The 138,918-nt window shown below is 50.1% G+C and overlaps 6 protein-coding genes across 33 annotated transcripts; 4 read left to right on the top strand and 2 right to left on the bottom strand.

The window, feature by feature from the left end:
- The first annotated feature begins 10,203 nt into the window (after positions 1-10,203).
- On the top strand, positions 10,204-12,555 carry NKX2-6 (NK2 homeobox 6). Its single transcript, XM_055820417.1, is given in 2 exon segments — positions 10,204-10,354; positions 11,963-12,555. Coding segments are annotated over 2 exon segments (744 nt in total).
- A 4,662-nt stretch (positions 12,556-17,217) lies between these two features.
- Positions 17,218-19,938, top strand: NKX3-1 (NK3 homeobox 1). The gene is made up of 2 exons (XM_027782253.2): positions 17,218-17,554; positions 19,494-19,938. Exons 1-2 carry the CDS (start codon positions 17,218-17,220, stop codon positions 19,892-19,894), a joined length of 738 nt encoding a protein of 245 aa, XP_027638054.1. The 3' UTR covers positions 19,895-19,938.
- Positions 19,939-32,732: 12,794 nt separating this feature from the next.
- SLC25A37 (solute carrier family 25 member 37) lies at positions 32,733-46,187 on the bottom strand. 4 transcript variants are annotated; one of them, XM_055820264.1, is made up of 5 exons: positions 45,975-46,175; positions 44,528-44,805; positions 38,736-38,964; positions 37,263-37,319; positions 32,733-36,123 (listed from the first exon to the last, which is right to left on the bottom strand). In XM_055820264.1, exons 2-5 carry the CDS (start codon positions 44,528-44,530, stop codon positions 35,603-35,605), a joined length of 810 nt encoding a protein of 269 aa, XP_055676239.1. In that variant the 5' UTR covers positions 44,531-44,805; positions 45,975-46,175; the 3' UTR covers positions 32,733-35,602. The 4 variants fall into 4 exon arrangements, with proteins under 4 accessions (XP_055676239.1, XP_055676237.1, XP_055676238.1 ...); XM_055820262.1 differs by lacking the exon at positions 44,528-44,805 and having other exon boundaries at positions 45,975-46,187; XM_055820263.1 differs by lacking the exons at positions 44,528-44,805; positions 45,975-46,175 and adding an exon at positions 40,863-41,652.
- A 9,795-nt stretch (positions 46,188-55,982) lies between these two features.
- Positions 55,983-65,217, top strand: ENTPD4 (ectonucleoside triphosphate diphosphohydrolase 4). Of its 10 annotated transcripts, XR_008750034.1 has the most exons (14): positions 55,988-56,084; positions 57,208-57,259; positions 57,594-57,791; positions 58,238-58,443; positions 58,972-59,122; positions 59,210-59,313; positions 59,957-60,016; positions 60,237-60,391; positions 61,907-62,073; positions 62,303-62,627; positions 63,381-63,466; positions 63,691-63,852; positions 64,114-64,451; positions 64,711-65,217. XR_008750034.1 is itself a non-coding variant. In XM_055820071.1 (13 exons), exons 2-13 carry the CDS (start codon positions 57,271-57,273, stop codon positions 64,337-64,339), a joined length of 1,749 nt encoding a protein of 582 aa, XP_055676046.1. In that variant the 5' UTR covers positions 55,983-56,052; positions 57,208-57,270; the 3' UTR covers positions 64,340-65,217. The 10 variants fall into 10 exon arrangements, 9 of the variants coding, with proteins under 9 accessions (XP_055676046.1, XP_027638081.1, XP_055676047.1 ...); XM_055820071.1 differs by having other exon boundaries at positions 55,983-56,052; positions 57,208-57,325; positions 57,594-57,645; positions 64,114-65,217; XM_027782280.2 differs by having other exon boundaries at positions 60,237-60,367; positions 64,114-65,217.
- Positions 65,218-69,177: 3,960 nt separating this feature from the next.
- Positions 69,178-131,935, top strand: LOXL2 (lysyl oxidase like 2). 15 transcript variants are annotated; one of them, XM_027782263.2, is made up of 17 exons: positions 70,039-70,141; positions 71,033-71,149; positions 76,670-76,786; positions 85,551-85,678; positions 86,913-87,352; positions 89,773-89,948; positions 104,376-104,587; positions 110,938-111,160; positions 113,093-113,276; positions 117,357-117,508; positions 118,231-118,398; positions 121,301-121,466; positions 121,696-121,939; positions 124,907-125,022; positions 125,511-125,647; positions 126,522-126,633; positions 128,174-131,935. In XM_027782263.2, exons 5-17 carry the CDS (start codon positions 86,992-86,994, stop codon positions 128,251-128,253), a joined length of 2,331 nt encoding a protein of 776 aa, XP_027638064.2. In that variant the 5' UTR covers positions 70,039-70,141; positions 71,033-71,149; positions 76,670-76,786; positions 85,551-85,678; positions 86,913-86,991; the 3' UTR covers positions 128,254-131,935. The 15 variants fall into 15 exon arrangements, 11 of the variants coding, with proteins under 11 accessions (XP_055676038.1, XP_027638071.2, XP_055676040.1 ...); XR_008750032.1 differs by lacking the exons at positions 70,039-70,141; positions 71,033-71,149 and having other exon boundaries at positions 73,711-76,786; positions 128,174-128,373; positions 129,135-129,239; positions 130,445-131,935; XM_055820063.1 differs by lacking the exons at positions 70,039-70,141; positions 71,033-71,149 and adding an exon at positions 69,178-69,315.
- Positions 130,381-138,625, bottom strand: R3HCC1 (R3H domain and coiled-coil containing 1). Of its 2 annotated transcripts, XM_055820066.1 has the most exons (8): positions 138,608-138,625; positions 137,879-138,007; positions 136,675-136,812; positions 135,167-136,388; positions 134,720-134,892; positions 133,399-133,469; positions 132,539-132,634; positions 130,381-130,603 (listed from the first exon to the last, which is right to left on the bottom strand). In XM_055820066.1, the coding sequence occupies exons 2-8, from the start codon at positions 137,971-137,973 to the stop codon at positions 130,455-130,457; spliced, it is 1,944 nt and encodes a 647-aa protein (XP_055676041.1). In that variant the 5' UTR covers positions 137,974-138,007; positions 138,608-138,625; the 3' UTR covers positions 130,381-130,454. The 2 variants fall into 2 exon arrangements, with proteins under 2 accessions (XP_055676041.1, XP_055676042.1); XM_055820067.1 differs by lacking the exons at positions 130,381-130,603; positions 138,608-138,625 and adding an exon at positions 131,610-131,733 and having other exon boundaries at positions 137,879-138,057.
- Between the last annotated feature and the right edge of the window lie 293 nt (positions 138,626-138,918).

The raw sequence follows: 138,918 nt of genomic DNA, 5'->3' as shown, positions 1-138,918 counted from the left end.
TAATCTGAGCAATAAGAGGAGAATACAGATCTTTTCTGGGGTTAATCATTCCTCCATCACCTTTGCTCACTCCAGTGCTGCCACGCACGAGTTTCCATCAGCATCTCTCCTCGCCCTGCCCCAACAACCTCCCCCACCGCCGGCCGTGTCCCAGCTCCTGCCCCGTGGCCGCGGATCCTTCCTGCCCAAGGGAAACCTTTCCTTCCTTTGGGCAAAGCCACCGGCCTCAGGAAGAAGGATGGAGGAGGCTGAGAGTCCCGACAGCTCACGGCGAAGTGCGTGACGGGCTAGGTGGAGCTGCCACCGGTGAGTCAAGGGACTCCCAACGACGCACGAGCGTTTTCCTCCTCGTCACTCGCCCGGGTGCTGGCGGGGACGGAGCCCCGAGCCCCGCTGACACGGTTAAAACTTTGATTGATGGAGCTGGAGAGGGCAGATGTTTTATCGCTGCATCAGAGGAAAGGGCTCCGGGCAGATCCACCCACGGGGCCCCCGGGGAGATGCACCAGCCCCGGAGCTGGATTCCCAGGTCAGGGACCAAACTTCCCTTAAGGATGGGGAGTGGTAGGTTCTGGCCGAAAAAATGAGATTACCAGAAGGACAATATTGGTTTTTCCTCTGGTGTGGAAAGGCGTTCTGCTCTGCTCCCAGCATTGTGCAGCTTTATTCTTCCTAGGGGTGTATTTGGAGTTCACTGACGCTTGCCCCATCGTTAGTCACTAATCAGAATCAAGTACGAGGGACCTTTTGCTTGAAGCGTTGGGGGAAGATTGGCATCCAGAGGAATTTTCCAGAAGTAGCCAGGATTTTCCCAGCATCCCCAGTTGGGGCTGTCTGGGACACTTTGGCAAAGCCCTGGGTTCAGCTCACAGGTGCTCAGCAAGGCTGGAGAAGCAGATCAGCATCAGCTGAGACAATCCAGCCCCAGACATCAGCCCTTCTCCAGCTCAGCGGGCCACAGCCACCACCCACATCCCATTTACATGCAACCGAGTTGTCAGGAGCATCTGGTGGCAATCTCTCCCCAGTTTCACATCCAAACACTGCCAAAAAAGTCACATTAGTGTCACAGAAATCCCGCATGTGCTGGTGCCCGGCTCAGCTTTACCATCTCCTACTCGATTTTGCAGCAGCTAAGGGTTTCATCTGCCACCAAAACAGCAAATAACCCTCTGCTCGGATAGTCATGCTGCTAGAAAAAGCTCATTGTTTGCCATAGAAAGAGCAAAACCTGAATTTCCAGCAATTTGCTGGACATCGACCGAAAGGCCAGCGGGAGCAGCACGCATCCTGCTGTGTGGCCGGGCTCTGGCAAGAGGCACGTTAGTTTTTTCAGCATCCCCTGATATTCAGCTGATGGGCACGATACAAATGAATGAATAATACAGTGGTTTTTGTAAATTATATGTGTGCTCAGAGAGGTCTGATGTGCTCTGACTGCTTGTCACGCAGGCGGCAGTTCCTTACCGAGGTTGTAAATGTTTTAATACGGTAATAAGTTTCTCGCATGCCATGTTCATCGCCATTAAATGCCTTAAAAGAAGTGAGCCAGCTGTCCCAGCTTACTGCACCTTCAGCACCCCAACTCTCAGCTGAGATCGGAGCTCCCAAAAATCCTGTTCACCCCTGGGATACGTCTGACTGTGCCAAACTAAGGATGGATTTGATTGAAGCAACGACGGGAAAGAAAACATGGGGATGCTTTCTTCTGGCGTGGCATTTTGGGCTCCCAGCTCAGCTGCAATTTGATTTTAAGACAATTATTGATGAAATCTCGACAAGTTTGGGATCTGGGCATCGTGGCAAAGGGTAAAGCTGAAGCTCGGTGTCAATCCCTACGGAACTCCACCCCGGCTGCCCTGCTGGGAACGGGGCGAAAGCTGCGTCAGCCCTCGCACAGCATCACTCCGGAGGATTTCTCATGCAGCTCCGGGGCTGTCAGGAAGCGATTAAGAAAGCAAAGGAAATAAAAGCAAGTCAAAGAGTTTTGATCCCGCTCACCCTCTTCCCCCCACAGCGCTGACGCTGGAGAGTGGGATTATTCAGGGTCCCCTTTGAAGCCGTGCTTGCGTCAAAGGACGGCACCTGAAAACGGGGAATCGTCTCTATTCCAGCCTGGATTCAAGGCAGAGGGGAGCAGGGGCTGATCTGGGGCAGAGCCTCATCTCTGCAAACTCGAGTGGTTTGTTCAGTCACTGGCACCAGTACCACTACGGGGATTGCACTGGGCAGCAAGAAAATCAGAGCTGTTCTACACTCCTGCCCCCAGGCTGGGCTTAGACCACTTCATGGCTAAGCCAGCCGAGCACATCGCGACCCACGTCCCCATCCCCACCCCGTTCACCTCCAGTGTCACAAAAAGACACGTTTCAGAGCAAACAAGCAACCCAAAGGCTGATTTCTCCAAACCCACCCCAAAAAACCAGGGGTATTATTTGCTTTTCCTCCCTGCTCCCCTGCTCCCGGGAGGCTCCGATGTGTTTTCAGCTGGTTCGGCCACCCCCGGAGCCAGCGCGCAGCCTGACGTCACCCCCACGCTGCACCTCCAGCTCCCATTTATGCTGGCAGCGCTCTAAAGATAGATCCGAGCAAAGATTATCAGCCCGAGCAGTATTAATAGGAGGCAGCTGCTCTTTAAAGACGCTTTTAAATAATCTAAAGAAACTTTGTCGTATTTTTAAAAGCCTTTTAAGTGAGCCAGGCTACCCCTCCTCTTCTCTTGCACACCCCCGCCCCAGCCCACGTGCACCCACGCCCTGGCAATGTGTCAGCCCATTTTGTCACCCGGCTGGCTCAAAAGCAGCTCTGCCATCCGACATGGGCCAGGGGACACCGCTCTGCCCCCTCTTCAGCCCAAAGGGAGGGTGGTGGCAGGATTGTGGAGCTGGGAAGGGGTGCACAGCCCCCCCGGCTGCCACGCCGGGCTGGCTTAGAGCAGCCACCTCTCCAAAAAAGCCATGGGCAGAGCCGGTCTTAAGAAAAACACGGCGAGCTGCCTAAATTGGTGCTGAGCAGAGGAAATACATCCCCTTGGGTTGGCGGGGTTGTACCTGGGGTCTTCCCCACACTGACATCCCCACGCACCCCCTGGTTCGGCAGTGGGACCGCGCACGTGGCACGGCCACGAGCCTTGGGACAGCCTGGTGAGACGGGACGGTGTCCCGCTGCCGTGTCTGCCGCCTGTTTTAATGGCACGAAGGGAAATAACACAAGATCTGGGTCTTTCCTCCAGCCAGCGCCGGCTCCCGGGCCGTGCTTCAGCCAACTAAATGGCTCCCGAGTGCAAAAAACAGCCCGAGAAAACAGTGAAAGGCAAAAATAAATATTGTGAAACTCACGGCTGTAGAAACCAGCTGCAGCTGCCGGTGGCCACATCTGGCCGCCGTGGCATGGCAGAGGCAGGACCCGCTCGGAGGTCCGGGCGAGCGGGCAGAGGCAGCATCTCCCCCACCTGTCCCCATTTCTGGGGGTAGGAGGAGGATGCTGTGCTGCCCTGGGTACCCCCTGGCAGGAGTGCGGACCCCGCAGCATCACCGGTCCTCTGCTCGGTAACCTCATCTCCCTGTTAACTGAATAATGGAGTGAAACTTTAGCTCTGCTGCTCTCGGCCTGGAAATAAAACCCTCCGGCACAGTGCAGGCTCCTGCTAGACACCGCTCGGGGCTGTCTGCACCGAAAGACGAGCGGGTACCCCCGTAAATCCCACCTTTATATAAATTCAGTGGGTGGCGGTACGACACCTAGGGCAAAAGGGTGGGGGTCTGGGCTGGAGCTGCAGGGGCGATGCTCGTGCCCGAGGGCAGCAGATGCCTGTGGTTGTTAAAAATAGATGCTGGTGGCACACTGCTACTTTTAAAGGCCAAATCAGGGTAAAATCTATTGCTGCACCGTGAGAAATAGATGAGGGCAAATCCCATTGGAGTGGAATAAACGTTACTCCCCGTGCAAATAGAGGCAGGGAGGCTGGGAGGGAGCAAGCGCCGGGGATTTGTGCAAGAAGAGGAGCATGGGCATGGGCACAACCTGCCCGCATCTCGGTGCATCAGTCTGCAAAGGGGGGCACGGCCCACGATCGGGACCAGGCTCTCAGGAGATGCCAATGCTCCAGGAGTTTCTAACCCTCAACACTTGGTTTTTAAGAAGGCTCTTCCTTTTGGCAGCCCTTTAGTTGAAAGCGGAAAATTACACAGCTCACCCTTGGGGCTGATGGCTGTATCATTAATCATGCCCTTTTTTTTTTTCTTTCTTTTTTTTAAAAAAAAAAAGAAAAATAAATGCCAAAGAGGACACCACAGATGCGAGCACCAAATGGGCTGCTCGGGTTGACCTCCAATTGCTTCGATACGTATTTCACTCCGGCTCAGGAAGTTGCTCACAGCCAGTTTATATATTTTAAGGGTGGGTAGATTGACAAATAGGAAATCTATGACATGTAATAGCTGATAACGCATGATGCATTTCCCTCTGCCCTGTGAATTATTTGAGGCTGCATTTTATTTAAATATTATCATGCCTAGGATTTCAGCGTGGGGTGTCCACAGATGACATCAGAGAGAAAAAATTAAGCAATTCTCCTTATTTTAGGAGCTTATTTGTCTTGATATTTTAAGTTATGTTTTTGGCCCGCTATGCAAGCGATCTTTCTTCAATCAAAATAAATGCCTCCCATTAAAAAAAAAAAAAAAAAAAAGGCGAAACAAAACAAAACACAAACCCAACAGATGTGGCAAGCCCCACTGTTGTTCCAAAGCAGAAAGCAAACCCAAGCACGTTTGCCAGGCCCCGTCCGCCCACTTACTGAGCCTGTGAAAACCAATAATAAAGAACATTTGCACAGTGCTTGGTCTTTGCAAACCGCGGGGCAGCTTGCAACGGGGACATACGGGGAGCATGAGGCGCAGGGGGAACCCCCTGGGTTTTAAGTGAGGAAGTTGAGGTTTGGTGAAATTGGGGAAGCCGGGGGGTAACCAAGCTCAGCTTTGCCCCGACCCCGCACACCTTGTCAGAACACCTCTCCCGCACGGCTCGGAGGGCCAAGGAGGATTTAATCCCTGTCCTCGCACCACTGGAAGGCAGCTTTTGGGATGCTGCTTTGCACACTGAGCATCGAAGAAGCACAGCCCAAATTCCCCCTTCCCCACAGGGCATTCACCTCCAGGCACACCATACATGTCCCACCACGTCTCACCTCTATTTTCCTTGCCAGAGCCAGATATTTATTTTTCTTTCTTTGCCACCATGCTCACAAGCCCCTTCAGCCCCCTGCTCCTGAGGGGCTACGTAAGCCGTCAGCCCCCTCCTGACCACCCCAGCCTCAGCCCCCGGTGAAGCATGAAGCGGCAGGATGCAGCTGCGGGAAGCCCGAGGATGCGTTTGGGATGCTCCAACCCTAACAGGGCTGCTGGTGGGAGAGATGAGAACCCCGGCTCCTGCTGGGAGTCACTGGAGGAGGCTGGAAGGGACCAGCATGGACCTCCTGCCCTACCCTTATGGCTCAGCAAGCTGCAGGGGGATACACTTTTTTGTTTTCTCCCCATCTCTGTGAGGTTTTTTTATTATTTTTTTTCCAGCAGCTCTGCTCCCTGTCCAAGGCGCTCAGCCACAGCTCTTGTGCCATCTGCCGACCGAAGCCTGCTGGCTCCGTGGCCCCACCACACCACAGCACCCACCACCCACTCGGCCTGGCTGCACCCATCCTCTCCCCTCTGGCAGCCCCCAGGTGCCTCCCTCCCTCCCCTCGCTCCCACTACCACCTCCTGCCCAGCCCTGACTTGAAAGTCATCCCCAGGAATCTGGCTACATCCTAGAAAGTCCAAAAATGGGAAAATTCTGCTCCTTGGTCATCCCTGCTATGGCCAGGCAGGTGGCCCCAAAAGCGGGGAAGGATGGGGACAGGCTGCACCCCTGCCGCTTTCAGACCTGGTTTTGCAGGGAAAGAAGGTAGAAGCAGCCAAATTTTGGCTGAAACATCCAGGTATAGAATTATAGAATCATTCAGATTAGAAAACACCTTGAAGATCATCAAGTACACCCATGAATCTAACACCGTCACGTCCAAGCGCTGGGAAGGGGCAGCCCAGCAGCTACCAGCTCCCCATGGGGACACCAGGGTGGCCCCCGCCATCACCCCAGCACAGCCCTGCGTGTGATGCTGCGACACACACAAATGCAGAAATTCATCTGCCCGCTGCAAAGCAGAGGATCGCACCCTTCATCACCGAAATGCACCGGGGAAGGAGCAGGTAGCCCCGATGGTTTGATGCAGGATGTTCCTTACAGCTGCCTCGTTAGAAAAAGCGACAGACAAATATGAGAACATCATTCTGTGAGTTCAGATTTCCTCCATCTGCCAGCACTGGGGGACACTGAATTATTCATGACATTTCACCAAAATAATCCAACTTAAAAATAACTCCTCTGCTTAAAAGACGGTGAGAGCACTTCTAACACCCACCGATATTTTTACCTCCTGTGCATGAAGCAGCAAACCCCCAAGCCCAAGCAATTGCTGCCAGTACCCACCGCTGCCCCACTCCTCTTTAATAGTGTGGGTGAAGGAGCATAGGGGATGGGGTGGGGGGTGGGGGTGAGGGGATTTCCCCCCCTTTCAGTGCTCAGCTTTGGAGTTTAGAGAAGGAAAACTGCACATCTCCAGTGTCCAAGCAGAGGGCACTGCTGTCTAATGGTTGGAGCCAGGGCTCTGCTACAAGGGTTTGGTTTATGTCAATCCCAAAGTCCTTCTGGCACAGAAAACCTCACCCACTAGCAGATATTGCTGTAGCATCTGCTGAGAAACCTTCTCTCCATTTCCTTCCCCTGATTTCAACAGGTTCCCCAAACCCCAGAAATTAAAGATTAAAAAATGGTGATAAAACCCGGCCCAACAGAGTAGCCAGGAATGAAGCAGAGCGCTGGGAAGGCACTGGCTTGTCTCAAAAAGGGTACGAGAGCTGGCTAAAATAGAGAAAAAAAAGAAGGAAAAAAAAAAAAAAAAAAGAGGTAAGAGGGCAGAGATGACAACCTGCCCCAGGTTTGGTGGTTCAGCCTTGTGCCCACACTGCATCATGTCACGACACCCTTCCACCCTGCTCGCGCTGCCCTCACCCACCGCCTGCCTCTGCCAGCACAGTGGGGACGTGGCCATCGTCCCGGAGTCAGGCAGAAAGTGAGTTCTCCATGACAAAACTGACTTTGAAACTTTAGCAAGTTATCCCATGGATTCTGAAAAGCAGCACGCTTTTCTGCTTTCCCCACCACCACCAATGTTTATTAGAAAGCCTTGGAGAGGGTATCTGCTTTCCCTCACCCGCCTGCAGCTCGCACTCTGCCATCACTTCCATTTTCTCTGCTTTTTGTTTTCTTTCACTGATGAAAAAGGACTGGAAGGAGTTGGGGAAAAGAAGAAGATGTATAAAACCCTTTTAAGTTTAGTTTCAGCTGCATCAAAGCATTCACAAACTCCTTAGAGACGTTTATACATGTGCTCTGTGCTTGCAACCCCTCCGTGCATCCACCTCATTATTCCCATTATATTCCCATTAGTCAGTATTCCCATTATTCCCTCACTCTGAGCATTTTAAAAACAAAACCTTCTGGCAGGGCAGGTGTGCCTGGGAGGGCTGGCTACCCCATCACACTCCTGGCAGGCAGAGTCAGGTTTCCCGAGTTTCGGATGCTCATCCGACATCACATCGGGATCCTGATGCATCCCAGCGATAGCTGCCAGAAATCAGATACTTCGGGAGCCACAGTCGCACTGCTGCCATAGAAATCCTTCCATTTAAACACCCAACGGTGGCTAGAAGCAGCTTTCTCCTGATTTCATCTAACCTAGTTAAAAAGAGGAGTAATGTCACTGGGGAGCTGTAATCAAATTAACTTGCCAGTCAAAAAAGAAGCCGATGATTTATGATAGATCCTCTTAGTCTTCTTCCCAGAAATCCCCCTGTGGCTTCTCACTGCCAAAACGCAGCGGCCGAGAGCCACGGTCCATCCCCAGCACCGCAGGAAGAGCCCGAGCCGTGATGTCCGCAGCATCAGGAAAGCTCCCGGGCACGGGGCAGGGAGCAGGGCTGGGGCTGGCCAGGCTCAGCAGCAGGTTTTGGCAGGGGAGCACCTGCAGGGATGATTTACGAGCCTCATCCAAGCCTCTGGATGCTCCAGAGCCCGCCGCTGCTCTGCAAGCAAGGGAGGGTTGGATGTGACCTGTGGGGGCACACGGAGCGGGATGGGGAGCAGCCAGCACAGCCCCAGGACCAGCACGGGGCACTAATCCTGCCCCGCTGCCTGTTCCCTGCATGAAGCTCCATTTTCCTTCACTCCCCCCTGATTCAACCCACCCAGTGGGGTCTCTCGGCGGGTCCTGAGCGCCAAACTCCAGTCTCTCCATTAATGTCAGCCACACCGAGTCATTAGGGGCGGATAAAACTACTTACCCCAATTCCTTCCTGCTCGTCTCAATCCCAGCCAAGCATTTTACCTTGGCGCCGGCTGCCTCCTGCCATCAACAAGCCAAGGTGTAATGTTACTGTCTGTTTTGCTCTCGCCTTTTGGCGTTTCGAGTCCCAAACAAACCATTTAGACATGGCAATGAATCCAGTCAGGGACTGGGAAGGGGTTTGGGGAAGGGGGCACAGCCCTGGACGTGGAGAAGGGGTTTGCAGGAGCTGCTTTTGCCCACTGGGACCAGGGCAAAGGGGGCACACGGCTGCGGTGGGAGCCAGCACGGGCAGGAGAGTCCAGCCCAAGGTGCCTGAGCTGATTTAAGTGAGCTGCAGTGTCGGTTCTGTACAGGATTAGAAATTCTGGGGTGTGAGAATCAAGTGCAATAACCCCCAAAAAGTCAAAACAAAGAAAAAAAAAAAGAAAAGAAAAAGTACCTCCAGGTATTTTTTTCAGCGGGCAAAAGTCACACTGAAAAATCCACATCCCTGCCAAGCGTAACAAAAGCAGGATTAGGCCCGCAGCGAGGCACAGCACCACTGGAAGCCACCTCGGGGGACAGCGAGCACTCACCCGGAGGGCAGCCGAAAGAAGCCGCTTGGGCAGTGCCAGAGTTTTACCCCGGCCAAGGGGATGGAGCAGATGCTGGAGGGTGGCATCGCCGCACCCCGCAAAACCCTCCGGGGAAGGCGAGCTCGGTGTTACCCGCAGTGTGTTTGGCCCTAATTCTTACGTTACACCAGGGAGTAAGGCAGGGTGGGCAGGGACATCGCACGGGCAGGATGCACAGAGCTAAAACCCCAGGCTGCAGGAGCGAACACCAGCACGGTGCACGGCTGAGGACCATCCCGCGGGGCTGCGAGCACTTTGCTCCCCACGCCACCATATTTATTTTCCCTCCCGCTCCAGCCCCTCGCTTCCTCGCCTGCATTTGGGTAGTTTATTTATTCAGCCTCCCCTAACAGGCTGGTTTGGCTATTTCGGTGGTGCGAGAGATACCGACCCAACCCGGACAAAAACTAGCTCTGCTCTGTCAGGGCTATCAGCAAACACCAGCCCCTGAGGCCAGCCAGGAATTTTAATTGAAATAGCCGGTCACCAGGCTCAGATAAGGCCCAGCATCACCCCACAGCCACTGGGGCTCCCCCTGCCCCATGGGACCACCAGCACCCGACCTTGCTCCCCCAACTCACGGGGGGGCCCCGACCTTGCACTGCAGCTCAGCGCCTACCAGCCACTGGGACAGACTGGGAGGGAACTGGGGTCCAGAGCTGCTGTCAGTGGGCAGCCCACCTTGGCGGGGGCTCTCGCAGCATCCCTCCCCCGGCCGCAAGGAGCTAGGTGGTCTGCACCCCTTATCAGCCCTTATCTCCCAAAGCCGCTCGCTAATGTGACCTTAATGGAGCCAAAATCGACTCGATTTGTTTTATTGCAGCTCAGCCCCAATGCCCCCCCACACACACTTCCCCTTGTTTTGGAAATACAGAGGGGAAGGGGTCTGGCTCCTTCCCCGGCAGCTGAAAGGGGGGCAGCGTATGGGGAGCCGTGCCCAGGCCTGAGCATCCCGGGAGAGTCCTCCCGGCCCCCCCCCAGCCCCCGGGACCCCCCCAGGCCGGCCCGGCGGGGGCCGGGGGTGGTGCCTGGCCCGGCAGCAGGAGGGTCAGAGGCGGGGAGCGGGTCCCGCAGCGCACAGCCCCTCTGCGGGCACGGCGGCTCCGACGGACCCCCCCACCGCCCCCCGCCCCTTCCCAGGCCTGGAAGATGCTGCCCACCCCCTTCTCGGTGAAGGACATCCTCAACCTGGAGCGGCCGGAGGCTACCGGGGGGGGTCCCCGCCGCCCCCGGGCCCCGGGCTGCCCGCAGCCCCGGCGGGGAGGACGAGCCGCCGCGTAAGTGACTGGCGGGGCCGTGGGCGCGCTGGGGGGGCTGGGGGAGGGGGGGGGGGGGGGCACGGAATCGCTTTCGTTCCCCCGGGGTGGAAAACCGAGGGCAGCCCCCCCCCACCCGTTGCATCCTCGCACCCTCCAGCCACGATCCCGCCGGAGCCGACGGTCCCCGCCGCGGGACGTGGCAACACCCCCGACACCCCACCCCCCCCACCCCCCTCGGATATTTTCTTTTTTTCTATTTTTTCCCCAGTGTTTGAGGGTTTTGGGGTTGTTTGAGGCATTTTCCGGGCAGCCCGACAGCCCCGGTGCATCCCACCCGCCGCCCTCGGAGGAACGAAACGGCTCCGGGAGGTGAAGGGGGTGGGGGGTGGCGGGTTGGATGTAGTTGGGTTTTTTCTGCCGAACGGCACAAATCGCCCCCTTTTTCGATGACACGAACCCCCGTGTCGATGCTCCGCAAATTGTCCCCGCTGGGGACAAGGACCGGCCCGACCGGCCCCGAGGCGCCGGCTGCGGCAGCGGGGATGCTCCGGGGCAGCCGCCCGGGGGGTCAGACCGAGCCCCCCTCTCCCCGCCGCCAAAATCCCACCAAGTTTCCTTTGCTCGTGTTTCCCTAAAGCCCGGCGGCTGCAGAGCAGCGAAACGGGGGAAAACAGTAGGACCACAGCTTGAGCACTGGGTGGCACTGGGATGCAGAGCTAGAAAGGGCGAGAGGAGCCCGGGCAGGGCGCTCTATCGGCTTCACACCTGCAGATGGACCCCCCCAGCACCCCATTTCCCGCAGCATCCCCTCAAATCTCCCGAGCCCCTGCAGACGGACCCCCCCAGCACCCCATTTCCCCGCAGCATCCCCTCAAAACTCCTGAGCCCCCGCGGCGGCTGCCAGGGTACCCGAGTGCATCCCACCAGCCGGGGAGCAACCGCCAGGCAAGACCCCAGCCCAGATCGCCTGCAATGCAAACCCCCAGCAAATTTAAAAAAAAAAATACATATAAAAAAAAACAAAACCCAAAGCCACTACTTTGCATCTTCTCTCAGATCTAATAATTTAATAATTTTTCCTCCTTCATTCCCAGCCCCTTCGTTTTCCTGGATTTTCTTAAATTCAGAGCGCTGCAGGATTCTTTCCTGGGGTGCTGGGGGTAAGTGCTACCAGTCTCACTGCCCTCGCTCCCAGCCCCCCCGAGCAGGGCAGCGGGGAAGGGGATTTGGGTTCTGGAGTACTCGATCTCACAGCACATCCCGCTTTCCTTGGGCCCCTCTGAGCTGGGGCTGCCACGGTGGTGGCACCCACAGCAGCACAGGCATCGTTAGGAGGGACCGCAAGGAGGCGTGATCCAAAATTCACATAACAGTCTAATTCCATCAGAAAAAAGAAAAAAAAAAGGGGTGTGTGTGTGATTTTCTTGAATTCCCATTAAACATCCCAGGAAAGTTCATATTAAAAGGGGAATTTCCTTGCATTTCCATTAAACATCCCAGGGAAGTTCACAGTAAATTTATCTGCTATCAACCCTACTTCATCTTCTTCCCAAAGGGCCCCATTCCCAATTCGATTCCTCCTTCGGAAACACGCTCTCCCTGGGAACACAATCAGACTTGGGTCTCACTTTGGGTTTTTCTGGCTGCAGGAAAACGTTTGCTCGCCCACCCCTCCGAGGCAGACAAGAAGAAAGCCGACCCCTGCCACCATCCCAAGCAGCGACAGCGCAGAAAACCCCGAGTTTTGTTCTCCCAGGCTCAGGTGTTTGAACTGGAGCAACGATTTAAGCAGCAGAAATACCTCTCGGCTCCGGAAAGGGAACACCTCGCCAGAGTGCTCAAGCTCACCTCCACGCAGGTGAAAATCTGGTTCCAGAACCGCAGGTACAAGTGCAAGAGGCAAAAACAGGACAAATCCCTGGAGCTGGCTGCCCACCCGCTGCCCCCCCGGAGGGTGGCGGTGCCCGTGCTGGTCAGGGACGGCAAACCCTGTCTGGGGGGCTCCCAGCCTCATCCAGCCCCATACAGCATCACCGCCAGCCCTTACTCCTATAGCTCCTACTACACTGCCTATAGCAGCAGCCCCTATGGTGTTAGCTATGGGGGGGGCTATGCTGGGGTGCCCCCCAGTGCCACCCCAGGCAGCCACACTGTCAACGGGAGCTTGGGCATGGCCAGCGCTGCTCAGCACCAGCCTCCCTGCTTGCAAGCTGCCGTGCCAGCGGGAATCAGGGCTTGGTAGGTGGAGGTGAGGGTCGCCTGGAAAGCACTGAGGAAAGCCCCCCTCCCCCCCCCCAACTCCAAACCCAGCCTTAGTTGGGATGGGAGCTGAATCCAAAGGGTTTCTGGCCCCCCCCCAGAGAGTGGGACAACTCCATCCCATGCAGTCACATCTCTGCAGGAGAGAGGGGGATGCTGCCGCTCCAGCGCTGTGACTTTGGGGACCCAGTGACTGAGGGCATTTATTTATTTAAACACAAACGCTTTGGAGTCTGGCCCTTCCCGCTCCCACAGAGGATTTGCTCCTCCGGGATGCCAGCACACAGCCAGCAAGAGGGTGCAAACGCTGGTTTTCTTCCAAAGGACAACTGGAAAACAGGGTCTGTGCACGTCACTGTGCGTTCACTTTTTAACAAACAGTATTTAATGCTTTGAGTCCCTCTAATCTTTTGAGATACCTTTCTGATTTATATTTCTTAATAACTCCCAGTGCAGGTGTTCATTTCTGTCTATTATTATTATTATTATTTGCAAATAAAAAACAAATTGGTGAAATTGTGTGTTTTCACTCTCTCACCATTCCTCAACTTTAGCATTTTGACTTTTCCCATCCATAATTTACATCTGAGCATGAAAACCTGATCCAAAGAAGAAAAAAAATAAAACAAAAAAACCCCCACACCACCAGAATAAACCCAAACCAAAATAAACCACCACCACCAAAACCAAAATCAAACTTAATATTAATAAACCCAGAAAGATAATCATCTTGTGGTCCAGGCTTGGGGAGCTCCCAAGGTTTAACTCCCTCCCTAAGTCTTGGTGAGTGTTTTCAGCTCCCTGCTTCTATTCCCTTACTGGTAAAATGGGTTTGCAGGTACATGGTGGGGCAGCTCGCAGGATCTCAGTGGGCTGGTGCCATCTGAGTTATTCCAGCACCACTGGTGCTGGACCAAGAGGTGCAAGATCCCCAAATCAGGATCCAGTAGCATCATGTGCCTTGTGGGATCAGAGGACTTGTATGTTTATACATGCATCTCTGTATATATATTTAAGAAATGCAGGAGAGTCGGATGTCATTGCAGTGTCCCAGTGCAGATCAAAGGGGAGCACAGCCACATCCCACATCCGCACCCTCGCACTTCCAGAATAAACCCAGTGAGAGTTTGTTAGACCAGCACAACCGTCAGGCCGCCCGTGGCCAACCAGTGCAGGCTTTACTTGCATCGGGGAGAGGAGAGAAAACACCCAAAGGTCAACGCCTGATGCAAAATATTGGTTTCACAGAGATGTCTCCACTCCAGGGCCAAGATATTCCCGGGACAGAGCCAGGCAGCAACCTGCACACAACTCCCACTGCACGGGACAGGCGAAAACCCCCGTCCCCGCTCCTTTCCCAACAGCTTCTTATCCTCCCAGCGTTCGGCAAAAACAGGCTTGCAGGAGGCAAGTCAGCTTTTATCTCTAATCCTACTCAGCCCCATCACTCCAACGCTCACTCACTTCCCAAACGGGACATCTCTGCCATCCAAATCAAACCAGAAAAACCCTCTCGGCAAGATAGCCTGCCCGCCATCCCACCGCGCCGAGACCCTGGAAAAGGCTGGGTGAGGCGACAGCCGCGCTGGGCACTGCCCCTTCTCCTCCCCTTCATCCATCCACACTCACTGGGGGCTATCTCCCTACATCAGCTGGGGCTCAGGTCTCTATCCCAGTTTTGGGGCAGCCAGGGGATTCAACAGGGTCCTGGCACTGGGGAAAGCCCCGGCAGACCGCAGCATCCCACGTGCATGGGCTCTCCTGCAAGTCTTCACACCACAGAGTTTTTTCTTTTGAGGTTCAGCAGTCAAAGGAGGCAAATCACACAAAACTCCCCCCACATAAACACAGAAATCGAAGAAGGTAACTGCTACCCTCCCCAGCTCAAAAAAAAAGCCTGAAAATGGGAATCATGGATGCTGAAGGCATCATCTATGCCCCTCCAAAACATACAGAAAGCCCGGTCCCTGTAGGGTCAGGGTATCCCTAAATCCTTGGTGTTTGCCAGATCCCCTCTGTCACCTGCCTCTCCGCAGTACATGTCAGAGATTTTGCTTTAAACTTCCCGTTTCCAGCCCAAATCAGAAATTCCACGCTGCAAGAACCAGCTTTTCCAAGCACCCAGACACACAAACCAGCCCACAAAACCTTCCCCTGCACCAAAACTCCTGTCCTGGGCCAAATTATTCCCCACTCATCAGTACAAGTTATTTTGGCTGAACGAGCCAGGGATGCTGGCACTGGCAACCAAGGACCAAGAGATTTGGCCACAAAAAAACCCAGCCATGTGACGAGGCCACCCATAACCAACCGACGGACGGAGGGGTCGAACAGACGGATGGCACCAGGGGATGTCACTAGCCACTGCGGTAAAGCTGTGGCTGCAAAGCAGAGGTGTAACAACCTGGCTCTTTTTGCAGGAAAATATTTTATTGAAGTTAAATGATCCCCCTGGAAGGAAGGGAGCTGCCCAGCTTCTGGGAAAAGAAGTCCCTCTGCTGGGTCTTGCCTCGATGTCCTTGTGCTAGAGCCCGGAATAGTGAAGGATGCACAATGGGCTGCATCCCTGGGTGTGGGGGCACCGACAGCAGCAAGGGCAGCCTAAAATCAGCAGGGGGAGGGTCTCTGCAGCGGGAAAATTGGCCGCCAACCCCAGCACAGAGGGAGCAGCATCACTTCCCGACCCCAGCGAGCATCCCCGTATGGCACAGCACCCACCCACACGGCGGTGTACCCTCAGGCCGGCCCAGGAGACCCACGGGTGCCCCTGGGGGGTCCCCTCCATCCCCAGCACCCTCGAGCAGCATGGTGGGATCTGGTTTAAGCGCTGGAGCGGGTGGGCAGGGAGCAGTGGGCAGCCCACCCACCCACCGTGGCCACCTCCCAGCTCCTAATTTGCTCTCCAGAAGGCAGGCCGGGGGGTTAGAGGGCCAGCGGCGGGGGCACGGCTGCAATAATACTACTCTTGGGCTCCAGCTGCTTCATAAATCTTTTCCCAATTCCCTTTCTCGGGCTATAGGAGGATAATGAGGCTGAATTATGGAAGCTACTGCCGTTTTCCAAGCATACAGCGAATATAGGGGGGCATTTTCCAAGGCAGGAGCATCAGCAGGTTAAAGAATGAGACAAAGGGGCAGGTTAAAAGCAGGTTTGGGGCACATCAACCACCCTCCTAGAAAATCAACAAAGTCCTCAGGGGATTTCAATTAAATGTTTCTCTTTTAAAGGTTAAAAACAATTTTGGCTGAAGAAGAGGGGCTGGATTTGGGTGAAGGCTTTAGGAATAGAAGGGGGGATCTGGGCTACGTTATTCCAACAGCAAAAGAAGTTTGCAGGCAACAGGGCTACAGGGGGTCATTGTGTATATATATTTTTATATATGTGGATATATACACACTCATCACTCGGAGGGTGCCTGCAGTTCCCAGGGATGCTGCCTGCCTGAGGAGCCAAATCCTGCTCCAACAGGGGCTTCCCCACCAGATTGCTTCGCCTTACGATGGGGCAACGTGATTTTTTAATCACATGCTGCCCACATCTGGGGGGGAGGGGGGTCACAGCTGTTTGTGTGGCGAGCAGGGAGTTGTTTTTCAAACAGAAACTCGAGAAGAACAGCTACAAATAAAGTAGATGCCCCAGAAAAAAAATAATCTGTCGTAACAGAGAGCTCGACTTGTGGTTTTTCCTGGAATGGGGGAGGTTTTGCTCTTTGGGGTGTTTTTGAAAGTAGGATTTTGCAGGACGGTGTATAAAGGTACTAAGGCTTCTTAAATAAATGCTGTCCCATTCCACAGCTGGGCAAGGAATTGGTCTGAGGTTTAGGCTTAAGTTTTCATGTGAACCCTCTGCCCTTTTCTGTGCAAGCATTTGCCTCTGGAGCCGCTCTCCCTGCCTGTTGTATCTTAACTGATTTTAAAGCCCTTGCTACAGCAGCTTTGCAAAGCTGATGAAAATGTCTTTGACCATTTCCCCCCTGTTTTTCAACAAACTGAAAGTGCATCAGTGTGGAAGGGTTTTGAAGAAAACCCTCAAAGTAAAAATAAAAAACAACCACCAACCAACACCCTTCTATTTTCTTCACCTTTTTTTTTTTTTTTTTTTCTCCCTGAAAACCACATTTTTCCCAAAAAGCTGTAGGGATTACCCTGGGACATAAATCATTTCTATAATTAGGAGCAAGCAGAGCACCGGCTGCTGGGGCTGGGTGGCAGAATCCATCCTGCTGGATGCAGAAGATGTCCCCTTGCAGAGCATCATCCAAGGTGGCGATGCTGGTCCCCCCTCCTCTCGCCAAACCCCCCATCCTGGAAGTATTTTGATCGCTAAAAGGGTGAACTCACTTAGGCATCCTCCTCTTCATCATAAAAGCTTGGGGGTGATTTGCCAGCAAGGGAGCAACAGCGGGGGCAGTGGAGGAGGCTGGGTTTGGCTGTGACCCCATGGATCCGTGGGGAAGGGTGTCCTGAGCAAGAGGGAGAAGCAAACAGCCAGAAAACCCGCTCGGGAGCCAAGACACAACCGAAGGGCGTAGACTCCTGCCAGGGATCTCCAATCAGGCCTGGGAGGCTTGGCTGCCTGCCGCATAAATGCGGAGCGGGGAGGGTGGGAAGCCAGTGTGCGTCTGGGCAGGGAGAGGAGGAGGAGGATGAGTGCTGGTGTGCTCCCTGCAAGGAGGCAGAGAGCACCCAGCAGCACCCCAGCAGGGATGAACCTGACCCCCACAGCAGCCCAGCAGCCCATGGCCATCTCCTCCAGGCGCCGTCCATCCTTCCTCATCCAAGACATCCTCTGGGATGGGGCAGAGCGGGGAGCGTGGCCGGAGCGAGGCAAGAGCAGAGGGTTTGGCAGCCCGGAGGACGGGGAGCCAGGGGCAGCCACGGCAGAGGGGAGAGAGGCCGGTTCAGCCCTGGGGGCTGCCCCAGGGAGCCCTCGTTCCCCAGCAGCACCCCAAGCCCGAGGGACACCCCACGAGCCGGACGCAGGTAAGGGGGTGGAAGCCCCAGGCTGAGCCTTCTGGCCAGGCAATGGATCAGCCGTGTCTATGCTTGGGGCAGCCAAGGGGCAGGATCCAGCCCCAGCTGCTGCGAGCATTTAAACACGGGGAGTAGCCGCTCTAGTAGTGGGAGAGTAAGAGCAATAGTAACTACCTGCAAACCCTTGGCCAGGTGCTTCAGATAACTCAAAAGATTGAATCTGCCTAAAAATGCTGCTTTAAAAAAGTCCCCAGTAGATGCATTTCTGTGATATCTTGGGAAATAAAGTTCCCTTTTCATGCAGGTGGTCCACAGCAAAGGCACCCTGGGGTACTGGCTGCCAGCTCAGAGGGGCAGCCCATGCCCATCCTTCCCACAGCCATCAGAGCGGCGATGCCACTGAGCTCCTCGGTGCCTCCGGTCCGGGGATATTTTGAAAGCCCTCGTGTTGAATTTGTGCCGTTTGCAGCAGGGCTCAGTTTTCCCGCATACCCAGCCCCGATTCGAGGATGCGCTCCTGCCTGTACCACTGCACATCGTGGGGTTTATGGATAACGATCCCACGCCTCTTGCTGCCTTTCTAGCACGCAATTGCAAAATTCATTGTGGGCGGTCACGTCGCGCTGCAGAAGCCACACACCGAAAATCACGCTCAGAAGCAAATTTTGGTGACCGGTGTCTCTTGTGTTGTAGCATCACGAGCATGGCCAGGGCTGTGGGAGGGAGCTTGGCCCTTCCTTGCCCCAGCAGCCCTGGGCTGAGCTGCAACAGCCAAAAAAGCAATTTCAAATCCTCTAGCGACTGAGCCTTGCTAGCTAAGGCAGCCCTTGCCAGGGGAATTTTGGCTTTACATTTCAAGTCTATTAAAAGAAGTTTCTACATAAAAGCAAGTTCAGAAACAGCCACCAGGCTGATTATTACAAAAAAAAAAAAAATCATTAAAAGCTGTAGCAAATCTCCCAGAAAGCGGCAGCATACATCAGCACAGCTCCAGGGATTTCAGTGGGACAACCATGATTTACACAAGCTGGGAATTAAGCCGGTTGTTTCTATCTTGAGCATTATGTTTACATGTTAAGAAAATATACTAAGAAATTACTAAAGCGGGAAAGGGGTTGGGGCGGGGGGGGAACGACGACGACACCAAACCAACAGCTTATTTCCATCCCAGGCTGGGCAATACACAAAAAAGAACTAACCGCATAAATAAATGGACTCAAAAAGTTGTAACAGCTCTAGGGGACACGTCCCAGGGAGCCCAGCACCCTTCTGGGTCGCGGCTCAGGTGACCCATCGGTGCCACAAGAAATAAGTTGGAGGCAAACACCACGGAGCTGTGATCCAAGGCCAGCTCTGCAGTTATATATGTCAAGCCAGGCCTGAAGGTTTAAAAATCTGCCCCAAAATTTCTTGGCATTGCCAAGAGAAAAGGGAGGGATTTATTTTCAGCGCTTTCTAACTGCAGGCTGCTTTAAGCCGCGCTGATCTCCTGTCTCAGAGCTACCCTCTGTAGCTTGAGGACAGCAACTTGTTTTGTTTGGGGATCAGGATTTTCCCATAGGCACAAGAAGTGCCTAACAGCATGAATCCTGCAATAAAAAAAAAAAATCTCCAGAGCTGTTGATGCCACGCTGTACACAACAACAGCCCCTTGGGGTTTTAGGCAGACCTCCACCAGCATTGCAAAATATCCCTTTCTATATTATTTATTTTATTTCCTAGTCTTATTTTAGTTCCTTAAGAGTACATTTGTACTGAACGCATGCCTATAGAGTTAAGAAAGTGTGATTAGGAAGAAAAAACTCCCTTATATGACTTTAAGAGAGTGTTCACACCAATAATTGAAAATATTTCCAAGATAATACGAGTATCTTGCTCTCTGGAAGGGAAAAAGCAAAAAATTCGGGCAATTTCCAAGTGGGTAATTCTCAGCTCTTTCCTCCTGCAGATGCCACGTACCTGTCAGACTGTGCCCCCCCGCTGCAGCCCCTGCCCATCGCCCCGTGCCCCCCCCGGCAGCCCAGGCGCTCACGGGCAGCGTTCTCCCACACCCAAGTCATCGAACTGGAACGCAAATTCAGCCACCAAAAATACCTGTCGGCCCCCGAGCGAGCCCACCTGGCCAAAAACCTGCAGCTCACCGAGACCCAGGTGAAAATCTGGTTCCAGAACAGGAGGTATAAAACCAAAAGGAAACAAATCGGCTCGGAAAGCAGCAAACTGGACACGCGGCTGGCGGGGCAGAAAGCGGCCGCGCTGCCCGGAGCATCCCTGCTCGCGCTGCAGGGTGGCTGGCAGTACCTGCCTTGCCTCTACTACGTGAACGGCTGGAGTCCCTCCTGGTGGTAACCGCTTTTTTTTTTTAGGTAGAAAACATCCTTTTCTCTTCATTTTTTTTTTTTAAATACTCCATCACTCTTTCTAGCACTAATTCTAGGAGAGGGAGACCCCATGCACAGGAACGATCAGCATCGCAAGCCTCTCTTGCTGCTAACAGTTAAAAAAAAAAAGCCAAAAAAAAGACCCTCAAAAGCCCAAGATTTTAAAAGTATATAATTCAGCATGCCTGACAACACCACTCAGGGTTCAATGTGCAGCTGTAAAATATTACAGGTTCTTGGAGGGGCAGAAAGGGATGGTCCAGCCCTGGAGACAGCGATCACCCCTCTTTGCCCCTCCTAAATCTCCTGCACCCCCCAAAGCCTTTGCCCCTTGCTGCGATCAAGCGGGCAGAAAGCAAAGCACCGATCCTGGGCTGGTGCTGATACAGCCCCAGCTCAGCTATCTGGACCACCAGCTGTTCTATGATCTAAAACCCAGGGTTAACAAAGAAAAAAATACCAAAAAAAATTTTTAAAAAGTGCATTTCTGCCATTGCTACCATAGTTGCTAGTGGTCCCGGAGAGAACTTAGAGCCCCCCCAAGATTTCTGCGTGCTGTCAGGCAGCACCGCAGCCTCCACCCAGGGCAACACACGTGTTTTGGGGGGAGAATTAATCCTTTTTCTGACAAACCTTTTTGATAACCTGAAGTGCCAGCTGGCCACAGAGCTGCAGCCGGGGACCGGGCTTGCCGGGACAGAGCCGTGCCAGTTACCCCCACCCAAACCCGTCCCTCTGCCTTCGCAGCCCAGATGCCAACCGCCGCTGCCAGCGCCTCGCCAGCCCCGAGAAGCCAAACCAGAAAACCTCGGGAACACGGACAATAGCGCAATGACAGATGAGTTTTGCATATCCGGGTGTAGACGCTGTTTGAACATTCCCATATAAGCTCTTTTCAACAGCAACAGCTCCAAGAGTTCAGCGCTCCCGGCAGCTCCCGAAGCACCAAACTCGCTGGTTTTAGGTGAAATCAGCCCAATTCCCAGCCCCGAGGCATCAAGAGGATGGTGTCTTTATAAGTGATTTTTTAGTGAGACGGCTATTTGCACTAGCAGAGCAGCAATGATTATTTTTCTTTTAACTAATCGTACTTAAAACTTTAGATGCCACTCAGTCCATGGGAGAAAAATCTAGAAATAAATGAGATTTCCAAGAGAGGAAACACATTAACTGCTTTTTTTCAGCTAGCATAGCTCTGCTGGAACAAACTGAATCTTCTGAAACAAAAATACAGGGAGGTTTCTTCCCTGTGAACCTCAAGAAACATTCCCATGGTGCCTGCTTTTTCCGAAAAAGAATTAAAAATCACAGTGGTCCAACTCCCGCCCTGCAGCAGGGAAATACAGACAATTAAATAACGTATAGAAACTGCTTAAATCTGTCCTTCTTGACAAGATTATTTGGAAACTGATCTTTTTGCCTGGTAGATCCAGGTCTTGCAAGCTCCCAGAGGAGAAGAGAGAAGTTGCTGGGGGTCCGCAGGGGGGGTGTTACAATGTTGGGGAAGGGAGGATGGGGAGAGAAGGTGCAGGCTGAAGCCCTTTGCAGTAGATACTCATTTGCTCTTGCTATCAAAGCTGGGAGGATGACCAGTTGCTTTCCGATTGTCTGAAAGTAACCCCTAATATCTTGAGATAACATTTTTCTTCCAGCTCCTGCTCCCAGATGCTGTGTATCCCCCGGCCCATTCCCTCGCGGCGGTGCTCAGCCGAGGCCATCCCCCCTCTCTGTTGCAATGTGTTGCAAACTCACTCCCGCTCCTTATCCGCTGCACGCTTTGCTTATCCGCTGCTTGGAACAACTGAAAAAAACCCAAAAAACCAGCAACAAAAAAAGCCCTTATGGCCTCAAAGCCAAGCCCCCGCCAGGCACACATCCCTCCCCATTGCATCTGCAGGGGGAGGAGGTCCAGCTGCAATCCCGTGGGCTCACCCACACCCGGACCCTCGGGATGCTCCTTAAATCAATGCAGAGATGCTGAATCAGCACTAAACTCACCGAATTAGCAGCTCTGACCATCCTGGAGCTGCCCCTCAGCAGGGATCACAGCGCATCCTTTGCACAGGCAGTGGAAGAGCGGCAGGGATGGGCGTGTGGGTGGGGAAAATTAGATATGAGCTGAACTTCTTGGACGTTTCTTTGGGAAAGTGTTCATGTCATAGCTACTGATTTTCTTCCCTGCTAATGGTTTACAACCAGTAAAATATCCTTCTTGTTGCTTCAACACCCAACTGCTTATACTTAACTTTGCTGGTATAAAGCAAGTTCAGTGCAAATAGTTGTTATTTTTGTACATTTTTTTATATATATATACTATTTTACCTGATGTGCATTGGCCTTTGGAATAAAGAGTGCAGAGTCTTTATTAAAAACAAGCTGCCTCTGTGGGTTTTTTGCCCTGGGTTTGGATTTTCTTTTAATCCCTGTTCCTGCCACGAAATGACCGGGGCTGTGCCACCAGCACCAGCTGCTCACACCACCAGCACCTGCAGAAGCTGCACTCAAGCGAGGTTTTGTGCAATGAGCTGCCACGAGCCCTAGCTCACACCGTTTGGCAGGTGGTAAATCATCACCCATCGCGATTTCTAGGTGCTCAGCACCAAATGCCGCTCCATCACCCATCCAGCCAGGCACAGAGTACGACTGAGTAACCTCTAATCCCACTGACTGTCCCAAGAGCATGAAACAGGTGACTATTTCCCAAAAGTAAGAGCTTATATAGTGAAACACTTTATCACCCCCAAATTTCCCGTAATCCCCTGATTTAAGCGCCATCCCAGTGGCCTCCAGAGTTTTGCACCACAAGCACAGCTTTTATGTCTGCCCCTGCAGACGGTCCTGCAACGACACCAGCGCGATCAGGAGCAGCGTGGGGCTCCGTAGGGCCGTAGGAAGGAGGATTCATCCCAGTGTGAATGTTTCTCCCTTGTACAGAGGTGGAGAGGGACTGACCTTGGGTCCCAGCCTGCCCGTGCACACACTCCCTCCCCTCTGCTGTTGGCAGCGGCAGCTTTTCCCAAACAGAAAGCGGGCGGCAATAGCTGCCATCACTCCCAGCTTCGGTTTGTATTCTAGATGCTTTAAAAAAGAAACAACAACAAACCAAAAAAAAAAAAAAAACCAACCAAAAACAAACCAAAGCAGGCATCAAGATGGCAAAATGAGATCTCAGGGGAGCTCCTATTGCCTCAGGAGGCTGGTGCTGGATCCTCAGCAGCTAAATCCTCAGGCAGCCACGGCTTTCCAGGCTCTGCTGCCTTCACCCAGCGGCGTGGTGGAAGGGAACAACAGCTCCCGTCCGTGGGTGACCGTTCATCACGAGCAGTGACAAGCAGCAGTCCCTGCAGCCAGGGCTGGAAATCACATCTCCTCCCCCTGCACTCATCCTGCCAGCAGCCTGGTCCTGCTCCCAGCTTCTGCCTTGGTCCTAACCCAGAGCACAAAGCTGTCGCTCGCCAAAGTTTGCAGTGACATGGGCACAGCGCAGCTTTTTTGCAGCGGGGGCACCTGTCAAAGCAAGTTCTGGTCTGACCCCAGTGCTGGCTGGAGGCAGGGATGCAGGCAGGGATGCAGGCAGCATCTCCAGCCCCTTCCCAACCTCTGCTGCGGAGAAACATCTTGGCTGACTCACCCCAGCCCTCCCTCTCCTCCTTCCCAACCCTTTTCTCTGCAACCCCCAAGTAGTTTCTTTATGGTCGGAAGATAGACTTCCAGTGGGGTTTTCCTTTTTTTTTTTTTATTTCCCCAAACACAAAGAACGAGGACAAATAAAAGGGCTGTACCATTTGGATAACCAAATCATCCGAGAGTGTTAAAGCATTAATCACAACAAGGGAAACGACACGGCAGGCTTTCCCAGTGATAAATACCCCTTTGATTAATACAGGGGGGGAAAAAAAAAAAAAAACCACACCACCCTAACTATGGAAAGTGGAGTTTTAATCAGCCTTAATGAAGCAGAACTCCTGTTTGTACGCAACTAGAAACAGAAAGCATCATTTAATGTCTGTCAATTAGTGTCACGCTCTGCCGCTAACATATCCATCAAGATTAAACAGTGTCTAATGCTGACATAACATTTACACTTGTTTGTGCCAAATCATTTATTTAAAGCTAGAGAATAAAAAAGAAAAAAAAAGAAAAAAGAAAAAAGAAAAAAGGCTGCCTTTGGATAATGTGACTGTTGACTAACATTTGCATGCAATAAACCACATACTTGGCAAGGACTGGCAGGACTGGAGCCAAGAAAAATCTTCAACTTGACCTACACAACATTTGCAAACCAGAGCAGTGGGAACAAGCTCACTACAAGAAACTAAATAGGGGATAGAAAGATGCGAGGATGCCCAAAGTGCCAAGCTGCCTCAGACCAGTGTTCCCCGAGTTTCGGTACCAGTTTTGGAACCAGTTATTACAAAGGTGCTTTGGAGTGAGGCACAGAAACTTTTCAGCAAAGAGCACTAGGATGCGCAGCTGCTTCCCAAGGAGAGAGGCAAGCTAAGCCATAAAGCAGAGGGATTTAGAGCTCTTAAAACCCTTGAGGATTTTCAATATTTATTATTCTTGTTGTGGATGCTCTTGTCATCCATAAAAATACTTCATCTCTCTGTAATCCAGCTAGAGCCCCTGCGGCAAGGCCGTCACAAGGCAGGGAGTCCCACAGCCCATTTCGAGGTGCTGGACCCAAAACGGAGGAAGACCTGGTGCTTTCTCCAGCCTTGAGCATCCCGGCAGCAGCAACGCCAGAGCAGGATCAGGGAAGCACAAGAGAAGCCGAGTGGTGCAATCATCAAGGCAGGTCTTCACCGTGATGGAGAGCCAACAGAGAAGGAAAAGGAAAGGGGGGGGAGAGAAAAAAAAAAAGAAAAAAAAAAAAAGTACTTTGGAGATGTGGCAAAACGCAGCTTTGCAGATTGGCGTTCCCATGGGAAACTCCTTTGCTGCCTCTCACAAAAATCCGAGGTGCATTCCTCCTCTTTCTTCTGTTATGGTCTGGGCACCATTTATTAAGAACAGCCAAAGGCAGAGAGAAATCCACAACGAATAGCCCTGGAAGTGCTTCCAAAGCAGTCTGCCCGCGGAAATTTATGGCAGCCCGCTTACAGAAGGGAAAGTCAAGAGATAAGACAAGTATTTTTACAGGAAAAGGAGCTCGGCGCGAAGCATGCATGGGTGGATTTTGTGCTGAAACGCTCCTGTCTTGGAAGACAAAAGGAAACGGGCAAAGAAAAAGGCTTTTGGAGTCGGGTATGGGGTGTCTGAGCAGACGCACTCGGGGTTGTTGCTTATCCCCCAGCCCCAAAGAGGAAAGGGGGGGGGGTAAGAGGGGCACCACACGTGTCACCTGTGACACAGCCTTGCCATGGACCCCCCGGGGATGGGGGAGGGGGGGGGAAATCACAGCAGGGAGCTGCAGCATCTGGGCTCCGGGGAGACGCCTGGCCCTCTGCTCTGAGAGCTGGCAGGGAGAGCAAGGACATAAGGGAGGCTCCCACCGTGGCATGACATTCCCACTGGATAGTGCTGGAGCTGGGGGAGGGGATCTCCGCAGAGTCAGTGGGGGAGGGTGCTCACAGCACTGTAGCCGTTTGTTTTGCCCAATTGCGTTTGCACTTCAGGCTTTTTCCAGCACGAGGGTTTGGGTTTGCAAGAGATATCAGCCCTGCATGGTCTCCCCAGCTCTTCTTCCCATCCAGATCCTTCTGTGGCAACCGGATTTCCAGAAAAGCAAGTTTCTTGCAGGCTGGAGGAGGCATAACCTTGGAGCAAGGCCAGTGTCCCCTCGGCCCTGCACATCCCCATCGAGCCCTGGCTGCCCAGCCCGAGACATTCCCAGCTTTTGAGACCGAGTTTCCAGCATCGTTTGATTTTACATCCTCAGTGGCTGTTTGCACCACCTGAGCCTGGCGAGGCTGGACCGGGGCTCGCAGCAGTGACAGCGCAGAGGAGAAAGGGACCCCATCCCCAAGAGTTACCGGGAAGGGATAAAAGCCGGGATATCAGCTCTTTGGCAAAGCCTCCCGTGGTATTTTTCCACCGGCTGGTGAATTTCCCAGCCCAGGCAGCACAACGGGGTCCTGCTCGTGCTGGAAAGCCGAGGGATTATTAGCACAAGTCTCTCTGCAAACAGAGCTTGGGTGGGGGCACCCAGGGCTCCTCACCGCTCCCCTGAGAATCAGCGGCTGAGTTAACTGGGAAAACGCACTGGCCGAGCTCTAACGAAGCAATTATTCATTTGGAGCCACTTTCTCATGGGGGCTGGCAGCACCCGGGCTTCTCGGGTGGAGATCTGCAAGATTTACACAGGACGGAGTAACACCCAGAGTAACTTCCTCCGCAGAAGGATGGCTAAATGCTTTGCAAACATCATCCCAACGGCTGCGCTGCTCAGCCGGGGCGAAGCTCCCTCCCCGGCACGGGGCTGTCAAAGGACCGAGCAGCCCAGGGGTTGCAGCAAATACCAGATGTTCCCCTCAAACACATCCAGATGTTCCCCCCGCCCCCCAGCTGGGTCTGAATGAAGTAGAGCGTGGGCTCCCTTTATACTAGCTAGATAATATTAATCCTTTTTCTAGACTCCGAGCGCTGCGCCGGCCGGGAATCCTGCCAGTGTCTATGGGATGTGTTTGCTGCTAGGTATAGTCACGTACGAGGCAGGGCGATGCAGATTGCTCAGCTCCCAGGCAAGTTGCCGTGATGAAAGAGAGTTTTCCCCAAATACCACTGGTTTAGTCTGGATATCCATGTTGCTCCCCAGCAAGTAGCTACCTGCATCAGCTCTTCCCCCTGGAACTGTACTTCTCCATGGCAGGTTTTATCCATCAGCCCTTTAAAATGAGAGGGAACGGAGATAACCTGCGAGTTGGCACCAATCCTGCACTGCTCCTGCAGCAGCTCCCCAGGAAGCCCCAAGCTTCCATATAAAACCGCCAGGGGGGCTCAGTTCCCTGCTCCCCAGAAATGTGATGTGTTTGATGATGTGAGCATGAAGAGGTGCCGAATCCAGAAGGATTTCCCACCTCCGATCAGGAGCCAGCCCCCCAGCCTCGAGGAGACGGTGATGGTCGCCACTAAAGCCAGCAGCAAAACTTCCCAGACCCAGCACTGCACCCCAAAGCCACAGCCTTGTCCATGGCAGCATGGAAACATTGGGATTTTTCCACGCTGATAGGAAAGTGGAGAATTTTAGGGCAAAAATCCAGAAGCCGCTCCTGGGGAGCTTTGCTAGAGCCGACTCAACAGGAGGCAGCCCCATGCCTGGGCACCAGGCAGCAAGCCAAGCACCAGGGCAGCATCTAACCCAGGGTCTGGAGCTCACAGGCTTCAGAAGAGGGGCCAAGGGACTGATTTTATTTGTGGCACCAAGACCTACTCCATTCTCACCCAGATTTTTGCAGCCACCAAGAGAGAAGGGCACCCTTTGCTCTCCGCACCTTTCCCCCAGGTCCCCCCATTCCCAGCCCCAGCAACCTCAGGGGGTTATTTAGCAAATGACCAATATTTCACCCCTCCCTGCCAGGCAGCTTTTTTCTACGTGTCAGTGGCACATCAAACCCTCCTCATCCTCTGTTTGCACTGGTGAGAGGAGGAATTACTGCAATATTTATCTACCACTCTCTTTCACCAGGAGACCGCTCATCTCCTTCGCAAAGCAGCCCTGGAGGCACCGATCACCGCACGCTTCTCATCCCGCTTGCTAAAAACATCGTAAGGGACAAAGCTTTAAAGCAAATAAAATAATAGAAAATTTTAAATGAAGGTGATAAATGTACTTGGAGGGTTCAACCCATCAGTGGTTGCACCTGAGCTGTGCTGGCTGTTGCAGACGTGCATCTCGGAGCAGTTTTTGGAAGGTCCTGTTTCCTCCGGGCAATAACAAGCAGGCTTTGCTGTGCAAATGATAGCAGGTGGAAAAAGAAAACCGGGGGAAAGCCTGGTTTCCTTCCTCCTCCTCCTCCTCCTCCTCCCCCCAAAACTGCTTCTATCAGTGCCTCTGTGCTGGCAGCAAAGCAGGCGGGAAGCGAAGGTGAGGATGCTGTGCTGGGATAAATACTGCATAGTGGGGGTAGGGACCAGCTTCGACCCAAAAGCAAAAGGCTCATGACCCAAAACTGGCAATATTTGGGGCTGGAATTACGTTCCCCTCCTCCCCAGCCACCCGCAACCAGGGCTTGGCCCCGCTGCAATGCTCCATGACAGATTTACACCTGCAGAGCCCGGCGGAAAACACTTGCCTGTTCTACAAACGGAACCCTTGTCTTTTAAAAGGAATTAAATCTTGTGGATAAATACAAGTGGTTTTATTCTCTTTGTGGACAATTGTGGCAGAATAAGATAGCAGGTTAAGGTGTGGCCGGAAAACCTTTCACTCCATGGGCTGCATCTTGTCACCCAAGGTAAACACGCAGCTTAATGAAATTTCAAGAGGGAAAAAGTGAGATATTTGTCTTTATGTTCATTACCCTTTAAAGCAGAAACAATATTTGAAGAGAAACAAAAATAATGATCATACGCGGTGAACAAATACAGCCTAGATCCTGGATTAATCAAATGACTTAAAAGTCCAAATGCCGGAGCTTTGGTGGCACAGGGGGGAGCACCCGGTCCCACGGGACCCTTGCACCCACCGCTGTCCCCAACTTCTCTGCCAGAAGGTCCCCCTGGATGGCATCCCCAGACACGGTCCTGGGGACGTGGCCATCGCCATCCACGTGTCCCAGGGAGCATTTGTCCCCTGACATCCCGCCGTACTCATGACTGATGCTCAGGGTGCACCTCCCACCCTCCAGCAAAGCCCTGGTTGCTGTTTCTCCTTTCACCCCCACAAGCTCTGAGATATTACAGTTTACTATTTAATTCTTTTCTGCTCATCCTGCTTACTGACAGACCCCTAGGAAAAACACCAACTGGGAAATTTCTAAACGATGGACCATACGGTAGCAGGGAATTTATTCGTTGGTCCCAACCCAAGACCTCCATATAGGTGCTGAGCACAGCAAAGCAACCACCCACCACTCTATAGATTTTCACTGCAGGAAGTCCTGCAAGTTTAAGGAGTTGCTACGGTCTACCAGATAAATAAGACGCATTAAAAAATACCCTCAAAAGATATTTACACAATAATCTGTACTGGTTCCAAAGAAGCCATTAGTGTCAATTAGAAAATCAGATGCGTTCCCAGGGCAAAATGCCACCCAGCCCAGAGGGAGACGGGCACATTGGTGTCACGGCTCTTGGCAAGTGCCACATGCCCATGGGTGACACCTCCAGTGGCTCATTCCTCCTCCATCCTGAAAGTTTGGAGGTGACCCAGGAGCCAGGGTGATGCCCTTGGGCTTTGCTTGCTCCGCTCTTGGTACCCACGTGCCCCTCGGATGTGTCCCATCCTGATCGGCTCAGAACTTCTCCATTTCCACTGAACGGCCATCAACAAGCCAGGCAGATGCCAGAGGTTTAAAGCAGAAAGGAGGGAAAAGAGATAACCCTCGACATGATGTTTTGCAGACGTCCTTCAGCCTTGCTGGTAATCTCAGCCAGCCGCTCCATCCAGGGAAAAATCATCCCCTTCTCCCGACCGCAGCTTTTTTCTCCTGGGAAAACCAGGGCTCAGCCCGGGTGCTCCCCACTCTGCAGCCACCCCGCGCTTTCCCAACATACAATATCTCCGTGTTTCCCTCCATAACCAGCCACATCTTCTATCTGGTTATGGCACCAGTAGGACACAGCACAAAATAAGCCTTTAATGGAGTCAGACAACTTTTAGCAAACTAAAACCAAAGAAAACATAAGAAAAGTTTCAATTACTCACCGGGTAAGGGGAGGGGGAGCAGCCTGAATTCCTCGGGGATGCTGGGGCCAAAGAGCTGCAGCGGGCAGGCGAGGAAAGCTTCTCCCAGGGCATCTTGCGAGGGCGCAGAGCCTCTTTTTGTAGGTTTTTCATTTTCCTGGGTGTTTTTCCCTTTATTTCAGTAGACTTTAATTCAGAGCCTTGAGTAATTCAGGTGTAAAAATCCCTTACTGCCCCTGAGCCTAATGAGGAAGACACAGATGGACAGGAGCTGGCATCGCCAGCCATTTAGCTACAAGTTTAATTGCGTAATTCATGTCCCTTGTGATGACACATCAGCCGAGCACAGGAATTTCCCCCTGTGCAGGCACAAATCAGGGGCGTTTCTCACTTCTTGGGGAATTACTGGGAATAAGATGCAGCTGAAGGGTGACCCCGATAAAGAGAGCTGTAGGGGTCCTCACCAGCCTTCGTACAAAACCAGTATTTAGTATTTAAGAGGCAAGCATGAAGCCTGCCAACACGCCTCACCTTCCAGGACAATACACAAGTTTACTACAGAGGGGGAAGGGGGGGGGGGGTGGGGTGTAAATATTTACTCTGCAGTGCAAACAGAGATAGAAAGCTGTCAAAAGCAGCTTGCTGAGCATAAATAGCATGTTATCGCTCGATCTTGTCTGTTAAGCTCATCAACCGGGCGAGGCAGCCTGCTTTCCAGCCCATCGGTTGCACCTTCTTGATTTTTCACTGATAGTAAAAATAAAGCAAGGAAAAGAGAAAGGACAGAAGAGGCAAGAAAAGGAAAGTCCTTATTTACCTTTGGGATGGACCAAGGAGAGCAGCATCTTGTTGCTGCTTCCCTTTGCAGCCAGCCCTGACTCCCCAGATGTTTGCTGCTAAACCCTATTATCTATAAATAATAATTATTCTCATTATTCACAGCTGAGCTGCCCTTTGCCAGCCCAGGAAGGGCTGGGGTAGAACTGCTGGCTGGCTGCATCCCAACAGAAGCTCATCTTTAGGATTTTAGGTGCATCCCTTAACTGCTGCACCCTGAAATCAACGCCTCCTGTATCACTGGAAAGCGCGCGCCCTTGGGATCAGCATCTATTCTGAACAAAACTGATGGGAAGCAAGTTACACTTCATCCCCTTGTTAAAACTACACAAGGCTGCTCCCAAAATAATCCTCCAGCCCCGGTTCCAGATTTTTAAGGCTGGAGATTTACTCCAAGGAGTTGCAGGCTCTTCTTTTAAAATCAGAGATGCACAGCGCTTGGTAAGCTGAAATGTGATTTTAAGACAACCTGGTTTTCATGCTGGATTTGGGACAAGGACCACGGGGTTCTGCCAGGTTTATTAGAGGTGAAAAGGAGGAAAAGGGCCTGCAAGAACTCCAGATCCTCATGACAATGTTGGAAAGAGTCAAAGGAGGTGATGCTCCCCCTCTACCCTGCCCTGGTGGGGCCACGTCTGGAGTGCTGTGTCCAGTGCTGGGCTCCCCAGTTCAAGACAAGGAGCTACTGGGGAGGGTCTGGCAGAGGCTACAAAGATGATGAGGGGCTGGAGCACCTCCCTGATGAGGAAAGGCTGGAAGAGCTGGGACTGTTCAGCCTGGAGAAAACTGAGAGGGGATCTCATCAACGTCTACAAATATCTTAAGGGTCAGCATCAAGAGGATGGGGCCACGCTCTTTTCAGTGGTGCCCAAATATTCATATACGAAGATGAGAAAAAATTTCTTTGCTGTGAAGGTGACCCAGCAGGGGAGGGGGCTGCCCAGAGAGGCGGTGGGGTCTCCTTCTCTGGAGACATTCCACCCCCGCTGGACGCAGCTCTGTGTTGCCCGCTTGAGGAGAGCCTGTGTGACCAGGGGGCTGGGTGGTCTGCAGAGAGCCCTTCCCACCTCACCAGCCTGTGGTTCTGTAATTTAGAAATAAGGTTTGGTGGACTTTGGATAGACCAAAAAGACCCAACTTTGACCCAAAACCCCCTAACAATTTCTGGCCCCAAAGAGGCAAGGAATTCAGGAATTCCTTCTGCTTACCCAGGTGGCCAAGCCTTGGCAAAGCCCGTGGTACCAAGCAGGCTGCTGGGGCACCCCTCACCCCAGGACACCCCTCGCCCACCCCGCAGTGATGCCCCTCTGCTTACAGACCCCCTGAGTGCCCACCCCCGTGGCCACAATGGCAACAGCACAGTTGATTTGGCATCCTCACCAGCAAAGCCACCTCCATCGGACACGAAGCTGGAAACCCAAATCCCCACCTGGAGCCACCTCGGGGCCAGAAACATTTTCCAGCCGGAGCTGAAACAGTCACTCCACGCCAGAGATTTTATAATTGGAACATTTTAGTTAAGACTTGGGTTTTGGGGGGGGGGGGGGTTGCCCCCTTAGAGCCCACCGCAGCCAAGCCCTGGGGACAGCTCAGTAAGCTCAGATGAACCTGAAGCTGCTCAGCCCTGCGCCGAAATTGCACCACCACCTTTTCCTTTTTCTTTAAGGGGAAAGCAAGATCTAAAGCAGCTTGATATCCTCTGGGGTAGTTTTTACTCTTCAAATTACGCAGCAAATATTGAAATCTCAGCAGATGAGCAGCTCCCCAGGGCTTTCACCCCATGCACTTTCTTCCAGGGGGGAGAAAGAAATTGCAATTTGGGCATTTGCTTTGCTGCTGAGCAAGCCGCAGGCAGCAGGTTTGCTTTGCAAATCTCAGAAGCCAACTTCTGGCCGAGAGGACAATGTTTTAAAATCCTTCAGCGGCTCCTAGAGGAGCAACAAGCCCACGGTACAGATGTCAGCTCCTGCCAGGCTGTGCAACCCCTCCCAGGGGTGTTTTTCTTCCTCCAGCGTGATGACAAAGGGCTTTATCCAGCTTGGCTGGCAAGGTGCTGCTGCCAGGTGCTGAGCCTGCCAAGTGTTCGGGGAACACTAGAAGGCACCACTCCCCCAGAGATCAGCCCGAGCCCGTGACACCCTCCCGCACAGCCCCCAGCTGAGGAAAGGCACAAGCATGGGCCTAAAAGGACAAAAATCAGAATATTTTATTTCCTTGAGCTCCAGTGATACAACTGTAGCAGCATTTCACAAACGAACTCCTGCATTGTTAAATATACATTTAAGGAAACACATTAAACTCCAAGGCAGGCAAAATAAAATAAAAATTAAGAACTGCGGACAAAGTTATTCATCCTCCCCCTTTAAATAATATGTGCGTTCGTTGCAGACAAAGCAGCAGTACATGTTTCACATCCCAGGTTAAAATAAAACATCACACTCGCAGCAAAACTTCCCAATGCAAACCTAGCAGAGATGAGGAGGGCTTTGGTGAAGGGGCTTTCACCTGGGGATCCAGCGTTACGTACAGCAGGAAACATTTTAATTAAACATCCCAGAGACCTCTGCAATTATGAGAGCGGCCAGGCACACTCCCAGCTGCAGAATGGGAAGTCTGGTTTTGTCCGATAGCCGGGGCGATCTGTCAAGAGCTCTATAAACCTGCAAGTGCTCCTCACCCGCTCGGGGCAGAGCAAGCTCCCGAGAAAACCTGGCTGATATTTGTGCTCAGCACTCAGGAGGCTCCGGGGCACGCTCTGGCTAGCAGCCCGAACGGGATGGGTGCCAGCTCCCCCCTCCAAGGAGGATGCTCAGCCGGCCAAAGCCGCGACCGCCCTCCCAGTCACTCCACAGGCTCCGTCCCTGGGCAAGTCCAGCCTTCATCTCCCAGCTACTCACAGGTTACTCCAGATGGGAGATGAAGCTCTCCCAGAATAGCCAGGGTGAAGTCAGAAACATTAAAGCTAAGCAGCCAGAGGAAGAGGATGATGCCCTGGGGACGTCTCGCTATGACTCCTAACTACTGAAGTCACACCGAAAGCCGTCGCCTTCCACGTTATGCTACAGTTTGCCTCTTTGAATATTAAAAGTGACCCAAAATTTTCCTCTAAGAGTTTTTATGCCCATCTCTGATGGAAATATTATGTGCAGTTCTGGTACCTGTTAGTGACTTCTCCAGTTGCTCAAGTCAATAGAAAAAAAAAAAAAGGTATCCAAGGCTAACAGATGGCTCCGAGACCTCCAGCCCCGGGGACTTTCTCCAGCTGCACCACTGAGACCAGCAGCCCCAAGCTTCCAATTTCCACACTTTTAAGACACAGGGTGCATTTGACACAGTGATTCATTCAGTTTAAGTGACAAAAAGGCATCAAGAAGCTCCATTTCACCATTACCAGTGGTACAAGGTTAATTTACACAAGGCACATGCAACACCACCCAGAGGTGCTCTTTGATTTACCTTCTCCAAATAACGGAGCAAAAGGATTAGCTCTGCTTAGTGTCATCCCATACAGGGCACCTGGCTGACAGGACCCCTCCAGTGACACGTGCCAGCCCAAAATCTGGCTGAAGCCACATCTCCACAAGCTGCCATTGCCTTACTGCTGTGCACGGTGCATCAGCTCGAGGCATCAGCCGCTGCTGGCAGGGCAAGTTCCCAGGGAGGATGGAAACGTGCCACTTTGTGTCCTGTAACTTGTATTTACGCATCCAGGCTCCTAAAAATCCCTCAGGGGCCACTGAGAACCCAAGTCACAGGCTAAAGGATGGGGTTTTGGTTTGGAAGAGCCATTTCCAAGGAGCAGGGCACGGAGCAAGGCTGTCACCCTGCCCCAGCAGGCACAGCTTTGCTGGCCACCACGGAGCTCAGCATCCTACAGCAGCGAAGCCAAATTTTTAGGAGCCTCTCTAGGTTAGTTGGGGTTTTTTTTCCTCCCCTCTCTTGATGAGCAGCAGCTTATTGTCAAACACGGGCTGGGAGGTGGCTTTCCCTCTGCAGGTAAGCCTTGCCCAAGGCTGTCGCTGCCTGCTGCTGGTCTGGTGCTGCCAGGATGCGACCCTTGCGACTCTGAGTGACTCCCTGCACCCCACTTCGACCCCACCAGCTGGAGAGATGCGCACGGTGGTGGGATCAGGGCCTTCGTGAGAAACAAGTATGAATAAATTAAGGGAGGATGAAGGCTGTTCAGCGATCACACACCATAAAAATGTACCTTTAAAAAAAATTGTTTGCAAACCCCCCCCCACACTATTCTTTACAATCTAATTTTTTTTTTTTTAAGAGTCTCCTTGTAAAAAATGAAATTGTTAGTTTCCCCCTCTCCTGCAAAGTAACCAGGTACTTTGGGGTGCCCCTCCTTGGTGCCCTGCAGCTCCCGTTCCTTCTCCCCTCCATCCCAGCAAGTCTCAAAGGGCCACCAAGTACCTTTGACACCCACATGAGAATCCTGGTCACCGTTCGGAGGCTAAATGCTGTATCATTAAAGCCAATCTGGCTATAAAAATAAATGCTTTTGTGTCCTCCTTACACAGGATGGAAGAATTTTGCCCTTTTTAAACAGCTTAGCATCTAGCTGTAATAGTATTTTAAAAAAACAATCCAAATGCCTACATAGAAAAATAAAGGATAAACATTATCCATCTATTTTATATTTATATAAAAAGTTCTGTGACAGGATATTTTGCTTCTTTGCCATAAAAAAAAAAAAACAACCAAAAAACCAAACAGCCTAGGCTATATAACCTAAGCTGCCTGGTGAGGAGTAAACTACATCTTCAAACTTATTCAGAGAAAAATATCAGTTAGCAGATTCACTTCTCCAAAATAAAGTTATTAAATATATATATTATTATAAGTCTTTATAAACTATCTTATGGTTTAAGCGAGGAGGGGAACAGGTGGCCGAGGACCACTTTAACCCCTGGGGAGGGAGAAGTGGAGGTCAGCTGTGACTCCACCAGAAAGCTGGCTTGTTCCCTAGCGGAGACCCAGGGCTGGCAGGTGGGGACACGGGGGGTGGGACATGGGGGCTGGCGCTCACACTCAGGCAGTCCTTCACAAGGAGGTTCTTTTTTCCAGCTTGTGCTTGGTGAGAAAGTACTTGAAGAATTCATACACCGACCAGGCGATGGCCGTCGAAGGCATCTGGTAAATGACACGTGCCTGCACCCCCCTGAAATACCCCGAAACGCCCCCCAGCTGATAGACAGTCTTGAAGGCGTTCACCATGCCCGAGAGATGCCCGCTGATGTTCACAGAGCTCAAGGCCATGTTCTCCTGGGTGTTGAGCAAGGTCTTGCAGACATCCAGAGGAGTGGTGGCAGCGGCAGCCACCGCCCCCGCCACAGCACCGGAGACGATGTGGGAGCGAGGGTTATACTCCCGGCGCGGGTTGATCTGCTCCTGCATGAATTCGTAGGTGATGAAGTGAATGGCCTGGAAGGGGACGTTCATGGTGAGCTGGGTGGTGTAGCTGCGGTAGAAGGCACCGAACCCCTCCACCTTCTGCACTGTCCTCACGCACACCAGGACGGACTTGTAGGGGGAGTTGAACATCTGCATCCGCTGCTTCACCACTGGTCCAGGCGGTGGTCGCAGGGGGCGAGGGCAGGGCAGGCAGCACCGGGGGGGACAGACACAGGGAAACACAGAATTAGCTGAGGCACATCTCTCCCAGTCATCACAACGCCCTGCTCCCAGTCCCAACCACCCAGCCCTGACCTCCCCTTCCAAACCCGCACGGCTGCGGCAGACGCCGGGCATTTCTGTAGCCACGAGCCCCTTATCCCCAGGCTGCGTCCATCCTCCGCTTCCCCCAGCCCCCCCAGTGCCCCCCAAAAACTCAACAAGCGAAGGAGGCGGGTCAGAGCTCAGCCCCACTTCAACAGCCCTCCACTTCCAGGGGCTAACGCGCTCCTCCAGCTTAATTAAGGAATCTTTAGCTCTAGCTAGAAAGGCATTAAGATAGACCGACAAGGACCCTCGGAGGTATCCCGTTGCGCTGAAACACTGACATTCCAAGAGGACAAGGGCAGAAAGGGGATTCAACAACCAGAGGTCACCTGGGAAGTAACAGACCCCACCTACAAGCCCAAGTCCTGAAGTGGAACAACTTGCACTGACTTTAAAAGTCCAATTTAATTCACTTAACCAGGATATGATTAAAAGGATTTGAAACACTGGAGACTTTTTTTTTTCCTTCGGGAAAAACCTGACTTGGGGCCAGCTCAGAAGCACAACACATTAACACTGAAGAGCTGGCAGTCCAGCTAATTGTCTTCATTTTAGCTGCACTTCATCAGTCCTCTTCGTGCCAGTCTCTGCCTGCCCGGGAAGGCTACACAACAGTCCCACCGGCTGCTGCACTGGTCTAGCAACATGATTGAGCTCGGTTTTGTTTGGGTAGCCCCCAGCTTCAAAAAAAGATGCAGCTGCTCCAGTAAATACACACTAGCAGAGTAGCAACAGCCTCGTGCTAAAGGCGACACCAGTTTTCCTGGAAAGTCACTATACACCACACGGATGCCGTGCAACCCCTTGGCAAGCAAGGGAAAACAACCAGGCAGAATTTAACCCTTTACAACGGCCTGAGCTCACCAAAAACTGGGCAGAGTCACTAAAGCAAAGGGCTTAAGCTGCTGAGATGCTGCAGGGTCCCCAGTGCCCCCCCAGGCTAAGGGGGTGCAGCGCTTCCCCCAACAGCACAGGGCATTACCTTCAGCGGGATTCATCACTGCGTCGTGGAGCAGCGTGGCCACGCTCCCTGCTATCCCTGCAAGACACAAGAGCATCCTTCAAAAAAAAAAAATAAGAAAAGATTCAGAAGCCACCGAGCACCTGGGTACCACTGCGTGGGGAGCTGTGCGTCACAGCAAGCCCAAGGAAGCAGCCAGCAACACACCACTATTCCCAGTGTGGAAAAACCCACCCCGAGCAGCTTGGCAGAAGCCGGGATGTGCTCACAGCTGTTCCCTCCACCACCTCGCAAGCTTTTGCCTGTGCAAGACACCACCGGCTTCGCTCAGCCTGCACCGGGCTGAGAAACCAGCAGCGCTTAGGACTGGCTCAGCGCATCCATAATTAGGCATTTTCATCCGTTTACTCAGTCTAGTTTTAAAACACTAATTGCACGGATTCTGCAAACATCCAGCCAGCCATTAACGATCCTGCAGTTGGCTCTAGGACGGGCCTCTGGAGCCACACCTTCTCCTTTGATGTAGGTTTCCATCGCAAATTCTCTCTTGCCCAAATGGCTTTCGGTCATTTCTCATTAACACGGCGCTTCGGTTTCCCCGCTGGTACCAAAGCCTGTAGCTACTTGAAAGGCAAGCATAGGAAGCATATTACTAGCAAAAAGCAGCAAGTCAGGAAGATATTATATACCCTTAACTGAGTTGGTTGAGTCAAGTCAAGTGAGTGTCAAGCCAAGTGACTGCCATGGCAGATTCCTACTGTCACATCATGGCAAGGACCAGGCAGAAACATCTTCTGACCAAACCCTTTTGTAGCACCCCAGCTGCTCAGTGAGAGGGTTTCTGCTGTCACAGCCGCACTGCTGGACCGAAAAGCACAAGCCTTCCCTGTAGAAGCAAAATCTGTAGCAAAGCATGCAAGCACACAGGGAATGCAGCGCACTTCGCCGTGCTGGAGCTCCAAGGGAGACAGCTGGAACAACCTGTATTTAAATCTCAAGAGGTTTAGATGATACCTGCGGCTGCAGCTGAACAATTCTCACCCAGTGTATTGATAACCTGGGCTGGAATAATTTGAGATTGAAGAGCAGTGCAGAAATCTAGGTTGGATTAAGACTGGGGGGTGTGCAACAGAGCCATCAGAGGCTTCAGGTCAGGAGGGGTTTCTCTGCTGCTGACTGCAAGAGGGACCTACCAAGCAATCAGGGCTAAGACAGGTTTTGGAGGAGCACGGTGGCTAGTGTCAAGCACTCGGCTGGAAGGCAGGTGCCACACTTGCCTCCCCCCCACTGCTCCGGGAGTGCCGGGACCTGCGAGCCCTGGGGTACGGTCGCATCCTGCATCCTCCTGTACAGGCATCTACAGTGCCTACAGCAGGTTCTTCCAGGAGCAGAGCACGGTGAACAATGGCAGGCTAAGCAATGAAGCAAAGGACATGCTGTTAACTGCAAGTGGGTGGGTTTTTTTTTTTTGTGTGTGCAAAAAGCAAAATATACCATTGGCCAAGTGGCTGTTCCCTCCATGCTGGATAGTATCACTCAGAGACTTTTTCATTTTCTCATAGCAGGCAAAGTACATGGCGTGGGCAGGGCCAGCCCCCAGCACGGTGACATTAATCCCACGTAAAGGCCTCCAGAAACCCTCTGTAAGGACAATCTTCTTCAGAGCTTCGTACACGCTCCTGTACTGGGCTTTGGGGTCCGGCTGCAAGCTCTGCATCCTCGTCTGCAACAAAGCACACCAAGGGAGAGACCTCAGTTACCCGTCTTCCACCCAACAAGCACACGTCGAAGAGCTACAAGTCTTCCAAGATCATTAGTGGAGTCAGTAATTCAGTCCCCGGTCGCACCCATGCCACAGCACTGCTCATCCACGCATCCCTGCCTGACCAGCAAGGTTAAATCCATTGCAACACCAAAACGTTACGAGGCTGCTCAGACAAGCGCTCGGCGGAGGGAAGCGTAACCTCTGCTCTGGTTTATGCGCGGAAAGTACAGGGAATTAAGCGAGCGCAGTTGTTCAAAAGACGGGGTGAAGAAATACAGTTAGGTCTTTTAATTGCTCCTTGCTTACAACACCGCCGGCGCTCTGCCCCAGCTTGTTCCTCCTGCAGCTGCTCAGCTGCTCGTGACACCCGGCGCGCACGGCGAGCCCCATGGGGGAACAGGTTTCCTAGAAGGGCAAGCTGAGAAAATGGGGCAACCCACAACAACCCCCCACCCCCGACCCGTCGGAGAGGCAAAGGCCACCCCGTCCTCCTGCAGCCACCCAGAGGGTGGCCCTGCCTCAGCCAGGAGGTTTCATCCGCACCTTCGTTCCAGCCCTCGATGGGCTTTTCTTCCCCAGGTTGCTGAAGCCAGCTAAGCTCCTGGCACCCAAAGCACCTTATTAAACTCCCTGCCATCACTTAATTATGCACCGTGGGAAAAATTAGTACTTTTAGCTCGTTTCAGGCTTCGGCAGGCTGATGCTGTGGCACAGCAGCAACGCTGCAAGCCCTTGCAACGCTGCCAGCCTGCCATGGGTGTTTGCAAGGCAGAGACCCCAGCCACCTCCCACCAGCAAGGGGAGAGACACCGGCAGGGCTTAAACTTCTGCAGGCACCCCAGCAGGAGCAAGCACAACAGAGCATCAAGATGCAAAGGGATGCTCCTGCCACGCAGCCCGCACGTCCTGCTGCTCTGCAACATGCCTGATACACCCCACCACACCGAAACCGGTCTGAAGGGATGCAGCCTTTGGTTGTAGCACGCCTCGAAATGTAAACAGAAGGCTCCTGGGAATGGACACAGCCACAGGAATCGGCATTTAGCAACCTGCACCAGGCTCCATCCATCCAATTAACGCTCTTTCAAGGAGAAGCTGGAGAACTGCAATTAAGGGGCCATTGGGATTTGATGGGAAGGATGCCTTCCACCCAGCGGCTGGGACACCCCACTGTCACATCAGTTTCCCCCAAAGGATTCAGCAGCACGAGCGGCTCGGTCCTCAGCAGAGGTTCAACAGCCCTGGAAAATGCAAGAGCTGGTGTCGCCACCTCCACGCTTCCTCATCGGGACACGTCCCTTCAAGCTTATCAACTGACTGCAGTAATTAACCAGGAGGCAACACTACAGCTACGCTTCCAGGCAAGGTGAAGCCAATAAAAACGCTTCAGGTTTGGACCTTTGATTCTCCAAACCGCTCTAGTTTGTGGAAGCTGAAGAGCACTTACACACTTGGAGAACCAAGGAAGAGATCAGAGCTGAAATCCAGGACTCCGACCCAACATACCAAAACCAAGCTACAAAAGCAGCAAAGCAATACACGAGGCTGAGCCAAACAAATTGGCACATCTGTAGTAAATATTCTAAAAAAAAAAATCGCACAGGAATTATATTTGCAAAGCGACTTAGTCAAGCAGCTAGCTGAATTTCAAACTTTTAAGCACTGGCCGGTGTTCATGACAAGGCATCACCCTACAACAGGGTTTTTGGTGGCCTCAAGCAAAGCTCCTGCTTCAGAGCACTGCATTGTAACCTACACACAGCACCAGAGATCGCCCCAAAAGCCCAGGAAAAAATCCTCCTGCAAGGGCAGCAACAGCACTGAATGACCTTGGAATTTAAAAACAGGTTTTAAACCTGGCTCTCTGCCGTCATCGAGTGGCTGTAAGGGTCCTGCAACCCCACCAAGGGTCTCTGCACCTTCCCGTCCTGCAGATGCTCATCAGGAAGGGCTGGATTTCACGATGCCCTGGAGAAACTCCCGGCAGCCGCTCCACCGTCAGCGTGACTCAGCATGACCCACTGCCGCCGAGCTGGTCGCATCCAGCTGGGGTTTTGGTCGGTTGTTTTTCTTTTTTTGCTCTGCTAGTTTTAACTTGAAGGCATTGCTTCAGCCTCCGGGGCTGACCCTTGGAGATCCCGATCTCACCCCGCTCTATCACCGGGATGCCTTCGAAGCAGATGGTATAATTTAAGCAGGCAGCAGCAGCATCTCATCAGAAAGGTAATCAGGGATAAGTGCTCCTGTAAAGCAATAAACTGCCAGCCTGGCATGTGCAGGAGCGAAGCGGGTGGTGCTGTGCTACTGGAAGCTAACCCCGAGTATCCCCGTCCCGACCGAGCTGCTCTCGCATCAGAACGGATAACTATCCATTTTTATTTTTCTGCTGACCACCTGAGCCACTCCAGAGGGGTCCAAACGCTCGGACCGTACCCCTGAGCGGGCGGTAAGCGTGTGCTGCACCCACCTAGCCCACGCACTGCGCTTTGCATCGCCGGCAGGTCCACAAGCTCAGACCTTTCATTAAAACCAGGGAGACAAACAGCCCCAGGAGCGACCCACACCGAGATCTCCCGGGCGGCCACTGCAATGCAAGGGGGACAGAGCTGAAAACAGGTTCAGCTCCCTCTCATCCCAGCTATGCTTAGCGCGGCGTGAATGATGATGATTTGCTCTGCGCTATGCAGTCCTCACCCCCCCCTCCTCCCTCCCATCCCTTGCCACCTACCTGAAGCCAGCCAACTCCTCCAGAAGCCTCCCCCCCCTCCGCTGTTAACCAGCCAAGAAATACTTCTCCACCTACTAAGATTAATCCTCATTGCATAAGGCAAGAGCACACTGAAACCATCCTGGTAGCCCTGGTTCCAGCTTGAGCATCAGAAACTCCACCAGAAGTCACAGCCTCAGGTCCACCAGGTTACCAGCACTGATTTTATGGGTGCTCTCAGGGGGACAGCACCCAGCCTTCCCACGGCTGGGAGCAGAGGACTCATCCAGGCTCATTTTCTAGCTGGAATTTATTAACAAGAGCCAGGTCTCTAGCCCTGCGTAGTCTCGCAAAGGGTCACCGATTTGACATGCCACTGTACAAACAAGTTCAGATGTAATTTGCCTTTGTGTTGTGTTTTTTTGGGTTGGTTTTTTTTTTTGCCCCCCCCCCGAACACAGCATGCTTTCTCAAAGTTCAGCTTGCACGTTCATGTGCCAGCCAGCCCGCTCTCCCTGAAGCTAACAAAAGGCATGGAGAACACAATATGCTTTTACCAGGAAATAAGCAGCGTTTCTGCAGCAACCCAGGCCAATCCTGCTGGCCAGAGAAGGCTTTGCTATTGCACAACCCATGCCATGCTCAAGATTTGAACTTTTTTTTTTTTTTAGGCTAGGCTGGTTTTTTCAGTTAGAGCAGCTCCCCGGACAAGCAACGCCCTCGGCGTGGTACCCACCACAGGAGGGGAGCACAGGGTCAGTGGAACAGGTTAGCCATGACTTTCCAGCACCCTGACAATATCAGCCAAAACACGAGGAGCTGCTCCTCCCGGACCTCTGCGGAGATGGGTGGATGCAGAACCTCCCAGCACCAAACCCAAGCCAAAGCAAGTGTCCCTAACCCCAAAGCCTAAACCACCCACAGCAAAACAGCTCACCTGCCCTGCCACCCGAGCACTTGGGCGCTTTCAACACCGTTGTTACAAGCAGAGATGCTCCAAAGTGTCCTTGCACCAAGCAGGTCACCCAGGGTTGAGTGTCCCAGCTGGAGCCACTGGAGCACTCACTCCATCCCTCCCAACAAGCCCATCGCGCTCATCCTCCTTCCCCTTCCACTCCCCCTGGAGCACCGCAGATGTAGGCTAGATGTTTCTCCTGCCAGTATGGCAGATCTCCAGTATGGGACCTCCTGTCCCATTGGAATCCACACACACCCACGGTAAAACCAACTCACACCAGCTCCTGAGCAGCTCAGGTTTTCATGGAGAAGGGATGCAACGTGGTCAGGGCTGGAGCGAGGACTTTGTCACCAGTGCCACCGCCACCCACGGCAAAGCAGGGAGGCTCGAGCCCAGCACCTCTCCAGCTTCCCACCACATTAGCTCCCAGGTGAGGCCAACTGCTCCTCATGTCCCCGAGGTGGCCGCTTTACCAGCCGTGGGCTGCCAGCTCCAGCAGCCTTGCGGAAAAAAAAAAAACCCAAATGGCTTTAAAAGAGGCGGCTCCAGGGGACCCCCTCCAGATCCCCAGAAGCCCTTGACGTGCCCATCTCTAAAATTAATGTGGAGACACGTCAGGCTTGCCAGGACCACTGCGTTTGCAGCATCTACCAAACAAAACAAGCCTAAGCACCCCGAGAGCCACCAGCACCTACGGCTCAAGCCGGTGTCAAGACACAGATAAGACAGAGCCCACCGCGTAGTTAGGGCTGAAGCTACAAGCGGCTCCTTACCATCAGGAGGAAAACAGTGGGAAGGCCAAGACACAAGCCTCCAGCTGGAGGGAAATACAACCTGTAGTACATTTCTAAAGGAACAGCAAAAACACAGGTACAACCAGCAATGCCTTAAGGTCCAGCACAGCTGTCGCAGCCAGGCGTTGCGGCACGTGCATCGCGGATTTACACCCTCCCTCGTCACCGCCCAGCGTGTGTTGCGCCACGGGCACCTACAGCACCCCGGGGTATCCTCTGGGCGCTACTACACCGCGGTGCACCCGGGCGCTAGCTTAGCCGCTTGCCTTGACGCCACCATCGCAGCCTGCCTCTCCCCGACCTCGCCAAGCTCAGGAATTGTGCAAGTGTCTGAAGCAAACAATTTCCCAAATTAAAACACTTTCACTTTCTCTTTCAGAGGAAATAACTCGCCGGAACCAAAACATTTCCTCTACAGCACGACTGACCGTCAAAACGCCTCTTGCTGCAGCATCCCCAGCTGCCTACACCTCCTGCATGCTCCATGCAGCCGTGACTGGTCCCAGTAAGCCCCCAGTACCCAGCAAGTCAGGCAAAGGAAGGAGCTGTGCTGCTTTTCTGTGCGAGGAGACCCCGGCAAACTGGAAGACAGAGGCTCTCACAAGTTTAATTAACCTCTGGTTACTCCCAGGACAAAAAGCTGCCTTTTTGGGGTCAGCAGGTGGGCAGAAGGGGCACAGCTCAGCGGCAAGTGGCCAGCGCAGGAGCAGGACCCAGAGCCCGCAGCTAAGGATTCTGCTCTGCCCCAGCAGACGATGTGACCCCGGCTGCGCTCCGCTGGGGTTTCCCTGAAGCCAGCCAACAGCTGGAGTATTTTATCTGCTTCCGAGCCCTTCAAGCAGTTTGCTGAGCAGGATTAGTCCCAGCATAAGGCATGGCTCTGGCAATCTCCCCGCACAGGCGCTGCCAGCCCTGAAGCAACCAGGGAATCCATCCAGTGTCCAGTGAAACCAGTACTTTCACCTTCCTACAAAGCACCTCCCGCTCCGGGAAACCAGGCACAACTTTCGTTTTCTCCCTCCCCTCTTTCCCGGCGGAGGAAATGCCCTCTTCAACACCAACCATAAAGTCCGGAGTGACGACACGCTGCTCTGGCCGTGACTTGGCAGAAAACACCGGGCTTGTTTGTGAAAGAAGCTGGTGCGGCAGCACCCGGGGTGGCCACGGACCTGGCACCCCATGGGGACCCCCGCTGCCCAGACCTACGAGCCAGACCCGGAGGGGAAATGGGGAAAAAAAAAAAAGCAGGGAATATTCCCTCGGAGCACATATCGCAGCAAGACCTCCAGCGCCTCAAAGCGAAGGCATTTCCTCTCCTCTTCCTACTCTGCCAGGGAACCCTGCGTTGAGAAGAGGAGAAATTAGAGCATCTGCTGGCAGCCCTTCCCGACGGGATCACGGAGGATCTGTCAGCACCAGCAACACAGCACTGAGGGGGGGGGTGGGGTGGCTTTTCCAAAACTTTTTTTTTCAGGCCACCAAAGCAGCGTGCTGGCAGGGCAAGAGGGAGAAATACCCTTCACGATGCATCCTACCACCGTGGAGCCTTCCCTCCTGCGTTCTCCAGGGCACAGCTCGTTAGTCTCCAGCATTATTAGTCTCGTCCGCATTAAAACCCAACCACCAGCAGCCCACCCGCAGCCCCTTTAGAAGCCCCGACCCCCATAAAGCCACCACGGCCATGGGGCCACACGTAAGGTCAAGTTGGTGCCACTCATGGCCGTGCTGGTGGGTGGATGGAGACCACCCCATCCCACCAGCTTTTCCCTCCCGGGCTGGGATTCTGACAGCTTGGGGGGGGGGGGGGGGGGGGGGGGGACACGGAGGGTCCTGCTCAGCCCCACGCTGGGGGATGACGCTGCCAGTGTCCCCCCCAGCACGAGGATTTGCTTGCCGCAGCGGGAGGCGGCGAGGCCGGTCACACCTTTGCACCAAGGGTTGCGCAAAGCTCCCCAGGGCCACCAGGATGGGGCCTGTGGGTGCCCAGCTCGGGCTGCCATTGCAGACCCTGGGGGGTGACACCGCGGGGGCACCCACCCCGCAGCACCCTGCTCCTCGCCCACCCCCTGCAGCTCCTGCACGCTCCACAACAGCCAGGTACAGCTCTGCCGGCTCCGAGCAGCGCTGCCCACCCCGGGAGCCCTGGGCACCCCGACACCCCCCGCACACCCGCCCCCCCCTTACGCACTCCCAACACCCCTCGCACGCTCCCCCCACTTGCACCCCGACACCCCCTGCACACTCGCCCCCCCTTGCACCCCGACACGCCTTGCACAGCCCCCCCCACTTGCACACTCGCCCCCCCTTGCACCCCCACACCCCGCCACCCTCCCCCGCACTAGCACCCCGACACCCCTTGCACACTCCCCCCTTGCACCACCGCGCACCCTCCCGCTTGCACCAGCACCCCCCGGTACCCGGTGCACGCACACGCACCCCCGGTGCCCCCTGCACGCCTCCCCCCGAGACCCGCAGCCAGCGGGGTGACACCCCCCCCGCCCCGACCCACCTTAACCGAGTCCACCGGGTACATGACCGTGTGCTCCATGATGCCCGCCACCGCCCCGGCCACCATGTGGGTGCCGAGCGAGGCGCCGCTGGGCAGGCTCTCGTACTCCTCCACGGGCGGCGCGGGGGGGGGCGGCGGCGGCGGGGCCGGGCCCCGGGGCCGCGCTGCCCCCCACTCCGCAACTCAGCTCCATCCGCCCGGCGGCGGCGGAGGGGGGGCACGGGGGATGGGGGGTGGGGGAAGGTGGCACCGGGGGTGGGGACACGGGGGGTTCCGGGGGTGGGGGGGGGCGGCACGGGGCTCGCGCGCCGCCCCGGCCCCGTTTTAAAAGCCGCGCCCGCGCCCGCCCCGCCCCGCCCCGCGCCCGCCAATAGCGAGCTGCTGCGCGGGGCCCCCGCGGCATGACGTCACAGCCGGCGGGTAGCGGGAGGCGGGAGGGGAAGAGCGATTGGCAGCGCCGCGGACGAATGGGCGAGCAGGAACGGCGGGGGGGAGTTGCGATTGGTTGTTTGCGGAAGGGGTGGGCGCCCCTGCAGGGCGCGCGGAGGGGGGGCGGTGCGCGGCGGCGTGCGGGGAGGGGGGGGACGAGGGTGGGCACGGGGGCGCGGGCGCGGGCACCCACAGGCACCCACGGGCACACAGCCCCCGGGAGCTGTTGCACACGCACACCCCCTGTGCACGCAGACACCCCCACGCACACCCCGCACACCCGCAGACAGCCCTACGCACAGCCCCCAGGTGGTGTTGCACACACACGCACGCACACACACCTTGCGCGCACACACACACACCTTGCACACACACACACAGAGCCTCCGGGTGTTGTTGTACACACACACACACCCCCACGCACACCCACAGACACACACGCAGCCCCCAGGTGATGTTGCGCACACCGGCACACGCGCAGACACCCACACACTGAGCCTCCCGGTGTTGTTGCACACACACACACCCTGCACACCCACAGGCACCCACAGCCACAGCCACAGCCCCTGGGCATTGTTACACACACTGCACACACACTGCACACACACACACAGCCCCTGCACACCCACAGACGCAGCCCCCAGGTGTTGTTGCACACACACCCTGCACACCCACAAACACACCCTGCACACCCACAGACCCCCACACACACAGCCCCCAGGTGGTGTTGCACACACAGGCACACACACACACCATGCACACACACACACGCACACCCACAGACACACACGCAGCCCCCGGGTGGTGTTGCACACACATACACACACACACAGGCACCCACAGACACCCACACACAGCCCCCAGGTGGTGTTGCATGCACCCACACACTCTTATCCCCTGCACTCTCCCACAGACACAACCACACACCCCCCTGCCCCCCCCCACAGACACACACACCCTGCACCCACACACCCTGCGCCCCCCCAGTCACCCCTGGGCACCCACACTCCCCAGCCCACAGAAGATGCCACAGCCCCCCCAGCCCCAATTGCCTCAGAGAGGGGGGAGGGGAGTTCTGCCCACCACAGGGGTTATTTTGGTAGGGTCTGGGGGTTCTCTGGGTGCTCCAGCTCTCACCAACCCCCCCGCCAGGGCCGGCGCAGCGGGGCAAGGCACCACGTCAACCCACCTCCCTGGGTCTGAGCATCGGCATGGGGAGAAAAACCTCATGGAAGGGCTTGGGAGAGCTTGCTGCCCTTCCCGAAAGGTTCTTACCGGGAACCCTGGCCCATCCTCAGGAGGAACAAGCCCCCCACACACCCCCACAACCCCAACCCTCCCCATCCCCTCTGTTCCACCATGCAACCAGCCCAAACCAATTCAACCGGACGCTCAGAGAGATAGAGCCAAAGTGTTTGTGGCCCAGGGCGGTGGGAAGAGACTTTATTTCATTCTGCCCTGACGGATGATTTGGAATTCGACCTTGCTGGGAAGGTGGCGTGTCCTGGAACCAAGGTTAACCGTTTGCATGGAGCGCCGTGATAATGCACAGCGATAATGCACAGCCATTTATTGCTGCTTGAGCCTCCGCAAGCGAGGAGGAAAACCGTCCTCCGAGAACCCGAAAAAAAAGCGGAAAAATAAAGCGCTTGGTTTTCCTGTTTGCTGTGAAATGAATACGCACGAGGTGAGATGAGCCTCGTGTGTTCCCATCCTCGCCGCCCGTCCTGGTACCCAGAGAGGGGCTGCGGCGGAGCATCACCAGGGTGGGCACAGGCATGTGCTGCCCCCCTCCCTCCTGCCCCCTCTTTGTGCTGGGAAGGCTCGGTGGGAACGCGGCGCCACTGGAAAAAATAACAATAACAATTAAAAAATCACACCTGTGACTCGCCCCTGGTTGATTTGGGGTATCTGGCGGGGGGTGTGGCACCTGGAGCAGCGCTTGTGGGTGGGAGAGGCAGAGGGGACACCTGGTCGCTGTCCTGCCGTGTCCGAGCTGCCACACTGTCCCACCACACCAGGTGTCATCAATGTCCTGAAACTTGTGGAAAGCAGAGAGTATGAAAAAGTCCTTCGGCGGCACAAAACTGAGCAGAGAAATTGCTAAATCGCTCCATCTCTTCCCCCTTTCCCCCACCCCCCCACCCCCGCCCTGGCAGGAGCCACCACGTTATCGCGGCTTTGCTTCCTCCAAAAGGGACGACACCGAATATGTGCTGCCGACGGACGGGTTGACACTGATGGGTTGATACCGATGGGTTGACACCCCGTTCTCCAGCTTCGATGCCATGCGGCAGCTGGAGCGCCACGTGCAGCGGGCGTGATTCCGGCAAGCACGGCGAGATGTAGAACAAAACACCGGCCCAAAAACATCCTTTTTTGTAAGGCAGCTTTGGTCAAGGCAATGCCTGAATCTAAACTCCAAGGGGAACGCTTTCCAGTCTTGCTCCACGTAGTTTATCGAGGGTTTCTACCCCATAAACAACACCCCACAGAGCTGATCTGCTGGTGCTTTTGGCAGGGCAGGGGGGAGGAGGGGGGGTAAATCCCACCGTCACTCGCCTCAGTGAGCCTTTTCCCCTACAGCCTTAGGTCTTGCTCCCTGATAAATAGTGTGAATCAGCCCGAAACACGGTGCTGGCACAGGTTACACTTTAACCCGGAGGAGCGCTGACACGAGGAACCCTTTCTGCTTCTGCTCCATGCCCTGCACCACCAGGGAGCTGCTGCGGCCAGAGATGCCAAAGCACAGATGCACGGGCTACGCGTTTTCCCCATGTTCATGAAGAAGGGACAAAATTATTCATCGTTTGGGGAGGGAAAACGGGGAGTCTGGTCTGGCTCACGGTTTTGTCACGTCACGCGTCCCACCCCCCTGAAAAGGAGCTGCCTGTGTCTCTGGGATGGTTTCCTGCCATCCCTGCCTGGCAAATAAGAGTCATCCCTCGCAGGTCATCAACCACGTGAATTCAACTCAACTTACAAAACCTCCCTTTGAAACAAATCGGTCTTGTGCAACGATTCCCTCGCTGCTTCGCAGGGCACAACCCCTGCTTGGTGCATCCCATCCCCGTGCCGGAGCTCCCCTGGGCTGAACAGGTCCCTCGGGGGCTCCACGAGCCCCAAACCCCCTCACAGCAGAGAAGCAGCAAAGGACAAAGCTAAAATGTCCTTAGCACCACCTCAGTGGGGCTAAAAGCACGATCTGGCTGCAGACTGCCCTCGTTTATAGACCGACAAGTCGCTGCAAAATACCCCGCCGCAATCCGCGCGCATTGCATCATGGCGAGCAGCTAAATAAAACGATGAATCAGACCCGCAGATCTGAGTCCTCCCTGGTACGTAACCTTCTTCGTGGGGCCTCTGCACGGCGGGACAGCTCGTAAGCAGCAGAACCACAAGGCACCGCCAGAAAAATGCTGAGGAACGAGAAACAAGCCGCAAAACGCAGCAAAATGCTCCCGCCTGTCGGATGTCCCTGCCCAGAGAAGGTGGCGGTGGCCCCCGGGCCATCTGCCTGGCACTGGGCAGCTGATTAGGGGCACCCGGGTGGGCTTATCGCAGCCCCTCGCCTGGCAGGGTGGCTGCACCCACGCTGATAAGGCAGGAGTGTCCTGCTGGCAGGTGGGCACCTTCTGGGAACCACAGAAACTGTGGCTTATCAGCAAGAGCCAGTGGGATAGATGTCTTTTTATTTATTTTTTTTAATTATTATTTTTTTCCGCTTTCCAAAATTACAAGTTCTCTAACAGCTGAGCAACACCTTGGTTTAGGGTGGGTTTTATTTTATCCTTTACACGACCTGCTGCCACCATCACGGGGCTGCGGGCAGGGGTGCCGGACTGGGGGTGAGGAAGGGGAGCACTGCTTCACCTCCAGCAGCACAATGCCACATAGCAGTAAATTACAAGACTTTGTAAATTTATTATTTTTTTTTTAATTTAGCCATTCAGCAGCAGGTAATTGTATTTTTAATGATGGAAAGGAAAAGGCACCCGCTTACGGCACCATGAAAAACACTCACTTTACAGGAGGGATCAGAGCAAATGTATGTTGTTAAGGGCAATATGCTTGCAACCTTATTTCTTTATGTCCCCACAGCCTTTTTTTTTAATTATTTTTTTTATTTTTTTGCTAGCTTGCGTGCCAGATGCTTATGCTGGAGGAAGGATGGTTTTCACGTGGGAATTGCCAGCGGTCAGCGAGCAGCGCATCCCAGCACGCTCCCCACCCCGCGTGGTGTGGATGCAGCCCCTTCCTGGCACGCTGGCACTTGACCACCACCAGCCCGCCCCCCGCCCCCCCAGCCCCATCCCTCCTTGGAAATGTTCAATGCCTTAAAATAAATTTTCAACGACGAGCATGGCCCTCGCTCCCCGGAACTGTCCTTAGGTCAAGGGCAGCATCAGCCTGCAAAGATGCCCTGGGAAAGGATCTCTCTGACACCAGCCTGGGTTTTCCTGCCCACCCGGGTGCATTTTGCGATGCTGCTGGGAAAAAGCAGCCAGAGGGAAACAGCAGCTGCTAGGACACCCAATGCATTTATTTTTTATCTCTATAGCAAATGCTATAAAAATCAGCCCACAGCATTGTTTTGTCTTCAGGGTGGACTGACCCACTTATTTGAACACCAGCGTAAGGCATCCTCTGCTTTAAGCTCTCGCTGAGCGCACCGAGGTGCCAATAGCTCAGGATGGGAAATTCAAGAACATTAATCCCCGCTGCGGTACAAACTCCAAGCATCTCTTTTTGCCTTGATTCACCAGAGCAGCACTCCAGATTGCCCAGGTATTTGTTTCATAGCCAACATATGCATAACAGATCAACCACAGTGCATTAAGTTGATGCCGGTGAGGGCCATGAGCACGAATGCAAAGTAAATGAGAGAGAATTGAGCTCTAACGATGCTGCTGGGTTATTCCTAAGCCAAAACAGCCAGAATTTGAAAACTCAGCGCTGCAGCTCCACCAAAGCGAGTCAGACACATCCAGCGCCCATTAACATTTATGCAACCTCAGAGGTAAAGGTGTGGATGCGAGGAATTTGGCCTCTGGGTTTTATTTCAGCGCTCACATAATCTGACCTAATTTACCATTACCTGGCTCGATGGATTAATGGGACAGGGAGAGGCAATACCCAATGTGTATAATTAAACCTGCCTTTTGTATAACTTCCTGGACCGAATTTTTTCATCGACTTGCCTTTCTGGTTTGAAGCCCTGGGGAAACAATGGGAAAGGCACAGCACATGCTGGTGGGGCTTTCGGGCTTGACTGGTGGCACTGGGAAGAGGAGGCTGAAAGGACCCCACTGGGTTTGCTGGCTATGGGTACAGCATACTTTTTTTTTTTTTTTTTTTTTTTTGCTAGCAGGCAGCAAAATTAGATCCGGAAAGGAGGGAGAAAACCCTGGCTTGTCATTCATGGGATGTGTTTAAAGCTGGGGAAATGATCCTGCTCTGCCACTGACTCCTCATGTGGCCTTGGTCAAATTCTTTAATGCTGATGGGCTTCACCTTCACTTCTTCTGGGCAAGGTGTTGGGTGGTCAAAAGGCGGTGAGCAAAAAAGGATGGAATGAGGGCTCTGCAGCTGGGGCCGTGGCTGCTGGGCAGCCCTAGCCTGCTGCTACAGTGCAAGCAAAGACAAAATCAGCTTTATTCACCCCAGAACACGCGCAGCCAGCACGTCGGCTCCGAAATGGGGAGAGGGGTGTTTTTAACAAATAAACACCAAAACGCAAGAAGAAAAGTCCAGCTGGGAGACGCGGCTCAGCCCTGCCTCCTCTTCTACATCCCCTTCACCCCCCCACCGGCCAAAAACCCGGGTGATCCGCCAGGTGCTCGGCTGTGATCAGCGAGGACAGGCGCCCCGCGCCCCAGCTGCTCCCTATCTGCTCGCCCCGCTGCGGGCTGATATTGGGGAGGGTGCGGTGGGGCAGGCGATGTGCTCCCCTGAGATAGGGGCTGGCACCCTGCACACACCTTGCTCAGGCTGTCAGGGTCGACCTGCACGTGTCTTAGAGGCGATTTCTCCTTTGGAGATGGCTGATGCCCAAATGCCGTCTCCAGCGAGCTCTGCCAGGCTGCCCTGATGGGTCTCCATCAAGCTGCTTTCCCTGGGCGCCGAGTCAGAGTGAGCTCGAGGATTTGAGCGGCGTGGCTTCATCCCAGCTTTCCCCCGAATTGCGAAACAAAGCAGGATTTGGTGCTTGGAGGAAACCTTCCTCCTGCGCAAAACGCTCCCCAACGGAGCATCCGAGCCAGAATCCCGGCTCGCTTCACCAGCACAAGCAACAGCCAGCCAGCGGAGAAGGGTTCAGTCCCACTGGTGACCCCGTTAACGGTGGCATGAAATATATTCACAAACAACTAATATTTAATCCGTCGCTGCAAAGCTTATGCATCTGGAAATAATTAGCACGCACAAAAACAACTTGCGCATTCCTCCCAGGCCTCCATTTTGTGCCGCCTGCAGGCTCTGGCAGCAAAGGTTTGATCGGCAGCTCTCGATTTCAGCTTATTTTTCAATATTTCAAACACCCAGCCCAGCTCAGGCCAACCCCTGGCCTGAGCTTGCCGGTGATGCCAAAATTGCCAGTGATGCCAAAACCACCGTCAGCCTCCAGCAACTGCGTGCCCCCCCCCCCCCCCCCCCCCCCCCCCCCCCCGCACAGCTTTTGTGTTTGCATGGTTTCATGGCAGCACTGGTGGTTTTTTTTTTTAATATTTTTTTTTTTCCCTCCACAAAGCTTTTGCTGCCGCTGACATGTTCCTACATGTGGCTTCGTCTCTGCAGATGATGGCAGCATCGGGAACCGGCTGCCCTGCAGCAGTTCCCCCCGGAGTCACGAGTTGCAGCAACTATTTTTTGGGTTGAATTAAGCTTGGAAAGGGACCCATGGCTGCTGGGGTTTCAGCTGTGCAGCCGGTGGGAGCCCCTGCAAGGTCAGGATGGGTCCCACCAGCCTGATGGTTGAATGCCCACCCTGCTGAGTGAAGCCCTGAAGGGACGTGCTCCTCAAGCTGCTCAGCACCTTCATGGGTTGAGCCCCTGGGACAGGTTTGCTCCCTTGTGCTGACACCAGCTCCCGTGGCTGCCCCCGGGGTTCTGCTATCATCTTGCAAAGCAAGAGCAGGTCTAAAAGCTCCTTCTCCTCGGAGGTCCTGTCATTAGCTCAGCACCATTTGCCACCCCAAAGCACCTGCTTTTTTGCCTGAGGCCACATCCAGCCGTGCTAGGGATGACTTGCACGCCCAGCACAGCTTTTCCTGCAAGTTCAGTACTGTCTGCTCTGCCCTGGTCCAAACTAACCAGGGATATACACCCGCGGACAGGGTTTGTGATGCTTAAATCCTAAAGAAATCCCAGGTCTTGCCTGTTTTGGAACCCTGTACACGTGCAGCGTGGCTGCAGCCCTCCCTCCAACCCTCAGCAAAGCCCCCTCCCCTGGCCTGCCTGGGCACCCTGCCCTTGCTCCATGGGGCTCCGTGCATTGCTTTGCCTTAGTCAATATATTTCTACATTGCTCCTCTGAGAAGTTCATTAAAGCACTTTAATTAATGTGAAAAAATACGCTGGAGACAAGCAACTTCGTTCTCGGCACGTGGCAAAGCAGCTGCAGTGAGCCCTGGTGGGAAGCATAGCCCTGACCACACCTGGTTATCTGGTGGTAAAACCCAGCGTGCAAAATCCAGCGTGCAAAACCCAGCATGAAAACCCAGCGTGCAAATCCCAGTGTGCAAAATCAAGCATGCAAAACCCAGCCTGCAAAATCCAGTGTGCAAAACCCAGCATGAAAACCCAGTGTGCAAATCCCAGTGTGCAAAACCCAGTGTGCAAAATCAAGTGTGCAAAACCCAGTGTGCAAAATCAAGCGTGCAAAACCCGCCCTGCAAAATCCAGTATGCAAAACTCAGCATGCAAAACCCGGTGTGCAAAACCTGGTGTGTAAAACCCGGTGTGCAAAACCTGGTGTTCAAAGGCTGTCATGAAAAATCCGATACACAGAACCCAGAGGCGAAACACAGCGTGTGGGCTCAGGGGGTCTCCTCGGGGACAGCTGGGTGCGCTGGTGGCTCTGCGCCCAGTGGGGAAGCAAAAGCCAGAGTGTTTTTGAGAAGAACCAACAGTGGCTCAGGAGGCAAAGATGAAAGTTTCTCGTATGAGAAGCGAAAGAAGAAGAGGAAACACGGCAGAAAATGAACTCGTGTGAAAATCCGCTGCCTTCCACGTTCCCCTCCAGCTAGAGAAGCCCTGCAGAGGATCCTGAGCAGAGCAATGAGGCTCCTCGGTCACATCTGCTTTTCATAAGGGACCAGACCGACAATCCCAGCTCTGCTCCTTCACCCTGCCCACATCTGGGTTCTGTGTGCCCAGTGCGACCGTTGCTTTCAAACACCAGGAATTTGCATTTCTGGATGCTGCTGTGAAATGCGTGGCAGAGCTGCAATGCTCCTTTGCTTCCAGGCTTCGCACCGTCCAAAGGCAAAGCCTGAACGGGATGTTTCCAGCTGGGACATCCCAAAGGAGCGGCTACAGGGGCATGTGGTGGCCAGACAGACAGGACAGCAGCAGGTACCCAGCTGGCATGAAGAAAACGGCAGCAGCCATCAGGCTGGATGCCCAGTTTTGTCCCAGTTTCCTCCTGCTGGGCTCCAGGGGATGAAGGCGAAGCTTGTAACACAGCAGTTTGTGGTGGCAGAGGGGACAAGAAGCGGTGGAGAAGCCAGAGCAGCCCAGCAGGTCTGGCTCCTTCCCTCCCACAGGTGAAGAGCAACCACAGGGGAGCAATTTCGGACCTTATAAAATCACCCAGTGTATTGCTCAGCCCTGGAAAAACAGCGTTTAGCCCACGAGAGCTTCCCACAACACCCTCCAGACCTGGACACGCATCCATGGCCAAGCGCCCGGCCGCCCTCCCTGCCGCCGGGAACGGGTCCCGGGGCCGCCCCATGAGCTGCTGATGAGCAGCAAAGCTCCCCAGCTCTTCTGCCAGGTTATTCCTGTCATTAATAAATTATAGTTGCCAGGATAAACTTGTTCTTTCCCATTCCCAGCCTGGGCACAAGCTGTGCTGCCGCTCAGCGGCAGCGCACAGGAGGGTTCCATGCTTCCCCAGCAGATTTCCAGCCTCTTCCAGGCGAGGAAATATTTTTTTTGCTTGTTTTTTTATGATTATTTTTTAACCAAATTCATTTATTTATGACTTATACACGCTAATGACAGGTGCTACCGTACCACTGTAAAATCTAGAAACACTTTTTTTTTTTAATTGTATTGTTTTATAAACGTCTGTTTACACCTTTATAGACCGTTTGCAGAGGTGTATCTGCCTGTTGACACCAGACACACACCCACAGCCACCAGCGCTGCGCACCCAGCGTCGCGCTAAGAATTAACCCAGCACCGCCCTGGCCACGCCCCCTCGCCCTTCTCCACGCCTCCTTGTGCATAACCACGCCCCCTTAGCCGCCGTGGTCACGCCTTCCATCTGGCCACGCCCCCTGGGGAATCCCTTCCCTGCCCACCCCCGCGAAACTCAGCGCCACGTCTATGCGTGCGTGCGTCACGTCTGTGCGTGCTTGCGTCACGTCCGGCGGTGGGACCCGGAAGTGGCGCGGTGGTCGGTTGCTATGCGGCGGGCCGGGAGGTGAGCGCGGCGGTGGCTGCCCCGGCTCACGGGTGGGCAGCGGGGAAGGGGTCCCTCCGTGGGGGAGGCTGCGTGGGGGAGGGCGCTTCGGGGTGGGCGCGGCGGGCCCCTGCCGCCGGTGCGCCTCTGGGGAGTGGGATGGGGGTGACACCGGGCCGGGCCCTGCGGCCTGCCCGCTGCTGCGGCCCTGAGGGAGGGACGGGTCTCCTCCTCCTCCTCCGCTGCTCTGCGGGCCACCAGGGCCTGCCCCCCCCTGTCCCTTCCCCTCCTTGCCCCTGCCGGTGCGGGTGGTGGGCCCTGCCCTCAGCGGGGGCGGGCGGCTACGCTGCGTGGCACCTCGGGGAGGTGCTTTCGGAAGGATGGGGCGTGTGTGGAAGGGCCGAGACCAGCTGGGGGGGGAAAGAGTGAGACCTGACTCTGTTTAAGTGCCGGCATTTACCTGGGTTTTTGGTTGTGTTTTCTTTTTTAATTTTGCTGATTTTTTTGTTACATCTGGAGCCTTTGCATTTTGGAGACCAGCTTTGCAGAGTTGAAGATACTCTGTTTGTAAAGACCTTGTGTAGCAGGTGCACTGCTGCCTGGGCCTGGCTTTCTTTTGCCTCCCTCAGCAGAGTGGTGAACAGCAACGGTCCAGGCAGGGTCAGCTAGGGCTGCTTGCCCGAGTCTGTGACCAGTCAGGCTCTGAATGTGTCTGAGGATGGGGAATGCACAGCCTCTCGGAGCAACCTGTCCTCGTGGCCCACCACCTGCACGGATTTATCTTATGTTCACATGGAGTTTCCTGTATTTCAGTTTGTGCCTTTGGCCTCTTGTCCTGTCACTGGGCACTGCAGAGAAATGAGTTTGCTTCCCCCTTACGTTCTCCGTCTGTAGGCATTGATGAGAGTCATTGCCTCTCCAGGAAAAACAGGCCCAGCTCTCTCAGTCTCTCATCATGTGAGAGATGCTTCAGTGCTTCCATCCTCTCTGCAGACCTCTGCTGGACTTGCTCCAGTAGGTCTGTGTATTTCTTGTCCTGGGGAGCCCCAAACTGGACCTACACTCCAGACGCAGCCTCGCCAGTGCTGAGCAGGGAGGAAGGGTCACCTCCCTCGACTTGCTGGCAGTGCTTGTCATAATGCTGTCTAGATCATCTATGTTTCCTTTTTAATTCAGGAACAGAAGAGCAATGGCTTTGAGAATGATTGATGTGCCTTGTCAGTCTGAGGTGAGCGGCTGATGTTTGAACACCAGCTGGTCTTTCTCTCTGCTGGTCATAACCCAAAATGGGGAGGTAAGAATCCCAAAGGACTGTCAAATTAAATTGTGATGTCTTTTGAGTGAAGGACAGTGAACCTCATCATGAATTTATGGCTAATCAGAGGGGGGAATAGCGCCTTGACTACACTCAAGCCAGAGCATGAGCAAAGCAAAGCTAGAGCAGAGCGAAGTGAAAGGTTTTGTGAAGAATCTGTTTGTCGTTAGCTTGTTTCAGAATGCATTGTCCTTCTTTTTGGTAATCAAGTCCCTTTTTAAAGCAGATTATCCTATTTGAATTTTAGGATCAGCATCTCCTGTTTGCTTCCTGCTTCTTGGCACTTCAGCATCTCTCCGGTAGGATGTCCACGTATTCTCAACACCACTTTGCGACAGATCGTTGTGATAGGAATACTTGCTGCTGCTGTCTCTTTGCTTTACTACTCTCTAGTAGTCATCCGCAATAAGTATGGGCGTGCATACAGGGACAAAAGGTTCCACAGGTGAGAGCTGAAAAGACTTTTGTGGAAAGGAATGAAATGTAGTTTTGGTGTGAAAAGGAAAAAAAAGGATGAGTTGTTTCTGTAAAGCACATGAATGAGGCAGAGGAAGTATGAGCAAAACTTCCTCCTTTTTTAGTGAAGCTTTCCATATCTAAGCTGATTTTAATTTATCAGAAATTAGCTTTCTGATATCTCTTTCATGTATCTGTAGCAGCTCTGTAAAGCTATAGGCACAAAAATATTGCATAATGAATTATTTTGGAAATTACTTTGGGAATCTGATTCTTATGGGTGGCGCTTTTTTTTTTTTTTCTTCAGCAGCAGTACAATAGTAGAAACTGTGTGATTCCTATGATGAAAACTGTCGTCCTGTTTAGAGTCTGATGTTGAGAAAAACTTCCATGTGGAACTTAATTGCCATGTAGTAATGCCTAGTTTTCTTCTAGATATCTTGCCCGAGTAACTGACACTGAAGCTACAGATACAAACAACCCCAATCTGAACTATGGCATCGTTGTGGACTGTGGCAGCAGTGGCTCTAGGATTTTTGTGTATTGTTGGCCAAGGCACAACGGTAATCCACATGACCTGTTGGACATCAAACAGATGAGGGACAAAAACAGAAAGCCAGTGGTTATGAAAATTAAACCAGGTACTGAAAAGAAATTAATTATAGATGCGATTTTCTAGGTAGTTGCCTATCCTAGCTTTGTTTTTTCAACCCCTATACTTAAAATGTCTGGGTAAAGGGTACTTGAGAGCTGTCAGCGTGGCACCCCTCCACATTTCTTTGGGTTTGGTTGCAGAGAGCTTTCTTCAGCTTTAAAGCTTGAAATGTGACACTGACGGGCAGGAGGTAGATGATTCTCTGTGGAAGTAGACAGTTGCCAGTTCGGTTGTCAGTTAACTTGGTTCTGTTTATCTAGTGAATAAATAATTGGCTTTCTGTAAAGCTGTTTGAACCAATCATACGTTACCAGTTTGTATCTAATACGGGGTTTTGTTTATGGTTAAGAGGATGATGAATTGTTAGCTTAATTCTTATCTTCTTATTTCTGTGTTTGATTCCCTGGGTTTGGCTTTGGGTTGTTAATTTCTCCTCTGTGTGTTGGTTATCTAGTTTTCCAGGAAACGCACAAAGCTTGAGTTGCTTCACTTTTGTGTTTATCTGTTTCACTAGGCATTTCGGAGTTTGCCAGCTCTCCTGAAAAGGTCAGTGATTATATTTCTCCACTTCTGAGCTTCGCTGCCCAACATGTGCCACGTGCAAAACACAAAGAGACTCCTCTTTATATTCTGTGTACCGCGGGAATGAGGATTCTGCCGGAAAGGTTATTGGCTGTCTTATTTTTAGCATTTAGAATAGTGATCCTGCTGTGTCAGACTATTTTTTAACTGTTCAAAATGTAATTTTGCAGCCAGCAGAAGGCAATACTTGAAGATCTGCTCACTGATATTCCTGTGCATTTTGATTTTCTGTTTTCGGACTCACATGCAGAGGTTATTTCAGGGAAACAGGAAGGTAGGTTAATGTTGGAAAAACTGTCTTTGAAATGTTTATTACTTTCACGGCACAACTTGGATAATTTGGGGGGTTTTGTTGTTGCTCTTGGAAATTCTGCTTTGGTTGAGAGACCTTATTCCTCAGTAGCAACATATGGATTGTGGAGATGATCATCTGCTGTGATCTTCTAACTTGTCTAAACGTTTTCTAATTGGCAGCAAAAATAACTTAAACTCATTTAACAGGAATTTGAGTCCGTTTTCTCTGGCTTTGTGGAGGGAGGGGTAAGGATAAGTCACAACATTCTTGAGGGAAGCAACTCTGCAGGGAAAACTGGTTTCTAAAGGAGTGATGTTTTGACACGATCAGATCACGAGAGCCTTAAAATCACTTCAAAGGTTAACATGCTTTCTTTGGAAATTTAGACATCAGACTGTCTTCAGTATGTTGAATTAGGTTTTGTGTCTAGCCTTGACTTGGGAGAGGAGGACTAGAATAACTTGCCAGGAATGTTTAACATGTTTAACTTCATAGTGTTTTATGTAATTAAATATGAGCAGTGATATATCTTAACTCATATGCAAAATATCCCTCTTTGTTTTTAAGACGATAAGTACCAGACATTCCTGAAATGTCCAAATATGTTTTCTTATGCCTCTAGGAGTATATGCATGGATTGGCATCAACTTTGTTCTTGGAAGATTTGAACATACAGATGATGGTAAGTATTTTAATTGGGAATTGGATCTTAGGAAGGCCTTCCCTGGTTTTAAGACAGATATGTTAGTAAATAGCATGTGTGTAGATGCTACTGTTGGCTTAATTTCTTTGTGAAATGTCAATGATCTGCATTGCTACGAAAAGTTAACCAGCAGTAGTGTATTGCTGCTTTAGGCCCACCCTAGTTTTATTTCTCGCTGCATTTTCATTGTTTTATCCAGAGGATGAAGCGATTGTGGAGGTGCATGTCCCAGGCAGCGAAAACAAAGAGGCCATCTTTCGTAAGAGGACAGTGGGTATTCTTGACATGGGCGGAGTGTCGACTCAGATAGCGTACGAAGTCCCTAAAACTGTAAGCTTTGCCTCTTCGCAGCAGGTTATTATCTGTGCAACTTTCTTCTTTTCCTTTTGATTTATTTTAATGCATATTTGTTGTTTTGTTTTCTTTGTTTTGAGCCCTATTCTTCATTACATCACATTCCAAAACCAAGGCAAGAGAAGATGGCAAATACGAGTCCTTCATCAGCTAAGCAATTAATTTGTGTTTTGTTCATTCAGAAAGTTAATTTCTATTAGTAGAGTTTGCCACTGATTTTTAAATCTAAGTGGACCTGCATTCTTTATGTGCGTGCCTGTTTGTGTGTACAACTTTAAAATTTGTGTTACACTTCAGAGACTATTCTGGAATTTAGAAACCTAAAGTGTGGTGGTTCTTATGTAAGATATGACTCCTTCCTTTTAAGTTGTGTTGGTAGAAACGGGATTAACAGGACATGGGGGTAATAGTACAGTTTATTCAAATACCACCTGTGTCCTCAGCACAGTTCATCGGCTGTAGGAAGCAAATTTCTTTGTTACAAGTCTTAAATGGAACGTAAACTGCTCTAACTTGAGTCCACTAAGTTCTAGAGTAATTCCTCGATTTTTGAAGTTGGATAACTTCCCGTTAACTTAATTGAGAAATTATCTAAAGCAAGAATAGCATGAAAGCCCTATGTTTTGACTCTTCAATGCACTGTTACAATGATGTATGTATTTTTTTTTAAGTCTTCCTGTGAAATGACGTGTTTTCATTATTACAGGTTTTAATAACTACACTGCATTTCAGACAGATGCTCTAACAAATCATTTGGGCTGTTAAACCAAAGTATGGGCCTTTAGATTCAGAGCAGATTGCCCCAGTCAGATATGAATTGGAGATAGGAAGAATTGAGGATGACTGTTGTATGTCTCTATCTGAACATAAACCAACATAAAATAGATATTCTGGTCCTGGAACCTGTCCAGGTTCCCACAGAATGACAAGAGTCAAACAACTGTGGCGCTTACAGTGCTAGTGCTGGTTTTCATTTACAACATCAGTTGGAAGCTCTGCAAGGTTACGCTGTATTTCTGAGAGCATTCTGCACCAAGTGCTTCTGCTACATATCTCTTAAATATCCGAAAAGCTACTGCAAGTGACAGATGTATGGTATGTGAAGAGAGCTGAGTGACTGACAGGTCTCCTGAAAAGCTTGAGAGTTCCAGATTGGAAAATGAAGAACAGCTCTGCTGGGCAGAGCATAAATCTACCTAGCCGAGCGATTGGTAGCATGGGGACTCGGTCAGAAGTGGTAGCATAGAGATAAATAGCCACAGCATGTACTTTTTCACAGTGGAAGATAGTTCAGGGTCCAGAGCAGCAGTTCCTGGCCTTTGCAGTTCCTTGAGTATCGGTAGTGATAATGCAGTTCTCTGCAATCAATATGGTTTGTTCTCCCTATGAAGTGGAAGGCAATGTGGACCTTGTGAAAAGCAAAATAGATGAGTAAGGGGTGAAGCTTAAAGACGTCAAGGGAGTCCAGTTGTCCAAAGAACTCATCTTTTAATCTTGGTGCTTGTGTACCTACAGGAAGAAGTAGCCAAAAACTTACTTGCAGAATTCAATTTAGGCTGCGATGCTCATCAAACCGAGCATGTGTACAGAGTCTACGTTGCAACGTTCCTTGGCTTTGGAGGAAACGCAGCACGCCAGAGATATGAAGACAGTCTATTTACCAGTACAGTGCTGAAAAACAGGTAGCTGGCTGTGGTCACTTGGGGATATGGCTTCTGTGCATCACTGAGCTCAGTAACCCCCTAACTTGAATATATTTAATAGTGTCCTGACATAAAACTTGATTTTTACAGCATGCTGCGTGCAATGCTGAAGTTTCTTTAAATGAGGATGCTTTGCTTTGATGCTGTCCTATCTCAGAGCTTGATGTTTCTGATATGCAGTTGTTACTGTGCTTCCTCTTTTATACAGGCTGCTGGGCAAACAGACTGGAATGACTTCTGATTCACCCTACCTTGATCCTTGCCTGCCCCTGGATGCTCAGGATGAGATCCAGCAGAATGGACAGATAATGTATTTGCGGGGAACAGGAGACTTTAATCTGTGTCGTGAAATTATTCAACCGTTCATGAATAAGACTAATGAAACGCAGACATCTCTTAATGGTGTCTATCAGCCTGCTGTGCACTTTCAGAACAGTGAATTCTATGGTTTCTCAGAGTTCTACTACTGCACCGAGGACGTGTTACGCATGGGAGGAGATTACAATGCTGCTAAATTTACTAAAGCCGCAAAGGTAAAGTCTTTTTGAGATAAAGTTTTTGCAATTCAAAATAGCTACTCTCTAGAAGCGTGTTTTATTCTGAGAGTCTTGCAAGAAAACTCCTCCTTCAAAGGGCCAACATCCTTCTACCCTGCAATGAACTGTTACAGGGCTTCTCTTTTCCGCAGTAGGTTTACTTTTAGGATAATTGTTTTAAGGCACAGTAGTAAAATTGACTGTAGAGGGAATGGGACTCACGGTAGTCAAGTTCCAGCAGAATTATTGATAATGGGGAAATCCATGCTGCTTCCACCCCTTGCTGCTTCTTAGGAATGTCTTGGTTCTTGTTAGAAAAAAGATCCTTTTCCTCTTGCTACATTTTGTACCAGTTTCCCAGGTGTTATTCTTAGCAGGGATCTGTTGGGGACATTTTAAAGTAAGGCTACTTCTCCTGAAGTAGAAGAGTATGACCTGCTTTGTCAATGCCCTAAAAATCAGTTGTCTTAGTTTTCATCTCAGAGTATGTGACCAAAGAGTTTTAAGTGCTACTGAATATTAATTCAACCACAAATGCCAAGTATGGATCAAAATGTTACAGAAGATACTGTGAAATTTGTGATCTGACTTACTAGCAGTACAAGGGAAGCTGTTACTTTTGAGTTTTCTAGCTTTTGGTATTTACAGAGCATCTTCTTTACTGGCATTTTTTTCTTCTCAAGGCAGAAGCAGTGTTGAAGTCTGTCTTTTGTTGTGTTTTTTTGTTTTTGTGTTTTTTTTTTCTTGAAGGATTATTGTGCCACTAAGTGGTCTGTCCTACGGGAACGTTTTGACCGTGGTCTTTATGCATCACATGCTGATCTCCACAGATTGAAGTAAGTATTTGTGTTTGTACAGCAAATTCATTCATGCAGAGTTGCCAGGGAGAGCTCGAGGTCATGTCCAAATGACCATTCAATTAAATCATTGAAAGTGTGAATATAACCTTAAATATTGCATCAGCCATAAAGAAAGTACTGATAATTGTGTCTTAATTGTGCTCCCCAGTCCTCTGGAACACTGTAACTGCTGGCCTGACCTTATGCCACTCTTTCTGTAGGTACCAGTGTTTTAAGTCTGCCTGGATGTATGAAGTATTTCACAGTGGCTTCTCTTTTCCTGTGAGTTACAGCAATTTGAAAACAGCTCTGCAGGTTTATGATAAAGAGGTGCAATGGACCTTGGGAGCCATACTTTACCGAACACGGTTTTTACCTTTAAGGTACCAGTTGTTTTCTCACATGTCTGGAAGGAGCAGTTGGGTGGAAGGTATGGAAGTTCTGTGAAGGGAAGAAGTACAGTGATGGCAAAGCAGCTGACAGATAGGGGGAGACAAGATGTTGCTTCTAGAGCATCATATATAACCTCAGTACATATTTCAGGCAGCTCAAGTAATGCTTGATAAAGACTGTTCTACTATAATGGGCTCTGAGGCAAAGTTAGGTTTGCAACTTATGTCTGTTGTCCCTTTGATTCTTTTCAGAGACATCCAGCAAGAAAACTTCCGTGGAAGTCACTCCCACTGGAGGAGCTTCTCCTTTGTTTACAATCACTATTTGTTTTTTGTCTGTTTCCTGATTGTGCTGCTCTCCATCCTGCTCTACCTGCTAAGGCTCAGACGGATCCACAGGCGAATGTTGCGTAACAGCTCGTCTACTTCCCTATGGATTGAGGAAGGCCTCCCACCACAGAAGATTGCAGGACCCTGATGAGATGCTGTGATGGAGAGCTTTTGTTGGACTTGCTACGCAAAAAGCCATTTTTGCCTCAGGGTTCCTCCTTTTTGTCCCTTTAAACCATTGAAGAAGCAGATTGCCCAGGGTGTGGGCTTTGGAAATATGGGAAAATGGGGTCAATTTGGCTTAGTCTCGTTAGACGATATCTGCCAAAAATTATTAGTTTGTTTTTAATATTGCACTTTTGTGTCATGGGACGAGCAAAGGCTCGTCACCAGTAAATGAGTATCAGCAGCTTAAGCTATGTATGGTAAGGGAGTGAGTGTGAGTTCTCATCCTTCGGGTGAGACTGTGAAATACTGTTAGCTAGGATGAATGAGGACTGTTTTTATTTTCTTTTCCAGATTCCAGGATTGATATCACTTGACTTCTCAATTCTGAGTCTCCTCAGTCAAAGAAAAGGAAGTGCAGGGTTTTCAAAAGCAGTAAGAAAAAAAAACTTTTAGGACAGCTTATCTGATTTTATATTCTGGAATAAGTACTCTAATGGAGAAGAAAAACCTATTGCACCCAATGCTGTGCTTCCACAAAATGGCTTAAATCAGTTTTGTTTTTATTTGTGACAGTTTCCCCTTTTGTCTTGGAAGCTATAGCCTCATAGTGGCACAAGTCACTACTTTTTAATCCTTTATTTCTGTTTCATAATCATTCAGAGATCTCCCTGAAATTCCAGTAGGGTGAAGAGAACTGGAATATGCCTAGGTTCTTGTTTCTGCTAGAGTAGACATGCACAGTGTCTTTTTTTTGTTTGCTTTTTGAGTACTCTGATTTGTTAATTTATATTTTATTTAAAACTGTTAATTTTACTTGAAAGTAAATTTGTCCATGATTAAAAGTGGGATTTATATGAACTTTTGGTGTATGGATATTTTATTGCACATTATCACTTCTGTTCTCGCTGTTTGTATCCAACTGGCAAAACTTTCTTCTCTTCTAGTAGGTGTGAATATGCTGGAAAACTGGATGCTGTTTCCATTATTGGAGAGCTAGACAAGCTGATACCTGGTTTTTTTGTCGTGCTTGAGGTGCAGTTTGTTCATCTAAAACTCCAGATACTTTGAATTGTTTTATTGTCTTCTTTTGATATGCTTGCTTTTGCCTTTGAATAGGAAATTCAGGCTTGATCTGCTGAACTGCAGCTAAACTTAGGTGCTAAATTTCCTGCTCCTTCCACCCAGTGTCTGGTAGATGGCTGTGTTGCAGTCATGAGAATTAACTGTGTATCTGGTGGAATTCTGAAACAGCAGCGGAATCTTTAACTGAATGTTCAGAAATAACAAACAGGGTCTTCCTCTTATAAAGGATTTTTTTGTGCCTGGCAAATCTAAGCACTTCAGCTCAGGGTCTGTTTTGTGTTTTGCTATTTTTTGAGCACCATCTGAGCGAACGCTTAGATAATAGACTTCTCACTTCTGATGTCTGAAACTGTGGCACAAACTTGTTGCACTTGTAGGCTGATAAGAATTATCAGAAAACTGACACTGCCAATTGTTACAGAGCCTGTACTTCCTGTTCCTGAGATGCCTAAAACTAGTGTACAGAGCTTCTAATTGAGTGCTTAGATAAAGCAGCCCCCTTTGGACAAGGGCTGATGTCAGTGGTAAAGTGGAGAGGAAGTATCAGTGTGTGACTTTGCAAAATCCAGGCAGATACCAAGCATCCCTTAACAGAAGAGATACTGTCTCAGATGCAGCAAGCAAAAAAAAACCCCACCCAACCCAATCTAAAAAATGCCAATAAAAAAACTTAGGAAAATCATAAAAGTATTAAGTTGAAAGAACAACGTTTCAGACCTGAAATAGAATTTTGTTTTAGATGCTGCATCATTTTCTTCTTAGCAAAGTTCTGAACATGTAAGAGAATGCAAAAAATAAAATATCTTAATATATAACTTTAAAATTGATTCTTTAATAGAATTAGAAGCTCATTTTTATTAAGTAATGGACAGTCATAGGAAAAAATCCTATTCTGGCCTTAACTAAGGCAGTATAAACATTTTTAAATGGAAAAACAATTGTCTAAAGTTATATAATATGTCATGCTTGAACCAACTGCAGGGTTTCGACGTTGCTTTCTTATCTTGTAGGATGGACAACCTGGGACTGTGCACAGTGAAGTATGTGTTTTGTGGGCCCCAGAGCTTAAGAAGATTTTGGTAGAGCAAGCTGCAGCTGGGAAGCTTGGTGCATGCACTAGGGACAGGTACAGCACTGGGGTAATGGAGACAGATTGGTCTTGCGCTTACGTAAAGCATCGTGTGCCTGCTTTAGGGTTTCCGCACTGGGGAATGAAGATATGAAGCAGGAGTGTTTGGAATGTGAAGAAAGATATGATGAATGGTGGTGAGAAAGTGATCAGGAAAATGGGACATGAATGGGCAGGAAGCTTCCCACATACCAGTGATGGCTCTGCAGTGTACACTTTTTTATTTTTTCTATTTTTTTTTTTTATTTTCCCCTTCACTTATTTTCTGCTCCAGGATCCTAGCAGTATTGTCCTGCTTTTTCTAGTGATTTGGTTCAGGAAGGGCAGAATAAAAATAATCCAATACACAATTTCCTCCTGTAATGGTAAAAACATACTGCCAGCAGATATTGGTTGTGGGAATAGCTACTGTTCATTTAAAAATCTAAGCAGTGCATGATAAAACAGATTCAAACAAGTCTAAGGCCTAGAAACAAACAAGTTTTCTTCATTCATGCAAAATAGGGCACAGAGGCCTGTTTTATATCTGTATTTTTCCCCCTTATTCAGATATCAGGTGGTAAACTGGTTGATAAGGTAAGCAGGTGTCAGGGTGCTTCAGAATGAGGCGGGGGGGTGTGTGGGGTGTGGGTGTGGGGGTGGGGATGACACTATCTTCAAAACTAAAACCAGCTGGCTCTTAATCTGCTTTCCTAAATTCTTTAAGGTCTTTAAGAAATACCATTAGATGTTCAGCTGCCCCTCCCTGTGCAGGAGAAGGGTCAATTTGTCATGGTAATGCCAGTCACTGAGCATCACTTTTACAGCTTGGGGTTTTTTTTGTTTTTTTTTTTTACTTCAAAATAAACTCTTTTCCCCCAGTTGTTTCTTGGATTTGTATTTCTTTATGCAGGTTTTCTGCTGCATTATGTCTTTACGGTTGTGATGGTAACTGAAAGATTTGAGGGGAATGAGCTGAGTTTCTTTAAACTGACTCTCAGCTGTTCCATCTTGTGATCACAGAGCCTCACACCCTGGCAGGAGTACAGTGAGCTTCAAGGGGCTGAGTACACTGGGAAAACAGCACTGGGACCCTGTTTACTGCCAGCAAGCTGGGAGTTAAGCCCTTTGATCTCACGCAGGTATAGGGGGCACCTGGAGAGACAGCTGAGTTAAATTAAATTTTCTAAAGTTGCACAGGAGAGAGCCATCATACTCATTAGGAGCAAGAGCCTGTAAGGGCTGGGACAGCATCGGTCCAAGGTTGGAATGGATGGTGTTGTACTCTGGTCTCGTGCTCTTTATGTCGCTGCTTGTCCATGGTATTCCAGCTTCAAAGCTTTTGGCCTTGTTGGAGAAGGGGTGCGATTGTGCTTCCATTGCTGTAGACCCCCTAGGGAAGGTGCACTAGGTCCCTCTGTGGAGGGGAGCAATGTGTGCAGTGGTTCGTAGTGTGGTAAAACTGAGCCTAAAACTGGCTGCTGGCTTTGGATGGATTGAGCAGCAGTCCTGAGGTGGATTGCTGTGGCTTGGAGAGGAGTGAGTGTGTTGAGAAGAATTTCAGCAGATTCTTAGGCTGTGGATCTCAAAAGACTGGTTATCCTTGGTCTGTACCTTTGGAAAGAGTAGAGCACCGATGGCTTGGAATCTCTGGTTTCTGCTTCTTTTTCAGGAGGTGATTTTAAGCTGCAACTGGAACGTGCTTGGGTTTGGGGCATGGAGGAGAGGCAGGTTTTTGTCCTGGGAAAATGTGTTTTAGAAGAAAGGACATTAAAACCCAGCTTTGAGTACCAGCCTGACCATCAGGGTGGTGTAGGGCAACAAAATAGTGCTGAGCATGTTGGTCTGACTTTTTATGTATGTACAGGCTTGTAGCGTGATCAGAGAGTGTGTCTGTGCAAGGAAGCAACTGGAGCACCCTGCGGATCACTCTGCTCCCATAGTCTCGCTGCTGGTGTGTCTGTGAGGCCAGTGGGATGGCCTGTGGGGTAGGATTGGGACTGGTAACGGTCTGCTCGTCACGGGTACCTTCCCTGGGGTGCTGCGGATTAACGGGTAACCAGGCTTTGGCAGCCCAGTGCCGGGGGGAGCTCGAGCCACGCACCGTCCTTCTGCCTAATGCGGTGCAAGATTTCAGCGCGTCAACCGCGTGAGGCCCATCCTGCGTGGGCTTTGTGTGAGTTCATGGTGTGTTAGTGTTTGCTATATCAAGGCTGACAGATGCGCGGGTGCCTTTAATTGCTTTAAGAGCCCACAAGGCATTTTCAAAAGCAATCAGCTAAGTGCCAAACTTAAAACGCCTGGATATATAAGACTTGCTGGGCTTTTTGGTGTTTGAACTATCCTGTGGCAAGTGTTTGCAAATTCAGCTCTTAGCTTCTTTCAAAACCTGGCTGTAGCATCCCAATAATTAGAATGTGTGTGTGGTGGGTTTTTATTTTGTTTAATTTTATTCCCCCTCCTTTTCCCCTCTGCCCAGGGGTTTGCATGATGGGGCAGGGGTTCTGGAAGAGGAGGAAGAAGTTTGTGACATCTCCTGAGGAGGAGACTAAAGCCATATTATTCTTGCAGCTCTTTTTGTAGCTCCAGATGAATGGGGAGGGGAAAAAAATAGGAAATCTTTCCATCTCACCCCTGGATGAGCGTGCTCCAAAGAGACTACACGAAGCAACAACACCAGGAGAAACGTGATTCCTTCAAGAGACTTAGCAATACCTGTTTTCACTCAGTGCATGTTTCTGAGCTCCGATTCCCAGGTCACAATGGTAATGTTTATCTGTTTGTGTTTGTTTCTGCATTAACATGCCTTATTTTCTTTCTTCTGCTTCTCCTATTCACCTTGTCCTTTCTCTGGGTCCATTAAGGGCAGGTAAGGCATGCAGAAAAGCACAGAGGGGAGGCAAGGGCGCTGCTCTTTGACCTGTCCCAGTGACCTGGAATGGACAGGTGAATGATACTGAAGCTTCTGGCTTTATGGCCTTTTAAATGTATCACTCTTCTTTTTGTTGTTGTGTGTTTGTGTGTGGAAAATGTCCAAAGCAAATAAGGCCAAACGTGGCCCCTAATGGAAGAAGTGGTTGGGAGACAAAGGTATACCCATGAGAAGGGCGATGTATGATGGAGAGGGTGGGGAAGGGAGGAAGAACGTGGCTTCTCCAGGAACACCAGCCCGAAGGAGGCAACCCTGCAGCTTGTGGAAACAAAAGGTTTTTCTGTCTCTGCAGCACTTAGCGAAGGGGATGGACAGTCAAGAACAGTGACTCGGTGGCATGCCTGATCGGGGGCACCTTGTTCTTACTTGTCCTATTGTTTTTGCCATTGTTGCTACTAAATAATGCATGAAGCTCATTGAAAGCTGAAATGAGCCTGGTGAGGGCTTGCTGTGTCCCTCTCCCTGGGCACCTGCCTCTGTGTGTGTAGTGTTCAGGGGACCTGGTCCTGACAGTTGTTTTTCAGGTCACCCTCCCTTTGTTTAAAGAATGGGAGAACGACAATGACTTTCTCGCCTGCTTGTGCTCCAAGGTCTTTGGATTTGTCGGCGGTGGTGCTGGGAAATTGTTTGGGATTGGGTTCACGGCGTCTTCCTAGATGGTGAGTGATATGTGTTGCTGGAGATACTTTTTAGAGCCCTGATCTTCAAAAGGGAGCGCTCAGCACACTTGTACCAGGCAACAGACAAATGCACTGAAGGCACAAATGTGATGTCCAGGTTTTCTCGAACTCCAAATGCTTTCCAGGGTCCTGGAAGTTACTAGCTCTACATTTCCTGCTACAAGTAATGTGCAGAGCAGGGCAGGATTTGAACCTACAGATGTTTTCTATTCCTAGGTCTCATATGTATGGCACTTTACCAGCATTTCTCTTCAGCTGATAACTCCAGTGGTGACTTGCAAACAAGATTCCAAAAGTGCCAGTATTTTCCCCATTAGGCGGGCTCTCTAGGTTGCCATGGCCAAATTTTGGCAGGCAGGAGTAAATAGCAGAAGGCAGTAACCTCAGGTAACTCTTAGGGTATCACCTGCCATGGAAGCTGAGAGTCCTTAGCTCCTAGCTGATCACGTAGATGTGAAGGGTGTTAACGAAAGAGTGTGTAGTGCATCTCCTACGTAGCAGTTCCCTCCTGCTACTGTTCCTCACTCCTGCATCCCACGTCCTGGCCTTGCAGCAAGCCCTCTTGCAAATTCAGCAACTGGAGTCTCTGTCCTTGAACTAATTGTTCAAGTTTCTGCGTAAGAACAGAACCACTAGCAGAGACTGTCCTTGTTAGGACATGTTCTTTGGCCTGTCACAGTGAATCAGCACAAAAGATGTTAAAACAGATGTTTCCATAATGCCTTTTAAGGATGAAGAGGGATTTGCTGCATTTGCCTGGGCGTAATGGAGACCGGTATGCTGTGTTCTTGAGCATCCTCCCCCTTTTATAACCAAACGGCTTAATTCTCTTCCAATTCCTCCCCTCTTCTTCCTTTCTCTTGGACATAGCTTTCTCAATCGCAGCAAAATAAACCCTGGCAGACGGGATGGGAGGCCAATTCTATCTGCTCAGTGCCCTTCAGGGCAAGAAGTCCCCCCTCTGGCTCTTGACCCCCTGGACACAAGGTCAGTGTGTGCAGGGGCTCTGCTGGTAGGAGGGGGACTCTTGCCATCTAGTGGGAGGGGATGGTAAGCCTCCAGGACCTCCGTCATCCCGCAGGATAAGACAAAACTTTCGCAGATATTATTTTTTTTCCCTCTTTCCCAGATTTTTAGCGTGCGAGTTATTTCACTGCATGTGTGGGCTTAGCTCGTGCTGCTTTCCCACGGTGTTGTCATTACCTCACATGGGTGAAGCTGGATTTCTCAAACTCCTTTTCTAGAGATCTCACTCTTTCCACTTTTTTTTTTTTTTTTTGTGGGGGGGGGGGGTGGGCAAAACTTTGTTTGCACCCTTCTATACTCATCTCCCAGATGGCTGAGTTGCACAGAGGGAATCTGTCAGGAGCCTGTGTGAATGGGGATGGATGTTGGTGCCTGCAGGAGGGAGATGCTGTATGCCACCTGCATTTTGTCAGGAGATTGCTTGGGGGAAGTTGCCTTTCAACAGCTGACTCCTTGAATCAGCGCTCAAAGACAGCTAGGATCTCTGAGTAATTGCTCTTAGAGATAGAGAATGAAAAAGGACTTGCAAAGTGCCTTGTGCCTGCGTCTTCCTTGGCCTAGGAAATCCAGAAGCTCACATTCCAGTTGGAAGTTTTCAGTACTAACTGGCCTCCCCCCGGCATATTTCCTGAAAGGTTAAAGAGAAATACAAGGAAGATGTATGTGCTGCTCTACTGTTCAAACTGCTTGGGACTGAGAAGGAACAGTTGCTGTCGCGTACACGAACAGCCATCCCCCCTGAGCCCCTGTGCTTGCTGCAGAAGTATATCTGCCTCAAATATTTCTTGGAGCTTCAGGTTTTCACCCACCCTGGTGTATGAGCCCTTCGGTTGCTCAGAGGTAGCTGTAGTTAATAGATGTTGAAGGTGTGTTACTCTCTAGATGATGCGTCAAGCTGAGAGCTGGAAGATGTGGGTCTACCATAGATCTTCTACGAGTCTGGTGTGCGCTTCTGTTCCCATGGGCCATTCGTTAAGAGTCTGGACTTGAGCAGAGATCTTGTTTCAGAATGTTTTTGTAGAACGTTGAGGTCAGCTGTGCCTTAGTGAGCTAATTTGAGTTGCAAGGCTGAGAAGTTAGGAGGCCTGAGAGGATTTGAGGGGGTGACTCTGCATAGTGTGGAAAATCAAGCGGGTGGTGGAAAGTGAGCATGATGTCATTGTCTGCATTGCATTGACCATTACACTAGAACACATGCAGAGGGAGAGAAAGAGAGATCTCAAAGGACTGAGGTTGTTTTTTAGAGAAAACAAACCTCGTTTTGCTGGCTGCAAATGAGCTGTGTCATGCAAGGGTCTCTCCCTGATAAGAAGCAATGCAAGTTTGTCGTCCTTTCAACAGCAACTAGCAGTAACCAAAGAGCAGGGGGTCATGGTCTGGGAGGTCAATTCAGTCACTACCACGCTCCTGATGTGGCAATTATAGGAATTCCAGTAGGGATTAAACATATTACGTAAATTGGTTTATGCCTTGAGGGAAGCATAGACCTACTTCTCCAGAATCGCTGGTGTTTGTTAGCCATGCTCTGAGCTCCAGAGCAGGGATCTAGCTCTCCAATCACCTGTTGCTGGAACTTTCCACTGGAGCCAATTGGTGTGAAAATTGCCACGAGTCAGTAACACTCTTCCATAGCAGTCGAGTCCTTCCGTGCTTTGGGTATCGCCTAGATCATCTCTGTGTGGAGGAACCTTTACGGAGCTTAGTGTATCTGCTCTGTGAATTTGAAAGGTCAAGTCGACCTGCGGCTCCAAAGAGTCTACAGGGTGAAAACACAAGGTTTGGGGAGGCAATGAGCCTTCCCTTTTTAAAAGAACTGAAAATTGGAGAAGAGAGATTATAGAACCTAATAGCGCGTACCTAATTTTTGGGAGCATGGACCATGACTGTGACTACTTGGTCAAAACCAGTCTTGACTTGTCCATATGGCAAGGCGTGTCCTGGAGGCAGATGCAGAAGAAAACATGTAGGGAAGGGATGTGGACCTGAAATGGTGGCTGTGTGTGTGGCCAAGAGACGGATTCAGCTGTAGCTGGTACTTGTACAAATACTTTGCATGAAAATATCCATCATGTGTAGAGTCAGTGAATGCAGAATATCAGTGCCCACTCGTAGCAGTGGTATTGCTGCCTACAAGGGTGCAGCTTTGCCCCTTGGTTGGAAGAAGCTGAAAGATTGCTGCTGGGGAGAAGAAGGTGAGCTATGGGGTGGTAGATCTGTGTTTCCCTCCTGGTGAAGGGCAGCAAACTCCACAGAGCCCAAAGAGCAATGAGGTGACAGTTAAATAGGTTGAGAGCCGATAGGATGGCTGGTGGGCCTGGCAAGTGGTTTCCCTGGTTGCCTCTTTGCATGATCAGATGGTGCAGATCCAGTTGGAGCAGCATTTCTTTTCTGTAGACTATATGGTTTTTGAAAGTTTTTCTAATATTTTTTTTTTTCTAGGTGCTTTGCTTTTGGTCTTAACCAGCTGCAATATGAAGGGGGCAGCAAATTCCCTGAATCCAGCGTGTTACCTTGAAGAGCTTTGCTGAATTTCTGCTGAATGTTTTATTTTATGCAACCAGCAAGCTCTTCCATCAGCTGGAAGCCTTCATGGCATTCGCTGCTTGTATCCTTACCCGACCCGGGCATTCGGCAAACATTCCTCCGGCAGGCTGTCATGTTTCTCCATGCCCCGTTCGGCAGACGCTCACACATTCCTTCCTCTGGCCAAACTGCTTCCAGCTTCCTGCCAGTCTGAAATAGCTCTGCTTTGTGGAATTTCTGCTGTGACACATTTTTATTTTTTTTTTTTTTTCCTGATGTCCCCAAGACCCATCAAGGAGAGTCTGGCCAGGCAGGACCCACCAGGTGGTGCTCTGCTGATAGCCGTAGATGATAATTGCAATTTGCAGCATTTCACCTCTTTTATGGGCATTCCCACCTGGTACAGGAGAATTAGGACACTGTGGTCTAGCGTGCAAAACCTGCTGCTGCTTACTGCTCCTGCTGGCTTCCCTGGGAAGAAGAGCCAAGCTCTGTTTCAGCGGCATCCTGGGTGTAAGTCATAGAAATGTGGAACGGGTTGGAAGGGACCTTAAAATTGCCTTGTTCTGCTTCCCCAGCCACAGGCAGGGACCCCTCCCACCAGCCCAGGGTGCTCCCAGCCCCGTCCGGCCTGGCCCTGGGCACTGCCAGGGATGGGTCACACACAGTTGCTCTGGGCAGCCTGTCCCACCACCTCACTGCCCTCAAGCAAAGAATTTCTTCCTAATATCTTGTCTAGATCTACCCTCTCTCAGTTTAAAGCCATTCCTCCTTGTCCTGTCACTACACACCCTCGTAAAGAGTCCCTCTCCCGCTTTCTTTTAGACCTCTGCTAGGTATGAGAAGGCAATTATCCTGACATCTTGATATTCTTTATATCACACCAAGAAACAACTGTTGTCTCTCTAATTTATTTTTCCCCCCCCCTTCTTTAACACCACGATTGATGCTGGGGGACTGCCCTGTGGGAAGCTTTGCCAACTGATGAGAATGCATCGCTCTGCCGATATGGTATAGTCTGCTCTGGGTGGGATCATCCCAGAAGCCTGCTATGCCGGGAATGGGGCTGTTCTTGTGCTGGGCTGAACCCTCGGTTCTGGCCCAGAGCACTTCACGTGGAGTTTGTGAAACGGAGCGTAAGGGAGGCTTTGTGCTGAAGACCTGACAGTCTCTTGTGGAGCTTCTCTGGTATTGTCAGTTCATTCAGTGAAGAGCTGTGACCATGCTTAAATTATTCAGGGCTGCATTACGCTTCCAAACTAGCTTCCTTGCTGCTTCCAGCATGTTGTAATTTCCTTTTGTGTCGATGCCCACTTCAGTGCAATATCCCTTTCTGTTAAAAGATGGCATCAGAGCGTGGGGGAGCTCCGCATGTCAGTGCCAGAGCAGCTGGGGCTGAGAATCTGTGCCGCTTTTCCTGTGGTTGGGGTTGAGAAAACGGAGTTGTGCTCCGAGCGGGAAGCAAGCGTTACTTGGTGTGGGGAAACTGTCTTCAGGAAGCGATGAAAAGCCTGGGAACAGGGAGAAGTCTGATGACAGACGTGTTCTTGTAGGGTTTGGTTTGCTGGAAATTTACGCTGCTGGAAATGTATCCGGAGATGTGGATTAAGCACTTGAACTTTCCAAAATAATTAGTAGAATTAATTTGAGAATTGATGTGAAACCAGGCAGGACTAACCTAGAAGAGTATGCTATAGGCAGCAGTCCTGTGCTAGGGAAGGGGTTCTTAGAAAGTCCTTTACAAATATGAATATACTGAAAAAAATGGGGATATTCCTTCGAAAGGTTGCCTTTAGGAATACCTACTCTTCTTTCTGTGCCTATCGACTTCCTAGTGAGTTGTCTGAAAAACCCATTGAACGTAGATTTAAATACCCAAGGTCAAAGCTGGTGAGAAAATAAATTTCCATTCTTTGGGAAATGCTGACACTTCAGAATGTGCTGCTGTCCAAAATCGGGTCAGAAGACTAAATTTCAAGGTCTGCTCTGTAATAGAGGTTTGAAAGTCACTGTTGTCTTGTTATTTTCCTGATTACGGAAAATGGAAGCGAACAGAATTGTTATGATGCATTAAAATCCTATGAAATGAAAAATGAAAAGAAGGACAGTTTTAAAAACACAGCCCCCCTCTAGCTGAAAAGATTGCAAAGTTTACAGTTGCCTCGAAATAACGTCTAATTAGTGGAGCTGCTTCTTGATAGAGGAGCTATTTCAGCTAGCTCAGACCACTGTTACTGTTTCACTGCAAGCTGTTTCCACCACAGATGCTCTGAATTTTCTGACACGGCAGAGGTTGGGATTTTTGTTTGGTGTGTTGGTTTTTAATGAAGAATTGTTTTTACTCTCTGGTTACTCCTCAGGACTCCGTCAAGGAGTATGGGGTAACTGTTGCTGCAGTCCTAGCTGGTTGGTACGTTACGTGGCTCGGTTTGTGCTGCTGTAGTTACAAGCTGTAAGAATATCCAGCAGCTAGAAAAGCAGTTGCTGGATGCTGAAAGGTTAAGGTGGGTGATAGCTTGAATAGCTGGGGAGATGCAAACTCCACAGCCTACACAAAAGGGGTGTAAGTTTGAAGATGCTGTGCTATAAGACCCTGCGCCCCTCTGTCTTTGTAGGGTGCTTAGCGCTGTGAGGCTCTGAATCAAACCGGGGTGCTTAAAAACTGCAATCACACGGTATTAATTAACATGGGTATTGATGCGATTCTTAGTATTTGTTCTCAGAGAAAGCTTTCCTGTTCCTAATCCATCTCCTTCCCTGCAACTCTGGCCAGATTTTCCCCCCTATTTCTTTTTTTTCTGTTCGCAGTCCTTCTGCTCAGATTACAAGACAAGCCCATGATATCACCGCTGTGAGCTGAGGCTAAAGGGGGCTGGGTCTTGGGAGGGGTTTGCTTGACTAACTAGTGAAATTTGCCAGGAAGCAGCAGCTTCTTGCAGCATATTTCTCGGGCTGCAGGATATTTTCCGGCGCAGAGGGGACCACTCGGACAGCGCGCTCAGTCCAGAAGAAAGAACTTCATGAGGCACAAGGAGACAGAGGTCACCCCCAGCACAGCCTACCACTAACTCCAAGGTAAACGCCATCCTGCCGAGACTGCAAGCCAGAACAGTGACATTATTGCTAGAGATGAAGGGGCTGGTGAATTAGTTTAAGCGTTTCTAACCCTCTCTTGCTTTGGGGCTGAAAGTTTGATTTCACTTCTTCGCTCTGAATGTATTCTCTTTCTCTCCTCTCAGTTTGTTTTGAAGTCTGATGTTTAGGCATAGAGGCTGGGAGGAAGAAGGTTTCTTCTCATTCCTGTCCCCTGAGACTTGGTTTGGTAGGGGTGGGATGACACAGTATCTGTGTCATGTTGCAAAGATGTTGTGACCAAGTTAAAGATGTTCCCCCCCGCACCCCCTTGCTTGCTCACAGGCATGCACAGATGAAATAAAAAAGACATGTTGCAAACTGTCTACAAGTTTAGGCAATGCATATTCTGTAATATTATTAAAATATGCTTGATTTAAACCAGAAAGCTACAGTACATGCCATCAACATTGTGTAAATGTTACCAGCTAAACTTCAGAAGCAGTTTAAATTCTCCTCTCGGAGTAATTGTGCTCTTTCAGAGGAAAAGGCTTCAGTGCAGACGTTTCCCACTGGCAGAAGACGCAAAACAGTTACGTCCCTAGTTGAGAAACTTTTCTGCGGTCATTGCTTGGGATTTGCAGCCCCTTGCAAAGAACCCTCAGCCTACCGGCAGCTTTTTTTAGGCTGTTTTATCCTGCAGTAATCACAGTCGTTTCCAGGATGACTCTAGGATAGGCAGTGGTATCCACCTGAGAAGCTGCAGCACAGAAACATGGGCTGTTCCTCTCTGCAATGAACAGAGCCCAGGCTGAGTTCTGATTCTTCAGCATGCACACGCATAACTCTGCCTTCTTTTAGATTAATTTTTGTTGTTTACTGTGTGTGGGTAAAAAATGACCTAAAGACCAAGATAGTTTAAACTGTAGAGAAAGATCAGAGTTCAGATATCTGAGAGCGTAGTAGGAAAACTATTTAGCATCTCTATAATCAGTTCATAAAGATGACATTGCAGTGCTTTCATATTTGTACTGAATAGGGGCTGAAATAATTGCTTTAGGGCTCCTGCTTGCCAGTTTTCATTTCATCAGTATTGAACCACCCACAGTGGTGGAATTTCCTCAGTTGGAAGCTAGAGAGCAGTTAGAAAACATAAAGTGAAATATTAGCATGAACTACTGTAATAGCAAAGCATATAGGGAGAAACCACGTCTTCAGCGTGGTGTGCTGGATGCTTGTGGCTGCAGGAAGGAATTCCATGTGATCCTAGTTCTAAGTGCAGGAAAGCACCTCCAAAAACGGGTTAGTGATGTGAGGTTTAATACTTCAGGCAGGTGGTGATGGGGCTCAAGAGGTGGTGTGCTCTCCAGTCAAATCCAGTGTGGTGCTTTGTGAGTGCTGGGGCAGGAGTTCTTCAGAAAAACCTTTAAGAAAGTTTTAGCAGCTTGGAAAAGCCACCAAGATTGAAGAGAGTGCTGGTGATGTAGTAGAGGAAAATGCCTTTGTCTTCAGCAGGGTGATTTGATAGAGAAGCCATGCACTTTGCTGAAAGTTCTGTCCTTTTGCAAGTTAAGCAGAGCCCCCAAAATGCACACCTAGCAATGCTCACTGGATTTTTTTTTTAATAGTTGGCTCCCAAGTTCATTGTCTTTACCTTACTGTACTGCTGATTTCTCTTCTGTTTTTTTCTGTTTCTTGCTTTTCTGTTTATTTTAGTCTTCTTTCTCCTCCTGAACTGTTTCGTATCATTCTTGGTGCTCTTTAAAAACACAACAATGTCCTTTCTTAGAGATCACAGCTCTGGTGGATTGAATGATTGAGCAGATCTACCCATCAGATGGTTAGCGAAGCACTTTGTGTGAAATGTTCTGGGAGAGCAGATGTGTGCAGATACATGTTTACTATGAATGTCTGCAAATACGCACACTGAGGAGGAAAAATCCTGCTCCTTACCTGTAGTAATGCTGGTGGAAGTTTGTTGTTTCAAGGGATACTTTATAGGAATAATAACGTGCTGTTCTGAAGTCAACCTGTCTTGCATTGCTCTGCTGATGTTAATTAAGGCTGTGTTAATTAAGACAGCATTACACAGGTAGGAAGGGCACCTCCTCCTTGGAGGATATGTAGTAGTTGCTAAAACTTTTCAAACTTAGGCCTTGCACATGTGTCCTGGTTCTGTAAGTGTGTGTGTCATCTGTGGATTTCAGTGTGGTACCTTTTTGTAGGGTCTCTATTCATGAACTATTTGTGTATGTCGTGAACTAACTGTGGGTGTTTGATGAAAAGAGAAGTTGAATCCTACAGCTTTGGTTGCCACTGCTGGTTTTACTAACTACAGAGTGCTTGGCCATCATAGTCGGAGCCACTAGCTGCAAATTAAAGAATTTCTACTCCTAGGTTCAAAAAAATCACTTTTTCTGTCTAATTGTCTTAGTGGTATATTTGGAAAGAAGTGCTGTTTCCTATTAAGAGCACGGCACAAGGTCTGTGGAACAGCCAGCTGGGCTGGCCAGGAGCCTGAGAGTTGTCATGGTTCACATCTCTCTTTGTCTTCATTCTCCCAACACCGACACCAGGCAAGGGGAAGAGATAAGGAAAATAAAGAACTTCCCAAAATGAAGCGTATTTGGATCCAGCCATGGCATGGAGAGAAGATGCTGCATGTGTCCATCTGATCCCCAGGCAAGCTTTTTTAGCCTCCTAAGAAAAATGAATGTGTCGAGGGGCTACAACTGAAATCAAATGCAATTTGCTTCAGTTGAAGAAGCAGATCTGAGAAGAGGCCACAGCCTGGGTTGGGAAGCTGTAAGAAGCGTGCAGCTGAGCCTGAAACATGCTGACCGTGGCTCTGGGTGTTTTGCCCTGCAAAATCTGCTGTGTCCTTGCAACTTTGGAGAGCAACATATTTCTAAACATTTGGATCTCATAGATCTAATCAAACAGTGATGCGAAGGGCTTTGGTTAGGCAATTCCCACAAACACTTGTTTTTTCTGTTGTTAGATTTGGCTGTCTTTTAAAAGGAAAAACAAGCGAAGTGCCTTTTCTTTCCTACTCTCCTGACTAGTGTGTCTATCCATCAGAGCTTCTCTTTTGTCTAGCTTCAATAGCAAGTGATGGCAAACAACATATGTTCCTGGGCTATATACATCTCTTTCTTGCTGTCTGTTCAAAGTGCTGTCTGTCGTAGTTTCGCCTCACCAGCTGGCAGACCCTCCAAACTGTTTTCTGTTCCAGGTAGTACATACTTCAGTAAGATTTTGGGAGGAAATAAAAGTGGGCAGGTATGTAGGTATGTTTGAATGGGAAGCAGAGGCCATCAAGTTCTTTAGTGATTATTTACTAATGTTGTTTCTCTCTCGAGCGAGATCTTGTGGCTGGGAAAGTCGTGGCAAGTCTGTAGCTTTGGACTGTGTAACTTTACCTCTGCTGCAAGAGGGCACACTGGGACTCTGCTGTCTTTCCCTTCAGCATCGCAACAGACTAGAAAAAGCAAATTGCATTTGGTAGCTTCCCTGATGTAAATAACTGTTGAATTTGCCCTTGGCCCGCTAGCAATAATGTCAAATTTGCTTTTGTAAGGTAGTTCTCAGCTCCCTGGTAGCAGGCTTCGGTTCCTGAGCAGTGATAGCTCTCTGAAGCAACTTGGGAAAACCCTGCACTAATTGGAGAGCTCCAGGGAGTCTGAGTGAAAGGGACGAGCAAACAGCAACAATTCAGTGGCGCTGGCTAATAGGCACTGGTTCTTTTCTCTTCCACTGTGAAGAGAAACCCAGAAGAAACATGCTTCTCTGAGTGGTCACTAGTGGATAATATTGCCATCCTTCTGGTTTGCAGAGTTGCTGCATTTGTAACGTGTCAGAACATTACCCTGAAATGATTTCTGCTGCCCTGCTTGTTCTGGGCTCTGCCTTGAATCCTATACAGCCTTTTAGCGAAGAAACTTCAGTCTGTGCTTCAGGTGTCCCCAGCAGCGTTTCAGCTGCCTTCGGTCATTCAACTTCCACCTTCAGCACGCTTTCTAGATTGCCTTAGCCTTTGCTGTCTCCTAAAAGTGGCTGTGTGCTGACACCAGGAGGGACTCGCCTGATCCAGCAGGGGTAGCAGGGTGGCATCTAGTCCCTGAGGAGGCCATCCCAGCCCCAGAACTTCGTACACAAGTTTTGTTATCAAGCCCATGCTGTTCTGCTCTTCTCCAAGGCAGGTTCAGTTATGCTGAAGCCAATCCAAAAGGTGTCGGGGGGGATTTCTCGGAAGGGGTTTAAGCGTGATGGTGATTTTTCTGGTCACCTCAGTCAGTCTATTCTGATGGTTTCCTGCCATGCAGTGGGGTTTCATGGGGCCCATGTGGTCTTCTCCAGGGCTCCTTATCCACTGAGGTAGGTACTGGCCTGATGTTGTTCCTGGAGCTAATGGGTCTCTGCTGTAGATTTGGATTTATTGCCGTTGCTCGGTGTATCTGGTCCTGCCAGAGACCTTTATGGCTTACTTAGCACTTTAAGAGTGTGAAGGAGAGGGGTCTCATTCGTGGTTTATACCAGGGTAATAATCCGGGGGGCGTTAATCTATGAAAGCATTAGCCCTAGTGCCTGTGGCAGGGCTGAGTCTCTTGGAACAACGGCAGAATGTCTGTGAGCTCTTACCCAAGCGAGCGGTAGCGTTTCTGTTCGCTTTAATAGCCCTGGAGAGGGGCCCAGCATGAATTGCCCGTGTGCTGGTCGGAGTAGCGAGAAGTCCTGTCCGTGGCCGTGCCTGCTGCGGGATGCGTGAGCGTGCCCGAGGAATGCACTTTGGGCGATGGGGCAGGGAACTGGAAACGCAGGACACCGTTTCAAGTGGCTGAACGCCAACCGTTTGGTGCTCCTGGCCGAGCCCCAGGCGTGCCAGCAGTGGTCAGAGCACTAATTGTCTCTTCCTGCTGACGGATGCCAAGCCAGACGGAGCCTTGCTGGATCTCCAGTCACAAAGGACTCAACTGAACCACTCCAGACTTAACTTCTCTTGTCTGGGTAAGGATGGGAGCAGGAAAGCCGGTGTTCCTGTCTTTGTCTGAGCAGATCTATTGTTTGGATGATTTGGTGAAATTAAAAAAGGGATCCTGGCTGGTAGGAGCAAGCTTTTGATTGGGGAGGATGAATAGCCTATTAGTTTCACCAGGTGAAGTCTCTGAAGAAGTAAGAGCTCAATATTACTTTTAAATGGAACTGTTGTTTCCTTGCAAGCCTCTGCCTATCTGTTCCCTTCAAGACTTGAGTCCTGAAAAGGGCTGAGTCAGCAGCTAGCAGGAGTATGCCTTAAAGCCTTAAATGACATGTTAATGTGGTGGTGGAGAATCATCTTATGGCCTGAAGTACAGGATGGAGAGCCAGGAGACCTGGAGTATTTTCCTGGCTTCTCCCACTGACTTTATTCAATAGGTTTTTAATGTTCTGTCTTGGATTCTTTTGAATGGGGAGACCAAAATATATACTTTCAGGATTACGTCACCAATAAATCTGGAGGCTATTAAAGAGAGGGTGTGAGGGGAGGAATGAGCCCTACAATAAAGGGAGTAGCCAGCAGAAACAAAACATCCTGAAAAATCTATGCCTAGATTTGTTCTTAGGGAGTTCAGATTTCTTTGAGACTTGAGGGGGGAAAAAAGGTGCCCAAATCTTGGTCACAGCAACAGAGGAGTGGGTTTACTTAAATATTCTCCTTACGTTGTTGTGGCTTACAAGGATGCTGCCATAAATGTGTGCATGGAGTTGGCTCCTATCTGAGATACTGTCTATGTTTGCTTCTTTAAATGCTCGAGTGAGTCTGTTGCTGAATTGTCAGTGCTCTAATTGAAAAGCAGTGATCATCACCTTTGATAAATGCAGAAAAACTCATGTCTTGGAGCTAAGGAGAGAGATTTGAGGAAGAGCCAGGAAAGACACAACAGCATGTGGCTGATGTGCTGTGGACTGAAAGAAGTGGTGTAAAATTTTCTGTGCTGCTTTATCAATCCTCTAGACCAGCTCCTGCTCGTCTTGCCTCCCAGTGAAAACTGGCCTGGGTGGTATGGATGGATGCCTCGGCCAGAAGGTGCCTGAGCCTCTCTGGTGCCATAACTCCCTGTTGTCCCTCCTGATCCTGACAGGGGACAGAAAGCTGAGCGCCCTTTTCAGCACTGCAGTGTTGGGTGGCTTCCCTGGATGCTGCTGGGCTCCTGAAGCTTCTTCATTCTACCTGGGCTGCTGCATCTTGTGGAAAGACTAAAACATGCCTCCGTTCAAATTCCACTGGATTCTGCTTTTCCTGACGTCGTGACTTAGTCTGAATAGTTTCTCTTAAGCGCCTCAATAAACAAGACCTCTGGGTGTGGAAGGTTTTATTTTGGGGCGATGCAAACACTGTGAAAGCTTTGTCTCTTAATGTTTGAACGTGTAACTATTTTGAAGCGGGTGGTAATACGACCTGCAGGAAAAGCGGGCTGCGGTTGCTAGTGCACACTGCAGTGCTGTCTTGTGAGCATGTAGGATTGCTGCTGTTCTAATCGTATGGAGAATTCCTCCACGATTTGCTTCCACAGGTGGAAAAGGACTAGAAGGGTGATTTCTGAATGTTTTTCCAGTACCTTCCCCTGGGCCCTTGAGGATCCCCTCCTGATCCTTGCAGGATCCTGACAAAGATGAGCTATTATGCTGTATGACCTGAGCTCGAAATGCGTGTGCCCTGAGTCATTTTCCTTAGTGGAGGTTTGGGCTTGTGCTCAGAGAGGCTTGTTAAAATTCCTTTTTGCTAGTCACGGTCCCCTCTGTGGAGCAGGGGGCTCTCGGGCAACCTTATCCTCCCTCAGCAGGTTTTCTTCAGTTCTGTGGTAAATGCTGGTTTTTCTTAGTCTCACCTGACTCCAAAGTCTCTAAGCTTTTGGGGAACAAAAGCAAAGCTGCCTGCAGTTGCCTTTTGGAGTCTTGGGGCTCCTGCGGTGTCTGACTCGGCAAAGCTTTGCCAAGAGTGAAAATTACACCTACTGTATTTACTATAATCTAAATTAGTATCTCTCTGACTAATCTTGTTGTCAATTAAAGTAACTGGAAGTCTGTTGTGACTCTCCCTCCCCTACAGCTGCCCATGGACCATGAGGTCTCCCAGTGCTGTGACTTTTTGAAAGGCTCTGGCATCTTGCAGTGGTCTGTCTGCTTTAATAATTAACACTTCAGGGAGTACCGCTTTCAGCTGGTAACTATTACATCCTGTCTCTGAATGGTTTCCCCAAATTGTTGTGTCTTTTGGCTGAAATCCTTCAGTAAAATGACTCAAGAGCTCTGGTTTGAGTAGAAAGCAGTCCTGGAAACTGGAGTCGCACAGCTTTTAGCTATTCCTTGGCCTCGGATCATGAAAGACCCCTAATAACCTGAGTGCAGAGCTGACCGCTGGTCATTGTTTGCCTTGGCACGAGGAGGATGAGTGAAACACGCTGACTTGCTGGTTACACACTGTGTTTGTCCATCCTTTCCTCCTGTAACATCTACTGACTTCGTTTACTCTTGAGGTTTCTGGAGTATCATAAAACAAAACTGTAACCTAGAGGGGAATTTGGCATATTCTGTTAATTACACTGACATGCCTTCTTATTTCTGGAGAGCTAGAGGTCCCTCAGGACTTGACTGTAAGGCTACTCACCACATGTTATCTGCCTTTGCCCCCTCCAGTATGCTTCGTGGGGCTGCCTGCTACACAGCGAGGCCATCCAGATCCTTCGGAAGGTCCGAGCAGTATATAAACAGAGCGCTGCATTCTTGTGTGTGTGGGACAGCCATGGGAAAGCTGTCATGACTTCAGAAACCCAAGCGTGTAGCTTTCAGTTAAGTCAGGGCCCTGCTACTCCTCATCTTAGTTTTTAGAGAGAGATCGTTTCGATCCAGCTTAGGTTTTGGTTAGTATTTGCTAGGGCTTTTAAAATCCAGTTTATGCAGTAGCAAGAAACAACGGCCACATAAAACGAAGCAGGTCAAAACAGATGTTTAAGGAAGATTAAAACTGAAAACCAGATTTTTCTGAAGAGCGCTAGGCTTGCGGTTCTGCTGGGCTTGAAGTTAGCCACCCCCCCTTCCATATTTTTACTTATAACTAACATATGTTATTCTTCTCTTATGATCCAAGGGGGTTACTCGAATTTGTTATTTTTTTTATACTGTTCATGACAATTGCACTGCCCATGTGTTTATCCTCTGGGCTAAACACCATCTCGTATCCATGAAAAACATTGTTAAGAGGTTTCTTTTGAAACCAGTGCTGGTAGGTATTGAAGTCAGGCATGTCTGACTAGTACTAATGTGCTTTGACTTAGGACCCTTTTATTTTTACAGAACACATGTATCCTGCCCATCAACTGCATTTACTTCGTTTGCTGCTGGAGGGAGCAGCCTTGTGAAAGCAGTTGTATTTCCTTTCTTCCCCTCTGACGTGGGGCAGGACTTGTTTTACTCCTCTCTCTCTCTCAGCCTTACCACCTGGCCTGCAAAAAATGGAGAAATACCTTGTTTCCATAGCAGTATTTCTCTGAATGCCTGATGAAAATTTAAAAATCTCAGTCTTGTGAAATCCGCGTGAAAGGATGTGGTTCCTTGAAACCAAATGTTTATTTTCCAAGATTATTTTTTTTTTTTGCTGCATATTCCCTCCTGCCCTGATTTAGTTAGACCTGCTGTAAAGTCTCCCTTTGCTTTTCTGTTTCTTCCCCTGCTGTCCGATGCTAGGCTTTTAACCCACGTGCTTCTGTGTCCTTTGTCTGTTCCGTAGGCGAATGCCTTTCACCCCCCCAGGTCTCAAAGCGCTTCAGTAGGAAGCTGACGTTCACCAGCCCTGTTTAACGCAAGGGGAAACTGAGGCACAGCCCTGGCAGTGGCCTGCCTGAGGTCACGCAGCAGGTCAGTGCCCCAGCTGAGGTTTGAACTGATGTCTCTTGAATTTCAGGCTCCTTGCCTGGGATTTCTGATAGATCTCTTCATTAAGCAGCTCGAAAGGCTGCTTGATGTGTTTCGCTGTGTCTTCATACCAGTCTATGTGATCTTCTGGTTATTTTTTAGGAATACCTAAGACCTAGCAAAAATACTGGAGGCTTTTACTTTCTAGACATCTGATTTTGGAGCCAAGTCTTTCCCCTTTTCCCTCCCCTTTAGTGGCTGCCAGGAAATAATGGAGCTTTAAAGGGCTGGGGAGCTTTTTTCCCACTGCGCTCTGGCATTGCTTCATTTGGAAACTATTGAATCCTCACCCCCACATGTGCTGCTTGACCAGCTCCATGTGCTGGGTGCCTGAATGTGTGTATGTGAGTGGGAAGCGGGCAGAAAAGGACCAGGATTTAAATTTTGCACAGCATCTGGATGAAATTAATGAGTCAAAAAGTTGCTGGTTCACACCTTAAATGCTCCTTTAAGGATGTAGCGCTTGTATGACAAGTAAGTCCCTATCCAGACTTAGTAACCAAAAACTGGAAACTCCAGTACTCCACCAGACAGACAAGGTTAGCCAAGCCTAATTCTGCAGAGTGTCTGTGTACAATAACGTTTGTGGATTCTCTACGGATGAAACCGGACATGCAGTGATGGAAATAAGTCTTTTATCATCGTATTGGGAAAAGCGTTTTCAATATAAATACCTCATTTCTGACCATGTTGTAATATATTTCATTACCCTCCTGGTTTTCCACTGTCTGAGTGATGGGTTTGGCTTCTTAATTGAAGGAGGTATGGGAGAAAAATGGTTCGGTTCTGGCTTGGTAGGATTTGAATCAAGGCTTGCCGTAGCTTGCTGGAGCCACTGAACTGCTGGATTTGCAGAGAAATGGGAAAATCAGTTGCTAGCACTTGCAACCTGTAGAATTTTGCCCTGGAAAAAAATATTTTCCAGCTGAAACTATTTGGTAAGTTGATCTAAAATTACAGATGGTTTTGATGGGTTTGTTTTATTCTTTTTTTTCTCTTGTTTTGGTTTGGTTTGGTTTGGTTTGGTTGTCCATCCCACAAGAGGTAATTTACTTGAGTTTGGTTTTCGCAGGCAGCAGTGGACATTGTCTCCACTACAGCTTTATTCCCTGCTGGAGCAAGATATATAAAGTCCGTGTCACTGCCAAGGCTTACTCAAACTTTTCTTTCATTTCAGGACAGCCACACAGCACCTACCTGCACTGACTGGCAGCTGCTAGCAGAGGATTTGGCTCTGAGAGCTGTGAGCACTGAAAATGGAAAGATTCCTGGGTTTTACCCATAACCACTGTTTCATCATGCTGTTCTTCATCTCCCTGAGCCCGCTGGGCTTTGCCCAGTATGAACACTGGCCCTACCTCCCCGGTTACCCTGAGCCACCCCCACAAGTGTACCAGCCCCCACAGAGACCAGCAAATGTTCCCAAGATCCAGCTGCGGCTCGCAGGGCAGAAGAGAAAACACAACGAAGGCAGAGTGGAGGTGTTTTACAGTGGCGAGTGGGGCACAGTGTGCGACGATGACTTCTCCATCCATGCTGCGCACGTGGTCTGCAGGGAGCTGGGCTACGTGGAGGCAGTGTCTTGGCTACCCAGCTCCAAGTATGGAAAAGGAGAAGGTAAGGGAACTCCAGAGCAGTGGTATTGCGCTAGCTGTCTCTCCAACTCCCAATTTGAGTGATAATTCCTGCAAATGTAACTGAAATTGCTTCCAGGTGAAGCAATGCCTCTTTAAAGCAAGATCCCGTTAGATTAAGCAGTTTAAATAATAGGTCTTTGCTCGTTTTGACTGAAACAAGTTAAGGAATGATGAGATAAAGTGCTGAGGGACCAGACTGTGGTGTGTGGACTCTGGCAGGGGGTGCTGGGGAGCAGGTGGTGGTGGGCAAGGGTAGGAGGCTCTACAGCAGCTAGTCCAAAAGGAAAACTGTAGTAAGTGTAACGTATAGATAGATGGTCTGTTTCTCTGTTCATGCCTCCATTGCCTTGCAGCGAGTCAAACAGGGCCTCTAAGTGCTCCTTCTTCCTATTCTTTTTTTCCTCTGAACTGTCTGGGCTCCAAACAAGCTGCCTACGTGGTGCTATAGAAATCTTCCTTTTCCCCTGTTAGCCTCTCTAGAAATACATGCCTCATTTTCCGCAACGCAGACTAGCCTGAAAGACCCCAAAGGAGCATGCACGCTTCGTGTCCTATATAGGACTATATAATAATTCTCTTGGACCCTCTTAGGCTGTTCCTGGTGGGGAAAAGCTATTCACACACGCGCACACCCCCAATTGTACGAGCTTTCTTCATCTTGGAAACGGTACGTGATGGACGTGTGGACGGTTGCGGGTAGCACCTTATTGCACCTCATTCGCAAATCTGTGCCGAACAAATACTTTTGAAAGGTGACTGTTTGTGTGTTATAGCAACGAATTCTTCAAATCACAGCGCTTGAGAGAGAATAGCTCTGTAATAGTGTAAACCCCAACAGATTTAATTGTCGTCTTTTGATACGCTGTTAAATGTTGACCTACGGAGAATTTTTTCTGCAAACACTGAAGCCTGGCACACTGTTGATGTAACTCACAGGTTATTTCCACTGCAGCAGGGATAAACGTGCTGTATGTCTGTTACTTAGCACCTCTTGTTAGTACTCACACCTATAAACTTGCCCGTAAAAGAGTACGCGGACCTTAGCAGTGACTTGACTGAAATGCAAAACCTTGAATGTTGTCCCAAGCTGTGGATTTTGGCTCTTGAGCTAGAGCAGGAGATTTCCAAGCGAGACAGAGGCCATGACATTTGAAAACAAACCGAAAACACTGCCACGTGATATAACAGGAGTAAATGGCCTCTGGATGCCAGAATAGCGCTGGGTAAATCCTGATGCAGAGAGCCCGCGCAGGGGAAATCGTGCCTTCCTCCAACTGTAGAGTCAGGTTTTGCAGGAGCTCTTCCTGCTGTCCCATCTGGGGAGCACAGCGAGGGCTGTCAGGTCCATCGTCTGGTGATGAACCAACTGAACTTTTTGGGGCTGCTGGAACAAAGCTGGGACAGCCAAGAGGAATAGCTACAGAATCTCCTAGTGGCTCTGAAGTCGGGCAGTCTTTCCATCCAAAAGACGTGTGACTTCTCAGATTTTGTATCCTAAAAACTGGCAATTGCTTGTTGGCTTTTTCTCCCTGCAATTTAGGGGGCACATATCGGGGGGGGGCGGGTTGCGGCATGTGCCCAGCACATTTCCAAAGAGAAAACGTCCACTTTGAAACAAGGAATCTCAGAGATGCTGTTGGGTCTTTTGCTCTCAGCTGCTCTTGGGAAAACATGACCTAAATTTTGGAGGTGTGACACTTACTGGTTGTTGTCTGCACATCTTAGAAGTGAGTTCTGAGGGACCTGATTTTTTAGAAAAGATAATGCATATATGGATGTACACGTGCATGCTCACATGCACATGCTTTTGGCTGGAGGGGAAACGGTAATTACAGTCTGAAAACTGGATCTGGCAATTTGATTTCAAAGAGCACCCAAATAACAGGAGGTTCCAATCAGTAATGGTTGGTTCAAGCTTTTGCAAAAATGTGCTTTCAAAAAGTTAGGGCATTTAATCAAAACTTGGAGCTATCTCCTACAAGAGATTTAGTGAGGATTTGGTAAATGAGAAATGATGTAAATACAGAAGGAATGATTTGGTGAGTATGATTAGAGGGCAGAGTCTAATCAGCCAAATCGAGAGGGCCCGGTGACACTGCGTGCTCTGAAGTGGCTGTCATCAGAGGAGGTCAGTTGTCACTGTGAGCAGGATTGCAGCAGAGATCTGCTTCAGCCTGGGAGTATTATTTTTTTTTTATTACCATGCAGATAAGGGAAAGCTGTTTCCAGTTAGCAAGCACTTGAGGTGGATCGTTGGGGTTCCTTAGCTGATGTATTCAAGCTTATTTTAGCAGTAATCTCTTCCCTGACATAGTAAGAGCACAGCAGCCTTACTTGCTTTCAGTACAATCTAGATTTACCCTCTTTGTGAGTCTCAGTTCTATTTTCTTTCCCCTTCAGGGAAAATTTGGATGGACAATGTCCACTGTAATGGCAAGGAGACCACCCTGGCAGCATGCACTTCAAATGGCTGGGGAGTAACTGACTGCAAACACACCGAAGACGTGGGAGTGGTCTGCAGTGAAAAGAGAATCCCTGGCTTCAAGTTTGACAACTCATTGCTTAACCAAATAGAGGTAAACGTACTTAAAACTGCAAGCTGCTGATCCAAAAGCCTTCTGTGGACAGGGATGTCTGCTACTGCACATTGCAGGTTATCCCAGGCAGTGCTCCTAGATGCTGGCTAAAGGTGCAACTTTCAGATTTCAGTTTCAGCTGTTCAGAGCATTTTATATATAATAATAATAATAATTTGAAAGGTTTTTTTATAGCATAAGAGTAAGTAAGGGGAAAAATATATTACTCCTGTTCTGCAATCAATTTTCAAAATCGAAAACTGGTTTATTATATTTCTCAGAATGAAACTGGAGAGACGGGATGTGTGCTGTACTCACAGACCTTACATCTGGGCAACTTTATTAGTTCATAGTACTAAATTACTGAGTTTTCTTTCCCCTGGTGCCTCCTTTTGGTGCTGGGGGCAATTTGGAGGCCTGTGCTATCACAGGGGGCTCATCAGGTAGGGTTGGATTTGGAGGGGAATAGGGCGTAAAACCATGGCTTGAAATGGGTGAATTTGTAAGGAAAGGTGTAAAGATATTTTTGCACAGTTTGGCTGAGCAGTGATGAAGTAACCATGATAACTGCATAGAAATATTTGTGGGAATGGGGGATTAGTACTGGAAGTGATGGAAGGAATTGAAGAGAGGAAAACGTGGGCTGGTCCCTGGGGGAAAGGTTCTGGGTTGTGGCTGGGTTCGCCTGCTAGGCTGAGGTTGAGACTCTTGGGGAAATGACAGAAGCAAAATGTTTGAATCGCCTTCCAGTGGAGTTGTTGGATTTCTGCAGAATAAAGACTTGGGGGAATGCTGGGCTGGAAAGAAGCTGGACTGAGCTCTTCAAAGAAGGAAAATGTGGGTTTCTTTCCTTCAGCTTTTCAGGTTGGAAAGTATTTGTGGTGACTCAGCTAACATCTCCCTTGTTTCAGATGCCCTGCTGTTTCAGTATGTGAATTCAGTGGTTGCCCTTGGTCAAAATTTATCGAAAGAGCCTATCCAGGAACCGCAGTCAAATCTTATTTTAAGCAGACAGGGAGTCCAGGAGGTATCGCGTATCACAGTGCAGTTTCCATGCCTGAATTCTGTCTTTGTTCATGATCTGAAACAATGGGTACAGCCTTCTTTATCACTTTAAAACAAAATTATTCTAGCAGTTATTTCATAGTCGCTGATGTAGAAAGGATCCTCCAGCATTTTCTTCTACCAGATTTTTCCACTGGAGGTTCGTGCGTACTTGACAAGGGAAGATAATGTGCTCGGTCAAACCTTTCCTGGCCCTGCTGAGGCTTTAGGGCGAACACTGTATGGCTGAGCAGGCAGCATTCAGCACTTTGTCGTGAAAGTCTCCCGTGCAAGGGTGCAGGTAGAAGATCTGAGAGCTGAAATTCTCTTCCTTGCCTTGGTCTTGCTTCACTTGGCTAAGGAGGGAAGGGAGGCTTTCCGGAGGGATCCCAAGCTGCCTCTGTCAATGGCACTCTTGTTGCTCGGGGGATGAAACGAGATCATGGAACATCAGTGATGGCTTTGGCAGATGCACGCTTCCCCAAAGCCACAGTGAATCCTCAAAACAGAGGCTTGGAAGAAAAGATGCTTTAGTCTAGACGGAGGTCACCTCATTCTGAGATGCTTCGGATATTAATCATAAAGGCTTTGGAGGGCTCTGCTTTTCCATTAGCTAAGCACTGGAGTTTGACTAATGAATTGAACACATTGGGTAATTGAGGGTTAGCTCGTGCTGGTGCTGTGTGGGTGCTTAAGCTTCACATATGATAAGGGAAGTGAATCATGAGATTGAAGCGGTTCGTGCAGCAGAAGCCTGGGCACATCAATGGGATCACTCAGGAGAAATAGGTGTAAGGGAAGTCCTGTTCCCCACGTCCTGGTAGCGAGGGCATCCACTGGTGTGACAAGGAACAGCATTCACAGCAATTGCTAAGGGGCACTGGAGACTAAAGTCACTGAACTGGTGGGGAGAAAAAAGTAACATAGAAGAATAGCTTCATTTTTAAGTACCCTCACTAAACTGCGAGCTGTCAGCCTGGCTGTCCCTGTGACTTTGTCCTGACAGTAGAAAATAGTGTTGTGTTTTCTGGGCAGTGACTGCTGTCGCCCTGGCTCTCTGCGTCCTTCTGTGTGTGTGCTTCTCCCCTCCCTATTGCTGCCTGAATTTTATGAACAACTTAGTACCATAGCGTTGCTTCAACTCAGCAAAACCAAGTTGATTTTTCCTATATCCCTATAAGATCGCTGGCAGCTGAATGGTTCTTTTTCTGCTGGTTTTGTTGCAGCAGGATTAAGGCTAAAGGTGATGTGCTATAAATTTTTAAGATGCCACTGTGAAAGTACTTTTCAGTCACAGTTAGTTGTCAAATTTTTAAGCTCTTTTCCCCTCTCTCAGCTTTTCTCTTCTTCTTAATCTTTGCTTTATCTCATTAGCAGCTGGCGTGACATAGTTTGAGTCAAAGATGATGAGCAGGGTTACTCATAGGGTCATAAACTCCAAAACAGGGAGGTCAAAAGGCTTGTGTGAGTGCAAGTTGAAAGTCTTTGCCCTTCCTAACATGCCTGGGAATTCTGCATATCATGCCTCACATTCATCGGAGGAAACATCATCGTTTTGTAAGCTGCTGGGTTCTGCAGTCTGTAGCCCAAAGCCTGCCGGAGTGATGTTTTCTCTTTGGAATGAGATCAGTGGTTGAGGGGCCTGGAATTTTTTACTTAGCAGCAATGCTGTGGTCAGGTCTCTCCACCAGTCCCACTGGCTTCAGCATTGCACTGACAGAGCTAAACCAGCACAATCCCACTGAGAATGCCAATGGAAGATATTTCAGTTTGGTTTAAAACCAGGCTTTACTTAAAATAGCCCTGGATTAAGATGATGCGCAGAGCTTATGTATTCAATTACACCTTCCAGCGTTGCTTTCCCACACCAGTTTGCAACAGCTGTAACGATTCCCAAATGAATCCAACTGTCGCAAAGTGATGGTTTTTACAGCCAGCAGATTAAGAGGAGCGAGCGCTGACTTCAGTGTACGTTCATGCGTCAGGGTGCAAGTTGCGGTGGGGTAGGAGCAGCGGGTTTGTTCTGCTTCCCCGTTGCAAGTTGCAAGCGTTCAGGGCAAATCCGTGCGTTGTGCAGCCTGGTTAACCCATCGCCCAACTCGTGCCATCACCTTTGGATTTCCTTTGCCTGTAATAGGGAGCTCTGTGTGTTCCCACTGCCAGGGGCAGCTGGACCATCTTAAATTCATCATTTAGAAAGTGTCTTAGACCCTTTAGTGCTAAGTTCTCTGAGGCTGCCAAGGGCTGCTAAGATTTAACGCGGAAAGCCAGTAGGCATAAGACAACATCTGACTTCATTTTGACAGGGCTCCAGCTCAGAGGGGCTGTGCAAATGGACATTTGCTCAAATCTGGCCTTGCTTCCTAAAATCTGACAGGCAAAGAGTTCACACTCTTTTAAAAGCAACGTGATACCCCTCGGGGTAGAGTTTATTTTTATTGGACAATGTACATACATCCATTTCCCAGCTTGGAAATGCTGCAGATAAGCAGTATAGGATGAAATTTTCCATCACCATAAACCACTTGGCTTATGCATGAATGCGCTTAGACAGATCTTTTCCTATCGCAGTTCATATTTTGAGGGTTATGTCACATCTCTTCCCATCCCTGAGCCTTTCCATTCCCTGCCCTGCTGGGAATGGGCAGTGCCTGACCCTTGCTTCTGTACAGAAGTTGCTGGTCACCGGCCACAGTGAAGCATCTCCGTCTGGGGTGGGTGATGATGGAAGATCTGTGGTAAGGAGGAGGCAGGCAGGAAGAGGTTAACTCTTCTAACAGCACCAAGGTTGGGGCAGGTCTGAAATCCATCAGTCTCTTGCTGAAGGGCAGAGAAACTCCCATCAGTTTTGCTTGCTATTTGCTGCAGCCACTGCAGCTTTTTAGCCTTGGGACTTGTTCAAAGGATTATTTCTTGGAGAGTGATGAATGTGTGTAGCAGGACAGCCCTTTCGTGGGCTGCTGGTGGGTCACAATTAGCCTGATGGCCCTTTAGCTCAGTGGCTGCGTAAACACTGAAGGTTGCTCACCTTCCCAAAGCTGGGAGGGCAGTGTCTGTTCAGTGCTGCCCTGAGCGTGATGACATCAAGTGCATTTTCCAGAGGGGCTTTTCCCCCTCCACTTTAAAGTATGTGTATGCTACATACGCAGACGGTTTGTCATTAATGGAGAGAGAAGGGCTCGTGGTTTGACTTTGCTATTACCCCTTTGCCTCTGGGGGTGTTAGGAGGGGGAAAGCGGGCACGTATCCTGCTGATATCGCATCCTCTCTCTCTCCCTACAGATGCCAGTTCTGTGGGAGTAAGCTGTTTACCCCAAAAGGGTGTTTTTTTTTAAAAAAAAAAAAGAAAAGCAGTAGCTGGGCTTGGAAGCGCTGCAAGTGTGTGGCTGAGCGTGGCTTAACCCAGTAACTGCATGTGAATGTGGAGGCTGCCACAGCCGCGTTGGGATGGGAACTGGATGTTGGTGCTGAACCTCCTTGCTTCAATCCTCCACAGAGGCATCTGCGCATCCAGTATGATGGAGCCAAAGGTGCTGTTAAAATAACACCATTGTTTAACTCGGAGTTTGATTTTTTGCTTGCATTCCTTCTCTTTTAGTCACAGCCTGGAGTAAAAGCTGTGTTTGGCATACTCTAATTCACATTAGTGGCTTGCTGTACAACTTGGGTCTAACCAAAGTCTTACCCACTTTATCCATAATGGTAACTCTTGGAGGCTTTACAGTGTGGTGGGCACTTTGTGAGTGGTGTCTTGGGAGCTCCAGGGAAAGGAAAAGTTTAGTCATGTTGGTTTTAAGTGCTCAAAGCGTGTCTGAGAACGCAAAAACTGGTTGCCGATTGTGATGCAGTTTGGGAGGGACAGACAGTAAGTGCTATAAATACATCCACTGAACTGCAATAATCCGAGCTTCGTAAAATATAACAAGTGGAATCTGCTGCTTTAGCCAAAGATCTCTGAGCACGTGGGGCCTTGTGCTGACAGCACAGCTAAATGAAGGAAAAGAGCTGAGAGCAGAATCTGTGCATCTAGGGGACCGACCCACGCTCCTCCTCCTCCTGACATGAAAGGTATAAAGAGCAGGACGAAAGGATGAAGTCAGTGCACAAGGTGCGGTGCGGCTGTTGGTTGTTTCTTGTCTTGCAGTTCACAAGTGTCTGGAAGTGGTCAGGTGGGTAGTGTGGACCTGCCTTAAGGGTCCTTTACGCGATGCCAAAGCCTGCCGTTTAAATGTGTGCACGGTCTCAAATGTTTTCCTAAGTCTTTGCAGGATGCCAGAAGCTCTGAAATCAAAATGATTTAATATGTGTTCATGAAACCATGAGCAGGGAATGCCATCCCTGCTTTTTCAAGCAGTTCCCGCAGCCACGGTGTGTTGTCCAAACACAGCGCAGGCCAACCTGCGACTGTCTTACTGGGTTGACCAGCAATTTTAAGACCACAGCAACTAACTCCTACCCTTAATATTTTTCTTCAATAAATGCATGATATGTTGGGGTTTTTTTAAACTATCCCCCTAAACATCCTTAACAAAATATTTGTTGTCCACCCTCTTCCTCTCTGTGCACATACACAGGCTCCAAATAGGGCATATTCTAAATATATCAAATTGCTGCAGCCGTTACAAATTCACAAATAGATCTGGTACCTGAGACCAGACCATAACTTTGGCCAGACGGTGGGCAGACAAGGTCTAGCTAAACATACCAGGCTGTGCTGCTATTTCTGTCCTTTTTTTTTCCCTTCAGAGTGTATGTGAAGTATATAAATTAAAAAAAAAAAAAAAAAAAATCTCATTTCAAAGCCCAGTGGCTCAAAAGCTCTGGTTCTGCCAGGTTAAAAGTGGGTTGAACTATATTGTCCGTGTTTCTTAACCAGTGGGACAGGGGGCTGCGGGGTCCTGCTCGGGAGCTCTCGGTTAAATTGGTCTCGGTGGATGAGGCTGTATAAAGTGTTCCTGTGTGCTGAGCTGCTTGTGACTGGAAGGTGTAAGGAGGGGAGCGGGAGGAGGAGGAGGAGGACAGGGGCATTGTCTGTGGCTTGGTACACAGACAAATCTTCCTCTTACCTAGCATTTTGCCATGCAAACCAGTGGAGACTCTCTCCAAGCTGTGGGGAGTTGCAGCTTAGGCCACCACCATCTCTGACTTGAGCTCTATGTCTCGACCGTCCAGTTCTCAAGAATGTTTGTCAATAAAACGTTTATTTGCCTGTTTGTTGTGACAACAGTGGTTTAATTTCTTTCCCGTTCGTGGAAATATTTACTTCTCTAAACATAAACTCATATGTAATGCCAATGCTGATGCTCTGTGTGTCTAGAAGGGGTCTTCAGCATCTTGTCTGGAGCTAACTCCAGACAAATATTAATTAAGCTGCCGTTGGGGTATGTGACTGTGTTTCTTTAGTGCTATGACTTTAAAGTGTGTGTGATGGCTTCTAATTGCTTGCCTCAGTGGTTTGTTGTTTGTTGGGTTTTCTTGTGATGGCTTGTGGCATGTCAGGATGCTAAGTTTGCTGGGCAGAGATGGCACTTGTCATCGAGTGGGAGCTACGAGCTATGGAACTGGTGGTGCTGGGAGAGCACCAAGGCTGGTTTGGGTTTGGTGCAGTTTTTCGGGGAGCAGTTAACCTGTTAGTCTCCTTGCACCGACTGTAACCAGAGCTGACAGCTGTTGCGCTGGATGCGACACCATTTCTCTTGTTACACCAAACAATATTTAACTATGCCTGAGAACAGAGTACGATCTCCTTCTGTTTTGCAGTGCAGAGGTCAGGTAATAAATTTGGCGAGCTTGCAGCGTCTGATCCAGATTGTCTTTAAAATAGCTCAGTGGAAAGGAAACAGAGAATGTAAAAGCTTTGTTCGTCGAGAAACCCTCAGACCGTGATGCATGCAGAACAGAGCAGCATCCTATCCCTAAGCTGAGCCTCCCAGCCATGCCAAAGTACCTCCAGGGTTCAGTGCTCCTGCCTTCCCTCGCTCGCTTCTGTCACCGGCGTTTCTTTTCTCTAGTGCTTTTCATTAGCCTGCTTTGCATTGGCAGTCATGAGGCTGCTGCTGAAGCGTTTCACAGCTTAGCAAAGGCTTTTGTCATTTATAATCTGCACTGTATTTGCTCCTGGACCCTAATCCTGAATTGCACTCTCATCCCTTACCCTTTTGTACTGCACAAACCCAGAACAAAAAGTGCTTGCAGTCCAATACAGTGTAACATTCCCAGGGGACTGCTGTCCCCCGTAGGCAACCCGTCTTTGTCTTGCAGCATCTATTTCACTGTGTTTATTTAGCACTGGGAACTTGTTAGTGACTCAGAGGCACAGCTCCAGATGTTCAAATCAAAACAGATTCCACCCGTTCCTATGTATGTGAAGAGATAGCTTTTAAAAAGTCATCTTCGGGGCAAAAGACTTGGTAGCTGAGACCTCACTGGGAGTGAGTGAAGTGTTTAAATACAGGAGAGAAGATGCCTCTGGGGTGAGACAAGTCTATGTGGAAAGATCTCATGTTATGTTCTTAATTGGGGGGGAAAATTCAATTCGTTTCTTGTCCAAGTTTGCAGCCTGGTGTTTGGGAAGCCAAGAAATCGTGGAGCTCCGTTGTAAATGAAAAATGATGGTTTGAATAGATTTCAGCAGCTAAGGGGCGGTGGGATGGGTCAGGCATAAGGAAGGAAAGAGCAGTTCAAATGGATCATGGGGACCTCTTAAAGCAGGAGAGTGATGCCTATGGGCTTAGACAGAGGTAGCACATGTGTTCCTTGCAGTTGTTAAATCGAGGGTTTGTGGTAAGAATTGCACCTTTGCCTAAGCTGTCTGCCTGTACCGTCACCTGCCAACCAGAGAGGCAGCTCTGAACACCCCCTCGCTCGAGCTCTGCAATACTTAGCATCACCCATGGTGATGGTTTTTTTAAAAAAATAATAAAGTAAAATACACAGAAGGGAAAAATCTCATTCTGGTTCCCTTTCTGCCTGTATTTAAATCATTTCTCTGGCTGTAGGGGAGATGCAACCATAGCTATTCAGACTCCGTGCATTTCTCTAGCTGGTTTCTTAATGTCATCGCTGAGCCCGTGTTTAAAGTGAGGGTTGAGATGCTCTTCTGAAGACCCCCTCTGGAATCCCAGTTGCTGTGGCTTGCTTTTGGCCAGGAGCAGGTGATTAAGAGCCGGGTTAGCGTCTGCAGTCTGCAAAGTAGCAGTCGGGTTTCTAGGAACGGGATCTCCTCGCTGTATTGATTACTGTGGATCCTCAGGGCTGTGGCAAGAAGAAAAGGGTATTGCTGAGCTTGGGCAGTGGAGGACACAAGGGTGATGTCCTGGACATAATTGTTCTGCCAACACAAAACACATGGCAAAAGGTGAAAGAAAATATTATGAAAGTTGTGTCAGTTTTTGCAATCAGATCCGAAGCCATGGGGGAAGCATTTGGTTCAGAGAGTGGAAACAAAAGCGGCTGAGGCTCATGTGAAAACTTTCCAAGCCAGGAATCCTTTTGTGAAAACTCAGAAACAAACCCCTTTCTTTTTGCTGTCTCCGGGCAGGCCCTGGCTTTCTGAAGCCAAGGTTCATCCGTTTCGTAACGGAGCACAGCACGCTCGCTTGCTATCGGCTTTTGTGTCCAGGACTGAAGAGGAGTAGCAGCGCAGGTCTTGGATGTAGCTCATGGCAAGGAAAGGAGTGAGGTGGAGGGGAAGATAGCCCAACCCAGAACAGTCTGACCCTTTCTTTTTTCCTTGTTTTTGTACTAATTTGTATTGTAGTGATGTTGGAGGTCCCAAGTGAAATCACATCTTTGCTTTGGGCACATACAGGTGAGAGGCCCTTGCTGCAGAGGCTTTGCCATTCAAGCAGGTGAGGTGGGCTTAGCATCGTCTTCCCTTTCCAGAAGGACCGAGCGAGAGGCCAGAGGTAACAGTGAGGAGATGGGGAAGTGAGTTTGTGTGGCTGAAATCACGCAGGAGATCTGAGGCAGAACTGAGCAGGACCTCTTCGGCCTCAGACCACAGAGTTATTTCAGCTTTCAGCTGATTTTTCTACTGCTATGTACAGTCGGGTGGTTCCAGTGCAAAGCAGGTTGATGTGGAAGCCAGAGCATTGAATCTAGGAATAGATGTACTACGCTTCCTCCCCCTACCCTCTGTACCCAGCCTTATCTTGCTTTGTTTCTTCACACCTTTTGGAGCTAAGGAGGCTTAAGCAGGAGAAAAATGCCTTAGGATTTCTTGTTGGTTGTGTGCTTATTTCTTTAACGGATCTCCTCTGTGCCGGAATGGATGCCTTTTGATGAAAACAAAGCTGCAGCTTGATAAATGAGACCAGTAGCGATGGAGCAGACCCACAAACTCTGTGCACGGGGTCAGCGATGTGGGACGTGCCGTCCGGTGAACGAGCAGCCTGCTGGAGAGCAGAAAGCAAAGGCAAGAGCTGACTCAGCCTCAAGTATGTGGGTGGGAGTGTTTCATAAGCACGGGAGAGGTTGGAGGGCCAGGTCTGAATCATGTAGTAGCCGAGTTCTAAAGACTTGGAGTTTGGGGTGGAGGGGAAGGGAAAAGGCTGGCAAACACATCTCCACAGCTGTTGGCCTAAACATGTGGAAATTGCGCAAGGCTCGCTGAGAAGCGGGGGACTGTCATGCCGTGAGCCATGAGAATTAACTCTCTGGTTTGGGGTTTGCTCTCTTCTCTTGCTCTGTGGGTAAAAATCCCCAGCAGCACTTTTTTCCCTCCTAGCAAGGGAGCTGAGCTGTGGGGTTGTGCACGCTCTTCCCACTCCCCTGCTATGTGTTCCTCAACCTCAGACTGAGCAAACCACATCCCGTCGGCTTTGGGGCTTGGGGCCTCTCTTTCCCTACCTATAATTTGGGGTACAATCAACCCAGTTTGATTTCCTAGAGGTGATGTTGCATTTTGGTGAATGACTGATGGCTCCTGCAATATTGTTGAAGGCTTTACTTTATGGTTGATACCTGAGGTGGGAGCTTGGCAGATGCGCGTGCAGGTTCTCAGTTGGTTACAGATACCTGTTTGGTGATCCTCGGACATCCTTCAGAGGATTTACTGAGCTACCTTGTAGCTTTATTGTACGGCTATAATGTGAGCATAAGTCAGGCTTTCAGAGATGAGGTTTCCGTGTTGATGTGACAGCTCGTTGTAGGCGTTTGTCTCCACGTGTACATAAAGTATGGAGAGGGTGAGTTAAAAAAGTCTGCTCTAGCTATTAAGGATTGTTTGCTTCTGATTTTTATGTGGAGTCTGTTTTCACCATTAGCCCAGCTGCTCTACACGTTGGTGTTGGAAGATAAAAGATGCCTGTATTTGCATTATTGAATACTCCCAGCATAACAAAAGCTCTGCGGTGAAGGAAAACCGTTCAGATCTGCGGAGTTATTGGAAGATTAAAGAACAAAATAAGTATATTGTAGGTTTCTCTCAAGGAGAAAGCTACAACATACTTATTTTGTTCTTTAATCTTCCAATGTAAAGCTGAGGTCTACAGCATGTTGAATTCTTCTCGGATGTTTTGCTGTTTGTTTAGACTCGGTGGAAACCCTCGAGCTGCTGTATCAGTAATTCTCTGCTCTAAGCCTGCTCACTGTGAGCAGAAAGGGGAATGGATGTGGGTTGGTTTTGCTCTCAGACAGATCATGAAAATGTCATTGCATGCTGGTCTGCTATAGCTATCTGAAGATTGAAATACCCTCGAGGGAATGAAATGATGGCTTCTTTCTTGCTAGTTTGCTCACTTTTTTTTTTTTGTTTACTTTTTTCCCCTTTCTTGGCAAATGCAGGCAAAAAAAAAAAAACAAAAAACAACACATGACAAAAGAGTTAGATTCGCTACCCGGAGTCCCAAGTCAGAACAGGATTTCTTTTTGTGTCTATGTCAGCATCTCTGGGGGAAGAGAGATGTGTTGTGGGACCTTTGTACCAGAGCCTGCAGTGCCTGAGGGGTCCTGCTGGCTCCGTCAATATTTTTTCAAGTCCAAGAGCAAACCATTCAATTTGCACCTTATTTTTCATTTCTGTAAAATGACCAGCGAGAGCAACCCAGGCCAAACAGTTAGTGGAAAAGACATGCCCAAGCACACAGCCTGAAAGTGGGAAATGTCGAGTCCTAGGTGGGGTCACAGGTACCGCACTAGGTCAGGGCACCCCAAGATCCTGTACTGGGACTCCAGCACTGCCACTTGTGCGGTGGTCAGAGCTCTTCTGGAAACAGATATGTAGCAACCCATTTTTATTTGCTAAGCTGCTGGACTAATTGCAAAAATAACAGGCAAATCATAAGGTACCTAACAGCATTCTCAAGGTTTCCTTTGTTTTTTTCCCCCAACTATGTGACTTCTCTCTTTTCCTGACTCAGTGGGCTGGTTTCTTTCTTTGCGTGTTGCTCTGATGACAATAAATCCCAGCAAGGGATTCACAAATCCATCCAGAGTTTTTGAACATTAAAATACACCCTCTGGCTTGGAAAATCTGAGAGATCCAGATGCTCGGAAGCTGCAGGAATACAGCAGGGAGGAATTGCTGCCTGTTGCCCTGTTCAGATGCTCTTTCCTCAGCATCTGTTATTGGCAGCTGTCAGAGACAGGGTGGATGTCTTTGTTTTTGTGCAACACCGCTCCTGCAAGGTTGGTGGAGTGGGAAGAGGAAAAAACATGCTCGATCAGAATGTTGGGTGCTTTAGAGCTAGAGGTTTGGTTGACGTTCCCTGCTGCAGGAGGGATCTTCATGTGGGGGTTAGGGTTGGGACCTCAGGATACCGGGTGTGATTTCCTGCCGTCGTGGTCTTGGGAGAAGCAGTTTGCTCTCTCTCCGCGCCTCAATCTGCAAAGGACGCTGAGAATCGCTGCTTTCTCCCATCCTTTGAGCCCTCTCTTTACTCGGAGGCTTTTCAGATGTGGCGCCACCTTCCATCTCGGTGAAGACCTCTGATGACGCAGTAGTGAGAAGAGCGATGTATTAATGACGACTAATAGGCGCAGTGCGGGAATGACGATTCTGCCGCTTTGCGGTGGAAGCATCAAGCAGATGTCTAACATCTGGAACGGCGCTCTGCACGATTCAAATGGGGCTAGTGACTGCTGTCATGCAGCTTCCTCACAGCACACAGGCATCCCGAACGTCGCTCCTGAATGTGAAATCGCACTTTGTTCTGAACGCTCCTCCTCTCCGTCATCCCGAGGACCAGCTGCAGCCTCCCATCAGTCTTCAATCCAAGCAAAATGGAAGCAGCTGTCAAGTGAAAAAGCACGGGTGGATTTTAGCAGGTTGCTGATGTCGGGTCTAGTCAGAGAAAATGTTCCGTTTCAGTTACTTTAATATGCAGCAGGGCTGATACTGACGTAACTACATGTAGCAAACATACTTACGGCTTTACATAGGGTGGCTATATCCTGCAGTCGCAGACAGAAAAACTCATTTAGGCTGTCTCACCCGCTTTCTCAGCTGTCAATGCAAATTTCCTCCTTTAGTTACTACCTTTTCGCGTGCTCTTCCAGTGCAATTTTAAGCTTTGGCTGGCTGGCTGTCCTTTGGGTTAATCCCTTTAATAGGCTTTTATTAAAAAGATTTTTAGATCTTCAGAAGTCAAAGCTATTTCCAAATGGATTTAAGGCTTGTTTCCTGGTGAAGAAGGTAGAGGGAGCAGAGAAAGGAGGTGCTCTCTCAGGCAGCACTGGCCTGTAGCTCCAGGTAAACATGCTTTCTCCATCGAGTGAAGAGCTGGAAACGTTTCATAAATTGCACCAGGGGAAAAGTGAGTTGCAGGCTTTGGAAACCAGCTTGGGGAGGCCTTCCGTGCACAGAGGCTCTGATACTTTCCTGACAGCACACAGTCAAAAGCTCTGCGATATTTTAGGAGAAACTGCCAACCAAATTCAGGAGAAACTCTTTGTGTTGCAAATGGACTTCCCAGATTGCACAGGAGGTGTACAAGTCTGCTTTTGCAGCGGACCCTTAAAGTGTCTCAGACGTAACAAACTTGGATGTGGCTGTGATTACTTTTTCTTCCTGAGGGCTACAAGAGCTTGCAAAACCTATAGCACCATCCTGCTGGGTGAATCCCAACATCCCGTTTTCCACGGTTACCGGTCAGGGGTATCTCACGGATGCTCCAGCTGAGTTGCTGGAGGACTGAATTCTTGCAGCTGAAGCTGAAAGGAGGAATGGGTGATCTGGTTTGTTGTAAAACTAGGAGCAAATGTAGACAATTTAAAAACAAAAAAAAAGGGGGGCGGGAAAGCCTTAAGGGACTTGCCCAAGGTGGTGTGGGCAGAGCTGTGGAGGAGCTGCCGGCCCCTTTCCCTGCCCCGCAGCAGGCTCTTTTGCTGCAGTTGGTTTCCATTTGCTTGGGATCTGTTTGTCGCATCAGTGTTGGTGAAGGATCTGGAGAATGGATGTGCCACGTGTAGTTTGCAGGACTTTGCACGTCCTGCTGTGATCTCCCTGACCTCAGTACCTCTCCCTGCTGCTGGTCGGTAACGGGAGGCCCGTGTCTCTTTAAAGCTCTGGGCATTTTTCTTTTCCAAGCGGTTGAATTTGAGCGAGGGGAGGGGAGGATTCCTCAGTTCTGATGTAACTGTTAGCAGAACCACGTGGGTTTTATACATTTTTGACAAGCAAAGGTCTCCTGGAAGCGAGTTATAAAATTTTCAGTAGCTCTTTTGTAATCGCTTGCCACAGCGGATATTTTCCAGTCGGCTTTTGCTTTTGGGCTTGGGTCCCTGCGTGGCTGGTTCGTGCAGTGCCCTCACGTAGGCTTCAAATGTGAAATCCGTTCAACTTTCGTGACTCATTTGCTGTCCCAAGTAACGCTTCAGCTGGAGGAGGAACCCGGCGTGGGGAAGCGGTGGAATGCCAGTGTCAGCACATCGGATTCCCAGCTTTCACTGCGTTTGCCCAGGCCAGGTGGGGAAGGGATGCCCAGTGCCTCGATGAGAGCCCCAACGTCCTTCCCTGCCAGGGCTCCCGCTTCCCTGCACCCTGCCAGCATTCAGGTGGCCCCAGCAGAGCCAAGCTCGGTTCACTTCCACGGTAGCTGGGACTAAATTAAGGTCACTGTGCTGCTGAAACAATCCGCTTCGATGAATTTAAATAACAGAGGAGGTGTGTTACGTAGCCGTTTGTAAAATAATGCCTTTTTTTTTTTTTTTTTTTTTTTTTTAATGAGGAAAAGCATCCTCTTTCGCAGGATGGAGGATGGATTTGCACAAGGTAGAAAGGTTTGCTTCCCTGGTGTCTCTTTTCCTAAACAGCTCTTCCTTTCTGCCTCCCTCTAGTCCAGCCATAACCCTGAACAGAACTGATTTTTATTCCCCACCTCGAAGCTACACAACCAGATTCCTTGCAAGCCAGCATCATTTGTGTTTCTTTTATGCTTCCAGAACATGAACATCCAGGTGGAAGATATAAGGGTCCGTGCCATCCTCGCCACCTACCGCAAGCGGGTGCCTGTCACAGAGGGTTACGTGGAGGTGAAAGACGAAGGGACCTGGAAGCAGATCTGCGACAAGCACTGGACCATGAAAAATTCCCGAGTTGTCTGCGGCATGTTTGGATTTCCAAGCGAGAGGAAATACAACACCAACGTCTACAAGTAAGAGCAGAGCTTTGTATGAGACACTAGCATGTTTCTTTGAACACTTGGGGCCTTGTTCAAAAATGCAAATTGTCAAATGGCACTGGAGACCTTGAGGTAGAAAAACCTCCAACTGCTTCATGCCTTCAGATCACATTTTCCTTCTGTGTAAATATTTGAAATGTCAAGCATTTCCTTGTGCAGACAGGGGAGCTGTTTGATCCTCACCGTTCTGGCTGAAGACCTGCTGCAGCATCAGTTGTCGTATTTGATAGGTCCTATCGTAGGACGTGTAGACAGTCGGCCCAAGAAATCTTTTCTTTTTTTCCTTCCAGCTCTAGGATAGCCATTTCCTCCACCAGTGATAGGTTCTGTGTCGTGTGCAGGGGATGGATGGGAACAATCTGATCACACTCTTCCAGTAAACCCATCAGCTGCAAGAAAATCTTAACTGCTTACCCCATCCCTCTGCGGAAAGCCAGCTGTAGGATCAGATTTGGTAGGTGCTGAAAGCTCCGACTGAGTAATCTTGGAAGAAAACAGGCTTTTGTTGTGCTTCGTTGCCCAGGTTGTTCCTTCCCACTACTGCATGCGATTCCTGGTCTCACACCTCTCCTGACACGTTTACCCACACTCACCAGCCACTCTGGCTCTCACGGAGGCTCACGGTCTGTGGTTCATGGGTCTCCAGCTGCCAGGTCACCCCCAAAGGAGCAGTCTGCCCAGCAGAATGCTTCCCAGTGAATCTCCCAATGTTAACCCCAGTTCAGCTCCTTTGGCACTGGCTATTCCTCAGTGTCGCAGGCTGGAAGAGCAGCCAGCCATCTCCAGCTGCACGACTTTTTCTGTCCATTAAACCCGCGCTGAGCTAAAAATGTCAGTAGTGCCTCCGCGCTGCTCTTCCCAATGCTGCTTCTGCGTCCGAGGTGGGGCTTGTAGAGGGATGCAGTTTGGAGCATGGTATCAGTGCTGCTTTTTCTTCCTATAATTGTAGATTGCTTTAAAGTGAGGGAAGAAAACAGTGATCCATAGGGGGAATGTTGTGTCTTCCAGGAGCTACAAGCTGATCGGTTTAGGCTGTGTTTCCCGTTTCTTGAAAACCAGGAGCTCTGGTCTTTGTTGTTGTCGTTGCTTCAGCTTGCATTTTGTCACCAGCCTTCGTCACAGACATGGTTCTTCCTACACTGTTCCCTAGAAATAACACCCTAAAGCAGATGCAAAATAGTTTAAGTGAAATTCCGTCTCGTTTCTTTCCTACACTGTGACCTGTGGAGTGGGAAAGCATCAACTGGATAGGGGGAGAACTGAATTCTCCAGGCAGGAGTTGTGTTTCTCCTGCCTGCTCCTTTTGGCCTGTGCAATTGCTCCTTCGGAAAACTCTCTCTGGAACTGCCTGGCCACGTTTCATTTCTTTCATTAGCAAGAACGTGATCAATCAAAGTGGTCCTTAGGTTGGAATAGCGTAAAGCCACATAGCAACACAAAAGAAGATAAAAGAAATAACCCAAGTGGAATTCTGTTTTCAGGCTTCCTGGGGAGATGAGTAGCGAATTTATAATTGCTGCCAGGCAGCCTCATGTTTTGCCCTGGCTGTCAGTTAGAGGTGTGTGTGCTTCCATCACTGCAACATGTCTCCCTCAAACTCATCTCCGAGATTCCCATCCCCTGCATCAGAGGCAGGAGGGCTGGATAAATTACCTGTAGTAAGACAAAGTAGATTTTTCCTGCTTTTCAGTTGTGGTGTTTCCAAGAAAAGCATTAACTTTAGCAGCTGGAGCCATCTGCTTAAATAAAAGGGTGCTTGGTAATCATAGAATCATTTAGGGTGGAAAAGACCTTTAAGATCATGAAGTCCAACCCAGGACTGCCAAGTCCACCACTAAACCATGTTGCTAAGCACCACATCTTTTTTTTTTTTTAAACACTTCCAGGGATGGTGATTTCCCTCACCTCCCTGGGAAGCATGTTCCAGTGAAGAAGTTTTTCCTAATGTCCCATCTAAACCTCCCCTGAGGCTGTTTCCTCTTGTCCATTGGCTTGTTATCTGGGAGAAGAGACCTGCCCCCCCCCCATCTACAGCCTCCTTTCAGATGGCTGTATAGAGCGATACGGTCTCTCCCATCAGCATCCTCCTCTCCAGGCTGAACAACCCAGTCGCTCCTCAGAAGAATTGTCCTGTTCCTTGCGATAGCACACGTAGGGATGGAAAAAACTGAAGCACAGTTGGTTGGCATAATATCCAGCAACGCTGACCATCCCATTGACTGGAGCTGGAGTTAGGAATATGCGGTGCTGACAAATAGCAGGTGTGGAGGTCTCTGCTGCCGAGCCAGACAGATTGCTTCAGTAGCCTCGGTGCCTCGTAACACCTCCTTCACCTTTACTTGGTTTTGGCAAGCAGTAACGGCATGCTAGGCTCCTGCAGCCGCAGAAAGATATTTTGGAAAATACGCTGAATGTCATCCCGGGTTGGAAGAAGATGGGATGTCATTTTATTAGAGGAAAGAGACTTGTAAAACTTTGTCAGCTAGACAGTTATGTTTGGTTAGCGTCCTTCAGAAAGCTGTGCTCTTCCCTGGGGTGTTTGCCTTTGTGCTTTGTGTTACGGGCAGATGCATCATGTAGAACCATGCTGGTAGCCTTGCTGGTGAGGGAAACCTCCCAGTTCTGGGCTGGGAGCTTCACAAGTGATCTTTGCTTCATGATCAAGGTACCGGAATGATGACCACTGTGATCTGCTCGCCTGGGCCGTGAGAGCACCACTCTCTGCTTTGTCCCACGCGCCTTCTGTTCACATTCTGTCTTGGAGAGGGGAGAGTTCAGCTCTGGCTGGTCGGTTGAAATAAATCCTCGTTCCATGTGAATGTGAAGCCTCAGAAACGTTCTTCTCATTTCTCGGGCTTTGCTCTCCCTAATTTGTAAATACCGTTCTCCCAAAGGCGGATCTCTTCCCGTGCCTGCTCTGCAGCTGGGAGACGGGCTGGAATCAGGTTTCTGCTGGTCAGGGCTTCCAGTGCCCCCTTCCCACATCCCCGCCAGTCCCACTCCCCCCAAACTGCAGCTCTGCATGCTGAGCTAGCTGATACTCTGCTTCTGCACAATGGTGGGAGGTGAAATGATTTGCAGATGGATCTTGCTTGAAAGAAAACAACTTAGTTCATTGTTGTCCCAGTGCCAGGGTTTTATTCCTGAATGTAACTTAGACTCTGCAGTTGACAGCACGATTTATGTTAGGAAACGAAATAAATCTCAGTGTTGTTTCCACGTTCTTGTTCATTCTTCAAAGTGGTTTTTCTATAGGCATGGCTTGTTAACTCCGCCTCCCGATTCCTGCTCTGGTTGAGAAAGAAGAGCAGCGTTAAGTGCATTTTGCTGATGGGGAGAGTAGGAGTTTGTGACCGGAGATGCCTAAGGCAGAGGGATGGACCCTCATGCCTTCTGGAGGCCTTACAGCTTGGTGATTTGTCAGAGACGGATGGAGGAGCTCAGCAGTTCCAGGACACTTTGTTCAGCCTCAGTCCAAAAAGCATCTCCCAGTTTAACCAGTCTGCTCATAGCATTATCAACCTGATTAGATGTGTGAGGCGGTTAATCGCTTCTGCGCTTGCAGTAGAAATGGGTCATGGTTGGGGTCCTCCCTAGCAAAAAAAAAAAATAAATAAAAAAATAATTTAAAAAAAATATCAGATCCTCCCGGGATCTGAAGGGCTTTGGCAGAAGGTGGCAGGTCTGGCTTCTCTTCCACCTCCCTGAAGCTGAAGACAGCAGACTTGTTAAATTCAGTAAATGCTTGAAGAATTTCTCAAGGGTAGAAACTTTATGCTCACACCCCTGAAGAGGAATTCACCACCTTCTGTGCAGTGTGTTTTGGGTGAATTTTCCTGGTTTATACATGTGTAGCGATTTGTTTTCTGCTCCCCGAGGCCTCTCGGATGCATTCTTGCGTAGCAAGGTCCCTTTAGCTAAACCCTCAGCCGCTTCCCACAGCCCTCGGGCTTAACCTGCACCTTTGCTTAAAGCTTATGTGATGAAAGTCCATCTCTCCTCACCAGTAGAAATGCTTTGGAATCCAGCTTGACCTAGAATTGCTCACAGCACGACTTTGCTCACACCTCTGATCTGAGCAACATTGCTCTTGGCTTATAGCAAAGCCAGCGAGAGAGGTTCTTTCCGTGTTTAAAAAGTAAATAACAAGAATGCCCTGAATTTCTGTCTGTAACGGTCATCTGTATTCTACTTTTTTTTCCCCCTATTATTTATATATATATATATTTGGTCTGGGGAAATGAGGTGGGGCTTTCTCTGGCTATTTCTCCCCAGCCTACCAAAGGCTGTTAATACCAACCAGATGTTAATGCCTTGTGAAATTTCCAGGGTGAGGTCATTGTTTGCTATTATAAGGCTTCCCCATAATTACTTCTCTAAGACAGGCTGTGTTTCTTGTCTGCTTTGGAGTTCATGGAGCTCTCCGCACATGTCTGCAGAGGGCCCTCAGTGAAAATACTCCTTCGGGTTCTTGCTTTCATACCGAGCACACAGATTGAAAGGGTGGTGGGGCTGAGCTGGCTCGCGCTGGGAGTTATGGGGTGGTGTCACTGGGCACAGGCACCTCCAGATGCTTTCCAGTGCGTAATGCATGCCTGAGTCTGCCCCGCACTCGGCAGTCCGAGAGAGCAGTTAATGTTCAGGTGGGACCTGGGTGCTGAGCTCCAGCAGTCCGAGGGCAGAGGCTTTCATGGCTTTTTGGTAGGCATGTGGTACTCTGGGTATTTTAATTAAAAGGAAGAAAAATCTTCAAGGCTTGGTCCAAACTGAACCAGGTATTTTAGCTGAGAAGTGGCTGGCCCTTTCTGCCTGCATCCCCCCTGGTTTTACTACTGTTATTTTTAAAATTTTTATTCTCTTTTTCTGTTTCCCTACATTTTCTGCTGATTCAGGGTCCCCGACAGCTCTGGTTTGACAGACTTGGAGTTTGACAGCCAATGTTTTACCCAGGTTGTCTGTCCTGGCTCCGTGGGATAAAACCCAGCCCTGCCCCATCTTCTGTCCTTTCCAGCACAGCGTTTGCTCCCCATCACATGATGCAATTGCATCTCTATCTCCAGCCCGGCTGTATTTGGCCTTAACCTCAACCCAGAGAAATTTGGCTGCAGAAAGGATTAGTCAGTGGCCGCGAGCCATATGAACCTAGACGACTGCTGAGCTTGTCAGCACAGCTTGGCAAGAAGGAGGGGAGAAGGTGGTCCCCGCAAGCATCTGAGGCTGTGCAAATTAGCCTACACAGGACCACCAAAGGGTATCAGCAGGGAAAACCTTGACCTGCCCAGTTTAGTTTCAAACCAACAACCTACGAAAGGTTCTTTGTCCCTTTACCTGGTCCTGCTCGGGCTCTCTGTCCCGCAGGGACGTGCTACAGTTAATCAGAATGGCTGCTCTTTCTCCCTGCAAGTTCCACCCACCTTGCTATGCCGTTTATCACAGCTAATCCTGCAACTGCCAGGGCTGCGTGGCAGCTAGTCCTGGAATAAGGAGCAGCACAGGGATCTCACAAAGCCACGTCAAGATCACAGCAGGGCGTTGGCTCCGCTGTGCCTTGACTTCTTTTTAATTTAACTTCTAACATCTTCCTTTTGATAAAGATCTGACCTGTGTTTCTGTTTCGTTGACTATTTTAGCTCCGATACAGTCGTCTGACAGCCTTGCAGTGCAGTTAGGATGAAGCTGGATTACTTTTTCTCATTTATCACACGTGCCCCTTCCCCCTTAGGAGTCCCTGGAGCACCTCCAGGCAAGTACTCCAGTTTGGGAGGAAGAAGCAGGAACCGCTGCCAATCTCCTCTGCTGTGAACATGTCATCAAGGGAATTGCTCTCACACTCGGAAATTGCTTTCAGGCTTGCAGTTGTTAACACTGCAGCTTTGAGAGAAGCCGGAGAGCCGTGGCTTTTTCCCAGTCTGCCATCTTCTCACAGCTGGTAGCTGATGGCCAGCAAAGAGAACAGCTCGTTTACAGGAGAGGTCTTCCGAACTCACCAGCGTTATTTGCACAGGCCCTTTTGAATTAACTGATCTCCGACCCTGACATAGCGTAGGGCTCTCTACAATGCGTGTCTCCTTCGAGCACGTAATTGTTGCTCTAGCTGCAGTGTTGATTCATACGCTGATCTTTAGCTTAAGGAGATGACCTATTTACTCCCAAGTGACACCTTAACAGCATCATTGTGCGTATGAATGGATCAACCTTCAAATAATGCTGTTCAATCCTCGTTTGATTTCAAGGTGGGCTTTTTTTTTCCCAAATGTAGCTACATCAGTGCAGTTTTTAGGATTCCTAACTTTTGTTTTGCTGTTCCCTTTTATTCCTTTAAGGATGTTTGCCAGCAGAAGGAAGCAGCATTACTGGGCTTACTCAATGGACTGCAATGGGAATGAGGCTCATATCTCCAGCTGCAAACTGGGCAATCACCTCAATGTGGACGCAGAGAAGAACGCAACGTGTGAGAATGGGATGCCGGCGGTAGTCAGCTGCGTCCCCGGCCGTGCCTTTGCTCCCAGCAGCCACAGTGGCTTCCGAAAAGCCTTCAGGCAGGAGGTGAGTAGGGAGCAGCATCCAACCGAGTAGGAAAAACCTGCAGGGGTAACTATTCAGGATCAGTTCTTGGCTGTAGGGCACAAACACGTGTGTGCCCAGAGCCTCGAACCAGCCTGCTGTGTGAATGTCCCCTCTTTGTATTGCTGTCTCGATACCAGCCCAGCCGAGTTTCTATCCTCACAAATACGTGGGATCTTGCCTCCGTCTACCGGCTCAGAGGGGTGGGAGGCTGGCTCGCCACCGCAGCTGGCAGGGCTGGGAGCAAGTAGTAAGAAAATACATTTGTCACGTTTCTGTTTGGGCTGTTCTGTTCAAGCCAACTGAATGCGTGCCCAGCTGCTGCTGGGTTTTGCTGTTTCACAGTCACTTAAAGATTGCTGGGTTGTTTCTCCCATAGAGGTTTGAGGGAAATAAGCTGGCATTTCCATTACCTCTGTGTCTTCTGCAAAGAAATGCTCCGAGAGACTGGGAAAACACGGCCTACAGGAAAGGTTGAAAAAGCTGTGTTTGTTTAGCAAAGGGAGGGCTGAGCGTAGCGTCAAAATGCAAAGATTTGCAAAAGGCTGCTATAAAATGACCCTGGAGACAGTTGCTCTCAGTGTCAGTAGGGTGACTGCATGTGAACGAGCAGCTTAACTTGCAGCAAATGTGGTTGAAGTTGATGCTAAGGGAAGTTCTCCAGCTGTAAAGTACGTGCACCCTTAGGATACAGGGGCGATCTCAGGGTCCAGAGGCCCTTAACGCTGGGTTAGAGAGGATTTTTTTGCAAGGTGTGTTAGGTGCTGTGGATCTTGGCTCTAGCCTGCATCCCCCAGCCCTATACCTCTGTGACTTTAGGAATGGGCTTTCTCTCGACACCTGAGAAGCCCCCAGGCATCACCTGCAGGCACTGCGGCAGCGGTGCGGTCCTGTCTGTGGTTTGCTTGCCTGGGGTCTTCTCTGCATCAGAGCTTGCAGGATGTAGGTCTCAAAGGTGAAAGGTTTTGTAAATCATTACTAATCTGCTGAGCCGTGCACGCTGCCAAGTAATTCCTTAAGCCTTTGCGTGGGCTTTACATGTCCTTCATGTGACCCCAGCCTGCAGAACTGTATATGCTTCCAGTTTTAAAAGTTAAGGTGTTGGTTTTTTTTTAATCTCGGACTCTGCACAAATCACGTGGTGTTCCTGTGCCTAAAACTCTGCTCCCACTGCAGCAACGCATCTCTTGGGTGCAGCAGCAACTGGTAGCTCTCTCTGCTTGGTACTGGGGAAAGCTCTCAGTGATGAGTAGTTGGTGACTAATAGAGAACAGAAATAAATGGAACTGGCCCTGCTACTCAGCTGTGTATTTCTGAATGCGTTCTGCCAGCTCACTTATTCCACCAGTTGTAACTGCAGCAGGCAGATAGGTTTTACGTGGCTTGAGTTCCGTGTTGATCTCCTCGGGTAACCCAGGACCACTGGCTGGAGGGCAAATGAATCCATCTAGTGGCTGAACCACAGGCAGCAAGTGGACGAGAGCCGCGCGCTAGCTGGCTCTGTGCGATTCCCAAACCTTCTAGAAGGCTCCCGAGAGAGATGGTACAAGAACTGGGCTGTTGCGTGTCCAGCCACTCCCGTGCACAGCAGCGCTCTGCTGCAGAGCTCTTTGGGTGCAAAAGGCTCCTAAATCCAAGTATTAAAACTGTAAGATGTCTCTTTTTGTTCTCTGCCCACATACAGGGATGTGAGAAACGCATGTCTATGCATACTATAAGCCTTAGCAGATAAAGATCTCCCTTCATCCAACACTTCCAGCCTTTTGCATTATGTGGTACTTGTTTTAAGGTCCCTCGGGACAATACGTTTTGGGCCACAACTTGCCTGCAGCTACGTGCCGTAAATAAGAGGTGTAAAGCGAGGGTGCTCCGTTCCCGGGCAGCGCTAACACCGCTTCTGTCTGTGTCTTCCAGCAACCACTGGTGAGGCTGAAAGGGGGAGCCAACACTGGCGAAGGACGAGTTGAAGTGCTGAAAAACGGGGAGTGGGGAACAGTTTGCGATGATAACTGGAACCTGGTGTCAGCCAGCGTGGTGTGCCGAGAGCTGGGCTTCGGGAGCGCCAAGGAAGCAATAACGGGCGCAAGACTAGGGCAAGGTAAGAGCAACGAGCGCTGCAGGGACCCTTTGTGCCTTGTCTGCCTCCAAGAACCCTTTCATGACTCGGGTATGAGCGTAGTATTACTGGGATGCTTGTTTTAGGGACCAGGCATTTATTCTCTACCCTTAATAAGTCTCTTGAGCCCAGGAGCTTGAGGCCAAACTGGAATATGTGACTTGGATATTCAAGATTCCTTGAAAGAAGTCTAGTGGTGATGAGTTCAACCTTTCCCTCAGACAGCTGTTTCAGTAATTACTGCTTTGTTATCACATCCATTGCTCTTTTGAGTTCTCTAGACCCACATCATCGTGTAATGCATTACTAGAAGGTTCCTGGCAAAAACGAGTCCTGGATCTAGACGTCAAACACTCCCCAACTTAAGACCAGAACATTAATTTAGCCCATTATAAACAGCAGGGCTTTTGAATAGTTCAGAGCCAGATTTGGGTTTGGATTTCCTGTATTTGGGAGGTGGTTTAGATCCCAAATGGTAACTCAAAGCCTAATGTACGCCCTCTGAAACCACCTTCTGATTCACACACCTTGCTCCCGTAGTGCAAACCCTGAAGAAAATGACACCAAACCAAACACTTCATTATGCGACTCAATGAACGGCTGGTGGAATTTCTTCAGCCCAGCGTGGTTTGGAGATAGGGAGGGAAAGTAACAACACGTGTAAAGCACAGTGGTGATGTCCAGAGTCTGGAAAGCTTTAAAATGTGACCTGTCTGTTTGGATTTGCCACAAAAATCTTGCGGTGGGATGCAGGGAGCCGCTGATGTGTTCAGCTGGATGTAGGAAACGGCAGAATCATCGCTGGGGGTGGGGGGAAGAAGCAGCTGGGAGGAGAACATGCCGTTCCCTGCCGTTCCCTGCCATCCCCTGCAGCCACAGCCTGGAAACTCTTAGCAGCGGCTGCCAATTCCCACCCGCTTTCTTTTATTTTAACGTTAAACACTGGCAATCAATCCGTGCACCCTGTCAAAAGCATCCTTTGGGATGCTGAGCCTTCAGCCGACTTGTCACATTGCGGTAGGAAAAGGAGCTCTCTTGGCCCAAACTCACCTCCACGCTCCCAGTGCACAGGGGACTCCCGCAGCTGTTAAGCTCTGTGTCCTTGCATGTGTTTGTGCTTTGTTTTGTAGCTGTCTCTCCCGTCAATTTGTGTGTTCAAAGCCTTAATTTGAAGGACCAGTCTCGTCACTGCTGCGTTGGAGATTTAATTTCAGGGGGCAAATCGCAAACAGATGGGCTCCGTGTTAAATCGGTGTGCAGTGTCTGCAAGTCCCAGTTAAGACAAAGTGACCTGTGGGAGACGAGTGCCTACCACAAGGAGGTCAGGGTATGCCGAGGGTGATTTATTCCCCCTTTTATAAACCGGCAGCCGAGACCCAGCTTAAACAATTTACCCCTATCTACACAAGAGTCTGTCCAAAGGAAAATACTCCCAGATCTCATGAATGTGTTGTCCACTGCAACGTCCTTGAAAGGAGAACGTAGAATAAAACTTCAAGCAGTAGGTGAATGTGTACGTTGGATATACAGCCCTAATCTTGTTCTTCTGCTAAAGGGAACAGCATAGGAGGAAATACAGCTTTTATCACCATATCTCAGCACGTACAGCAGTGCAGTTTGGCTGTAGTTCAGTGCCCGGGACAGCAGCACTTGCTGTCTCTGTGTGCCATAAAAGAATTTCTCCGAGAAGAGCAAACATGCCGGGGTTCCGTGGATCGGTGCCGTGGCCTTGCCCTCTCTGCTTCATCATTTCATTGGTACGGCTTTGTCAGGCTGTTTCAGCGGAGAATGTCAGACTGGATCCATCCTGCATTCTTGGTGCATCACCCTCCAGTTCTGGTCAGCATCAAGGCATTCCTCCTATCAGAATTGTTCAGCAGCTTGCAAAATGACTAGGTCGGCGTCAGCGTTTCCAGATGTAGACCACAAACAGGATTTTAATAAAAGGGAAGCAAAAAAGGCTAGATACGTATTCCCTGGTGGCCTCAGCCTAGGAGTCTGCTCCCGCATCGTATAGATCTTGTGTGATGGGTAGGTACGGGGCTGACCGATGTGCTAAGATGCAAAAAGTGGCCAGAGCCAAATTAATTCTGTAAGTAAGACTGAACCCAAGACATTTACATCTCTGCTTTTTTGTTCTTGCTGCTGTTGTCAGAAGGTGACTCCAGGGTAGGTCCTAACTTGTTCTATCGCGCCATCGTGGAAATATGCTAGGGAGCATTTTATTTCCCCCCCACCTTTTCTGTTTTCCCTGTGCCTCAGCAGCAGACTGAGGAGGTGAGGGGTTCACCAGACAGATCATTAAACTGTCCCCCAGGGTTAGAGCTCTGAGTCACAGGTCGCTGCCTGCCATGCGGAGTTAGAGCAGCTCCAGATGGCAGTAGGAAAAGCCTCGTAAGCAAAGGGATCCCACCTACCATTAAATTTTCCAGCCTTCCAGTGTCAGCCCTTTGCTTCGAACCAAAAGGAGCAGCTTGAAGTTGGGTAGAATTTTCCTTTCCAGTGGCTTTGTGGGGAGGCAGCACGTGCAGAGGAGGCTGCCGGTCGGAGCCCGGCCGGTGGCTCTGCCACTGCCGAACCCGGAGCGTTTTGTGTCACCTCTGGGTGCAGAGGAACGGAGCCAGCAGCCGGGGTGTCACCTCCACACCGTCTGTTCTCTGCCTGATGTCAATGCTTTGAGACAGGTACGGCTCACGCGCTCTGCAGAGCCCTCGTCGCTCACGCTACAATGAGAATAGTGTTGCAGCAACAAAGAATCACCAGTTGTGCCAGAAATGGTAAGAAAACAGTTGCTCCTCTACCTCTGTTCCCCCGATTGGGCAGCCTGGCCTCCGGCATGCCAACGAGGGGAACTCCAAGCTGGACACCAATATCTGGGGTTGGCCAACTTCTTCCAGCTGGTGGAGGGTATCGGTGGGTGGATGCTGCTTTCTTGGAAACATCTTCTGTGGCTCTTCCCTTGCATCACCACCATGGTTGTGGTGCTCCTGGCTGCTGACCAGCAATGGGCACATCTCCAGCCAAGACACGAATGCCTGGCCAAGGGCCATAGCGGAGCAAGCCACCCGCAGGTCATAGCACCGCGGCTGCCAGCATTTTGATTATACCAAGTCCAGAGAGAGCACGTTGATAGCAAAGTTCAGAAGTGGTTTTATCCACAGCCTCCCATCTCTGAAAGCTTCCTAGAAACTGCTGGAGCCCAGAGGTTCTACATCTGCTACTTGCAAGGACCTCCCGTCAAAACTGTCTGGTGTGTTTCCATCAGCAATTGCTCACGGATTATATGGGCTCCAAGAGAGACTCTGGTGGTTCTTGATAAAGATCATCTGCTGGAAGCTCCGGTTCATCCCCCCACAATGTCTTTCTAAGCAGCTTTGGGCTCAGTTTGGGAACAGGACCCGAGAGCTTTGCAGGCAGGATTATTGTCTCCTCATATCTCCTCTTGCTGTGCCTCTTCGGTAGAAATGACAGTTGTCTGCTGTCACTTGTCCAGGGAGGAACCAGCTTATTCAATTTGGCTCCCAACACCTTGAGATCATTCTCTGCAGCATGAGATGATGTCCGCTCTCGTTTCCATCACTGGTTTTGGAGTCTGTACCACACACCTGCCCCAGAGTTGTTTGAATTCTCACGCGTCCCTGTGGTGTTATGTTTTGTTGCCCCAGCAAACGTGTCTATGACCCATTTAAATGTCAGGGCTTGACTGGGAGCAGATTCCAGCATACAGACCCAGCCAAGAGGTCATAATTTGCGAATTCCTACAGCTGAAGTTTGCAAATTATATAACAATGGAAACTTGGCTTTTTCTGCAGTTCTTGTGTGCTTGAGTCCCAGAGACTGCTGGAAAGAATGTAACGGTAAAAATTATTAATAATAATCTTGCAGCTTTTTGTTTTATTTTAACAAGAAATCACTGGCATTTTTTCAGGGTTACTGTGTTTTGAATGCTAGAGGCCAGTGTGATGTCTGCAATGTATTAATATACTGTTACTGGATATTTCTTCACCATACAGTAGCATGGGCAGAAGGTAAGGACTCTTCTTCCTTCTTTTCCTCCCCAAGGCATGGGTCCAATTCATCTAAACGAAATTGACTGTACGGGCTTTGAAAAATCAGTCACGGACTGCAAGTTCAACATGGAGTCGCAGGGCTGTAACCACGAAGAAGATGCTGCTGTGAGATGTAATGTTCCAGCGATGGGTTTCCAGAATCAGGTGAGAAGCCAAGCAATCCAGGTGCGAGTGAGCGTGGCGAGGTGTTTTCACCCTGGAGCACCCTCTGCCTCCCTTGCTATGCAGCACAGGGCATCTGGGTAGGAATTATTTCAACTAAGCCATGCCTGTTCAATTTTAACATCTGCGTTGTATTAGACAGGAGGGCAAATGAGGATGATGCTCCCTTTGAGCATCCTCCTGGCATGACAGAGGCTTATAAAATGGGTGGAGTGCCGCTTCAGCTGCCCCCTGTGCCCTGTAAAGCTGGCGCACATCCCTGTTGTGGTGGGATCTCACTTGTGCCTCATGTCACTGGCACCTGGGTGGCTGCTGGCATAGGTGCTGCTGGCATCTTTGCCACGTGGAGTTTAAAAACCAACTGCATGAACCAGATGCAGGTTCCTCTGAGTAAATGCTCTTGCCAGAGGTCTAGAGGGAGTGGGGAAGGGAAACTTCCATAGGGAGTGTGTTACTCTCGCAGCTGCAAGAGTAAAACATCATACTTTCAGATGCTGGGCTTGGCTAGACCGCTTCGTGTCCGTGGTGGGAGGTGAACCAGACCGCATTAACCAGGCTGCTAGCAGCCGACCTGAGGCTTCTGGGCTTGCTGGCATTAAGCCGTGAGAAGACCCCGAGTGCTGCTCGCCCAGCTGCTGCATCATCGCTGTAGTTTGCTGTGCTGTTCATTGACCTAAGAATTTTTACATTTTTACATCCCGCAGCTGCGTCTGAGCGGCGGCCGCAACCCTTACGAGGGCCGGGTGGAGGTCCTGATGGAGCGCAACGGCACTCTCAAATGGGGCACCGTCTGCAGCGAGAACTGGAGCACCGTGGAGGCCATGGTGGTGTGCCGGCAGCTGGGCCTGGGGTTCGCCAGCCATGCCTTCCAGGTGAGTCCCTGCACCCTCCCCGGCGCGTGTTTCAGATGTGGTGGCACATGTGTGCTTGGGTAAGGGCTACCGAGCAGGAGGAAGGCTTATAAGGAAGAAAAAAACCCACCCAAACCACGGCATTCGGCTTCAAGGCACTAGCTGGAGAGGCTCTGAAGGTTAAAGCTCGTTGTGTAACAGTTGGGGGAAATTCGGAGCAGAAGGAGCTGTTGCAGCTCTGGACAAAGCTGCTGTTTTCGTCCTGCTCATGGCTCAGATTTCCTGGGAAGCCTGACTTCCTTATCCCTCACTGGGGCTGGTGGTTACATGCAGGTTTTTTCCCCCTCCCCGACTCAGTGGGGAGTTGAACTTCTCAGGCTGAGTGAAGTGTGGAAGCCAAGTTTAACCTGATGTCAGATCACTTGAAAACAATTTGATTTTGCTTCCGTAGTTACTTCTCGGTGCAATGTGTACACCGCCGTGCAGTGGAGCTGTGTGCAGCTCCCCAAGTTGTTTGTATTCTTTGCTCCTCTAATGACAGATGCCCTAAACCCTCCCTGCTTGCACCCAACTAAGACTGGCACTTAATAAAGGGATAAAAGCTACCAACTAACAAGCTGGGGATAACCACAAAGGAATAAAGTGTTCTTTCCCAGCAAAGCTCTTTGGCACGATGAATGGCAGCTTGCTGTGCTGGCTGGAGGAAAGCAAGCAGCGACCGTAAGAGCTGGAAGGAGAGAGGGCAGCAGCTTCCCACCCATTTCCCAGATGGATACATGGCATCAGGTGTAAGTAGCTGGTGCTGGCCAATAACCCTGTGCAAGAGCCTCTTTTTTATTTGATACACCCCCCGAGGCTCAGAAGGTGAAAGAGGGGGCAGGCGGGTCTAGGTGCAATGGTAGATTTTTTGGAAAGGAAATATATAACCTCAGGGCCTTTGTTGCAGTTCCCAGAGACTGGGAAAATGGAGATTTGGGCTCGTAAAATAAAGTGGTTTCTCCCTAGGACAAAGCAATCCATTGCCAGAGCTTGCTGCCTTGCTGCTTTCTGGAACTGCAGCCCCTTGGGGGCTGAGAACCAGCCATCGCCAGCAGCTTTGGGGAAATTTGGGCTCAAACGGCGGCTGAATAAGTCCACTTCATGTCTGTTTAGATAGATGGAAACCTGCGCACAGAAAACAGCCTTAGATCAGTTCTGAAAAGAAAACACTTTTTCCCAAACAACTTCTGGAAATTGAAAACTTGGACAAACGAGGAAGATGTGGTTGCAGAGCACAGAGGCTGCCCCCATTCTCCCAGTTCTCCCAGCCCAGGGTCCAGGCAGCTCTGCTGCGTTTCCAGGCCGTGCCCTGCTCGGTGCTCCCTGGCTCTGCTGGCTAAACCCGCTGAGAACGAGCATCCCTGCCTTCTGCCTGCCGGGTTTGTCTGGCAGGAGCAATAAGGGCCTGACGTGACTAATAGCCTCAGCATCCTCGGGGCTGGATGTTGCTTGTGGAGGAGGGGCTGTCAGCAGAAACGGACAGTTCAAACCCTACCTGGCGAGCGCGGTCCCGCAATGAGTGTATGGAGTGACCAAGCCAGGATCCAGGAGGACATGCTGGGGCTCGTGGGCAGATTCCAACCAATTGAACTGTTCTCCGTGGCCAGAAAGAGGGGATCTGCAGGCCCCTGAGGGACACGCTGGGGTCGGGTACCTCGGAGGTCGGAGCTGGAGCTGCCCATGCTGCTCGCATGGCAATTCCCCCAGCACAAGTTGGTTTCTCCAGCTGATTTGCCCGCGCAGCTGCCAAGCAGAGTGCAAGAGCTGAGGACAGCCACGTCCCTTGAACGCTGGCCTTTCCAGCTGCCTGGCTCTATTGACACAGCCCTGAGAGTCCAGCAAGAAACAAGACATTTTTTCCTTTAGCTGAGACTTCTGGTATTTAGAACAGAAAAGGCCCTTATGCGGATGCCGGCTGCACCAGCTACATGAGCATAAAGCTACACTGTGTAGAACAGGGCAGCCCTGTGTGCGGGTGTGCAAAGAGTGTTGCTAACAGGGTTAACAAACAGCCTGTTGCAATGGAAGCAATGGTACAGATGGGTTTTCTTTTCCTGGAAACGTGCTCCCAGTTTTGACGTTAACAAACCTGGTCTTTTCTTTTCTTTTCTTTTTCTTTCTTCCTTTCTCCAAAATTTTGCGACTGCAGCTTCACCAGGATGTACTGCGCTTAGTTTTGAGAGTGGTGCTACATTAGGAGTTAATTTTCTGTTGCTCCGACGAGTTTTGTAGAACTGGGTGATGAAGATGAGCGGGGTTTGAACGTCTGTGAATCCCCCCCCTCAAAACCCAGAGATGCAGATCCTGTTAGTGCCGCTACTCCTCAAATGCCTTGTTTCCACCGGCATTTCCAGCAGGGCTGTTAGTTCTGCCTGCCCTCCTTGTACGAGCGGGCGCTCTGGCACTACTCGTGGTCCTCCCAAGTGCACAGATGTCACAGGACAGATGCGGTTTAATTGCTGGGCATCCCTCCCAGGGGCACAGCCCAGATGACTTAGACCAGCCTGAGGATGAATTCATCAGCTGGATGGGCAGAGCAGAGTGGAAAAGCGAGTTTACAGCTGGATCAAAAACAAGCAGAGATTTAAACCAGCGCAGAAACAAGGAGAGAGTTTTGTTTAGCACTGGTCACATGTGTGGGGCAGGGGATATGGGACTGGGATTAAACCCTGTGTCGACCAGCTTTCTGCTTAAACAGATTTGGTGCTCATTCCCCAAGTTACTCATCTCCTCTGCTCCAGCATCCTTTAGCGAAATCTGTCTCCGTGCATTGATCATCACAAGAGGGGAGAATGCAAGTTACAGGGGGATAAATATTCCACTAAATAAAGTCCACTAAACACTGAAGAGTGTGTGAAATGCTTTTTTCTGCCTTTCTTCCCAGGAAACCTGGTACTGGCACGGAGACATCAGCGCTGACAACGTAGTCATGAGCGGCATCAAGTGTTCGGGGACAGAGATGTCCCTGGCCCACTGTCGTCACGATGGAGCCGATGTCTCCTGTCCCAGAGGAGGTGGTCGTTTTGGTGCTGGTGTATCCTGCTCGGAGAGTGAGTGACTCAGATTATTTCATTTTGGCATTGTTTGCCCCGAGATATGCAGGAGAAATGGCGTGGCCCGTGCTGTGCCTTGGATATGCCAAAACAGTGGCAACTCGCTGCTGATGGGGCTGAGAAATAACAGTGCAAGGAAGGGGCTGGCTGCCGTCTCTGGCAGACCCTCGTGGGGCTTTTTTAGAAACCCATCAGTTAATTTTGAACCTTCCTCCCCACCCACCAGCTGCCCCCGACCTGGTGCTCAACGCCGAGCTGGTGGAGCAGACTGCCTACCTGGAGGACCGCCCCATGTTCATGCTGCAGTGCGCGCTGGAGGAGAACTGCCTGGCCAGCTCGGCCGTCAACACCTCCATCACCTCTGGGTACCGGCGCCTGCTGCGCTTCTCCTCCCAGATCCACAACAACGGGCAGTCCGACTTCCGCCCCAAGAACGGCCGCCACGCCTGGGTCTGGCACGACTGTCACCGGTGGGTGCCACGGGGTCGGTGCCTCCTTCCGTCCCCTTCTGCTGCCGGGGGGTGGGGGTGGGGGCTGTTCTGCTGCGGGGTGATGGCGCTGAAAGGCTGGAGCGGTGGCTGTGGAGCTGCGACGGGTGTCAGGGCAGCTCTCATCCTCTGACAGCAGAGAAACCAGCTAATTAGAGTAGGAATTGTAATGAAGAACTGGTATACGAGCAAGACGGAGCTCTTCTTGGGAGAGATGTATATGCACGGGCAGTATGCACCTGGGGGTATGTGTACGTACACAGACGGAAGCGTGTGCCTGTGTACCTGCGGTGTGTAGGGAGATGCAGCCGTCTGAGCCACTTCCCTCACCTGGGGAAGGACTGCAGAACACGCTGCAATTCTGCATTTTTATTTTTATTCTTTAATGCATCTTGGCTGCGTTTAAATTGTGCACAGCTGGGAGAGCTAGTTTTGTGCTTCTTTTTGACAAACAGTAAATTCACCCCCATAAATGCATAGTTTTTCAGAGCGAAACTGACAGTTTTGGCCAAAGTAAATCACGAGGAGGAAAGGGAGCTGGAACCAAGCCATCCAGATGCTTTGCTTCTGAAATGGCTTGTTACAGGCTTGATTTTTCTCTAATTTATGGTAAAAAGGAGCTAAGTAACCAGCAGCGCACAGCTCTTGTCCTGCCGCTGTTAAAACTTTCGCCTTGTGAAAACATCAGAGCAATAAATTCTCGAACCTAACGGTCCCTTACAGTCTTCATCAACAGCATGAGCGAGGCGAGAGGCGTAGGTACGCAGCGCAGCAGCGTTGCGATGCTGCAGTGCCGCTAGTCTGAAGCTTCAGACCGTGGTGGCCACTGACCCTGCGGACGGGCTGGTTTGCAATATTTGCAGCGGGAGGCACTGGTGCAATATTTGCAGCGGGAGGCACTGGTGCAATATTTGCAGCAGCTCATGCCTCGGCAGCACAGAACCAAAGGTAAATAGGCAATGGTGTAGTTAGGGGAGGAGGAAACCCGGAGCAGAGCGGCGGAGCATCTGCCTTCCCAGCCCTGTTGGGAAGGGGCTGGGGGGACACGTGGGGACCGCAGGGCTTTGAGCACAGCACTGTCACAAAGCAGGGCACCTGGAGCAATTTGGGAGAGGCTGTGTAAGTGAGGTGAGGCTGGGAAAGGATCAGGAAGAGGCTGAGAGCCATCTGTGCGCTTTAAACTGGATTCTGTTTATACGGAGGAGGATGAACTCAATTCCTCTTCAATCTTTCCAGTCTGTAAACACCAGAATGTAAACACCTCTTTGAATGATTCAGACATATTTCAGAAACTGAGTCAAACTTGAGAACCTCAAACTTTTATCAGAGGCAGCCAAATTAGACAGCCTCAAAGTCAACAGCTCGGCCACTGCAGAATGCCTCTTCTTTCCTAGCTGCCCTGCTCCATCACTGGGACCTTCTGTTTGGTTGGCTTTTGATGTGGAAGTAGAACAGAAAAGGGAAAGACCTATAGCAGGGAGTGAAAAGCGATTAAATTCTGGCAGGTGGGGTTTTTTTTTTTGGTTAGGGGAAAGGCAGGAGGAGGTAAGAAGAAACCCAGTCTCCCAACGAAAAAATTTCCTCCCCTTCCCTCATCCTTCCTCCTTTATCTGTAAATACGTGTGCAGAGTGATGCTGCAGTAATGGTGGTTGGAAGTTTTTAAGCCATGATTATTTTTACAGCTGGAAAGGAAAGGATATCTGCACATTTTTTGTCTTTTTTTTTTTTTAACTCCTAAGTGATGGCTCTTTGAATTGGGGCCTGTCTGTGCAGCGGTGTAAGGACCTGCTCAGCTCTCAGCACACACAGCTGCTTTCCCGTTTGCCACAACGTGCTCACGCTGGGACTTTGCTCCCGGTTCCAAAACTGGGATGAAATTCAACCTGTTGCATCAGCACGGGTGTGCACCCAGCCGTGACCATGCGGAGCACCCAAATTGTTCTAATCTGGTATTTCCATCCGATTCCCGCTCCGCAAGTCTCACCGACTTCAGCTGGATTGAAGCACAGGCTGAAGTTTTTGCAGAACCAGAGCACGGCATAGAAAAGGTCCATGTTCTCGGGTCCAAAACCACCCAAACTGCCGTAGCCTGCGCTGGGTAGGGGTCTGCAGCGCAGATCGTGTGCTCTCCCCCAACTGTTGCTGCACCCAGCAGCGCTGCAGCGTTCGTGCCGGCAGCCCGGCTCAGGCTGAGCTGCCGCTAACACTTCCCTGTTTAAAATTCCGTGTGCGAACCCAGCTGTCGGGTTGTTTAGATCAGAGCGGTGCGAGCTCGGAGAGAAGCTGGTTCCATCTGTCGTGAAGTTTTCTGCCAATAAATTTACATTCTGCTGCTTAAAAATAAATAAATAAAAATAGCCAGGTTGCCGGTTTGGGTACATCTAGGGCTGTTTGCAGGCTGTTAAGGAGAAGGTGAAATATTTCCTGCGGTAAACGACAGGGCCACTAGAAGCGATGCCCTGGCTGAATGATGGCTTTGATTTTTATTTACCCCCCCACCCCATTCCTTGCTATTATAAAGCATGGGGTGGTCCCACGAAGGCTTGGGCATGCTCTCCCCTGGAAAAGCTTTAGCACTTGATATGTAAATAAATATCCAGGCCAGGAGCCAGCGTGAAGGCAGCATGGGTGATGGTGCTGTGCAAGGATTACGCCCAAGGGAATATTTCCTGGCTGTGTTTTCTCTTGCTCTACCTCCTGCCGCGCCGCTTGGTCCGTAGCACTTCATGTGTTGTCGTGTGTTTCCCCCCACGGGGCTGGGAGGTGAAATGCCTGGCCCAGGGGATGCAACAACACAAAAAGCCGAGGCTGGGCTACTCACATCCGAGTCGTCGTGGCCCAGCCACTGGCCCACCCCTGCTGGGGTCGACAGTGCAGCCCTTCAGACCTGGTGGTTAAAGGGGTGGCTGTTTTCCCTCGAGGTAATTCTCCCCGTCTGTGCCTTGCAGGCATTACCACAGCATGGAGGTTTTTACCCACTACGACCTCTTGAACCTCAATGGAACCAAGGTGGCTGAAGGACACAAAGCCAGCTTCTGCCTGGAAGACACCGAGTGCGAAGCAGGTATATCTGCCAGAGCCCTTTGTGCTGGGAATTTATCGCTGTCCCCGTACAGGTGCCTGGCTTCGGAGATGCTGCTGATGTCCTGAGGGCTGCGTATCTCTGGGGTGATCTCTGCAGGTATAAGAGAATCCCTGAAGGCCCCATATGCTGAGGTTTCCAGCCCTCAGCTCCTTACATCCTTACTCTGAGCTGCTCTGGAAACCTCGGTGTACATTTTCTGATTCCTGTAAAGGGAGAAATTTCAAAACACGCCTCTAGGTGCCGAGGTGTGGAAGGCAGCAGCTCCTCCTGTGCAGTTAAGCAGTGCAGGTGTTTCAATACAAGACGTTGAGCAAGGCACGGTTCTGTTAAATCTCACCCAAAATACTGCGCCAGTAGCTTCTCACTGTCTTCCACTGAGTCTTCCTCTGACGTGTCCAAGGGTGGGAAATTCCCAGCCTGACTCGCTGGGAACGTAACACTTCGTGCCTTTAACTCTTTCCATCTAGATGTGCAAAAACAGTACGAATGTGCCAATTTTGGTGAACAAGGGATCACGGTCGGATGCTGGGACGTGTACCGTCATGACATCGACTGCCAGTGGATCGACATTACTGATGTCCCACCGGGCGATTACCTCTTCCAGGTATGGGAGAAAAACAGGATTTGAGGCATTGCTGTGTGCTTTTTAGCTTACCCATTAGGGATGTCAAGAATGTAACTAGTTTATTTGTACATCTCCTACAGTACTATAAGCTTCCAATTATGAAGAGATTATGTTCCCAAGGTACCTAAAAGATAAAGAATTAACCTAACGGGCCAGCAAAGCGCTACCATACCACATACTTCCCCCCGAAGTGAAAACAATCAGGGTCAGTAACCACAGCTCAGAAATGACAGTCTTAAGAAATCCACATCCAGCCAACACTTGATAGTCCTTATCTATCTAGTATTCTTATCTATAGACAGGATAGTCCTTATCTACCAACCCGTGCGCTGCTGACATCGTGTTCCATCTCACGTTCTGTATCGGCGCAGCATCCCGCTGTTTGTCTTGTACAAAGTTTTTGAGCTGTTCGTAAGCAACGCTGGCTTCATTTGGGGATCAAACGGTGCTGTTCTTGTGTTTGCATGAGGAGTTAAGACTCTGCCTCCAGTCTGGTTTGTGCAAGTGGGTGGAGTGGGGGGGAGAAATCTTTGGTTCTAAAAACAGCCGCTTAAACTGGAGAGGAGGGAAGGGAAATTATTTTTGTCTGCACTGCTATCGTGTGAGAAATGGAGTGAAGGTGTTTGAGGGTATGTCTTGGTGCCTGGGGGAAGGTGTGATCCTGATCTGGCTTTAATGGGTTTCTGTCTTCTTGCAAAATGAGTTAATTTTTTCCGTTACAAAAAAAAAAAAAAAAAAAAAAAAAATATTATGGTATAATGAAAAAGCTGATTCCGTCTCAGTCTGCCTAGCAAGTGTCACACCCTGTCCACCTTTCAGTAACTTTGTGCTGTGTTTCTCCATCACTCCCTAGGTTGTCATCAACCCCAACTACGAAGTCGCTGAATCAGATTATTCAAATAACGTGATGAAATGCAGGAGCCGCTACGATGGGCAGCGCATCTGGATGTACAACTGCCACATAGGTGAGAGGGGCTTCTGCGGGGGGATGCTTAACGGCTGCCCGGTTAGATCACACCGCGTCGTTGGCTCTTTGCTACTTCTCGGTGCTTCCATTGCAACGTGCTGATGTGCTGTTGATCACTTTGCACGGGCTTGGAAAGACGAGATACTCAGCCCAAACTACGCTGGTGCTGTTTTTGTTGTAGACCTCTCACAGGGTCAGGCTGCTACGGGTTGCAGATGGTAAATGGCTGGACGGGGGGGTTTGCATCTTATGTGTAACTTACAACACTGGTAAGACAGCTCTCTGTGCAAGATGCGAAAGAAATCCCTCAGGCTTGGGGGAATGGGGATAACAGATGTTCCAGCTGTACCTCTTCTACAAGGAAATGAGCATTTTTCCCCTCCCAAGACTGGGAGATGGAAGGAAAGCTCGGGTGCAACCTGAGAACTTGTTCGGAGTGCCTGAGTCAGTCCAGGCAAACAACTCCACCTTCTTATTACTCAGACGTCTAATTACTATTAGACTCAAATTATTACCGGCCTGGGGCTGACCACCTCACACCCCAAAGCTTCTCTTCCCTTGAAAAGCAAACAAGAGCAGTGGAGAAGAGCCCTCCGCTCAAGCCAGAAATGAAAAGACTTTGCTGTCCCTTGAATGCGAGGGAAAACTGCCTGTTTTTCTCAAATACGTGTAAAACATTATCATTTGGAATTTTTGGGGTGTCTTGGAAATAGCAAAGCCAACCTAGTTTAAATTTGCATTAGCAGTCAATTGTCAAAACCATTTTAAAACTGAATTAAGTTGGGGGCTTTGTAAGGTAATTTATTTTCTGTGTCAAAAACAGTTTAACGGCAACTGCCTGCCAACCTCCAAATAAAACCAGTGGCGAAGGCTATTTCCAGAGCTGGCTGAAGTTCTTCAAGGAGTGTTTTTCCTGAAAAAATTCCATGTAACCACTGATTTTTCTTGTTAATTTGCTGGGGTTTTTTTAAGAAAATACTCGTCTTGTGTGTCACGCTTCAGATTGTGACCTAGTTCAGAAAAGCCAAACCCACTTCATCTGGGTGAACGGACACTGAAGTGCTGGATGGGCTCTCCAGCTGAGCTTGAAACTCTTTTTGTTTAAAAATAAATGTATTTAGCTTTCATTGTCTCTCAACTAGCAAAAAGTAAGGGCCTGGTTTTTAAGAAGAGTAAAAAGAACCCACTCACCGCCAGCCTCGGGAGGAGCCCACTTCACAGGTCCCGAGTGTTGTCACCTCCTTGTTTTAAGCAACAATGGAGGGTACTTTGTGATCTGGTCTTTCAAATACATAAAAGCCTAGATCCAGCACTCCTGGGGCCTCTTGGCTGTTCCAGTTATGGTAAGATTTAATTAACTGCCTACATTAATTAGCCCGGGACAATCTTTGCTCTTCCAGTGCTTGCTTTGAGCCCTTCATTCTTGCAGCATCTTTTGCAGATCACGCAAACTCCCGGTGCGCTGGCTGCCTCGTGCTGCAAACTGCCTCTGCTGCTGCCTCCTGCTCAACCCTGTGCTCTTTCTGTGAACTCCCCAGGTGGCTCCTTCAGCGATGAGACGGAACAGAAGTTTGAACACTTCAGCGGACTCACAAATAACAAGGTGTCCACCCGATAGAACAGCATCGCCTCCCACCCCACTATTTAAAGAAGCGAGGTTTCCTGCTTCGGTGATTTCCCTAACCACTGCACACAAAAAAAGAAAATCAAGCAAACAATCAAACTCTAAATTAGCAAGGTAAATTATTTTCTAAAGATGCCTTCCTTCCCGGTTTAGGTGCTCAGACCACCCCGTGTCTGTTGTAACTCCGTTCCCTACTGCTGCGGTAGTTAGGAGCAGGCTCTTTAAAACTCTGCTTGGCTCCGTATCTTCACTATTCCAACCTTCTCCACCAAGATTTCTCCCTCCACTTTGCAGCACCATCTTTATTCACAGACGTAGGTCCAGGCTGCAGCAAGCACAATCTGCCTTTGGGTACCAACAACCTAAAAATGTGTCTCTACCATTCACTTTCAAGGCATTCATTTTGGTATCGTTAAGCTCTTTTGACTCAAGCTTGAACGCACCATTGATGCAAATGCCTCCGTTTGTGACGCTGCTTCTCGAGCCCAGCTAATCCTCAGTACTGCCATGTCATTACTCCATTTTAGTAAAGAAATACAGGAAAGGGGGGGGAAAAAAAAGTTGGAGCGGCTTTTTCTGAGCAGAACAGTATAAAGCATAATTTAATACTGCAGTGAAACTCTTGTACTCAACAATCAATTCCAACACAATCCTTGAAGTGGAGCAGCTAATGCAGAACAGTTTTCCACGCGTGCATCAGGGCTCCGTGAAGCTACACCTCCCTTGTAACATCTCGAAGACTTCACAGATCTCCTGAGGAGTCGTCCCCTGGGCTGTGAATTTCCATTAGGCAGTAAGCTATTGACCCAAGAGGTTCTACATACATCAGAATATTAACCTTCTAAGCTGGATATTCACTCTGTCTTGTCTTTAAGGGATGAATTTAGTTAAGGCATTGTATCCTCACTGTACCCGACAGAGGTAACTCCATGGCTTTCATCATCAGGGATCTGGACCGGTGCTGTCACAGACCCACCTGTGTAAGTTGTCTTGAAAAGGATTTTGACACTTGGTAGCTTCATAATGGTGCTAAGTGTGTTCCTCTGTTTGTTTGAGGACACACGTTGCTACAGATTTTTCAGACACAGCTACTTGAATAAAAGTGTTTTACCCAGAAAAATGTTTTATATGCCATTTGTGTATTTCTATTCCATGAAAAGTTTAGGGCCTTGTTCACAATTCCTGGTACTGAAGCTTTTCCTCCCTCTGTGGTTGTACAGAAGACTTCTACCTGCAGCTTAAGTTAACAGAACGCTTTTAGCTGACAGTTTCAATCCACAGGGGGATGGAAAGTGGCTGCATCCAAGTTGTGCTATCCATAACCTACCTCACAGGGATGTTGTGAGGCTTAAAGAATGCAGAAGTCTATTGCTAATGCCTGGCAGAGTATTTCTGTCACTTACCCAGTGGCCCAGATGGTGGCATCTACCAAAGGTTTTTAGCCTACTGTAAGTTGGAAAACTCCATTTTGTTCTCAAGGTGCCAGGCTGTGTAGCAAAAGCAGAGTCTGAGATGTGCTGGGTGCTCACTGGCTGCTGCCACGACACCGTGTCTTGCAGCATCTCTTCACACCAGGCTCTGGGCAAATCACAACTGGCAAGTTCTGGTTTTTCTTTCCCTAATCGGGGTGTGACAACTTTCCCTGCTAACAAAGCAATTAACAAAGCAAGTCAGGCTCTTTAAACACTGTGTAAATAAGGAAAAACCCTGAAACTCACTTGCATTCAATGCTTGTCAGTTTTGTGGGGTATTTTAACAATAACATTACAACCAAGTAAACATTGAACAGATTTTTTTGACTCCTGCAGATGCTCTGCTCTTGCTTACAGCTGAATTTTGGCCAACAAGATACAATTCCCTTACTCTAGTGCTTTTGTTGTTGTTTCTTAAACTGTAGAGCAGGCTTTTCTATAAGCAGCCTTACTCTCGTGTGAGTGCCCCAGTGCGTAACAGACACTTTGAAACACAGTAGGGCGAGATGCTCTCCACAATGAAAAGCTAACAGCCCTCACAGGGCTTGGCTCTTGAGCTCAGGATCTCAGTAATAGTAAACTTCTCCCCCTTCCCAACTTCAGAAAAAAAAGATTCTGCTAATCCGTAAGAGAACATCCCCGTGGCGACTCACTTTTCTGCATGCAGTTTAATATGTCACAGCCATGCTCATCTATACATCTTTTTTTTTTAGCCGAAACTGTTTATTCCTCCTGGTCCAAGCCTTCTGGCAGGAGCATTTCGGTGCCCGAGACGTCCTGCTGCTTGTTCTTCAAACCCAGAGCCCGGGTCACCAGCCTCTTCGCCACGGCAGTGTCAGTCTGGGGTCTCTCTTTTGCAAGGTGAAGGAGCTCTAGGTAAAAATGGGTGAAAATCATTAAGTTAGTGCTTGTTCCGGAACAGTCTCGTGGCTAAGCCGTAGGACTGGCCGACGGAAAGGCTGATTTCTATTTCCTTAGTTTCAGAATTAGCCCAGGAGCCTGAGCAAACCATTCTATCCCTATCCAGTAAATTGCCTTTTCTTTTCGAAAAACGTGCCTCTAGATTTGTACTTCTGATTTTTCCATGACAGTTCATGAGCTATTTGTCTATGATTAAGCTCCAGCCCTCCTCTGCAGCGGCAGAGAGAACTGTTCCCCGTTCGCTTCCAGGAACAGCTTCCTCATCCTTCCTGGCATAACTCAGCAAGTCACATCCCTGAGAACAAAATGAAGGCATGCGGTCCAACCGATCTATCCGTGCACAGGGAAGTTTGATCTCAATTTAGATTAATCCCAACCAGCAGTCTTACACCCTTCAAAAACAGCAAGGAATAAAAAAACGCTGCATTTTTGAAAAATCAGCTAAATACATCAGATGCTTTGGGAAAGTCTTTGGCCAGTAACCTCCGTTTTCTGGTGGACACCTGGCTTGCTACAGTTTCATCTTACAAGAACCGAATACACCCAAACTTTACCAAATCCACAGCGGTCTGGATTTGGCAAGTACCTAATCATTTATCAGCAACTGTTTGCAATTTTATTATCCAGTTAGCAATGGGGGCTTTGCTTGCTTTTTCAAAAATGTTATTAATAAAGGCAGCCCATCAGCAGCTTAAAGAAAAAGGGGCAGACTCAAACTATCCGCAGCTTAGAAAACAAAACTGCCACTCTTTCTTGATGAAGCTACAAAAAAAAAAAAAAAAAAAAAAAAGAAGAGACACTGTCACCTAATTAAGATCCAAATTTGTGTTTGGGAAAAAAAAAAATATTGCAACTTGAACCAAATACAAGCGGAGTTTATATATAATGTTCCCCAGAAGGAGCTGATAACCTGATTCAGAAGCGTGCCGATCGGCTACGGCAACAGGAATCGGGGAGAGTGCAAAAAGAAATCCACTTCTCTGACGTTTCATTTCAATCCAGCAGTCTTAAAAACTCAGGAACTTCCGTGACAGTGTCCCTTTAAAGCGTTAATACTGAAATTTGTTCCAGCCGCAGCGTGCTGTGGAAATACCAGTACGGTTGTACCTTCAGCAAAGTCTCTACTGCTACACAATTCATGGCATTTCTTTATTGTGGCAAGTATAACTGATTACAGTATGATTTTAAAAGGCAATACAATAAATAAAACTGTTAATGGCTAAGCTTAATTTTTTTTTCCTTCACCTAATACTGAATAAAATTACGCCAACCACCAAATGTAACAGCTGTCGGGTTTGTCTCATCTATTGCCTTTAACCGGGCAAAATTTAATAAGCCAGAGCAGCTTACGGGGCAGGATTGTGGCATTTGCCACGCTTCGCTTCCTGCAGCCACAGCCAGAGAAAACAAAACAAAAAACAACAGGATTTGCTGCTGTTTTGATTCAGTCCGTGCGTGCCGGCAGAGCAAGAGCGACTGCAAATTTCAGCACAGGTTAACCGCTGTAGTTACCTTTCCTGTAAGTAGAATATAACGCAGTCTTGTTCTGCACGGAGGGGTTTTGTCATCACATTCACCTGTGCCAACCGCAGGCAGAAACCAGTGTGACTGACTCAGCAAAGTTTTAACATAACTATGATACAGGTTGGCTGGAAATACTGTAAAAAAAACCAAAAAAAAACCCCACACCTAAAGACTCCACAGCTCACTGTCCTGCCTTGCCAATAAAGCTATAAAAAAAAACTAACAAAAAAAAAAAAAAAAAAAGGAAATACTGGTCCTTAATATCTATTTCCCATTTAACTCGTCATTGTGACCGCCCAGGATACAGAAGAGTGGTAAACCAACAACTACAACTACTAATAGTAGAAAAAAGATCGCCTTACTTGGTCGCTGAAGTGCCTTGATTTTCGACTGCTTTGTTGCGTGGATCAAAGGTCGGATCTTTAAAGAAGGATAACGCCGCCCCAAGGCTTGAGATGCTTCAAAAAAACACAAAGATTGCTGAAATTCAGACCGAATAGCAGCGGCTTTAATCGTAAAAATGATTACATGGTATAATAAGACTGAATAATTCAAGCTTCAGCAGCCAATATGTTATCTCAGGACTTTTACTAAAACTAAATTCGTTCTGGTCACCTCAGGCTTACGCCAGACGTGCCTTGGGCAGGAAGCATCCCCAGAAAATACAAACACAATTTTTAAAAGACAACTCTCTCGTTATTAGACTGAATCCCCAGAAACAAACATAACACTTTTGGACTCCGTACGCTGCTGGAGGGAAACTTCTTGGGGTGTTTGTCCCTGAGAAGGGTCAGTTTGTCCAGTGGCTTGTGTCTGACCTGCGGCCCCAGGAGGTGACTGTAGGCTTGCAGGAATTTTGTCTAGTTACAGGAGAAAAAAAAAAAGAAAAAACACCCAAAAAACCACACTGAAGTGGCAAAACAGATTAACTTCTAGAAATGCTCCCTCAACAAAAGGTGCCCTGGTAATTATCTGAGCCAATTCAAAACCTGTTGGTCTTGCAAAGCGGAGTTCCCACACGCCACCGCGGTCATTTCAGCTTCTCAAGCCTTCCAAATTTGAAGCGCCCAGGAGGAAAGACGTGCTGAACCGTGACTCCTTGGGCAAGGGCTCAGCAGGAGCGCACGGCTCGGCATTGCAAACCGCGGCGTCCCCGCGCCAGAGCGGAGAAACCCCAGCAGCGATGTGCTCCCTCGCTCAGCCACGACCCTGGTCACGCTACCTGCAGACAGGCTCGAGAAGATTCCCAGGGCGTGCGTATCGTCGACCCACTGGATTTTGAAACCACTCTCACTAAAAATGAAGAAGAAAAAAAAAATAAATTCATTACTAAGAAAGAAAAAAACAAACAAACCACGCAGTAAAACCCGTCAGCCACCCTGAGTTAGCAAAAGTCCTTAAGATTTTTATGTAGACAGCCGGTGCTTTTCCAAGATTATCCTCATTTTGCATGAGGGGAAAGAAAGGAAGGAACAGAAGAACATCAGGACGTGCCCCTTTCGAGGCCACAAGACACGATTACCCCACCAGCAGCCCCAAGAACTCAAAGAAACCCCCAGCCAAAAATCAAGCTCAATTTCAAAGGCTGTGTCCTAACGCCAAAATACCCTTTGCCATTGACGTAGTGCTTTACAAACGCCACCCGCCTGCTCAGACATCTACAATAAAAAGCAAGCGATTTAAAAATAAGTGGTTTACAAAGCTCGGGGTGAAGAGACCAAGGTGAAAAACTAATAAAAGCGTCAGTGGAAAATGTGAGTTGGGGAGCAGGGAGTTCAAAGCTTTTCCTGCAGCGCAGGCAATACAACTGACTGCTCAGATTAGATCCATCAATTCTCAGCTCAGTTTCACAGCGAGTGGGGAAAAAAAAAAAAATACATTAGAGGAAAGGCGCGCAATAGTCAGTAGCTTATTTAAAACGTAAATCATGGGGTTTAATTTCAGGGATCCGCAGAGCAAAGTGTTCACGTCTAGGTGTATCAGGAGAGGAGGAGGATGGCGAGGAAGAGGGAGAGGCGCCTGCAGACACCATTTCTGTGCCCTCTGGGAGAAGCCAGTTTAATTCAGCACTGGACTGAGCACCCTTTAACCAACGCGGGGCTGAACTCTGCTCTGGTCCTGCTACTGATCCAGCATCGCTCCCTTAGGCACAAGGCTCCGCTCCACATATTTACATAATAAATCTTATCTCCAGCAGCAGAATCGAGCCCTTTTCCTTGCAAAGCTTCATGTAAGCACGTGATTTCGCTCAGGCCCCAGAACGCACTAACGGAGAAGCTCCCAAAGACTCTCGCTGAGGCCAGAGCAGCAGGAATAAGCCTGCGTGTAGATAACTGTGCGTACCACAAAGCCCTGAAGAACCAGTCGAGGTTTAAATCATGCATAAACTGCAGGAAAGCAGCCTTAAAGGCACAGAAAGAGCGTAAGACAGAAAGGCACGAAGGCGAAACTAAAATGCAAAATGTATCAGGTTCTCTTGTGTGTTCAAGGCTGGTTAGTGCTGCCTTTGTGCCCCCGATGTGCTCAGGCTCTCAGGTACTCACTGGAAGTCCGAGAACACCTCCAGCAGGTGCTCCGTTTTCAGTGACGGAGAGAAGTCGTAGATTTCTGTCACGTGGCCAAAATCCCCCTCGCTGAGCTGCGCATCTCCGTAGCTGGAATAATCAAAGCTGATCTTCTCGATGCTTATGTCCTTCACGGTTAAATTACCCACAATCTGAGAATATTAAAAAAAAAAAAAAAAAACCCAACCAAACAAAAAAAAATCAAGACAAGGTTTCGCTTTGAAGAGCGATCCTCCGGGTCCTGCTTTGGTCCCTGCAAGCCACGTCTGCGGCCACGCTCCTGCCAACAGGTTCGGCAGCCACCTGGAGCAGCCCCGGCACAGGGATTCTCCTCCCAGGGATGAATGCCTTCCCCTAGGCTGACTCCCGAGCCACCTCTTCTCCCCAGAATCCCTCCCCGTGGCAATACCCGTAGCAAAACACTACCTCTGCAAAGAGCTCTGCGGTACAGTCGTCCTCGAGGCTGCCCTGCCCGCCGACGGCTGCGCTCTCCTCTCTACCACCTGCAGACAAATGCAGCTCATGCCACAGCGCATCAGCCAAGCCTGAACGCTCCTTGTCCTCCTCATCCGCCACCGGTGCCTTCCCGCTGTGGTTCTGCACAGCAGCAGCCACCCGGCGCTCATCCTGCTCCTCAGGAGCTGGTGGCTCAGCACCACACACCGGCTCAGGTGCAACCAGAGGCTCGTTCGAGGCTTCTGAGGGGTTCTGGCATTGGGGCTGCTCCACCTGCGCCACACCGGGATGCTCCTGATCTTGGCTTTCCAGTCGGGAAAGACTCTCCCCTCCCTCCACCGCGCTGGCAGCCCCAAAGTCCTTGCCCTGTTCTTCAGGGGGTGACATGTTTCCACCGCTCTCCGGGCTCCTGGCAGCAGCACAGCTCTTATCTCGGTTTTCCAGCACCAGCCACGCTGGGTCCGTGCAGCAGTTTCTGCTCGGGCTTTCCGACAGGGAGGAGCTCTCGTCGCACTCCAACACACCGGCATCCCGGCTCTTTGGGGCTTCAGCTTGCGCTTGGCACAGGATTTTGCTCCCTTCTGGTCCAACAGCGTTGTCACAGCTCAGACCTTGCTCTTCTGCTTCAGCTGGGTTTTCATTGTGGACGGAAGACAGGGAATCCGAACAGTCTTTATCCTGACTTTCCTGCCCAGAGAAAACGTTGCTGTTCTCCAGCGACGGAACAGCCGTACAACACGGAGGACGTTCGTTGTTGGTGTGATCGTTACTTTTTCCCGACACACACTCTTCGCCAGGCTCCTGTCGCTTGCCAAGGGCCAAGGAGACACCACCTGGGCTGCCTTCAGACTCGCCCAGCTCCTCCTGGGTGCCCCTGACCAAAGCTTTAGGGTAAATCTCTTCTGGCGCCACATCCCCCGGTGACTCGGTGCCGGCTGCCACCGGCCCCTCCTGCTCCCCCCATTCCGCCTTCTTGCGCATCGCTTTCGGGACGTACAGGGCTTTATCCGGCTTCTTCCTGGGCGGCCTTTTTATCCTGCCGGACCCCACGCAGGCTCGAGAGTTGTCTCCGTGCATCTCCCCGCCGTGTCGCAGCCTGCCGCCTCGGCCCCCCCGGCCCCACGGCTGCGCAGGTCGGTGCGGGCGCGGTGGGTTGCCGCTGGGTTTTTGGTCACTCGTCTCGCTGGGCAGCCTGGGACAGAGAGAACGGCAAGATGTGAGCGGGGAGGAACGCAAGGAACTTGGTATTTGCAAAAGAGAAAGAGGAGGAAAAGCATCAAATCCACATAGAAACCAGTAGGTAAGAAATAAAAATTAAAAAAAAGCCTCTGCTTCCTTAATGACTGGAAGATGCTATCGATAACGGACACCCTCCTCCCTGCGGAGAAGTGTCACACAAGCTTTGCACTTGTAATAAGCTGGAATAAAAAACCTTCGAGCGCAGGAAGAGAAACACCGTTACAGCCACGGCACCGTACCTTACGGCCGAGTGACAGATGACAGTCCTCCTCCTCCATCCCTCTCCCACAGAAAAGCTGCTCAACAAATCCACGTTGTCCACGGTCCGGTGGATCAGGTACCTGAGGCGACTGGAGAGGGGGGGGAACAGCAGCACTCTGGAGAGGGAGAGGGGGAGACGGCGTCAGCAAGTTGCAGGAAGGAAAAGGACAGGAACGGAGCAAGAATTTATTAGTCTCTCTTCCCCCAGTCATTCCCAGCGTAGGGTTTAAATCCCAGCCCAAAAGCCAAGCTGGACTGCCTGGTATTCAAGAGCCAGAATCCCTTCGCCATCCTAAATGCCCAGACAGACGCACTCGCTCTGCACACAGAGCACCGGGAGCCGCGGGGCGGCTGGGCCTCCCATTCCTGCCTCTCTCCGTACTGGGAGTGGCTGGGAAGCACCAGCAGAAGGCAGCCACCGGTCCCCTTCCTCCCAGTCTGAGCACACTCCAGAAACCAGCAACTAAAAGAATAGGAACAGGTGAATAAAGATGTTTGATTTCATTGTATTTAGAGATGTTTCTGCAATTTCAGTGTCGACCCTGAGCGTTTTTTAATTGCACGGGTGCCTTCTCTGCCAAACGTTTTTTAAAAAGCAATGAATTTAAGGTCACTACAAGCTGGCAGGCAGCTGAACTAGGCAATCCCACCCCTGCTCCTGTCCGACAGCCCCTTTTTGGCCACCTCAAGGGCTCCAAGGGTCACTGGATCAGGGACCCGGTCCAGTTAAATCCAGCCTGGCCAAAGAAAAAAGGTGCAGGGATCCAAGGCGAGGGAGCTCGCGGCCGTGGAGGAGGATCCGAGCGCAGGAAACCCTCAGCAGAGAGGGGAAACGAACCAATTTGATTACGAAATATTCATTATAACTCATCAAGCCGACCAGTGAGCTGGGCCAGGCTGCGGCCGTCGCAAAAGCCACCAGCCCCCAAATCGTCTCGGCCCGAAGCAGCACGGATAGAGGAGGGAGCACGACGGATCCACGGTCCACAGGGATGCTCCGAGCTGGACCTCTGCCTTTCCACCCCAGAAACACGAGGCAGAAGTCACAACGTGTCCCTGCTCCCGGAGCAGCACGTCCCATCGCCCAGGGACCGCGCGTGGCAGCGGGGAGCGGGTCACCCCGTGCCAAGACCCCTCTGTTGGCCGCCTGGGATGGGGGAGGGGGGGGAGGGAGACACCCACCTGTGGTGCTGCCCCTGCAGCATGAAGTGCTCCAGCTCCTCCGTGATCCTGCCCACGAACTCATCCTCGTTGGGCGAGAGGAAGACGCCGTCCATGGAGCGCAGCGCCAGGGTGGCAGCGGGCAGGAGCCTGCGGAGGGACAGGGCCACATGGAGAGGCAGCTGCCAGCTCCCCGGCCCTGGGGGGGCCTCGCCACCCACCCCCCCCGTCCTCTGTGCTGCTGGGTGCACCCAGCTGCAGCCCTGACCCCCCTGCCCGGTGCATCCAAGGCCCCTGGGCAGCCTGGGCACCCCTCCCCCTCCCCTGCGCACCCCCAGCACCCCCCCGTGGCCCTGGGCACCCCTCCCCCTCCCCTGCGCACCCCCCCGTGGCTCTGTGCACCCCTCCCCCTCCCCTGCACACCCCCCGCACCCCCCCGTGGCCCTGTGCACCCCTCCCCCTCCCCTGCGCACCCCCAGCCCCCTGCGCTGCCCACGCCCCCTGTTATCCCCCCCCCCGCCCCCCCAGCACCCCGTGCCGCCCCGGGCCCCCCCGCACAGCACCTCCCGCCGCTCTGCGCCCCGCCACCCCCCTCCCCGTGCACCCCCCGCCCCCCCCCCACGTGCTGCTCACGCACCCTGCTCTCCCCCCCACCGCCGGGCACCCCCAGCACCCCGTAACCGCCCCCTCCCCATCCCCGGGCACGCCAGCCCCCCCCGCCGGGACCCCCGCCCCCCCCGCCGCCCTCACCGCCAGGCCCGGGCGAGCGGCTCTTCCCGGCGCGGCGCCTGCGCCCGACCCGGCTCCTCCCCCCCGGCTGCAGCCCCGCCCCGCCGGGGAGCCGGCACGCGGGGGGCCCTGCCCCCACCCGGGGGCCGAGACACGCGTGGGGGGATCCCGGTTCCCCCCGCCGGGGAGCCTGCACACGCGGGGGGGGGGGTCCCTGCCCCGGCCGCCCCGACCAGGGAGCCTGCACACGCGGGGAGGGGGGGGGTCCCGGCTCCGGTTCCCCTCACCCGGGGAGCCTGGACACGCGTGGGGGGGAGGTCCCGGCCTCGGTT

The sequence above is a fragment of the Falco peregrinus genome, chromosome 17, assembly GCF_023634155.1.
Source record: "Falco peregrinus isolate bFalPer1 chromosome 17, bFalPer1.pri, whole genome shotgun sequence".
Classification (NCBI taxonomy): domain Eukaryota; kingdom Metazoa; phylum Chordata; class Aves; order Falconiformes; family Falconidae; genus Falco; species Falco peregrinus.
The sequence above is the reverse complement of the archived record's forward strand: the minus strand, read 5'-3'. Positions and strand labels throughout refer to the sequence as shown.

Bases quoted from the DNA above. Each gene is read 5' to 3' on its own strand.
- R3HCC1 (XM_055820066.1), bottom strand. From the start codon at position 137,973: ATGGACGGCGTCTTCCTCTCGCCCAACGAGGATGAGTTCGTGGGCAGG. The intron at 136,389-136,674 runs GTACGGTGCCGT...TCTCTGTCCCAG, and splicing joins ATCTGTCACTCGGCCGTAAG to GCTGCCCAGCGAGACGAGTG. The intron at 133,470-134,719 runs GTGAGTACCTGA...CTTCATTTTTAG, and splicing joins GAGGTGTTCTCGGACTTCCA to TGAGAGTGGTTTCAAAATCC.
- SLC25A37 (XM_055820262.1), bottom strand. From the start codon at position 46,040: ATGGTGGCCGGGGCGGTGGCGGGCATCATGGAGCACACGGTCATGTAC. The intron at 37,320-38,735 runs GTATATTTTGCT...TGTGTCTTGCAG, and splicing joins GAACAGCCACTTGGCCAATG to GGATAGCAGGGAGCGTGGCC. The intron at 36,124-37,262 runs GTAATGCCCTGT...CGCCTGGACCAG, and splicing joins AGTGATGAATCCCGCTGAAG to TGGTGAAGCAGCGGATGCAG.
- ENTPD4 (XM_027782277.2), top strand. From the start codon at position 57,240: ATGTGCCTTGTCAGTCTGAG. The intron at 58,444-58,971 runs GTACTGAAAAGA...CTGTTTCACTAG, and splicing joins GGTTATGAAAATTAAACCAG to GCATTTCGGAGTTTGCCAGC. The intron at 62,628-63,380 runs GTAAAGTCTTTT...TTTTTCTTGAAG, and splicing joins AATTTACTAAAGCCGCAAAG to GATTATTGTGCCACTAAGTG.
- LOXL2 (XM_055820063.1), top strand. From the start codon at position 86,992: ATGGAAAGATTCCTGGGTTTTACCCATAACCACTGTTTCATCATGCTG. The intron at 113,277-117,356 runs GTAAGAGCAACG...TTCCTCCCCAAG, and splicing joins GGGCGCAAGACTAGGGCAAG to GCATGGGTCCAATTCATCTA. The intron at 125,023-125,510 runs GTATATCTGCCA...CTTTCCATCTAG, and splicing joins AGACACCGAGTGCGAAGCAG to ATGTGCAAAAACAGTACGAA.
- NKX3-1 (XM_027782253.2), top strand. From the start codon at position 17,218: ATGAGTGCTGGTGTGCTCCCTGCAAGGAGGCAGAGAGCACCCAGCAGC. The intron at 17,555-19,493 runs GTAAGGGGGTGG...TTCCTCCTGCAG, and splicing joins ACCCCACGAGCCGGACGCAG to ATGCCACGTACCTGTCAGAC.